General features: G+C 47.3%; 1 protein-coding gene and 1 long non-coding RNA gene across 2 annotated transcripts; both read left to right on the top strand.

Moving 5' to 3' along the window:
- The first annotated feature begins 1,181 nt into the window (after positions 1–1,181).
- On the top strand, positions 1,182–8,523 carry LOC121271480. The gene is made up of 2 exons (XR_005941730.1): positions 1,182–1,231; positions 5,960–8,523. It is a non-coding gene; the product is annotated as an uncharacterized LOC121271480 (long non-coding RNA).
- Positions 8,524–25,725: 17,202 nt separating this feature from the next.
- LOC121271523 (NACHT, LRR and PYD domains-containing protein 3-like) lies at positions 25,726–137,196 on the top strand. The gene is made up of 13 exons (XM_041177503.1): positions 25,726–25,978; positions 33,530–34,026; positions 39,412–39,567; positions 48,127–49,960; positions 54,004–54,090; positions 59,122–59,208; positions 112,924–113,094; positions 115,990–116,160; positions 119,282–119,452; positions 124,019–124,189; positions 126,965–127,135; positions 132,878–133,045; positions 135,972–137,196. Exons 2-13 carry the CDS (start codon positions 34,011–34,013, stop codon positions 136,135–136,137), a joined length of 3,369 nt encoding a protein of 1,122 aa, XP_041033437.1. The 5' UTR covers positions 25,726–25,978; positions 33,530–34,010; the 3' UTR covers positions 136,138–137,196.
- The last annotated feature ends 6,983 nt before the right edge of the window (positions 137,197–144,179 follow it).

The raw sequence follows: 144,179 nt of genomic DNA, 5'->3' as shown, positions 1-144,179 counted from the left end.
CCAGCACACCTTGTGTACTATATGCATGATGCACTGCAGCAACTCACCAAGGCTCCTTTGACAGCAGCTTCAAAACCTGGGACCACTACCACTTAGAAGGACAAGAGCAGCAGATGCATGGGAACACCACCATCTGCAAGTTCCCCTCCAAACCAGACACCACCCTGACTGGAAACTATATTGTTGTTCCTTCACTGTCACTGGAAGAAAATCCCTCCCTAACAGCATTGTAGGCGTACTAGCACCAGATGGACTGCAGTGGTTCAAGAAGGCAGCTCACCTTCCCAAGGGGAATTAGGTTTGGACAACAAATTCTGGCAAATTCTTGCCAATTATACCTACATCCCACAAAATAATTTTTAAAACATTGTATTGTGTAATATTGAGCTGTATTTTGGGGTCCAATGTTGAGTGGTCTTTTGTAGTTGCAATTTTGGGAGGTAATATTGAGCAATCTTTTGGGGTGTAACGTTGAGCTGTGCTCTGGGCCATGATGTTGATTCTCAGTGTTAGCGTGTAATGTTGAGATGTATTCTTTCATGGGATGTGGATGTCACTGGCAAGGCCAGCATTTGTTGCCAATCTCTAATTGCCCTTGAACTAAGTGGCTTGCTAGGCCATTTCTTTAGAGTCACATGTAGGGCAGATTTCCCTAAATAGGTTTTTATATTCCAGATTTATTAAATGAATTTAAATTCTGCTAGCTGCCACAGTGGGGATTTGAACCCATGCCCCAAGACCATTAGCCTGGGGCTCTGGATTACTCCTCCAGTGACATATCACTATACCACCATCTCCGCTTGCATAATTTTGAGGTGTTCTGTTGAGGTATAATGTTGGGGTCTAGTGTTAGGGTTAAGTCTGTGTGTGTAATGTGGGGTTAAGTGTGGGTTTGTAGTGTTGGAGTGTAGTATTATGTTGTAGTGTGGAGTTGTAATGATGGGGTGTGATGTTGCAGTGTAATGTTGGGGGTGTAAAATCGGGCTGTCGTGTGGGTGGTGTAATACTGAAGTGTAATGATGGAGGGTAATATTGGGCTGTAGTGTGGGGGTATAATATTGAGCTGTACTGTTGGGGTGCAAAATTGGGCTGCCCTGTGTGGGCTGGAGGGCGGTGGCTGGGATGTGTCAATGGCGGGCCGCATTCCCAGCATGCCGTGTGCTGCTGAAACCCCTCTATCAGGGTGGAGGGGCTGCGCATGCGCACAGAGGTGGAGGGACCGGCGGGGAAGGTGAGATGGAAGCGGAGACCGCGGCTTCTATTTAACAGCTCGGGGTTTGAAAGTCTCTGTTTGGGCCGCTGTCCAGCTCCCGGCTAAATGACGAAAGCTGGGCTTTGACTCTAGGGCTGATTTTTGAAATGCAGAAGCCGTTGTTGCAAAACTCGACCTCGAGGCTTCGGGCCGGGCCTTTGGGTAATTGACTCAGACCCGGAGGTTATTTACCCCGGAGAAGGGGCACCTGAGGGGCTCCTTGCCCTGGAGTGGGGCACCTGAGGGGCTCCTTGCCCTGGAGTGGGGCACCTGAGGGGCTCCTTGCCCTGGAGTGGGGCACCTGAGGGGCTCCTTGCCCTGGAGTGGGGCACCTGAGGGGCTCCTTGCCCTGGAGTGGGGCACCTGAGGGGCTCCTTGCCCTGGAGTGGGGCTCCTTGCCTGGGAATGGGGTACCTGAGGGGCTCCTTGCCTGGGAGTGGGGCTCCTTGCCTGAGGCTTCTATACTATCGTGTACAATAAATTGTGTTTTATTACCACACTGTGCTATGTCTGGGGCTCACATCATGATGTTATTAAGCCAGACTAACTGAGATTTCTTTTTTTGGCCAGAGACGACTGATCATTTATCCTCAATAGTTTAAGTGTATTGTTCTCAGCTTTCCTATTTCTCATCTACATGCTGTCCCTTGGTAACATCATCTGAAAACATGATGGAAGGTTCCACATGTACGCTGACAACACCTAACTCTACCTCATCACCATCTCTCTCGATTTCTCCACTACCTCATTCATCTGTTGAGTCGCGGGAGAACCCATCATCACTATCTTTAAATTGTCATACTGCTTGTCTGACATCGAGATCAGATGAGCAGAAACTTCTTCCAGTTATACATTGGAACACTAATCCACCGCAAACTCCATTGCCTAGCTACCGACTCACTCCCTCTCCCCGGAAGTTGTCTAAGGCTGAACCAGACTGTACACAGCCTTGGTGGTATAGTTGTTCCTGAAATGAGCTTCCGATCACATCATTAAGACTGCCTATTTCCACTCGATAATATTGTCCCCTCTCCATTCCTGCCGCTGTTATGTTGAAACTCTCATTGATGCTTTTTCTCACCTCTAGACCTAACTATTCGAATGTACACCTGGCTAGCTCCCATGTTCTACTCTCCATAAACATAGGAATATACATAGGACTTAGGAGTAGGCCATTCGGCCCTTTGAGCCTGCTCTGCTATTCCCTAAGATCATGGCTGATCTGGTTGTGGCCTCAACTCCACTCTTTTGTCTGGCCACATAACCCTTGACTCCCTTGCTATCAAAAATCTGTCTAACTCAGCCTTGAATATAAACAATGACCCAGCTTCCACTGCTTTCGGGAAAGAGAATTCCACAGACTAATGACCCCGCTAAGAGAAAAAAATTCTCATCTTTGTTTTAAAAAGGAGACCTCTTATTCTTAAACTGTGTCCCCTAGTTCTAGACTCCCTCGCGTCCTACCGGTACCCACCCTATTGAGTCCCCTTATGGTCTTATATGTTTAACGAGCTCACCACTCATTCCTCTAAACTAGGTTTGTCTGACCCGTGGTCCTTGTAGCCCCTCAACGTGGCCCCTGGATTGATTGGTGAAAATACCGGTAAGATGGGCCAGTGAGTTTGAAGATTTCTACAGGGGACTGCTTCCCCCAGTTACAGCCTGTTTCTTTCCCGCGTTTGCTGCTGATAGGCTCACTACTGAGCCTACAACAGCAAACAGGAGAGAGAAACAGGCTGTGATTGGAGAAGCAGCAAGCACTGGGAACTGCGAATATGTGAAGACAGAGAAATTCTGGACCATGCAGGCTCTGCTCACCACGCTTTCTGGTGCTCAGACCGCTTTCCCGCAGCTCCAGGTGCTCTAGCCCTGCTCCGGCCCCATTCCCCTGGCTGCGGCCCCTTTCCCGTGGCTCTGGCCGCAGCCCTCCTGGCTCCTGGCATTCCCCTCGGCGGGCACCCATGTAGCTAGGCTGCCCTCCATGCGTCTCCTCTGCTCTCATCGCACCTACCCTTGCCCCCTGCATTTCCCTAGCTGATTTGCTGATTGTGTGAGGGTGGGTGAGTGAGTGAGCGAGTGTGTGAAAGGGTGAGTGAGTGAGGCTGGGTGGCTGGGTGAGTGAGTTGGGGGTGAGGCTGGGTGAGTGTGCGCGAGGATGGATGAGCGAGTGAATGGGAGAATGGGTGTGAGGGAGGGGAGAGTGTCTGGCTCACTCCCAATCTGTGTTCTCATTCACCCTCATCTCCAGATACCAGCAGGCACTCTCATAGTGGATGAGGGGGGGCTGAGTGAGTGAGCGAGAACCCTAAGACTGGGGATGAGCTGGACACACACACTAATGGTCGTCTTAGTTATTACTCGTTATTTGACTTATTGTTTTGATTTTTTTGCTCAGCAAGTTGTTTCTTTTCATGTTTAATGTTGCGCCGAAACATCCCTCTCCGAAATTTGTTCATGGGCCCCCCGAGTGTGAGAAAAATTGAAATGTGGCCCCCCAGGAGAAAGGGTTGGACAAGCCTATTCTAAACTCTAATGGGTAGAGGCCTAACCTGTTCAACCTTACTCCACAAGGTAAGTTCTTCATCCCTGGAATCAGTCGAGTGAACGTTCTCTGAACTTCTAATGCAGTTATATCTTTTTCAAGTAAGGAGAGCAAAACTGTACTCGGTGTTCCAGATGTGGTCTCACCAAAGACCTGTACATCTGCAGTAAAACTTCCCTACTTTTATATTCCATTCCCCTTGCAATAAATGCCAACATTCCATTTGCCTTCCTAATCACTTGTTGTACCTGCATACAAGCTTTTTGTGATTCATGTACCAGGACACCTAGGCTCCTCTGTACCATTTAAATAGTATACGGCTTTTCTATTCTTCCTGTCAAAGTGGACAAGTTCACATTTTCCCACATTATACTACGTCTGCCAAATTTTTGCCCATTCACGTAACTTATCTATATCCATTTGTAGACTTCTTAACTTCCTCTTGACAACTTACTTTCATTCCAGTCTTGGTGTCATCAGCAAATTTAGCAACCATATATATTCAGTCCCTCCTTCCAAGTCATTGATATAGATTGTTAATAGTTGAGGCCCCAGCACTGATCCCTGTGGCACTTACACTAGTTACAGCTTGCCAAATTGAAAAAGACCGATTTATCCCTACTCTCTGCTTCCTGTTAGCTAACCAACCCTTTATCCAAGTTAATATGTTACCCTTACACCATGTTTCTTATCTTGTTTTGTAACGTTTGATATGGCACCTGATCAAATGTCTTTTGGAAATCCAAGTACACCACATCTACTGGTTCCCCTTTATCCACCTTACTTGTTACTTACTCAAAAAAGCTGTAATAAATAAGTCAAACACTGATTTCCCTTTCACAAAACCATGTTGACTCTGTCTGATCCCATGACGATTTTCCAAGTATCCTGCTACAACCTCCTTAACAATGGATTCTAGCAATTTCTCTATGATAAATGTTAGGCTAACTGACCTGTAGTTTCCTGCTTTCTGACTCCCTTCTTCCTTGAATAAAGTTGTTAGATTTGCTATTTTCCAATGCACTGGAATCCTTTCAGGAAGGAATCTAAGGAATTTTGGAAGATAATAACCAATACCACTACTATCTCTGCAGCTGCTTTTTTTTTAAGGCCTTCGGATGCAGGCCATCTGGTCCTGGGGGCTTGTCAGCCATTAGGTCTACTAGTTTTCCCAACACTTTTTCCCTATTGATGGTGATTGTTTAAGTTCCTCCATCCCTTTCACCTCTTTATTTTCAAGTATCTTTGGGAAGTTTTCTAAGACTTCTGCAGTGAAGACAGGCACAAAATACCTGATCAATACTTCCACCATTTCCTTGTTTTCCATTCTCAATTCCCCAGACTCTCTCTCTAGAGGACCAACAGTAGCTTTAGTTACTCCTTTCCTATTTAAATATTTGTAGAAACTCCTATTATCTATTTTTATATCTCTAGCTAGGTTTCTCTTATACTTCTTCCTTCTTTATTTTTTTAGCCCTTCTTTTCTGTCTTACAATCTGACCAATAACTTAGGGTCATCCAGTATGCTGCTGCTCTCCTAACTGGCACCTAGTCTCTTGTGCTCGCTGACCTACATTGACCCTCAATTAAGCCTTGATTTTAAACTTTTCATCTATGCTTTCAAATCCCCTAAGAACCTCCTCTCTCATTTCCCACTCTGTAATCTCCGGTCCCACAACCCTCCAAGATACCTGTGCTTCTCTGATTCTGGCCTGCTTAACGGTTCCAACATTGGTGACCATGCCTTCGGCAGCCAAGATCCGACACCCTGGAATTCCCTCCCTGAGCCTTTCTGCCTTTACCTTGCTTTATTTAAGATGCTCCTTAAAATCTAACTCATTGACAAACTTTTGATCATCTCCTAATACCTCCTTACGTGGCCCAGTGTCAAATTCTGTTTGATAATGCACATGTGAAATGCCTTGGGACATTTTCCTATGTAATGTTGTATTGTTTTTGACGGTGTTCTTCTTGAACTGGTTACTGATTCTTTTTGGTGGTAATGCTGCCTGTGACTGCAGCTAATTTTAAATGTAGTTTTCATCATAGTGTGAATCAGTTCATTCTTGCCTTTCAGTAATTGTGATGGGTGAAAATTTCACTATTAATCATGTTTTGTTGCCCTCTTTCCCCTCACTTTGTCTCGCTGTCACTGTATCGAATAGGATATTCACTTTTGAAAGTGTGCTGCTGAAGTGGAGATGGACATGGAGACATGTGAGGTTTGCCCGCCGGGAGAATGTGGATCGCCTGCACAAGGTCAGGGTCCTTCAGCTCCCCAGAAGCAGAGCCGGTACCAGTGTTCAGTGTGTGGAAAGGGCTTTAATTACCCATCGCACTTGGAGGTCCATTTCCGTGTTCACACTGGGGAGAGGCCATTTGAATGCTCCGTGTGTCAAAAAGGATTTTTCAAAATTGCTTACCTAACACGACACCAGCGCATTCATACGGGAGAGAAGCCGTTTCAGTGCAGTGTGTGTGAGAAGCGATTTTATAGATCCTTTGAACTAACAAGGCATCAGCAAACTCACGGTGGAGAGAAACCGTTTGAATGCCACGTGTGTCAAAAGCGATTTTACACATCTGGTAACATGATGCAGCATCTGAGAGTTCACACTGGAGAGAAACCCTTTGAATGTACCCTGTGTAAAATGCGATTTTCCAGATCCAGCAACTTGATTGAGCATCTGCGAACTCATACTACCGAGAAACCCTTTGAATGTGCCTTGTGCAAGAAATTGTTTAGAAATTCCGGTGGACTGGCAAAGCACCAGTATTTACATAGTGGCTTGAAACCATTTCAGTGTCAGGTGTGTGGAAAGGGTTTTGTGCAGCAGACTCATTTGATAAAGCATCAAAGTACTCACATTCAAGAAAAAATCTGAAACTTATAGTGCACAAGAAGGATCTTCAGTGTGTGAACCCAAACTATACATTAATGTACATGTTCTAACACACAGATGCAAACAGAAAAACAGACTGACTCACGTGCATGCAGACACAGGTGGACATGGACACATGCATTGAAACACACATCTGTACACAGATAAACACTCCTAGACACACACACACACAGCGACAAACACAAACGTATGCATACTTATACGTGCAAACGCATGCAGATACCATTGCGTGCACATACGCACGCACACACACAATATCTTAAACACCTGAAAACATGGGGGAGTTTCATTTGGGTGGGAAGTAGAATCATGGAAAGATAAAACACTGAAGACCATTCGGCCCTTCCTGTCTCTGCCAACTCTTTGGTAGAGCTATCCATTTGGTGTCATTCTACAATGCCATGCAGTCTTTTCCCCAGTGCTTTGTGCTTCTTTGCCTGAGACTGACATTAACAGTTAATATCTGCTTTCATTTTTGATCTGAATTTTAGGATTTTAAAGGTGCTCAATTCAACCTGCCCAGCAGAGTCTGGGATTATATGCTTGAGATATGGGCATCACTGCCAAGGCCATCATTTGTTGCCCATCCCTAGCTGCACTGGGAAGGAAGTGTCGGGTTGCCTTGTTGAACTGTTGTGTTTTGATGAGAGTCTTGTTAGACCACTTAAGAGGGGAGTTGAGGTTAAATCACATTGCTGGACAACTGAAGTCAAATATTGGGCCAGACCAAATAAAGATGACAGGTTTCCTTCCTGAAAGGATAGTAATGAACCAGTTAGGTTTTTGAAAGACAATCCAACAGCTATATGCTCTAATTTATTGACACCAGTTTTTTTTTTATATAAAGGTGCCACCCATGGCACAGTTAGTGTTATTCTTGCCTCTGAGTCAAAAAGTTCTTCATTCAAGTCCAGCTCCAGTCCAGAGTACAAAATCTCAGCTGATACTCCTTTTGCAGAACTGGGGGAGTAGTGTATTGTCAGAGGTGCCAGCTGAGATGTTAAACCAAGACAGTATCTCCCTGCTCAGTTGATGCAATAGATTCCGCAGCATTATTTGAAGAAGAGCAGGGCAGTTATCTCTGGTGTCCTGGCCAACATTTATCCCTCAGCCGACGTCACAAGACCAGAGTATCTGGTCATAATCACATTGCTGTTTGTGGGAGCTTTCTGTGTTCAAATTGGCTGTTGCTTTTCCTACATTGCAACACTTCCAGAAGCACTTCATTGGTTGTAAAGGCAAATTTTGGGACATCTACAAGTCATGAGAGGCAAATTCTTTCTTTACTTTGCAGATTCTGTTTGAACGGAATTGAAGTTCTCAGACTGCCATTGTGAGGTGGTTTGAACACAAGTTAGTCCAGTAACATTTCCCATAATGAACTGTGAAGAGGTATGTTGTGTAAGCAAAAAAAGGGAATATCCACAGTTTGTTTCTGTCTGTCATGTTTCAGGTGCACGGCAAGTTTCTAAAGTTCCTTATTTTTTAAAACAAACTTTGAAATCAGAAAGCAAACCTGTGCAACGATTGGAGAGTTCAGCAGTGGCTGGAAAATAGATATTGGCTGTAACTTCAGATTAACTTTAGCAACCAAAGCGTAATAAAGAGAAAGAAAATCTGAAAATTCACCTTTAGTTGTTATTTGTTTAAAAAAAAATGGTGAAACTTCAATTAATGACACCCCATATTTATTTAACCATAATTAAACTTTGTAAAGTGCATGCCCATCTGAACAACCAGTAACATAATCCAAATTATCTAGCCTAGCTTGCTTACTGTTGAAAGACTTTTTGAGCATGTTCTCTATAATAAAGTGGTTACCTAAATGAATCTCAGTGTTACTATTTTTAAAAATGCATTAAGGAAAAAAGTTGTCACGTGGAATGTGCCTTCCCCTCAACAACACCCCTCCCTCCCCATCCCATCCAGCCCTAGCAATTTTTGACCCAACTGTTCTATACTGGTGTTTAGCTCCACATGAGCCTCTTTCTACCCTACTTCATAAAATCCTGTCAGCATATCTTTCTATTCTTTTCCCCTTTTGTGTTCTAAGCTAGCTTTCCCATAAATGCATCTATGTTAATCAACTCAATTACATCTTATGGTAGCAAGTTCCACACACTAACCTGCTTTGGTTAAAGAAGCTTCTCTTGAATTTTCTGTTGGATTTCTTAGTGACTATCTTGTTTTTATAACCTCTATTTTTGGACTTACTTGCAAGAGGAAACATTTTCTCCGCCCCCCTACTCTGAGTCCTAACGATCTCTCAGCTCACCCCCTTCTCAAAAGTAAGAACCTTTCAGCCTGTTCAGTCTTTTCTGATTAGTACTGTATATCCTCCCAGTTTTGATATCACCCTGATGAAATTTTTTGGCACCTTCTCCAGTGCCTCAATATCATAGAATGATACAGCATAGAGAGAGCATTTGCTCCATCAAGCCTGCGTGAGCTCTTTGAACAAGATATCCACTTAGTTCCAGTCCCTTGCTCTTTTCCCGTTGACCAACACATTTTCCACCATTATTTATTGATTCCTTTTTGAAAGTTATTATTGAATCTGCTTCTGCAGGCAGTGCAGTCATAACAATGCCTCTGGTTCTTCTGCCAATGGCCTTAAGAGTTGGCATTCTTGGCAATTATGACCTCTTGTTACTACCTTCTGTGACTGGAAACAGTTTCTCCTTATTTACTCTATCAAAACCCTTCATGTGTGTGTGTTGGAGGGGAATTTGCAGGTGGTGGTGTTCCCATACATCTGCTGCCCTTGTCCTTCTAGGTGGTAGAAGTTGTGGATTTGGAAGGTGCTGTTGAAGGAGCCTTGAGTTGCTGTTGTGCATCTTGTAGATGGTACGCTGCTGCCGGTGTTCGCGGGTGGTGGAGGAGGGAGTGAATGTTTACTGTGGTGAATGGGGTGTCAGTCAAGTAGGTTTCTTTGTCCTAAATGGTGTCGAGCTTCTTGAGTGTTTTTGGAGCTGCATCATCCAGACAAGTGGAGTAGAATTAAATAGAAAAAAGATTATAAGAATGTAGTAAGAGTTGTACATAGACCTCTGGTAGAAATTCTGAAGTATTAGAATGTATAAATGCAGAGATTAAACAAGCATGTAACAAAAGCAGAGCAATTTTAAAACAGGATTTTATCTTTCACACAGATTGGGAAAAGCAGACTAGCACATGTCTAAAAGGCTGTGAATTTCGTAGCATTAGTGCTAGTTTTCTGGAACGGTATGTCCTAGAATGAACATGGGGTAATTAATATTGCGTATTGAGCCAGATTTATTAAGATGTTATTCTCTCAGTATGAAATGTATAAAATTAGACTGTCTGTAGTGAAGTTCTCTCACTAACAAGCTATATCCACAAACTGAACGGATTGATAGTTAGAAACCTGCAAAGCACCAGAAGTTGCTTCACTTAAACTTAACCGCCAGCTCTCTCATCCTGCAGATGCACAATTCACCACCTTGCTCACTGCCCCTCTGTGTAAAACCTGAAACTAGACTCTGTGACTCTTACCACACCCTCCAGTTTGATTGTTATACTTGAGGAAAATTAGAGAACAAACAAGCTCACAGCATAAAATGAATGGTCTGAGTCCAATTTAATTCTAGAAGTTTTTGTTTTACCCTTAAAAATTAACAAATTACTTTCACACATTTGGCCCCATGGATGTTCTGCAACTTAGTTTTTAGAACACATTCTCACCCTGTGATTTAAAACTGGCCCCCTGGAACTAAATGGAATGATAAATACTTGAATTAATCAAAACCAAGCCTTCCTGTGAAGACTTTGCCAGTCTGTTATTCCACTGATCTCTAACAACATGTGGTACCGTAAGGATGTTACTCGTAGGATCATAGAACCACACAGCACAGAAGGAGGCTAGTCAGTCCATCGTGTCTGTGCTGGCTTTCTGAGATAGATATCCAATTAGTCCTACTGCCCTGCAAAAGTTTCTTTTAGACAAGTTTATCCAATATCTATTTGAAAGTTACGATTGAATCTGCTTCCACCCCAATTTCAGGCAGTGCATTTCAGCTCATCATAACTCACTGAACCAAATAAGTTCTCCTCATCTGGCCTCTCCTGCTTTTGCCTAGCATCTTAAATTGATGTCCTTTGGTTATTAACTCTCCTGCTAGTGGAAACTATTAGGAGTTTGAAGGGTTTCACTGCATTAAAAAAATTCTCCTCTTCAAAGTCTCGGTCCTAAGTTTCAGGCTCCCAGCCATCCAGGCTGCAGAAGGTTATAAACGTATTTTACTCAGTGATAGACATGAATGTTGTCAGAGGGTCAGAGTCCTACAACCAGTGAGAGAGAGAGGGGGTCGGGATGTGGGGAAAGTGAGGCTGCTGAACACACTGGCTAACTTCCCTCTGACAATAACTCCAGCCAGGTCCAGTGTACAGGCAAACTGAACTTGGTTTGACTTGCAGTGACATCTGCCACTTTTATTGTGGAATTGATGACTTTCTCCATTTTCTCTTCGTTTCCTTTATAGAAATACAATGACAACGAAATGAAGAACCTACATAATCTCAATCATGGGCGTGTTTTATTCATATCTCCTTTATCTGATGTTATGACCTTTACTGATAATTAATGTTAAGGGTCAGGTCTCCATGAGAGGTCTTGTGGCACAGTGGGTAGCATCCCTATCTTTGGGCCAGAAGTTCCGGGTTTGAATTCCACTCCAGGACTTGAGGGCCATGGAAAGTGCATTCATAACGCAGCCGAACAGGAATATGCCCATGGCAGGTGGTAAGACCGGGAGTCTCCTGGTCAGCCAGACTTGCTTTGGAGTGGCACTCTTCAAACTATAGCCTCTTGCTTCAGCCAGCGACCTGTTCCAGGAAATGTGAGCTACGGAAACAGTTGGAAGTGTTTGCTTCACCTGCCTCTTGTGTCTCTAGATGCAGGAAGCTTGCTAAGTTGAGGTCAGGTTTCCCGTTCAGAAGCCAGTGGAGTGTATGTGTGGGAAGGGATCTGAATGGATCTCTGATTCTGAAACAGTTTCAGGTTTTATCCAACTGATTTAACAATTAGATTGAGTGGGCATTTCACTGCACTCTTCAACTCCTCTATGAACTTGGCCTGAGTCACTGCGTAAATACAGGTGTTGGTGCAGGAGCTGAAGCATTGCTCCTGACTATGCCATGATATCGGCTGAGTCATTTGCAGTGTAATGCTTAAAGTTGCTAATTTATTGATGCATATAAAACACTGCGTTAGTCATCAGCAACAGTAGAAAGCTCTGCCTGATATGGTGAAGAGCAAAATCATCAATCTCCTTCGACTCCCCATCTCTGTATCCTTGTGACCCTCTCCATTGCTCCCACCCTGGAGACCCTGTGGATTCTACTGGTAAAAGAATTGAGCAGCAAAATCAGAACAAAGGGAACACAAGGAACCAAAATGCGGTGAAAAAGCTCAAATATGGTCCACAAGGGGCAAATGTATAAGTTCAGTGCCATGCTGTATTGCCAAGGTATGTTATTAATGATAAAACAGGGTTCATACCTTAAGTACTGGGGCACACTCTCAACAGCCTAACACAGTCACTGTGCCAATATCCATTGGTTCTTCCGGTGCAGCATTTACTATTTACAATTTTACAGCCAAACAGTTGCTTGGCAGTACAGAGCTTGACTATTCCTGAAAAGAGAGACATGTTGCCGAAATTTTTCGTCTTGCAAGCTGAAAATGTAAGAATGCCAAATTTCAAACGATCACAATAATTTCTATTACAGGAGAAAAGGGTTGGCAAATTGACATTGATTGGCCAAAGCGTACCATGGAGAAAGCAATGGGGAAATAGTGTAGTTTTAAAAAAAAAGGTGCGAAGCTTGAACATATTCCTTTTTGCATAGAGTAGGCCGCTATGTATGAATCTACGTTGCTTCTAGCAAGTGTAAATGGGTCACGTTATAAGCTTGACTGAATATCTCAAAATGGTTGTTAGTGTAGCTTTTAGCACACTTGGGATTGTTCAGCAAGTGCCCAATCACACAATCACATTTAACAGTAGAGCTTTTGTTTTGGGCTTTGCAAGTGTGGACTGGTTGAGTATGGTACCATGTGTTTGTATTTAATGTCCCATTTATAAAGCCAATCTCTCATATGCTGTCTTATCTACCTTTTCAATTTGAAAATATGCACCTCCAGATATTTCTTGAACACCCCTCAAGATACCATTTTAAGTTGTACTGCCCTGTTGACCATCCCAAACCTCATACTTGTCAACATTAAATTGCATCTGCCATTTGTCTGCACATTTCACCAATACATCTATGCCCTCCTAATGTTTGCTACTGTCCTGCTCACTATTTACTGTGTTACTAAGTTTCCTATAATCTGCAAACTTCAGAATTGTACTTCCTATAACAAAATCCAACTCATTTACATCTAATAAGAAAAGTAGTAGTTCTACTGCCCCCTGAGGAACCTCCAGTCAGAAGAACCTCTGTTCTTCACTAAATGCTGCCTCCTATCCTTCTGTCAATTACACACCCAAGTTACCATTGTCCCTTTAATATGTTGCATTGTTTCCTGAATACGTTAGTTCTCTGGTAGCTTGTCAAGTGTCTTTTGAAAGTCCATATATACATTTATTGCAATGCATTCATCAACCCTCCCTGTTACCTCTTCAACAGAGATGAAAAGCAGAATATTTTTTAAATGGTGAGGGACTGGGGAATGTTGGTATTCAGAGGGACCTGTACGCAAATCAGAGAAAATTAAAATCACAGCAAGCAATTAAGAAGGTGTATGGTATTTTACAAAGGGATTGGACTATAGGAATAAAGAAATCTTGCGACAATTATCTGGTGAGACCACACGTGGAAGATTATGTTTTCACCTCCTTACCAAAGGAAAGATATACTTGCCTTAGAGGGAGTGCAACACAGATTCACTAGATTGATTCCTGGGAGGAGGGTATTCTTTATGAGGAGAGATGGAGTTGAAAAAAAGATGTGATCTCATTGAAACATGCAAAATGCTATTTAGATGCTGGGATGTTGTTTTCCTGACTGGGGAGTCTAGAACCTAGAAGTTGCAGTCTTAGAATAAAGGCCAGCCATTTAGAAATGCGAAGAATTTTCTTCACACACAGGATTGAGAGTTTTTGGAATCTCTACCTCAGAAAGTTGTGGATAGTCAGTTGGAGAGTATGTTCAAGGCTGAGATAAATAGATTTGTGGAATTGAGGGATATGGAGTATTCAGGAAAGATGGAGTTGAGGTAGAATGTCAGGCATGGTCTTACTGAATGGCGGAGCAGGCTCAACGGATCAACACCTGCTCCTATTTCTTATTTTCCTATAAGACAATCCGGTTAGTCAGACTCAATTTGCTTTAACAACTCTGTACATTTTAATCCATATTTCTCCAAGTGTGAATGAATTTTCTCCCATACAGTGGTCCCTAGGAGATTTACCACCACTGCTGTTAGACTGATTGGCCTGTGGTTGTTACCATGTTTATCCCTCTCCCTTATTTTGACCATTTTCAATCCTGCATTCATTGGCATCATTCACATATTCAAGGAGGAGTAACAGATTTTGCTCAGAGCTTCTGCTGTTTCCAACCCAGACTCTCTCAGTCATCTAGGGTGTGTCCCATCTGGATTGGATGACTTGGTGACTTCAAATGATGCCAACCTATTTAGCACCTATTCTACCTTGTTTGATCCTATCCAATATCACTACCACCTCTACCTTGGCTGCAACAGTAAGTTCATCCTCCAGCCAGGTTCAATAATCAGTCATGCTATAGAATCTCAGAGTCATTATAGAACAGAAGGAGGCCATTTGGCCCAATGAGTCCATGCTGGCTCACTGCGGGGCATCCAGTCAGTCGCATTCCCCCACTCTATCTCCTTAGTCATGCAAGTATATTTCCCTCAAATGCTCATCCAATTTCTTTTTGAAATCACCGATTGCCTCCCCATGTCATCACCCTCACAGGAACTAAGTTCCTTCACCCTTGCCCCCACATTAATCAATGTGTTCATTAATTTTGGGGTGGAGACATCTTATGAGGGATATACATGAACACACTTCTTTCTCTGATAGATTACTGACTAACATAAGGTCCTAATACTTAATTAGCACATATTTTAATCAATAGCTGTGCCTGTAAAATCACATGGTCCTGGATTTTGAAGTGGGGTGGGGGGCATGGATGGGGGGGCTGCAGGGAAGCCTTCGACAGTGAACTGTCAGCACTAGCAGTTATTACTCCTCGGAAACTGGCTATAATTTCAGGATTTAATGCATGGGCAGCTTAATGTGAAAATCCTGAAGCTGTAGCCTGCTACTGACTGCTCAGCTACAGGCTGCACTCTGCTTGCCATACCTCAAACCAGTTGCGATGGTAAGAACTTGCTCAGAGCTTCTGCTCTTTTCCATCCCACATTGCTGTTAGAAACCCCGTAAACAGTTACATCACAGTGGGAATTGGGTTTTTAGACGTACGGAATGGTTACAACTCCGAAGGAGGCCCATCGAGCCCATGTTGGTTCTCTGCAAGAGTAATCCAGCCAGTCTCAGTGCCCTGCTCTTTCCCCTGTAACCCTGCAAATTTTTCTTTTCAAGTACTTAACTTATTCACTTTTGAAAGCCAAAATCGATCTGCCTGAAGCACACTTTCAGGCTGTGCATTCCAGATCCTATTCAATCAATGTGTTAAAATGTTTAGTGTATCACCTTGAATTCTTTTGCCAATATTTTTACTTAACTTTTCCTGGTATATTGGTATTACTGGCAAGGCCAGCATTTACTGCCCATCCCTAATTGTCCTTGTGAAGGTGGTGGTGAGCCACCTTCTCGAACTGCTGCAGTCCAATCCATATATGTACACCCACAATGTTGTTAGGGAGGGAGTTCCAGGCTTTTGATCCAGTGACAGTGAAGGAATGGCAATATAGCTCCAAGTTAGGATGCTCTGTGGCTTGGAGGGGAACTTGCAGGTGGTGGTGTTCCCATGGCTCTGCTGCCCTTGTCCTTCCAGATGGTAGAGGTCATGGGTTTCGTAGGTGCTATCAAAGGAGCCTTGGTGAGTTGCTGCAGTGCACCTTGTAGATGGTACACATTGCTGCCACTGCAGCAGTGGTGGAAGTGGTAAATTTTAAGGTAGTGTATGGCGTGTCAAACAAATAGGTTGTTTTGTGCTGAATAGTGACAAACCTCTTGAAACTTGTTGGAGCTGCACTTATCCAGGCAAGTGGAGCATTCCATCACACTGACTTGAGCTTTGTAGATGGTGGACAGACTTTGGGATGTCAGGATGTAAGTTACTCATTATGGCATAGAAAGAGGTCATTTGGCCCACCGAGTCCATGATGGGTCTGTGTAGAGCAATCTAGTCAGTCCCATTCTCCTGCTCTCTCCCCTTGGCCTCAGCAACTTTATTTCGCTCAAGTGCCCATCCAATTTCCTTTTCTGATCACTGATCATCCCTGCTTCCACCGCCCTCATAGGCAGCCAGTTGCTGTGTATTACCACTTGATGTGTAAAAAAAAAAAGTTCTCCCTCACACAATGCCACCCTCCATCCTGTATCTCTTATCATAAATGTTAATCTGTATCCACCAGACCTTGTACCATCAGCTAAAAGGAACATATTTTCTTTGTCTACCCTATCTTGTGCACCTCTATCAGCCTCTCCTCGATCTCCTGTGCTCCAAGGAGAACAATCCCAGCTTCCCCAAGCTAATAACCTCTAGCTTGTAGCTATAACCTCTCAACCTTGGAACCATTGTGCAATATCTCCTCTGCATCTTCTCAAGGACCTTCACATCTTTTCTAAAGTTTGATGACCCGAATTGGATGCAGTACACTTGTTGCACCTAACCAAAGCTTTATAAAGTTTCAGCATAACCTCCTTGCTTTTGTACTCAATATCTCTATTTATGAAGCCCTAGATTCCATTTTCTTTTCCAACTACACTCTCAATATAAAAACAAAATTACCTGGAAAAACTCAGCAGGTCTGGCAGCATCGGCGGAGAAGAAAAGAGTTGACGTTTCGAGGACTTGAAACGTCAACTCTTTTCTTCTCCGCCGATGCTGCCAGACCTGCTGAGTTTTTCCAGGTAATTCTGTTTTTGTTTTGGATTTCCAGCATCCGCAGTTTTTTTGTTTTTACACTCTCAATATGTCCTGCCTCCTACAAAGATGAACGCTGATGTCCCCCAAGTCCCTTTGCTCCTGTACACTATTTAGAACTGTGCCATTAAGTCTTTATTACCGCTTGTTCTCCCTTCTTTCAAACTGCATCACCTCACACATCTCTGTACTGAATTCCATCTGCCACTTGTCTGCCCATTTTGCTAGCCTATCAATTTCCTGTGGCAGTTGATTGGCATTGTCCTCACTGTCACACCTCCAAGTTGGTACCAATGACAATTTTTGAAATTTTATACTGTATTTCAACACCCAAGTCATTTATATATATCAAAAAAAGCATTGACCCTTGGGGAACACTTCTCTCTACCAACCGCCAGTCTGAAAAACTGCCGTTTATCATGACTTGCTGGTTTCTGTCCTTAAGGCAATTCCTAATCCAAGCTGACAGTGGCCCTCAAATCCACGAGCCTCAATTTTGTTAACCAGCCTTTTACAAGGGTCTTTGTCATTTAACATTTTCTTAAAATCCATATCGACAATATCTGTTGAATGGTTGTCATCAGCCTTCTCTGTTACTTCAAAAAAATCAATTAGATTAGTCAAACATGGTCTGCCTTTTACAAATATGTGCTGGCTCTCCTTAATTAACTCAAACCTCTCCAAGTACCTATAAACATTTTCCTTGTCTATCGTCTGTAAAACCTGATTCAACACTGATGTTAAATCGACTGGCCTGTAATTACTATGAATGACTTTACAGCCTTTATTGAACAAAGGTGTTTAGGGGAATGATGGCATAGTAGCAGTGTCACTGGACTAGTAATCCAGAGACCCGGGCTAATACACTGGGGGTGCAGGTTAAAATCCCACTGCAGCAAATTTAAATTCAATTAACATATCTGGAATTAAAAGGTGGACCTAGTAATAGATGACAACTATCATTGATGTAAAAAACCCATTTGGTTCACTAATATTCTTTAGGGAGGGAAATCCACCATCCTTACCTGGTCTGGCCTACATGTGACTCCAGACCCCAGCAATGTAGTTGGCTTTTAACTGCCCTCTGAAATGGCTTAGCAAGACACTCCATTCAAGGCCAATTAGGAAGGGCAACAAATAAAAGCAAACGACTACAGATACTGGAAATCTGAAATAAAAACTGAAAATGCTAGAAAAACTCTCGGGTCTGGCAGCACCTGTGGAACGAGAAACAAGAGTTAACGTTTCAAGTCCCCATGACTTCTTCAGAGCTAGAGAGGGAGAAATGTGATGGATTTTATACTGTTCAAGAGGGGGTGGAGCAGGGGGGGGGCAGGGTTGTGGGAAAAAAATTGGATTAGAAAAGAGGTGAAGATAGAGGAGAGAGTTCATGGCCTGAAGTTGTTGAACCCAATGTTAAGTCCAGAAGGCTGTAAAGTGCCTAATTGGAAGATGAGGTGCTGTTCTTCCAGTTTGTGTTGGGCTTCACTGGGACATTGCAGCAGGCCAAGGACAGACAAGGGCATGAAAGCAAGATGGTGAGTTGAAATGGCAAGCGAAAGGGAGGTCTCAGTCATACTTGCAGACTGAGTGAAAATGTTCGCAATGTGGTCACCCAGTCTGTGTTTAGTCTGCGTTTAGTCTCCCCAGTGTAGAGGAGACAGCATTGGGAGCAGCGAATACAGTAGAGCAAATTGAAGGAGTTACTGCTTCACTAAAAAGGATTGTTTGGGCTCTTGGACTGTGAGGATGGAGGAGGCAAATGGGTAGGTGTTGCATCTTCTGTGATTGCGTGGGAAAGTGCCATGGGAAGGGGATGAGAAGTTGGATGAGTGGACCTGGGTGTCCTGGAGGGAACGGTCCCTGTGGAATGTGCCAGGGGGGTGAAGGGAAGATGTGTTTGGTGGTGGCATCATGCTGGAGTTGGCAGAAATGGTGGAGGGTGATCCTTTGAATGTAGTGCTGGTGGAGTGAAAAGTGAGGACAAGGGGGACCCCATCATGGTTCTGGGAGGGAGGGAAGGGGTGAGGGCAGAGGAATGGGAGGTGGTTGAGGGCCCTGTCAACCACAATGGGGCGGGGGAGCCCTCAGTTCAGGAAAAAGGAAGACATGTCAGAAGCGCCGTTTTGGAAGGTAGCAACATCAGTACAGATGTGACAGAGACAGAGGAACTGAGAGAATGGGATGAAGTCCTTACAGGAAGCAGGGTGCTTCCTTTCCAGTGACATCCACATCCATTAAAGAATAAAAAAAAATTTGCAACTCTCCAATCCTCTGGCACCCCTCCCATATCTAGGGAGGATTGGAACATTTATGGCAGGCCCTTATGCTATCTCCTCCCCTACTTCCTTTAGAAACTTGGGATGCAACTCATCTGGACCAGGCAACTTATCCAGTCTAAAGTTTAGCCAGCCTTTCCAGGAGTCATACAGATTCGGAACATTAACTCTGTTTCTCTCTCCACAGATGCTGCCAGATCTGCTGAGTTTTTCCAGCATTTTCTGTTTTTATTTCAGATTTCCAGCATCCGCAGTATTTTGCTTTTATTTTCTTTGCAGGACATCTTGTGTATCAATTTTCACCCTGTCTTTTGTCTCTACCATTGCTGCTTCCACAAATATTGTCAGTGTCCTCTTATTAAAAAGTGACACTTGCTACATAATACCAGCCTTTGGCCTGCTCTTATAGCCACAGTGTCTATGTAACTGTTTCAGTTAAGCTTCTGGCCCATGATAACCCCAAGGATGTTGATAGTGGGGGATTCGGCGATGGTAATGCCATTGAATGTCAAAGGGAGATGGGTATATTCTCTCCTGATGGAAATGGTCATTTCCTGGGTCTTGCATGGCATGAATGTTACTTGTCACTTATTAACCCAAGCTGTCCACAAAATGTAGGACAAATCCATCTAGGCAAATACTGCCCCATCAGTCTACACGTCATCATCGATAAAGTGATTGAAGTGGTCATTGACAGTGCTATCAAGTGGCACTTACTCAACAATAACCTACTCAGTGATGCTCAGTTTGGGTTCCACCAGGGCCACTCAACTCCTGTCCTTATTATAACCTTGATCCAAACATGGACAAAAGAGCTGAACTTAAGAGGTGAGAGTAACTGCCCTTGACATCAATGCAGGAGTTGACCGAGCATCGAATCGAGGAGACAAGAAGCAGGAAAGATAAGAGGTCACTTGTGGGAGTAGTTTATAGGCCCTCTAACAGTAGTCGTACTGTAGGAAAGAACTTAAGAAATAGGAGCAGGAGTAGGCCATTCGGCCCCTCAAGCCTGCTCTGCCGTTCAATAAGATCATGGCTGATCTGCTTGTGTTTTGAATTTCACATTCCCACCTACCCCTTCCCTGGCCTAACAAGAATCTATCTACCTCCACCTTAAAAATATTCAATGACCCCGCCTCCACTGCCTTCTGAGGTAGAGAGATCCAAAGTCGCACAACCCTCTCAAGAAAAAATTTTTCGACTCTTGTCCTGAAAGGACGACCCCTAATTCTGGACTTACCCACAAGAGGAAACATCCTTTCCACAACCACTTTGTTAAGACCATTCAAGATCTTATACTTCCCTCACTCTTCCAAACTCCAGTGGCAATGAGTCCAGTTTGTTTAACCTTTCCTCTTAAAACAACCCGCTCCTTCCAGGTATCAACCTAGTAAGCCTCCTTTGAACTTCCTTCAATGCATTTTCATCCTCCCTTAAATAAAGAGACCAAAACTGCACACAGTATTTGAGTTGTCTCACCAATGCTCTGTATAACTGAAGCATAACATCCTTTTATGTTCAATTCCTTTTGTAATAAAGGATAGCATTCCATTAGCCTTCTTAATTACTTGCTGTACCTGCATAGTAATTTTTTTGTGACTCATGTACGAGAATATCTAGATCCCTCTGCACCTCAGAATTCTGCAGTTGTTCTCCGTATAAGAAATACTCTGCTTTTTTATTCTTCCTGCCAAAGGGAACAACTTCACATTTTCCCACATTATACCCCATTTGCCAGATTTTTGCCCACCCACTCAACCTATCTGTGTTTGTCTGCAACCCCCTTATGTCCTCCTCACAACATAATTTGCTACCTATCTTTGTGTCATCTACAAATTTAGCCACCACGCCATTGCTCCCCTCATTTAAGTCATGATGTAAATTGAAAAATGTTAAGACCCCAGCACAGTACCCTGGAGGACTCCACTCATGACATCCTGCCAACCAGAAAAAGACCCACTTATGCATACTCTCTGTTTTCTGCCAGCTAGCCAATCTTCTATCCATGTTAATATGTTACCTCCTACACCATGAGTTTTTGTTTTCTGCAATAACCTTTGTTTTGCACCTTATCAAATGCGTTCTGGAAACCCAAGTACAGTATGCCTGCAGGCTCCCCTTTATCCACAGCACAAGTTACTCCTTTTAAAAAAAGCTCCAATAAAGTGGCCCAATTACCTCGAGTTTTTCTAAGGGCCCAGCTATAACCTCCATCATCATCGATTCTAATAACTTCCCCAAGACAGACACCAAGCTAACCGACCTATAGTTTACTGTTTTCTGCCTTCTTCCCCTCTTGACACTGTACAAAGGAAGAAATAAATGGGGCGTAGAAGAAAGGTATTTCAATAATCATGGGTGACTTTAACTTTCATATAGATTGAGCGAATCTGATTAGCAAAGATAGCCTGGAAAATGAGTTCATCGAGTGTATTCAGAGCAGTACGTGCTAGAGCCAACCAAGGATCACGCTATTCTAGACCTGGTAATGTGCAATGAGACAGAATTAATCAATAACCTCACAGTAGGGGAGTCCCTAGGAGAGTGTGATCATAACATGGTAGAATTTTACCTTCAGTTTGAAGGTGAGAAGTGTGCTTTAAAGACTAGTGTTTTAAACCTAAATAAAGGTAATTATAAAGATATGAAGGCAGAGTTGGCTAAAATGAACTGGAAAACCGGATTTAAAGATAAAACACTAGAGATGCAGAAGCAGACTTTTAACAAGATATTTAATAACTGTCAGCAAAGATTTATCCCAGTGAGAAAAAAAGGTTCTTTGAGAAGGATGCATCATCTGTGAGTTAAGGATAGTATCAAATTGAAAAAAATGCTGCACTTCTGCGAAGGGTAGTGGTAAATCAGAAGATTGGGCAGATTTGAAGAGCCAGCAAAGAAAGACTAAAAACAAAAGGGAGAAATTAGAGTATCAGAGAAAGGTAGCTAGAGATATAAAAACAAGTAGTAAGAGCCTATAAGTATTTAAAAAGGAAAATAGTAACTAAAATGAGTGTTTGTCCTCTAGAGAGCGAGTCTGGGGAATTAATAATTGAAACCAAGGAAATGACACAAGTGTTGAACAGGTATTTGTATCTGTTTTCACTTTAGAAAACTTCCCAAAGATACATGAAAATCAAGAGGTGAAAGGGAGGGAGGAAGCTAAAGCAATCACCATCACCAGGGAAGAATGGCTGGGAAACCATTAGACCTAAAAGCTGACAAGTACCCAGGACCAGATGGCTTGCATCCTGGGCCTTAAAAGAACTGTCGGCAGAGATAGTAAGAGGCATTGGTTATAATCTCCCAAAATTTAGAGGGTCCCAGCAGGTTGGAAAATAGCAAATGTAACATCTTTCTTCAAGAAAGGAGGGAAATAGGAAATGATAGGCTAGTTAGCCTAACATCTGTCACAGAGAAATTGCTAGAATCCATTACGAAGGAGGTTATAGTAGGATACTTGGAAAATCACAATGAGAGCAGGCAGAGTCAACATGGCTTTGTGAAAGGGAAATCGTATTTAACTAATTTTATTAGAATTTTTTGAGGAAGTAGCAAGAAGATGGATAAAGGGAAGCCTCTAAATGTGGTGTACTTGGTTTTTCAAAAGGCATTTGATAAGGTGCCACCTCAAAAGTTGCTACATAAAATAAGAGCTCATGGTATGGGGGTAACATATTAGCATAGACAGAGGATTGGTTAGCTATTAGGGAACAGAGAGTAGGGACAAATGGTTCATTTTTGGGTGTAGCAAGCTGTAACTAATGGATTGCCGCAGGGATCAATGTTGGGGCCTCAACCATTTATAATCTGTATCAGTGACTTGGATAAGGTGACCGAATGTATAGTTGCTAAATTTGCCGATGACACCATGATGGCGAGGGAAGTAATTTGTCAAGAGGAGGTAAGGAGTCCACAAAGTGAAATTGATAGGTGAATTAAAAAAAAATGGGCAGATAATGTGGGAAAATGTGAATTTGTCCACTTTGGCAGGAAGAATAGAAAAGCAGAATACTATTTAAATGGAGAAAGATTGCAGAACTTGGTGGTACAGAGGGATTTGAGTGTCCTGGTACGTGAATCTCAAAAAATTAGTATGAAGGTACAGCAAGTGATTAGGCAAATAGAATGTTGGCACTTAATGCAAGGAGAATGGAATATAAAACTGGGGAAATTTTGCTACAGTTGTCCAGAGCACATTTTTGGGAACAGAGAGTGGGGACAAATGGGTCACTTTTGGGTTTGGTAAGCTGTAACTAGTGGATTGCTACAGGGATCAATGTTGGGGCCTCAACCATTTATAATCTATATCAATGACTTGGATAAGGTGACCGAATGTATTTTTGCTAAATGAGTGAGACCACATATGGAGTACTGTGTACAGTTTTGGTCTCCATATTTGATAAAGAATTTAAATGTTTTTGAAGCAGTTAAGAGGAGGCTCACACAACTCATTCCTGGGATGAAGGGATTATCTTCTGAAGAAAGGTTGAACAGGTTAGGCCTATGCCCACTGGAGTTCAGAAGAATGAGAGGTGATTTTATTGAAACATATAAGATTCTGATGGGGCCTGATAGGGTGGATACCGGAGGATGTTCCCTCTTATGGGGGAGGCTAGAACGAGGGGATACAATTTGAAAATTAGAGGAGATGGTGAGAATTTTTTTCTCAGAGGGTTGTTAATTCTCTTCCCCAGAAAGTAGTGGAGATTGGGTCATTGAATTTATCCAAAGCTGAGTTGGATAGGGAGTTGAGGTGTATTGGGGGCAGACAGGAAAGTGGAATTGAGACCACAGTCAGATCAACCATGATCTTATTTAATGGCAGAGTAGGCTCGAAGGGCCAAATGGCCTACTCCTGCTCCTATGAACCCTTGTAAAACTGGAGTCAATGGGAATTGGCGGCGGGGGGGGGGGGCGGTGACTGCTGGTTGGAGTCATAACTGATGATGTCTCCCAAAACCACAACCATCTTCTTTTGTGCAAGTAATGACCCCAACCAGTGGACGTTTTTCCTCCTCCACCTTTCACTTGCTTAAGTTCTGATGAAAGGTCGCCGACCTGAAATTTCATTTTGTTTCTCGCTCCACAGATGCTGCCAGACCTGCTGAATATTGTAGCATTTCCTGTTTTTATTTCCGATTTCCTGCACCTGCTGTATTTTGCTTGTGTCTCATCATCGCTTCCTGGCTTTTGTACTCTGGATTTCGTGCTCCTCTGCCAGCGGGTTTGAAGTGTGCTTCTACAATGTAGCGCATGGCTGACTTGCCACATGTCCGGCTGCCGTCAACCTGTCTCAAATTTTATGGGGGTGGTGGAATCATCAGGCGGCCTTGCTTGTCCTTGAGCCAATTGAGTTCCTTTAGTGGACAATTAATGGCCACTTAAGGGCCTCATCCCACCCCAGCTGCCATTTTACCTGCAGTAGCAGGAGACCCATGCCAAATGGATAGCCCAGAAGCTTTAGCTGCTTCGTGTTGGGCAAGAGGTAGGGGGAATGCACTTTGCAGGTCCCCTGTGCCCATTGGAGACACCCCTCCCCCAGGTCATCCTTCTCCCTTTACCCTCCACCCTTGGCCTCTCCAACACTCCCTCCACCATCACCGCGGCCTGCCAGTCTGGCCCTGGTGGTACCCTGGATTTACCTTTTTTCAGGACTGCTTGTAGTCCCAGCAGTGGTCACTGCCTGGTGCTGCTGAGACTACAAATCTGCCAGCCGTCCAATTGGCCAGCAGCTCGCTAAGGCGGGACTTCCTCCTGGGATTGGGCAGAAGCCTTGCCTCAAAGCATTTAGCACTGCTCCCAGTTCTAAATTGCTAAGGGACAGCCATCAGAATGGTGGATTGACTTGCCACTGATTTTTTAGCTGGTCAGTCAGTAGCCATAGTGCCACGCAAAATCCAACCCATGCTTCTATTTATAAAGCCAGGTCCCATATGCTATTTTAACTGCCTAATGAACATACCCTACCACCTTTAACAATATGTGCACATACATTGGTGATACAAGTAATAACTATTGCTGCACAACAGATCTTGTCCTGAAAAAAATAATTTTATATCTGTGGGATGTTGTTAAATACCTCAATTATGATTAATTATTGGACTGTTAAGTTAATTTAAGAAGAAGAATAACTAAGAAGAAAGATGTTCATTATATTTCAGCTTCTAACCTCGCTCCCTGTGTATGTTCCGTTTTTCTCTATATAATTTTTTTTGAAAGGTAATATGATTTTAGTGGTTTTCATTCCTTGGCTATCTGTTCGAGATAGCTCTTTAATGTTATTGGCTGCTTTGCCAGCTTGATGGCATCACTGCAGCTGCACACGAGGAACCCACATTAAAGAACCCTGAATCCACTGCACAGTCAGAGGAGGCAACATTCTAATCACAGAGATGAATAGATCTCTAGTGAGGCTTTCTTTCTGGTCAGGGGTGAGTGCCCTGGCTTTATCGCTGACCACTGATTACACTGAGCAATGGTTACGTGCAACGATTAAACATAATGGAGGGTTAGAAGCAGCTCCAGCCACAATGCTGACGAGGAAAAGTTTCATCAACTTCATTTCCTCTATTTGGAATGTAGAAGGTGTGGCAGTATTCTTGAAATTAAGCAGAAGTGCAGAGAGGAAGTAGAAACACTTGTAAACCCTCAGCAAAGATGACTGGGAATTCAGAAGTAAGTTTGAAACTGCTCAGTCCTTTCCCAAATGAAGGTTGAAACGGCTCAGTCCTTGCCCGAATGAAGGTTTGAACAGGAAATGATCCATGTTTTATTGGTTTACACACACAACCTGAGAGCGGTCCCACACTGCTTCCGGAATGGCTGGTTATTAACTGCTCTTTCTTTCGTGCTCAAATGTTTGGATAGAGTCAGAGGAAGCAACTGAGTGAAGCCTGTAAGTATGTAAATGTTTACGATACGGCATTACTTCTGTATAACTTGGGCCATCATCTAAACAGGACTTGTTGGTCCTTTTTATAATATTAGAGTCACAGAGGCTGACAGCATAGAAAAAGGCTCTTCAGCTTATTGAGTCTGCGCCAGTCAAACAAGTACCTAACTATTCTAGTCCCATTTTCCAGTACTAGGCCCATTGCCTTGTATGCCATGACATCGCAAGCGCACATCCAAATACTTCTTAAATGTTATGAGTGTTTCTGCCTCTACCACCTTTTCAGGCAGTGAGTTCCAGATTTCCACCACCCTCTGGGTGAAAAAAAATCTTCCTCACATCCCCTTGAAACCTCCTTTCCCTTACTTTAAATCTATGCCCCCTGGTTATTGATCCCCTCCAAGGGGAAAAGTTCCTCCCTGTCTACCCTATCTATGCCTCTCATAACTTTATACACCTCACTCATGTCCCCTCTCAATCTCCTCTACTCCAGGGAAAATAACCCCAGTCTATCCAATCTCTCCTCATAACTAAAACTCTCCAGCCCAGGCAACATCCTGGTAAATCTCTTCTGCGCTCTCTCTAGTGCAATCACATCCTTCCTATAATGCGGATTACAGAACTGCACGCAATACTCTAGCTGTGGCCTAACCAGCATTTTATACAGTTCCAGCACAACCTCCCTGCTCTTATACTCTGTGCCTCGGCTAATAAAGGCAAGTATCCCATATGCCTTCTTGTCCACCAGTCCCTTAAGGTGGTTATGTACACCAAGGTCCCTCTGATCCTCAGTACTTCCCAGGGTCCTACCATTCATTGTGTATTCCCGTGCCTTGTTTGTCCTGCCCAAGTGCATCACTTCACACTTATCCGGATTAAATTCCGTTTGCCACTGATCAGCCCATCTGACCAGCCCGTCTATATCCTCCTGTAATCTCAGGCTATCCTCCTCATTAGTTACCACTCCACCAATTTTCGTGTCATCTGTGAACTTACTGATCAACCCTCCTACATTCAAGTCTAAATCGTTTATATAGACCACAAACAGCAAGGGACCCAACACTGATCCCTATGGAACCCTACTGGACACAGGCATCCAGTCACAAAAACACTCCTCGACCATCACCCTCTGCTTCCTGCCACTCAGCCAGTTATGGATCCAATTTGCCAAATTGCCTTGGATCCCATGGGCTCTTACCTTCGTTATCGGTCTCTCATGCGGGACCTTATCAAAAGCCTTGCTGAAGTCCAAGTAGACTACGTCAAATGCATTGCCCTCATCTACATACCTGGTCACCTCTTTGAAAAATTCAAATTGGTCAGACATGACCTCCCCTTAACAAAACCATGCTGACTGTCCTTGATTAATCCATGTCTCTGTCCCTCAAAATTGCTTCCAATAGTTTCCCCACCACTGAGGTTAGACTGACTGGCTTGTAGTTCCCTGGTTTATCCCTTCCTCCCTTCTTGAATAATGGTACCACATTGGCTGTCCTCCAGTCCTCTGGCACCTCTCCTGTGGCCAGAGAGGTATTGAAAATTATTGCCAGCGCCCCTGCTATCTCCTTCCTTGCTTCACTCAACAGCCTAGGATACAGTTCATCTGGGCCTGGAGATTTATCTACTTTTAAGCCTGCCAGACTACTTAGAACCTCCTCCCTTTCTATGCTAATTTTTAAAATTATATCACAGTCCTTCTGCCTGATTTCCATACCCATGTCGTCCCTCTCACTTGTGAACACTGATACACGGTATTCATTTAGAATCCTATCTACATCTTCTGGCTCCACACACAAATTACCATGGTCCTTAATGGGCCCTACTCTTTCCCTCATTATCTTCTTACTCTTAATGTACTTACTGGATTTTCCTTTATTTTACCTGCCAATGTTTCTTCATGCCCCCTTTTTGCTCTCCTAATTTCCTTTTTAAGTTTCCCCCCTACACATTCTGTATTCCTCTCGGGCTTCCGCTGTTTTGGGCCCTTGCTATCTGCTATAAGGCTCAATTTTTCTCTTTATCCAATCCTGTATATCCCTCGACATCCAGGGTTCCCTGGATTTGTTGGTCCCGCCCTTTATCATTATTGGAATATGTTGGCCCTGTACTCTCCCTATTTCCTTCTTGAATGACTCCCACTGCTCTGATGCAGATTTACCTAAAAGTAGCTGCTCCCAGTCCACTCTGGCCAAATCATATCTGATCTTATAAAAATTGGCCTTCCCCCAATTTAGAACTCTTTAGTTTTAGATTTCTGGCCCATCCTTGTTCTTTTCCATAACAACCTTGAATCTAATGGAGTTATGATCACTATCTGCAAAATGCTCCTCCACTGATAACTCTACCACTTGCCCAGCTTCATTCCCTAAAGTTAAGTCCAGGACAACCCCCTCTTGTAGGACCTTCTACGTACTGGCTTAAAAAGCTCTCCTGGATGCATTTTAAGAATTCCACTCCCTCTGAACCTATCACACTATGACCATCCCAGTTAATGTTGGGGAAGTTGAAATCCCCCACTATTACTACCCTATTATTTTTACACTTCTCTGAAATTTGCCTATATATCTGCTCTTCTATTTCTCTCTGTTTGGGGGCCTATAGTACGCTCCCAGCAATGTGATTGCTCTTTTTCGTTTTTCAGTTCTATCCAAATGGCTTCAATTGAGGGGCCTTCTAATATGTCATTCCTCATTATTGCTGTAATTGATTCCTTGATCAATATTGCAATACCCCCTCCTCTTTTACCTCCTTCCCTTTCTCACCTGAAGACCCTATATCCTGGAATATTGAGCTGTCAATCCTGCCCTTCTCTCAACCATGTCTCTGTGACAGCAATGACATCATACTTCCATGTGTTAATTTGTGCCCTCAACTCATCTGCTTTATTTGTCAGACTCCTTGCATTAAAATAAATACTATCCAACCTTGCCAAGCTCCCTTGTGCCTTAACTGGCCTATAATTTCTATACCTTCCTGACTCACTTGCTCTCTCTTCTAATTTTGGCTGCGCATCTCCCCCTGCTGAACCTCCTCTCAGGATCCCATCCCCTGCCAAGTTAGTTTAAACTCTCCCCCACAATACACCCATAGCTCATCCTTACGTATGTTGCAGTGAAGTTGGGAATGAAGTGGGCAGCCCGGCAGCTTTCACTGCGCAGGCTGCTGATGGGTTATGGGCAGGATATGGGGTTACTTCCTTTGAGGGTGGTTTCCCCTGTGCCCATTGGAGAACCCCCCAACCCCCAAGATCATACTCCCTGAGGCTGGCAGGCCCAGCCAAAATTTCTAGAGCTACCTGAAGTCCACTATCCACAACACTTCTTCTCCAGGGACTGCTTGTAGTCCCATTACTTGATCCTGGCACTGGTGGGACCAAAGAACTGCCAGCTGGCTGCTCTCCAAGTTGGGTCTTCCTCGCATATGGGGTGTTCATCCCACTGTAAATCAATTGAAGCTGCCCGCAGCGTATTATTGCAGCAGGGAAGTCAGGTTTCAGGTTGGTGCGGTGCCGATGCACCTTTTAGTCAGGAGGGCAGGTAATCCATGCCCCCCCTTCCCCCAACCCCCATAAAATCCAATCCATTAACTCAGTTTCTCTCTCCACCGATGCTGCTGAGTATTTCCTGCATTTTCTGCCTTTATTTCAGATTTACAGTATCAGCAGTATTTTGCTCTTATGAGTTAGAAGATGTTCTTTTCATGGTAATAGAGGCACTATCAACAGTATATGACAGAACCAGCATGAAACGATGGACCAAATGGCTTCTTTTTTTGTTGTAACCATTCTATGATTCTATCTGCAATAGTAGCACTATGACGATTTGTATGGTAGTACTCCAAGTTTCCTGTGGTATTGGAGCAAGGCAGTTCAGACCAGGTATAGTCTCCAGCTGCAGAAATCTATTGAAAATCCATTGCAGATTGATGTACAGGACAGAAGGAACCAAGTTGGCCATCGTGCCTATATCTGCCTTTTGAAAGAGCTCTCTAATTGGTCCCATTCCTCTCCTTTTTCTCCATAACCCTGCAATGTTTCCCATTTGAAGTATTTATCCATATCCCTTTTAAAAGTCATTTTTCAATCTGCTTCCACCACTCTTTCAGGCAGTGCGTTCTAGATCATAACAACTCACTGCATAATAAAACATTCTCCTCATCTCCCCTCTCGATTTTTTTGTCTTAAACCAGTGTCCGGTCGTTCCCAATCCTACCATTGGAAACCATTTCACCCTATCTACTCTCCCTATCTACTCTATCATACGATTCATAATTTTGTATGCCTCCATAACCTTACCTTTCCAGAAGAGAGCAATTCCAGCTTCCACATTCTTGGTACCAACCCAGCAAATCTCTGTTCCCTCTTCAAGGCATTGAAATCCTTCCTAAATTCCGGTGTCTAGAATTGAGCACAATATACCAGCTGACGCCTATCCAGTGATAAGGTGCAGCAGAACGTCCTTGCTTTTTGTACTCTATTCTTCTGTTTATAAAACCCATTTCAACATGTGACACCTCCCAAATCTGTGTCCATCTTTCCCTGTACTCTGTCTTTGAATCCCTCTCATCAGGTTTCTGCCTTTGTTGCAGTACTGAAATGGTTCTTATCAAAGTCATAAATGATATCCTTTGTGTCTGTGACAAAGGTAAACTGCCCCTCCTCAACCTTCTCAGCCTGTCTGCAGCCTTTGACATGGCTGATCGAATCATCCTCTTCCAACACCCCTCCACTGCTGCACAGCAGGGTGGGACTGGACTTGCATGGTACTATGCTTATCTATCTAATCACAGCCCAAAATTACCTGAAGTGGCTTCTCTTCCCATTTCTGCAATTACCCATGGAATTTCCCAAAGATTTATCCTTGGTCTTCTCTTGAGGCCCATGCTGCCACTCAGTGAAATCATCCAAAAACACCTCAGCTCTACCTCACCACCACCTCGCTTGACCCCTCCACTGTCTTAAAATTATCAGACAGCTTGTCAGACATCCTGTACTAGATGAGCAAAAACTTCCTCCAATTAAGTACTGGGAAGACCAAAGCCATTGTCTTTGGTCCCCAGTACAAATTTTGTTCCCTAACCACGGACTCCATTCCTCTCCCTGGCAACTGTTGGAGACTGAATCAGACTATGCACAACCTTGGTGTTATATTGAATTCCAAAATTGCCTATTTTCGCCTCTGTCACATCATTCAACTCCACCCCGCCTGAGCTCATCTGCTGCTGATACCTTCATCCATGCCTTTGTTAACTCTACACTTGACTATTCCAATACTGACCTGACTGGCCTCCCATATTCCACCCTGCATAAAATGGAGCTCATCCAAAACTCTGCTGCCTTTGCCTTAATTTGCACCATGTTCCGCTCACTCATCATCCATGTGCTCACTGGCCTACTACGGCAACATCTCAATTTAAAAATTCTCATCCATGTTTTTAAATCTCTCCATGGCTTTGCCCCTCTCTATCTCTGTAGTCTCCTCCAGTTGCACAACCCTCCAAGGTACCTATTCACCTAATTCTGGACATCACATCTCCTATTTTCATCGCACTACCATTGGTGAATGTGTTTTCAACTGCCTTGACCTGAGCTCTGGAATTCCCTCCCTAAACCTCTCATCCCTCTACCACTCTTTTCTCCTTTAAGACCCTGTTTAAAATCTACCTCTTTGATCAAGCTTTAGGTCATCTGTTCTTATGTGTCTCTATGTCACGTTTTGTTTAAAGAGGCTGCTGTGAAGTGCCTTGGGGGCCTTTTACAACTTTAAAGGTTCTATTTCAATGCTGATTGCTGTTGCTGTTATTAGTCCTGCCACTTAAACTATTACTGATTGAAGTTACAATTGTTTTGGCAAATAATACATCTGATCCTCCAGTACAGAACTGAGTGACTGCAGTGTTGGAAAAAAATCTAATCGTTACCATAGCTGAGATGAAGTTTAAAGATCAATTGAGCCTATTTTCAATTAAAAAAATGTTACCTGAGAGCAAATAATCTTCTCGGGGCTTATTTTAATGGATAATATTAATGTTTAATCTTTCCACTGCTGCTTTTTTGTTATTCTTTCTCAGGATCTTGACATTGTTGGCTAGGCCAGCATTTATAGCCCAACACTAATTGCCCTTTGCTCATCTTCACCTTGTACTGCTGCAGTTTATGTGGCGTAGGTAGAGAGTTCTGGGATTTTGATTCAGCAGCAGTGAAGGAACAGCGATATAACTAACAAGGCAGTGCCAAGCATAGTACCAGAGGCTACAGATCAGAAGAAGGATTAATTCAAAATTAAGCTGCCAACAGTTCAGTGAGCAAGTGGTCAGTGCAAAGACTCTATTGAAGCACTGGAGGCAACTAATATTGATTGGTTAAAAAAACATTAGATAGATTTCTTTCAGAATATAATAGTTTGGAATACAGTTTGAGGCAAGTGCTTGGTAGGAAGAGTTGGCTGTGGGTCTGTGTAGGCCTATGGTTCCCAAAGCTCTTCAGGGTCTTCTCTTATGATATGTCTGGTCTGGGTCTTTGATAGGCTAACTGATCGAGTTTGATTACTGTGGATTGTCAGCAACTGCATTATCCTTGTACCACGCAACTCCCAGGATGGTAGAAGCTGAGCAAGATAGGCCTTGATATTTTTTCCACCAGCATTTCCTGTGTTCCTGATTAACTGCAGCACCTGAGTGAGAGGATTCTGCACCAATCATTTGCAAGTAAACATAAAGCTATGGTTGGGCAATACAAAAATGAGGAAGTGACACGCATTGAGCAATATGAGAGAGATTGTTGGGCAACACACAAAATGGGTTTGATAATTAACACTTTATTCATCTTAGTTTCTCAAAGTGCATTTTCTTCCTTTTGGAATCTAACAAGTTATGAGGAGTGAAACGCTCTTTATATCCAGTTATTTTGTTTCCCTAATACTCAATGAAGTTTCAAATACTTGATCGCTTTGCTTGAACTGGGACCTGAGCAATGTACCAGACAATGCATTTCCCCAGTGAGAGGGAAGAGGGTCACTCACTGTAAACTTCACAGATGCTGCTGGCTGGACATTCCAAGCAGGTCTGTGGCCATTAAACCCCCAATCAGTGGTTTCCATCTCACCAAATCCACTGCCCATGTGGATACAGGTAAATGAGTGAAAGAACAACAGAAAGCTTTCCATAAGCAAAATACCATGGATGCTGGAAATCTGAAATAAAATCTGATATGCTGGAAATACTCAACAGATCAGGCAGTATTTAGTTAATGTTTCAGGTCTGTGACCTTTCATCAAAACTCCAAGCTTCCCATGTCTGCTCTCTAGGGCCATACTGGAAATTGCTCACCCAATTTTGAGCAGTAAAATTGAGCAGGAAAGTTATCATATGTGGAAATGAGATTGTCATGGGTCAGGCTGTCCATTATATACACCACCCAATGCAAATTTCGAGCACACACACACACACACACACGCACACAAAAAATGCAAGACTGTAAATGTGAAAGGGTTATTTAATTTAAGGGCGCGATGAGTAAATTGCTGTTTTTAAAAAAAAATCTTTTCATTTTTACAGAAGAGAACATCAGAAAAGAAACGTGCCTGGGTCATTTGCTGCTGTCCAGATTCATTATCAGTCCCAGCGATCCTCTTTGTTGGTGTCCATGAATCTCTGTCTCATCTCTTAAATCTTTCTCCAATACACAGAGAGAGAGGGACATTTACACACACTCAGACATTTACAGACAGACAGTAGGGAGAGAGAGAGAGAAACACAAAAAGACACACATTTACTGGCAGACACTGGGAGGCACACACACACACACACACACACACACACATTTAAATGACGGACAGGGAAAGAGTATTAGAGAGAGCAAGCAAAAGAGTGAGAGACACATAGATACTGACATTTACAGTGTGTGAGAGAGAGAGAGTGGGAGAGAGACACAGACACCTATAAGCACACTCATTTACACACACACTTTGCTCTCTTTTGTTGATTTATAGAGTGTCTGAGTTCCAGATTTCTTCCTTGCTTCTGCAACCTTGCATTGATGCAAATGGAACACGGTAAGTGTACTGTCCGAACAAGTTATTGTTCTCACTACAAATTATCTAGTTCCTTTACTTAAATCATCATTAAATTGTGCAAAACTATAATTTAAAGGTCCCATTATGGTCATTAAACAAACTGACAGATATCATGAGGAGATACACACTAATGTAAGAACAGGAGGAGGCCATTCAGCCTCTCACACCAGTTTCATAGGAACAGAAGGCCATTGAGCCCCTCCAGTCTGTTACATGGGAACAAGAGGCCATTCAGCCCCTTGAGCCAGTTACCCATGGGAACAAGAGGAGGCCATTCAGCCCCTTGAGCTGGTTACACAGGGACAAGAGGAGGTCATTCAGCCCCTTGAGCCGGTTACACAGGGACAAAAGGAGCCCATTAAAGTCAATCAAGCCATTCGTAAAGGAATTGGAAGGGACCATTCAGCCTTATTCAATCAAATCATGGCTGACCTTTCCCTCATCCCCATTCACCCAGCTTGGCTTCATATTCTTTTATATCCATCCCTATCAAAAATCCATCAATCTCAGCCTTGAGAGCTCCAATTATCTCACAGATTTTTATAGGAGAGAATTTCAAACTTACATTGTAAAAATACGTTTCTTCATTTCCCCACCTAAATTACCCAAACTCTAATTTTAAAATCATGACCTCTTGTTCTTGATTTCTTCATGAGACAAAACAGTTTTCTCCGTCCTCCCATATCAAAACCTTTTAACATTTTAAACACCTTGAATCAGATCACTCCTCACATGGTAAAATAGGGCTAGTCTACACACCCAGTCCTCATCATTCAACCCTTTGACCCTAGGTGTAATTCTGGTAAATCTGTGCTCAGTTCCCTCTGTGATCAGTATATCCTTCCTGAGGCGTCTGAAGACTGAACACAGCACTATAAATGGAGTCTAATCAGAGTGTTAGATAACGGGAACAAAACATTTTGTAACCTTGTGAATGTTTTTTATACCAGATAATTTTCCTTTTGTGGTTAAAGGCATTGGTCTCTCCAAAATGTAACTGTAAAAAAATAACCTAAAGCATCGGTTTTTAAAATTATTAACTGGAAATATTGTAGCCAAATATATGAAGCTACATCAAGATTCGCACCTCCCCCACCCAAAACAAACATTGTCAAAACTAATTATAGTAGGATCCTGATAAATGGTTACATTAAGATTTCCATAGGAAACTAAGCAAGACAAAATTATACTTGAGGCATCATTAGTTAATCTGCATCTGAATCAAATTCAAACTGACACAACTTTTAATGGTTACTAAAAAAGTTGATTTTGGGGCTTTACGTGATTCTATGCTGGGGCCCCCAAATTTCCTTTCCCCTCCACAGTTCCTAGATTTTTACTATTTAGAAAATATTGATTTTCTTAATTTCAAAAATAGATAACCTCACACTTCCTCACATTAAACTTCAGAATTTTGCTCATTCAACCCTGTGTTCCTTTGCAATGATTGACTCCCATTTCCATAACTTACTGTGCCTCCTAATTTGGTGTCATCAGCAAAATTAGATTCACCACTTTCAATCAGGCCATTATTATTAAAATGATGAATAGTTGAGGCACTGGAGTACAGCTCCTGGGGAACATCAAACGTCACATTTCGCCAATTGGAGTACATATGCTTATTACTCTGTGTCTCCTACCTCCCAACAAATCTCCAATCCAAGTCAATAGGCTTCCTCCAACTTCATTGTTTTAATTTTGCCAATCCTCTTGAAATGCCTCCTGCAAGTTTATTTAAACAGATATACCTTTGTTTACCTCATTAATAACTTCCTTAAAAAATTCAGACATGATATCCTTTTAACAAAACCATGTTGACTGTCTCTGATCAGTTAATTTTTGCTCAGTCACTCCATCTTTAATAACAAATTGTATAGTAGCCTTACCTGACGTTAAACTGACAAGTCTGTAGTTTTCTGGATTCTCTCTCACAGTAATCTTAAACAATGGAGTATCATCAGCAAATTTCTAAACTAATGGCACTATTTCAGAATTTAGGAAGCTTTCTGCAATGCAAAAAGTATTCCGTCAAACCGTGTAACCCTTAACTTTAATGTATGCCTATCATCAATCTATACTGAAGGTATCTGTTGACTGACATGTACCATGTCCAATAATGTCATAGAGTCAATTACGACACAGAAGGAGGCCAATCAGCCCAATAAGTTCATGCTGGTTCTTCGCAGATCAACCCACTCAGTCCCACTCCCTCACTTGATCCCTGTAGCTCTGCAAGTTTATTTCCTTCAAGCACCCATCCGATTTCCTTTTGAAGTCATTGATTGTTTCTGCTTTCACCACTTTCGTGGGCTGTGGGTTCAAGCTCGCTGTATAAAAATGTTCTTCCTCACACTACCACCACCACCCCCCAATCCCCCCACCCCCGCACCCCTGCATTTCCTGCCTAAAATCATGAATCTGTATCACCTAGTCCTTGTATCATCAGCTAATGGAAAGAGTTTTTTGTTGTCCACCTCATCTAAGTCTCTCATAATCTTGTACACCTTTATCAAAGCTCTCCTTAATCTCCTTTGCTCCAAGGAGAACAACCCCAGACTTTGCAATCTAGGCAAATCCCCACAAACTGGAACGATTCTAGTAAATCCCTTCCATGCTCTATCCTTTACTGAAGTGTGGTGACTAGAACTGGATGCAATATTCTAATTGGGACCTAACTAGAGCTTTGTGGAACTTCAGCCTAACTTTCAGGCTTTCGTGCTCGATGCTTCTATTTATGAAGCCCAAGATCTCGTACGCTTTGCTAACCATTCTCTCAATATATCTTGCCACCTTCAAAGATTGATGCACGTGCACTTCTAGGTCTCCTATGTTCCTGCACACTATTTAGAATTGTGTCATTAAGTTTATATCACCACTCCCTATCCTTTCTGTGAAAATACATCACGTCACACTTCTCTGTATTGAATTCCATCTACTGATTGTCTGCCCATTCTGCAAGCTTATCTATGTTCTGTTTCAAGCAATTCATACCATCCTCACTGTTTGTCACTCCTCCAAGTTTGGTATAATTGGCAAATCTTAATATTTTACTCTGTATTCTAGGATCCAACTAATTTATACATATCAAAAAACGCAGTAATTCAAGCACTGGCCCTTGGGGGAGCACCACCATTTCCAATCCTCCAATCCAAGAAATAACCATCTACCACAACTTGCTGCTTTCTGTCCTTAAGCCAACTCTTTAACCAATTGGATTCTGACCTTCCTATTCCATGAACCTCACTTTTGTTAATCAGCTTTTTATGTGGTACCTTGTCAAACGCTTTCTTAAAATCCACATAGACAACATCCACCACATTCTCTTCTTCAACCTTCTCTATTACTTCATCAAAAAATCACAAAATTAGTCAAACACGCTCTCCTTGCTGATTCTCCTTAATTAACTCAAACCTCTCCAAGTTCCTGTTGATTTTGTTTTCCCTGATTACAGATTCCGTAACCTTATCTGCCACCGATGTAAGACTAACTGGTCTCTAATTGCTAGGATTGCCTATGGAGGTTGTTGCATACTGACTGATGCCATCTTGGAAGATACCTGCACTCTGGTATCACTGGCAGCTCCTTAAGGAAAGCTCACTTTAATAGCGCGTCTCATTTTTTTTTCCTTTAGTGGGACATTTGTGTGCTATTTCCCTAAGACAGAGATTTTTACATTGTCTCTGGCTAGCTGATTTCTGCACAGTTCCCTTTGTCTCATTTCTACGTCCCTCCATCTCCTCCCTTCCTTTCATGTTCCTTCATAATACTGGTAAGAGTCCACCTGACCTTACACTCTCCAGGGTGTACAGCTGCCTGTTACGTACACACTACTGGATATACAGTTCTTTTCAATGAAACTGAATATAACATGTGGCTGGTCCTATCCCACTTGTTTTACCTGATGGTCTAAGACGAATTTCTATTATGATGATATCTGATTATCAAGCATTTCCAACAATTTCAAGATTTGGCCCCAGCTCCCCTAATCAAACCGGTGAAGGGGCTGCTGCTGTTCATAAATCACCTTCTTCACCAATTCTTACTAACACATGATGCTATCTTCAAGAACAGACCAAATACAGGAATCATAGAATGAAACAGCACAGAAGGTAGCTAGAAATAAAAACAGAAAATGCTTGAAATATTCAGCAAGTCCGATAGCATCTATGGAGAGAGAAATAGGGTTAACGTTTCAGGTCTGTGACCTTTAGTCAGAACTGAAGGCTATTTGGCCCGTTGTGCCTGGGCTGGCTCTTTGAAAGATCCACTTAAGTAGATCCACAAACTTTCTCTTCCCCCATAGCCCTGCAAATTTTCTCACCTTCAAGTATTTATCCAATTCCCTTTGAAAGTTACAACTGAATCTGCTTCTGCCACTGCTTCAGTCAGTGCGTTCGTGATCTTAACTGGCTATGTAAAATAAAAATTCCTCACCTTCCCTCTAGCTCTTATGCCAATTATCTTCAATCTGTGTTCTTTCAATACTGACCCTTCTTCCACTGGAAACGGTATTTCCTTATTTATTCCATCAAAGCCCTTTAAGAACATTTTTTTTAAATAGGAAGTGGGTGGGTGATCCATCATATCTCCCAACCCAAACTCTCCATAGGAACCTCAATTTTCTATTAAAATCATTCATTTTATCCCTTTCCCAGACTCCCTTAAAAGTTATTAGACAAATCTATCATCTGGGTAAAAAAGGGGCGGGCATCATTTTCCAGATTACTATATCTTCCTAGCTTCCCTTCGGATTCCTGCTGAGTCATGTTTAGCTTGCCCATCTGGGCAGGAGTCTATCGAAACCAATCACCCACCCCTCAGAACCCACTCAGTCTTCTCCCCATTCACATAAATGGCAGGGAGTTTAACTTTGGGTGGGGCCATATCCATTGAAGGAGGTGAGCCGGCCTGTTTGCTCTCACCTACTTTATGCTATCGCACATTGTCAAGTTACACCCTAGCGTAGGGGCACAAAATTGTCTTGGTGGTAGCGTACAATGTGTGATGTCACAATGACCATGCAGTTACAGACTCCAGCCTATTCTCAGTTCAATTGAACTCGATGGAACAGAGTATCAGGCGGGGCAACTTGTGCGTGATCAATGTGGCACAGCCCATTGTGCACCACCACCCAAGGTAACATTTCATGGGATAGAGTTTTGTCTTTGGACGGTTGTGTAAATCGGGTGGTACCCCATCAGCCACCCGCCTGGAATTTGGTCCCATTGATTTCAGTGGAGATGAATGTTGGCTGGTGAATGGTGTGTATAGCAGCCTAATGGAGTACCACCCAAGACAGATTACTGATGTACCGGTTATAATTTCTACATCTACTTGAATATTCTTCTTGATTTCTGACGGAAGACCACAATCCCAGCTCTGAGGCAGATCCCGGAATACAGGCGCTCATCCGATCTCAGCAAACAGTGCAAACCGGCAGCACTGCTGTGTGTCCAACCTTTCAGAACATCACGGGTCCAGTGAATGTTACCCTGCAGACAAACACCAGCAGCTCCAGCGGTGAGTAGCCTTGTCCAGCATATTAAGCATCTTGTTTACAACGTAGAAAGACTAATACACCTCTTCTCTGCACTACTTAAAAACCGTTTTGAAAGCAGGTGTATATTAAATGTTTAAGATCACCATTAAAACAGCAGACAAATGTTGCAGAAATGTAAACAGGAAAGGCTGGAAATACTCAGTAGCTCTGGCAGCATCTGTGGAGGGAGAAACAGAGGTAACATTTCAGATCTGTGACCTTTCATCTGAAACAAATTACTTTATCTCAGATTTCCAGTATCTGCGGTATTTTGCTAATGTACAAAAGTTGCAGGGTGTTCAATTCCCAGCCTCATAACTTCTGCATTTTTAAGTTGGATCCGCCTGGAGTTTAAACTTGAGCAACATCCCTCTTTCGAAATTAGAATGTTTCTTAAATATTTTTCAAAGCTTACTTGAAAACAAAAATTCTGAAGATGACAGGACAAGTTGATAAAGCTGTTAAAAAGGCAAAGGGGATCCTTGACTTTACAAATAGGGGCATGGAATACAAATGCAAGGAAGTTGTGCTAAACCCTTATAAATTACTGGTTAGGCCTCAGCTAGAGTATGACATCCAATTCTGGGCACCACCTTTTAGGCAGGATATGGAGGCCTTGGAGAGGCTGCAGAATAGATTTTGGATATGTTGAATATTTTACTGTCATTAATCACATCAAAAATTGCAGGTGGAGGGTCTACCAAAATCCAAACTATTTGGCTTCCAGCATTTTCCTTAGTGCCCTAAAGTTTTCTCCCAGGGCCTTTTCTCCCCAAACTTAGAGCAGGAGTAGGTGATTCGGCCTCGCAAGCCTGCACCACCATTACCTGGTCAATCAAGAACCAATCTAACTCAGCCTTAAAAATATTCAACCACCCAGCCTCCACTGTTCTCTGGGGTAGAAAATTCCACAAACTAACAACCCCCTGAGAGAAAAAAAGATTCTCCTCATCCCCATCTTAAGTGGGAAACCCCCTTCTTTTTAAAATGTGTCTCCTAGTTCTAGTCTCACCTGTAAGGGGAAACATCTTCTCAGCTCCCACCCTGTCAAGCCCCCTTAGGGTCTTATATGATTCAATTTGCTAAACTCCAATGGGTATATGCCCAACCTGTCCAACCTTTCCTCATAAGCCAACCCCTTCTTTCCAGGATTTAGTGCAGTGAACCTTCTTTGAACTGCTTCTAATGCAATTATATCCTTTCTTAAGTAAGGAGACCAAAACAGTACACAGTACTCCACGTGCGATCTCACCAATGCCTTGTACAACTGTAGCAAAACATCCCTACCTTTATACTTGATTTTCTTTGCAATAAACGCCAACATTCCAGTTGCCTTCCTAATCACTTGCTGCACCTGTACACTAACTTTCTGTGATTCATGTACCAGGACAACCAGATCCCTCTGCCCCTCTGTATTGCAAAATTCTGCAATCTCTCACCATTTAAATAATATACTGCTTTTTATTCTTCCTGCCAAAGTGGATAAGTTCTCACTTTCCCACACTGCTCCATCTGTCAAATTTTTCCCAATTACTTAAGCTCTCAATATCCCTTTGCAGGCTCCTTATGCTCTCTTCACAACTTACTCTCCTACCTATCTTGGCATCACCAGCAAATTTAGCAACTATGCATTTGGTCCCTTCATCCAAATCATTAGTGCAGATTGTAAATAGTTGAGGCCATTGGAATTCTGTTTTTGTTTTGGATTTCCAGCATCCGCAGTTTTTTTGTTTTTATCTCACTATTGAAATGTAGTCTGTTGTAATATAGGAAGTGTGGGCAGCCCATTTACACACAACAAACTCCCATAAACAGCAATGTGATAATGGCCAGATAATCTGTTTCTGTGACATATTTGGGGGATAAGAATTGGAAAGGGCACCCTGCTCTCCTTGGAAATACTGCCTTGGGGTGTTTTATATCCATTCAAATAAGCAAATGGGGCCTCGGATTAACACCTCCTCTGAAAGGCACCACCTATAACAGTGCAGCAAACTCTCAGTACTGCACTGGAGTGCTGGCCTTCATTTTGCGCTCATGTCTTGGAGTGGGACTTAAATTCTGTGACTCAGAGGCAACAGTGCTACTGACTGAGCCACAGCTCAAAAAATGACTTGAACAAAGCTTGGCAATGCAATATTGGGGATTTTGTCTGGTCGTTACGTGAGCCTGGATGGAATTGAAAATTTTTAGGAGTACAAAGCAAATGGTATCATGTTGTGGGTCATTATACAGCATACTTGAGCCTGAATTTTTGCAGAGACCAGAAACTGGATGTCCTGTCCCCAAACTGGCCTCTGCCATTTCATGAGGTGGGAATGGGACCGGTTTTACATTTCAATAGTACTTCATTGGCTGCAAAGCACCTTGGGATACCTGATGGTCATGAGAGGTGCTGTATAAATACAAGTTTTTTTTCTTTTCAATTGCTGCAAAGTATAAATGAGTGACAAAAACGTGACACAAACATTAGTGAGAGAATAGGTCCACCTGTATTAGATCAAATCAGGCCTGAATCTGGAATATATTGATTGGGACCAGTGATAATTCAGATTATGGGTTTATTACTATCAACAGAAAGCAGACGCAAGATAGTTTCGGTGCTTACAAGGAGGGTAAACCTTCGGGGTCTGTGAAATACTAAGCAATCCGGGTGAGCTGTCATTACAGAAAAGGACTTACTCAAAGTGAACCTCCTCATACACCAAAGTGGACAATGTCAGACTCATGATGAAAGCAAAAAACTGCGGATGCTGGAAATCCAAAACAAAAACAAAAATACCTGGAAAAGCTCAGCAGGTCTGGCAGCATCTGCGGAGAGGAACACAGTTAATGTTTCGAGTCACCTTTCACCTCTCGTCTATTTTTACTTAGTTCTGTTGAAGGGTCACTCGGACTCGAAACGTTAACTGTGTTCCTCTCCTCAGATGCTGCCAGACCTGCTGAGTTTTTCCAAGGTATTTTTGTTTTTGTAATGTCAGACACATGTTGCTCTAAATCTATCAATTCTAAGATTGTTATCATGTGCGTTTTGTGTGTCCCATTGAGGCAAAATCTAGAGATTAAACTTCTCATTCCTTACTTTAAATCCTTCCATACCCTTGCCCAATTATATCTTTGTTAGCTCCTCCTGCTTGACAGCCCTCCAGCATCTCCACGATTCTCCAATGTTGGCTTCTTGCACACACCAGCTTTCATCGCTCCACTTTCAGTGGCCATGACTTCTACTGCCTAGATCCTAAATTCTGGACTTTCCTCCCTAAGCTTTCTCTACATCTCTCTCTTCATTTAAGGTGCTCCTTAAAAACTACTCCTTCGACCAAACTGTCCCATTATTTTCCTACGTGGCCCAGTGTCAAATTGTGTAAATGGTTTTGCGAAGTGCCTTGGAATCATTTACTATGTTAAAAGTGCTATATAAAAATGTAAGACATGGGCTTGGCTTTTAGGGTGAAGAGAAATATCTTCACTCAGAGGGTTATAGAAATGTTTGGATTTCTCTATCCCAGAGGGCTGTGTATGCTCAGTCGCTAAATATCTTCAAAACTGCAATAGATAGATTTTCTGACTGTATGGAAGTCGAGGGATATGGGGATAGATCAGGAAGTGGAGTTGAATTAAAAGATCAGCCATGTTCTTATTGAATTGAACATGCTCGAAGAAGGGCTGTATGTCCTATTCCTGCTCCTAGTTCTCACATTCTCACGTTCTGATGGTCTCAAGTTGTTATGTCATATGTTGCACCAGTAGATTACAGTGTCGTCCCAGCCACCCTCCATTCTCAATGGAATGTACGTTTTGTTTACTTGGACGATTAGACAGATTTACATGGACATAAATATTCCTTTCCAGAAACTTGCAATGTGGGAATGTTGGGCTGGAAATTTGGATCAGCAGCCTCTGTTGGAGATGGCGTTAGGGAAGCTGGTTATCCCCCTGGTGCAGTGCACTACCTTGCCAACTACTTCTGCTGCAGTCAGCTTGGCACACTGTTGAGAGAAAGGCACTTGTGCAGGCATCCCCTATATACATCAGAAGCTTCTGACCTCATCTTATGTCATCAAACGGCCCAACAGCCCGAATACTAAATTTGGATCGGGCAGGTTGATTGGTTAAATTTATTTGGCACTCACCAAAGATCAAATGTACAACTGCAAGAGGGGCCTGGCACTGGCATTATTTAAAGGGCCAGGCATGCAGTTTGCAGGTAATGTGATTTTGAATAGGCTCTGTTATTGGAAGGTCTGTTGAGTGTTTTTTTGGAGTTGTTGTGGTGAGTCCCTGAATTTGGTGAGGAGTATTGCTGCAGCTTCACAGAGAAGGCAGAGGATGAGGTGACCTGTCTGCACAAAGGCTGCAACAGTTATGGAGGCAGTCGTGGCTGTGCCTCTGGGTCTGCAGCACAACAGGACGATGGAGCAGAGGCTTCAGAGAGGGCAAGCTCTGCACCATCCCCTCTGTCAACTTGGAGCTGTGCACCTCCATGCTCTTTAACAGTGGCAGGCCAGTCAATGCAACCAGCATCTCGGTATTCATGCCCATAGGCTGCCTCTTTGAAGCTCTTAATCTGAGTCCTCTGCAGCAGAACCTGTCTGTGACCTGGCCCTCCGGGGGAGCTGGCACATGAACCATCCTTTCACCTGGCCTTGTCTCAGCTCACTTGTGCCCTGCGACTCGCCATGGGCTGATCCCAACTCTAGACTAGCTTTTAAGGCAGTGCCGGTGTCTGAGCTGGTGGCTGAGTGTCACATTAGTGAAGGGCCTTCTTCATCAATGCTGTTTCTCTCTTTGTTCCTCCTTAGGCTGCAGTGGCTGGGCAGGTGGCCCTTTGTGGGTGGCTTAAATCAGAAAATAGAGGGGGAAGGTTGGGGAGAGGGGTGGAAAGCAAGAGCTCCATGGTGATGCCATCAGCAGGACGGCGGTAAACTGGGAGCTGAGAAGGGGCACAAGACAGGAACATGCCATTATCCTCAATATTCTTAGTAACAACATCAATAGCAGTGAAAACTTTTATTTATATAGCACCTTTTAATGTAATGAAACAAGCCAAGGCTGCACAGGAGCATTATAAAACAAAGTATGATAACCAAACCACAAAAGAAGACATTGGGTCAGATGACCACAAGCTTGGTCAAAGAGCTAAGTCTTAAGAAGTGACTTAAAGGAGGAAAGTGAAGTAGAGAGGCACAGAAGCGTAGCGAGGGAATTCCAGAGCTTGGGGCTGAGGCAACTGAAGGTACGGCCACCAATGGTGGAGCGATTGTGATTGGGAATGCACAAGAGGCCAGAATTGGAGGAGCGCAGATATCTCAGGATGTTGTGGGGTTGGAGGAGGTTACAGAGAAAGGGAGGGGCAAAGTCATATGGAGGGATTTGAAAACAAGGATGAAAATTTTACAATTGAGACATTGCTTGACCAGGGATCAATGTAAGTCAGTGAGCACCAGAGTAGCCGGGGAACAGGATTTGCTGTGATTTAAGAGATGGGCAGCAGAGTTTTGGATGACCTCAAGTTTGCGGAGGGTAGATTGTGAGACACCAAGTGGTTCATTGGAATAGTCAAGTCTGGAGGTAATAAAGACAACTCCTGACTTCTCAGGCTGGGCTGGTGCAGAGAACCATCTCCTCCATAGGGTTCAGGAGATGCAGGTGTCCTCTTTTGCCCTTTTTGGCTCTGCTCTTCTCCATTCTATTGTGTTTTTAAAAATTCTTTCACAGGATGTAAGCATCTCTGGCTAGTTCAGCATTTTTATTGCCCATCCCTAGTTGCCCTTGAGAAGATGGCGGTGAGCCATCTTCTTGAACCACTGCAGGCCATGTGGTGTATGTACACCCACAGTGTTGTTAGGGAGGGAGTTCCAGGATTTTGTCCGAGGGATAGTTCCAAGTCAGGATGGTGTGTGGCTTGAATGGAAACTTGCAAGTGGTGGTGTTCCCATACATCTGCTACCCTTTTCGTCTAGGTGATAGAGATTGCAGGTTTGGAAGGTGTTGTCAAAAGAATCTTGGTGAGTTGTTGCAGTGCATCTTGTAGATGGCGCACATTGCTGCTACTGTGCTTCGATGGTGAAGGGAGTGGATGCTGGAGGAGGATGGAGTGCCAATCAAACAAGTTGCTTTGTCCTAGATGGTGTTGAGCTTCTTGAGTGTGTTGGAACCATGATCATCCAGACAAGTGGAGAGTATTCCATCACACTCCTGACTTGTGCCTTGTCGATGATGGACAGGCTTTGGGGAGTCAGGAGGTATGCACCTTATGCTACAAGGGAGAGAACAGAATGTTAGTGATTGTATAGTACTGTGTTTGAGTGGTGTACCTGCCATAGATGAATAGCTGGATGTATGTGGAGGCAGCGTGAGGCAGGTGTGAGGCTGGCGGCATTGATAGATATTTGAGGGTGAAGTAGAGTATCTGAAAGTTAGACATGACTCCTGAAGGCCAAGGAGTGTTGATGGGTAAGCAGGTTGATGTTGCTTTGAGTAGATGTCATGTGAAGATGGATTCACTGACCTTCACCACCAGTGTGAGACCATTAGACTTCTGCCAGGTCCTTGGGTCCAGACATCAGGAATTAACATCCTTGGTCACCTGCCTCCCAGTCCCTTCTAAGCGTGGTCCTTGATGGCATCCTGTCTTCCCATGGAACCATGGCATCTCTCCACCTGTCCACCTCTACCACTAAGGCCTCCAGTACCGCATCTGTGATGCTGGAGCCCTCTCCCTGCTGTGGTGTTCCATTTTCTCTCTTTAGGATTGCAGCAATAGTATTCAGCAGCAACCTTCTGTAACTCAGAGATAAAAGCAAAGAACTGCGGATGCTGGAAATCCAAAACAAAAACGAAAACAAAAATACCTAGAAAAACTCAGCAGGTCTGGCAGCATGGAAGGGAGCACAGTTAATGTTTCAAGTCCTCATGACTCTTCAACAGAACTAATTAAAAATAGAGAAGGGGTGAAATATAAGCTGGTTTAAGTGGCGGGGGGGTGTTCAGGGGGTGGTTGGGACAGGAAGAGCTGGGTAGAGGGCCAGTGATAGGTGGAGATAACCAAAAGATGTCACAGACAAAAGGACAAAGAGGTGTTGAAGGTGGTGATATTATCTAAAGGAATGCGCTAATTAAGGGTAGAAAGCAGGACGAGCAAGATAGGCCTAGTGGGGGTGGGGTGGGGTGAAGGAATCAAAAAAGGTTAAAAGGTAGAGATAAAACAATGGATGGAAATAGATTTAAAAATAATGGAAATAGGTGGGAAAAGAAAAATCTATATAAATTATTGGAAAAAAGAAAAAGTAGTGGGAAAATCGGAAAGGGGGTGGGGATGGAGGAGAGAGTTCATGATCTAAAGTTGTTGAACTCAATATTCAGTCCGGAAGGCTGTAAAGTGCCTAGTCGGAAGATGAGGTGCTGTTCCTCCAGTTTGCGTTGAGCTTCACTGGAACAATGCAGCAGGCCAAGGATGGACATGTGGGCATGAGAGCAGGATGGTGTGTCGAAATGGCAAGTGACAGGGAGGTCTGGGTAATGCTTGCAGACAGACCGAAGGTGTTCTGCAAAGCGGTCACCCAGTCTGCGTTTGGTCTCTCCAATGTAGAGGAAACTGCATTGGGAGCAATGAGTGCAGTAGACTAAATTGAGGGAAGTGCAAGTGAAATGCTGCTTCACTTGAAATGAGTGTTTGGGCCCTTGGATGGTGGGGAGAGGGGAAATGAAGGGGCAGGTGTTGCATCTTTTGTGTGGGCATGGGAAAGTGCCATGGTTGAGGTGTAGGGGGTGATGGAGGAGTGAACCAGGGTGTCACAGAGGGAACGATCCCTACAGAATGCTGCTGGGGGGTGGGGGGGGGGAGGTGTGGTGAAGGGAAGATGTGTTTGGTGGTGGCATCATGCTGGAGTTGGCGGGAATGGCTGAGGATGATCCTTTGAATGCGGAGGCTGGTGGAGTGATAAGTGAGGACAAGGGGGACCCTATCATGTTTCTGGGAGGTAGGAGAAGGTGTGAGGGTGGATGCGAAGACACATGTAACTCAGCACAGCTTCTCTTTAAGAGGGACAGACTGCCTTTGAGAACAGAAGGCTGGCTGCATCATGTTCTATCCCAGCAGTGTAGTAGGTGCTCAGCCTTGTGCTTCAGTCAGGTAGATGAGGTGGCAACAACAAATCTGCGTGTTGCCTTCTTCCCCCAGAACAAGAGTGTGCAAGTAACGAATCGTGACCCCCGCACTCCTGATTAGTGACATACAGCAAATTTTTTGCCCATTATCTCCATATTAACTAACATTCTTAGAAAAATCCTTTGCAGCTTTATGAATTGCATTAACCTGACAGCTACTGTTCATTTAACATTTGTCTGCAGAATCTTATGATGGCTTTGAACACCAGAATAAAAGATGAACATTAGCTTCTGTATTGTTGTTATTTTTCCTATTGCCCAGTACCCTATCTGACAATTGACATAAAGTTATGCAGGCACCATGATAGAACATTACTTTTCTTTATTCATCTCCAAAAATGAAATGTTTTTCCTGTGATATTCCCAAACAGAAGAGCCACAACAGCCGAGGGACATTGTGGACATTGCAAGACTTCGCGATAATCACAGGAAGGTGCTGAGAGTAAAAGTCAAGTACATCACTGAATACACAAGCAAGCCTGGTGAAAAGGTCCTTCTAACTGAGCAATTCACCAAGCTCTGGATGACTGATGGCGAATACAGTGTAATTCCCCAAAGGCATGAGGTGATGGATATTGAAGCCTTGTCCAGACAGGCCACATGTGATGTGCCTTCCATTGACTACACTGAAATATTCGGCTGCTCCCGTCAGCTGTGCAGGCCGCCTAGGATTACCTTAACCAAGGGATTGGCGGGAATTGGGAAAACCATTTGTGTGCATAAGTTCGTTCATGACTGGACTACTGGCTCAGCGGCCTTGGACTTTGACTTCCTATTCATGTTTCCGTTCCGGGAGCTGAACCTGCTGGCTGAGAGCAAACTCAGCATCAGCCAGCTGGTCCAGAGGTATTACCCACACATTGAGGAGGCGGTGTCCCTTTTAAAGAACCCCCGCATCAAATGTCTCTTCATCTTCGACGGTTTGGATGAAAGTCGCCTCCGCTTGGATTTCAGTAAAAGCCCGGAATGTGGTGACATGGAGCGCAGAATGCGACTTTGTGTTCTCCTGGTCAACTTAATCAAAGGAAACCTGCTTTCCCATGCCTCAGTTTGGATCACTTCACGTCCCGGAGCTGCCCGCCAAATCCCAGCTCCTTACATTGACAGGATGACAGAAATCCAAGGATTCAGAGATCAGGAAAAAGAGGAATACTTCCATAAGAAATGCAAAGGAAGGGCAGAGAAGATTCTGGTTAATGTGAAGAGGCAACCCAGTCTTTTCACCATGTGTTATGTCCCAGCTTTCTGTTGGATTCTGGCTACTGTCCTGGAACATGCCATGAAACGCAGTGAGATGGATATCTGCCAGCAAGCCCCTAAGACCATCACTGAGGTCTACAACAACTTTCTGATTATGATGATCATGTATCACCAAGACAAACAGGACCATGGGCTAAACGAGAGGGAGAAGATCAGCGACTTTCTGCAAGCCAAGCGCCCAGCGATCCTCAGTCTGGGCAGACTGGCTTTCCACTGCCTGAAGGCCCAGAAGCTTGCCTTTTATCAAAAGGACCTGGAGTCTTTTGGTGTGGACTTGTCTCTTCTCTGTGATGGCTTTTGCAAGGAGATCCTCCTAGAAGAGGAACCCATCTTTCAGCACAAGGCTTATGTTTTCATACACCTGACCATGCAGGAGTATTTCGCTGCCTTGTACGTTTTCCTCCTGCATCACATGGGCCAGTGCCCAAATCTGCTAGCCAAAGGGCTGATGAAAAAGATGCGAGGGCTGTTCTCCCGTCCCACCTTTTCTGACGTGTGTAGAAGCGCATGTAAGAAAGTGGCATGGAGCCAAAGTGGGCACTTGGATCTGTTCCTTCGCTTCCTGTGTGGCCTCTCGACAGAAAAGAATCTGCAGCTTTTGCAGGGTCTGTCGACCCAGAAGGCCAGTGCCAGAGAGGATGCTGCACGGACTGCAGCCTACATTAAGAAAACTTTACAGAGGGACATAGCTCCAGAACGATGCCTCAGCCTCCTTTATTGCTTAAATGAATTGAACGATGGCTGTATAGCTGACAAACTAAAGGAATCTTTAAGGGAAGGAGCTCTGGCCACTCGAGACCTACAGATGGCTGAATATTCAGCCATCGCATTTGTGCTCCAAACATCCAGCTGTGACATGCAGGAGTTCGACATAACAGATTACTCCTTTTCTGACGACATGCTTTGGAGGTTGCTCCCTGTTGCTAAACTATTCAGGACAATAAAGTACGTTATTTTCCAAACCATTCGAATGAAGGGACCTTGGGACCCCTCAGTATGTGCACACACAGTTGTAGATGCTCGATGTTTAGCTGTACTTTCCCATATTAACCTGACTTTCATGTAGTAACATGGGACATTCCCCTTAGATGTGTTTTGACCAGAAAAGAGAAGATCTAAAGGTAGCATTAGTGCTGTTTTTTTTTTAGGAATCAGATCATGTAGACCGTGGCAAGCAGTTTCACATTGCTCGGAACAGTAGAACCAGAGGAAGACAGCCTGCTCTTGGAGAGAGTAGGGGAATAGGGTTAATCTGTGGGGCAGATTCCGTAGGGCCACAGTGGAAGCTGGTGGCACTAATTCATTCAAATGCTAATGAGGCAGATTTCTTTTGAACATTTTGGGATACGGTAGATAAGTAATTAGATATGACAAGGTAAAAGTAACGCGCTTGAGAGGAACAAGTAATTTTGGAACCTATGAGTTCCAGAGCTCTCCAGCACTGGGGCTCTACTTGCCTCATGAATTACATCAAGTCTGCAGTGCAGAAACAGGTCGATCAGCCCAACTGAACTACTTATGCTGCACACGAGCCTCCTCTGATCCCTCTTCATCTCACCTTATCAGCATATCCTTCTATTCCTTTCTGCCTTATCTAGCTTCCTCCTAGATGGACCTATTCACCTCAACTACTCCTAACACTAACGTGTTCCACATTCTGTCCACTATCTGGGTAAAGGCATTTCTCCAAAAAATCCCCTTAGATTTGTTTGTGACTATCTTGTGCTTATGACTTCAATTTCTGCTCTCCCCAATAAGTGGAAGTATTTCCTCCATGTCTACCCTTTCATAACTGTGAAGACCTCTGTAAGGTCACCCTTCAGCCTACTTTTTTCTAGAAGAAGAAGCCCCAACTTGCTGATAAATATATATATATATGTATACACACACACATCCTCTCCATTGCTTTTTTTAACCAATTTACAGGATGTGGGTGTTGCTGACAAGGCTTGCATTATTGCCAATCCCGAATTCTCCTTAACTGAGTGGCTTGCTAGACCAGTTCAGAGGGCAGTTAAGAGGTAACCACAATGCTCTGGGTCTGGAACTACATAGTGGTCAGACCGAGTAAGGACAGCAGATTCCATTCCCGAAGGGACTTTTGTGAATCAGATGGTTCAATCCAGTAACTTCATAGTCACCATTAGTGATGCAGTCTTTTTTATTCCAAATTCATTGAGTAACGGAATTTAAATTCCCCAAATGGGATTCGAACTCTCATCACTGGATCATTTGGGCAGGTTTCTCAGTTACTAGTCCAGCAACCTAACCACTATATTGCCATCCCTTATATTGCTGAAAAAAGGGACATGCTGTCAAAGCCTTTGGTCTTGCACTCATCAGGACAGACGCAAGAATGCCAAATCTCAAAAGCAACAACAATTTATACTGCATGAGAAAAGGGGTGCTGATTGGTTGGCAAGTGGACTCTGGTTGGTTGAGACATTGCCAAGTGGGCTCTGATTGGTGGAGATGTTGCCATAGGGAATGCACAGGGCGCTTTGTCCCCTGTGCTTTGTTTTTTCAAAAAAGATGCATGTCTGGACATATTCCTTTTGCCCGCAGAGGACAGGTCCCTGCATATGAATATATGTAGCTTCTAGTAAGTGTAAATGAGATACATTGTGTTTCATTGCTGGCTTGTTTGTTCTTATTTTCCAGTGGATATATATTTTTCAAATTCTAAAATACTTCCAGTTGCTGTTCTATCTCTTTGCCTGTTAACAATTTTTCTCAAAAATGTGTTTTGCTAGTTTCATTTTTAGCTCCTCAGAACTATTTTTTTTCTAATCTCTTAGTATGGTCTTTGTCTCACTTGTATCTTTTTCTTAATCCCCATATTAAATTTTATTATATTACGATTGCTATTGCTTAGATGTCCCCGTTGCTTACTCTTCTTATCTGTTCTGGCTCATTTCACACTACAACATCTATCAGTATGTTGGACTTCTCACATACTGTGTAAGAAATTAGCCCTGAACACAGTGGAAAAGCTCCATTCCCTTTATCCTACCTCTTCTTACCAGTTTGTTTGGGGTAGTTGAAATCTCCCAGAATTATTATTCTATGTCATTTAGTCCTTCCATAGATTTGATTACATATTTCTTCCTCCACGTCTCTTTCAGTGTTAGGTTGTTTGTATTATTACCTTTATTAATGTGATTTATCCCTCCTTATCCATATGACTTGAGATAAAAAATTTGATTTCTATATTAATGTTAGTTACGTCCCTTTTCTCTCCTGCTGTTATGTTATTTCTCATTTGTAGAGTATCCCATCCCCCTTTATCTTTTATAAATAGGTTATATCCTGAAATATTTAACTGCTGGCCTTGTTTCATATTAAGCCATGTTTCAGTTGCCTCTACAACATGCCTCACTAAGAATTATTGCCTTTAGTTTCCACATTTTGTTTTGGACGGGGTGCATGTTGCTGTGCAGGTAATTTAATATGTTTTTTTTAAATTAAATGCTTCCATCATTTTATTTTTAACTGTTATTTTTACTTATGTTCTATAACCACATCTATTATGTCTGTTTATACTACTCCTGTTCCTTACCTTGGTCTAACCTTTACTCTCATCTCCTATTTCTTTAATCTTTGGGTATATATTATTTTCTCCAGACCCCTTCCCTGCCCACTATACTAGTTTAAAGTCATATCCATGTCTGGGTCCATTTTAGACTACTCAATAGACTCTAGTATATCATGTGACTACCAGGAAGCCAGATAGTTCACCAGACCCTTAGCTTTTTATTGCCGAACAATTCTTCTGTTCCTCAGAGGTTGGAGCAGCATTTTCTTTCAGCAAATACAAAGGTAAAAAGCCAATTACAACCAAGTTGTCTCAACAGGGTTCCCAGGGGTTGTGGATCCTGCCAACATGTATAAAACATGCACATGAGAGCCTCTGCTGTATCTACACCTGGGCTTGGAACTGCGTAGGCTGGGAGTGAGTTTAGGTGAAATGAAACATTTATGCAGCCAGAATTACATGAATTTTATAACATTAAAGGGAATTCCCTGGAGTCCTTGGTGATAATTTTAGCTTTGGGTAATATCGGATTGGCCACCAATGTGCACAGCGCTCGAATTCCCCCATTGATTTCAAAAGGAACAGCAAATCAAGTGTGGTGCATAATTGGAGACTAATTCATTTTGCCTGTTTTAGACCAATGGTGTAATATGTTAGCAAAGTTATAAATATAACTTTGTTTCTGAAATCACATTATTCTAAGATGACAATTTGAGGATTACACTGGGAATTACAATCTGGTGAAGCCTTCTGATATCTTTATTATGTTGGGACACGTCATGGGATGAAATTCTTCTTGGGTTGGAGAGAAAAGCAGGCAATGGTGCATGGCTCACCTGATTTCCACTGTCACAGGAATAGCCTGCTTGGATTTAAATATCTCAGCTCGCTTGCCAATTTGCTATGTTGGTTATTTTTGGTTAACTGAAGTGCGCTACAAGGGAATCTTGCTGAAATTACCAACGTGCAAAGTGTCTTTCAGTTTTCAGATCCCTGCCATATTGAAAAACTGGCATCAAGTAGACAAATAATGAGAAAGGATTGCCTGTCCTTGTTTGATGTAGTGCATTGTGTTTACCAGGTCTGCCCTGATCCCTTATCTTAAGGTGTTAACATTTTGTTAAAAATGTGTACCCAGATATGGCTCCAACAGCCTCCTTCTCCACTGTCCCAGACCTAAATCTAATTATACGAAGTTAATCCAAGTAAACACAATATTGCAGATAAGACAAATGAAGGCCTTTGATTGTTGGATTCAAATTTAAACATTTCTATTTATTTTAAGGCAGGAGTTATCCAGTTTAAACTAAAGATCAAGGTATTTATTAATGAAATGGGATACAGAAGCCCAGGGCAAAACTACTAGATTTGATGCGGTAATTCAATGGCTAAAGTAGTTATTTTATGACTGTGCATTTTTACTTTGATAAAATGTTCTTTGTCTGTAAATTAGGTTAGTGCGAAAAGAGGTAACGAACCATCTGGTGAACTTTCTTGCAGCCCTCCTGATTTTATCCAGAAGTCAAGTGCAGGAAGTTCGGTAAGATGATGAAAACCTGTTTAAGCTTGTGAGATGATCCAGCGTCTTTCGAAGTAGGCGAACAGTAGTTCTACTTTCATAATTGTTACGGCGCAGTGAGCCTCCTTTCAAACCAAAGGCAGTTCTTTACCTTGAAGAGATTGGGATTAAGGTCACTGTAATTTTGTAAATTAAGGTCAATGGGGAGAGAGCTTCATCTGTTGGAATTTATATCACAGAGCTGGAGGGCAGGACAGTAGAGTACATAGTGATCTGAATTAAAATAATTTACGGAACAAAATGCAGAGTGAGTTTGTCTAACTGGGGCATAGCAAGAAACTCCACTTGCCTGTGTTTAAAAAGATAAGGAACAGTTTGGCAAAGTTTAAGGCTCATGTTCGTGCAAGTGCATTGATGTATTTTAAACCAGATAAACCTGAGAAGATTACCAAGTTAAAGCGTCAGTAAGCTTCCCAATGCTTGTACAAACAATACCACCTGACTTAATTGTGAATTGGCTGTGCAGATGTATCTGGAACTGAATGAGTGGAATCCCAGACCAGTAAGAGGTGTATCCCTCCAGCTCTCATTGAACAGCGTGACTATATAGTCAGTCATTAACCGCTGTGGCTGCAGGGAACACTTCAGCACTGAATGCTTGAGCTGTCTGACTGAGCCTGCCTTGGCTCACACTCAATCTTGAATGACCAGGAATTCAGCTTGGAATTGGTTCAAATGCCACATGTTCCAATCTTATCTTTACATTATATGGGCTTTCATTGGTTAATTGATAAGTGGGTATTTGAGTTCTCATTGGTCAGGTAGTAGTTACCAGGAATTCCACATCAGTTACATGGTGAATACAATAACAATCGCTGAGCCCGTCAAACAACCAGGAGCCCATCAAATAATAGCCGCTTGGCCTAAATAGCCAAGTGGTTATGGTACTGGGTTTGTAACCCCAAGATCAAGAGTTCAAATCTCACAATGGCAAACTATGAAACAATGTAACTTCATCTGAAACAGATGGAAACAGGTTTACTCAAAAGAGTATCAAATAATAGCCCTGTCTCACAGAGATACAAAACCTACTGGAACAGGTTGGCTCAGGATATTGGAATCATTAGTATATAATCTCTGATTATACAGGACCATAGATATGCAAGTCCTGGATTTGGAGCCATAGATGTGAGTGCTAGATATAAGGGACTTGGATATAAGATTGAAAAATGCTGGGTGAAGGAGTCAAACTTAGAGAGAGTCATAGAGTCATTACAGCACAGAAAGAGGCCATTTGAGTCACTGAGTCCATGCCAGCTCTCTGTAGAGTGATCCAGTCAGTGGAGCCTCGGTTTACATCAGCTAATGAGCTGCTGCAACTATTGTCCTGTTTTCAAGGTACTTGATGTCAGGCATCAGTGTTGATGTGTGGGGTGGGAGGCTTTCTGTGGAGGCTTGATCAGTGCAGGCCATATTAATTTATTAGATAACTTCTCTGCATCCAATTTTATCTGCTATGTGGCTTGTTTACCTGTTTGTCTGTGTCCTCCTACAGTCTACTACTATTCTCCCCAATGTTAAAGGTTTTACGTTTCTTTTTACTCAGTTACAGATGTGAGAATAGCTGGCATTTATTTTCCATCCCTAATTGTCCCTGAGGAGGTGTGGTGAGCTGCCTTCTTGAACTGCTGCAGCCTGTGTGGTGAAGGTTGCAGTGGTATTGTTATAACTGAGCTGTTATAACTTGCTAGACCTTTTCAGAGGGCAGTTAAGAGTCAGCCACTTTGCTAATGTGGATCTGGAGTCTCACTTAGGCCAGACTGGGATAAAAAGACATTTGTGAAGCAAATGACTATCCTGTAGTTTCATGTCCAGCATTACTGATTATAGATAATTTATTCCAGATTTATCTAATTAACTGGATTTAAATTCGCCAGTGGTATTTTACTTCATTTCACTGGATCATTAGTCTAAACCTCAGGATTAATAATCCAGTGACATAACCACTATGTTACCACACTCTGTGTGATCTGCAAGCTTTGAAATTATTCCCAAATCCATGTCATTAGTATATATCAAAAAGTGCAGTGAATCTAACAATGACCCATGGGAGACATCGCTGTATAATTCCCTTCAACCTGAAAAACAGTTCACAAAATCACAAGAGATTGGAGCAGGTGTAGACCCGGTAAGCCTACTCTGTCATTTAATATGACCATGGCTGATCTTCGGTTTCATCTCCACGTAAGGGATATGGCCCGCTTGCCATATTCCTTACTTCCCTGAGATACCAAAATCCTGCCTATCCCAGCCTTTAATTTTATCCAGTATTGGAGCATCCACAACCCTCTGGGGTTGAGAATTCCAAAGATTCACAACGCTTTGAGTGAAGTAATTTCTCCTTATCTCAGCCCTAAATGCTTGGCCCCATTATCCAGAGCCTTTGACCCCATGATAGACTCCCTAACCAACGGAAACAACCTCTCAGAATCTCCTCTCTCAAGCCTCTTCAGAATTTTGTAGGTTTCAATGAGATTGCTTCTCATTCTTATACGCTCTTGTTACAAGATCCATTCTTTCGGTGTCTCCGTGTGCTATGTAAGCTTGCAGCCTATGGAGATTGTAACATTTAAGGTACAGGATATTCCACTGCTTGTTACGTTTGCTCCTAGCTAGTAACAAGGGCAGGACCCTCTTGGAGTGTTTTGGTAGGTCACTAGATCAGTTCAAGGGTCAGTGAACAGCAGTTCTGAGTCAGCGGTGTTTTAATCAGAAGAGAAGTTCCAGAGAGAGGGACAAGGGAAGGGGGACAGGGAGAGGTCCAAAGGAGTGTTCTAGAGAGATGGACAAGGGAGGGGACAGGGAGAGATCCCAAAAGGAAGTTCCAGATAAGGGACAAAGACGGGGGACAGAAACAGGTCCCAGTTAAGTTTGAAAAGAAAGGAGCAGAGAAACAGGCTCCAGTTAGAAAAAAAAAAATGGCTGTGGGCAGCAGACTCTGAGTGAAGTGCCCTGATAATTGAAGAAGCTCAGAAGAAACTCTGAAGATCCAAGAAGGGAGTGGAAGGTTGATGACACTGCTGCAGGCCACTGGGGCAAAGGTACCCCTTTGGAGCAGTAGTGTTCTGCTTGGCACCGCCAAAGAGCTGAGGTTGTGATTGTAAGTTGATGTTTGAGTGTTCTCGGGACCCCAGGGGAACATTATCTCAGAGGGTGAGATTGATATCTTGTGAGGTGGGCTGTCGTTGAAGCTGTCTGAGTTAAAGCAACTTTTGGAGAGTATTCCAAGGCGAGATCTTCGAGAGTGAAGATTGGAAAACCGTGTGAGAGGGACAGAGTTTCAGTGAGATTGGTTGACTCACAGTGTTGCTAATGCCTGGGTGTGTTGTTGAGAAATTCATGGAATCTGTTTTGGTCACACCAGTCACTTATTGTGCAGTGTGGTATGGCTTGTTAATTCACATGTACCTCATACTTACCCTGAATGCTAGAGTATAAGATAGATATTGTAAATTGTTTGATCTTTCTGACCTTGTATAGTAAAGTTTATTTTTGTTTGGTCAAAACTCAAGGAATCTTGTGGCTTTATTCTATTAGCAAGCATCATGAATCTCAAACTTAGTCTAATTTAAAGAAAATGTTATTGATCCCTAACCGGATTCTACCAACAACTCGGGAGTCTGGTGATGCATCATAGCACTCTAGAGAATATAAGCCTAATTTACTCAGCCTCTCATCATAGCACAACCCCCTCATCCTAGGGACCAATATGGAGAACCTTTGCCTCCAATGCAAGTATATCCTTTCGTAAATGTGGAGACCAAAACTGTGCACACTATTCCGGATGTTGTTTTACCAAAACCTGTACAATTGCAGCAAGACTTCTTTATTCCTGTACTTCAATCCCCTTGTAATAAAGGCCAATGTGCTATTTGCTTTTCTATTTGCTTGCTGCACCTGCAGGCTAACTTTCTGCAGGTTAGACTCTTTGATCATCAACATTTACAAGTTTCACACCTTTTAAAATTATTCCGTTTTTATTCTTACAACCAATGTGAATAACTTCACACTTCCATACATTAGACTCCGTCTGCCATCTTGTTGCCCGCTCACTCGCCTATGTCTCTCTGCAGTCTCTGTGTCCTCCTCACAGCTTACCTTTCACCCAGCTTGGTATCATCAGCAAATTTTATTACATTACTCTCTGTCTCTTTATGTAAGTCATTAATATAGATTGTAAATAGCTGACGCCCCAGCACTGATCCTTGCAGCACTCCACTAGTCACTGCCTGCCTACTTGGAAAAAGCCACGTTTATGCCCAATCTTTGCTTTCTATCTGTTAACCAATCGTCTATCCATGCTAAAATATCACCCCTAAATCCATGAGCCCTTATCTCGCCTATTAACCTGTTGTATGGCAACATATTGTGTGCTTTTTGGAAATCCAGCTATACTACACATACTGGTTCCCCTTTATCTACCCTACTAGTTACATAGTCAAAAGCTCTAATAAATTTATAAAACAGGATTTACCTTTTGTAAAACCATGTTGATCTGTTCTAATCATACTACGCTTTTCTAAGTGCATTGTTATGGACTTCCTTAAAAATAGATTCCAGCATTTTCCCAATGACTGATGTTAGGCTAACTGGTCTGTAGTTCACTGCTTTCCCTCTCCCTCATTCAAAAGTGGCGTAACATTTGCCAACTTCCAATCTGATGGGACCATCCCCGAATCTAAGGAATTTTTGGGAAATCATAGCTAGCGCATCCACTATCTCTTGCAGCTATCTCTTTTAGAGCCCTAGGGTGTAGGCCAGCAGGTCCTGGGGATTTGTCAGATTTTAGTCCCTGAACTTCTGCCAATATTTTTTTGTCCCTTAGCCAATTCCTTAATCTTGCTGATTCCTGCCCCGTAATTTTTTTTAAAAATATTGTTAACAGGTATATTATGTGGCACTTGATCAAATAGCTTTGAGTTAGATTTAATTCTATATCAAGGATCTATTCGGGAATTCTTTTTGTTCAGAATGAATCTACTTCTTTTTCAGGCTGGAAGATACAGAAGTCAGTGGTATGGCAATGAAACAACTGTGTATAGCCTTGAAGAATCCTTGTTGCAAATTGCAGAAAATAAGGTAGGTGAAATCAGAAAATAAATGAATTCATGCATATCAGTCTGGAGAGAAAAGACAGTTTTAAGAGTTTGGGCCAGGAGTGGGTGATGCAGGACAGGAAAAGGAAAGATAAGCACGCATTGGAGTGCGGACAGAAAAAAGGAGATAGGAGAAACACAATGATCCAAGAACAAATAGCAGTTAATGCTAATCCAATCGGAGAAGGAGTTCATGATCCAATCAGAGAAGGAGCTCATGATTGAATTAGATTGGCATAGAGCTTAATGATCAATCACAGTGGGAGTTAATAGTCTTACCCACAAAGACGTTAATTAGAGAGGGAGCTAATGATCCTATCATAGTGGGAGTTAATGATTAAATCATCGTTTATTCAATTATTCTTTTTTTATTCTCATGGGATGTGAGCATCAGCCAGCATTTGTTGCCCATCCATAATTGCCCTTGAGAAGGTGGAAGTGGGACACCTTGAACCGCTGCAGTCTGTGTGGTGTAGGTACACCGCAGTGCTGTTGGGAAGGGAGTTCCAGGATTTTGACCTAGCAGCAGTGAGGAGGCTATTGCTGATTAAGCGCCGCTTGATAGCACTGTTGACAATACCGTCTATCCCTTTGCTGCTGATCGAGAAACTAATGGCGTGGAATTGGCCAGGTTGGGTTTGTCCTGCTTTTTGTGGACAGGACATGCCAGGGCAATTTTCCACATTGTTGCTTAAGTGCCAATCAGAGATCCGGCATGGGCTTGATAGGCCGAATGGCCTCCTGTGCTGTAACTGTTCGTTAATTCTATGATTCTAAGTACACTCATTTACCGGATCCCCCTTACCCATCCTGCAAGGTACAACTCATAACCCATGAGAAGGTGCACAATTCAGTCAGTTATAACGGAGCAACATCAGACACTTTCAAGATCAGCAGCGGGGTGAAGCAGGGCTGCATCCTGGCACCAACTCACTTTGGCACATTCTTCTCCATGCTGCTATTGTACGCTTTTAGTGATTCAAATGAGGGTGTCTATCTGCATGCCAGAACTGATGCTGTTTAACTTGGCAAGCCAAGACCAAAGTGCGTAATATCCTAATCCATGAGTTGCTGTTTGTTGATGACTCTGCACTCGCATCCCTTACTGGAGCTCACAGCTTGTAGATCAGTTCTCCCAGGCCTGCAAGGAGTTTGGACTGACAATCAGCAACAGGAAGACCAAAGTTATAGGCCAGGATTTGGAGAATTCGCCTTCCATCAACATCGACAACCTCACTCTGGAGGTCATCGACAACTGCACATACGTTGGATCAATAATTACCAGCAACCTGTCCCTTGATGCCGAAATCAGCACCAGGATTGCCAAGGCCACAAAGTTGAGAAGTTGCGTGTGGACCAACAGCAAACTAAGCAGAAATGCAAACCTGTTTGGGTACCAGGTTTGAGTTCTCTGCACCCTCCTTTACAGTAGTAAGGCATGGACAACTTATGCAAGCTGAGAAAAGCAGCTGAACAGCTTCCACCTCCGTTGCCTCAGACAATATTGGGAGTCTCCTGATGGAACAGAGTGCCGAATACAATCCCGTGCAGGGACCCCCAGCATGTTTGTCCTCTCGAGTCAGTGGCGACTCTATTGGATGGGTCATGTGTTCCGACTGGGTGATGACCGTATCTCCATGGCAAGTTTGCTGTCAGCACGAGACCAACTGGTCAACCGTGTCTGCAATACAAGGATGTCAGCAAGCGAGACTTCAGGTTGACTGGGATTGAAGTTGATTGCATGGGAAGTCCTTGCTGCCGACTGGGGTGCCTGGAGACAAGCAGTAAGGAAGGGTGTGGAAAAAGTAAAGCATGAGAGGAAAAACTGGGAAAGAGATCCCAGTGGAAAGAAAAAACATCAGTTGACCATTGGCCAATATTATTCATCTCTGCCAGCTACGGAAGGAATTGTCACTAATGAGTCAACCTCTACTGCCACAAAAAATGATGCTCGGTGCAGAAGTGACACACACCCCAGAGGCTGTCCATCGTCGGTCATCTCCCAAGATGGATGGATGCCTTGTATATTCTGTATTACGTCGGGTCAGCAAAACTCGCCAATGACCTGCTCGCCGATGTTCAGTGTGGGCTCCTCCAGGACCACTTGGCTCCAGAATTCATTATAGTTTTGGTCCAAATCTGTACAAAAGAGTTGAATGCCAGAGGTGAGGTGAGAGTGCCTGTTCTTGATATCAAGGCCACATTTGACTGAGTGTGGCATCAGGGAGATTTAGTAAAATTGAAGTTAATGAAAATTAGGGAAAGCTCTTAAATGGCTGGAGTCAGACTGAGTGGAAGGGAAAATTGTTATTATAATCCTAATATTACCACTCTCTAGTTCTTATACATCTCCCTGATTTCCCTGCAGATTTGTTCCTCTATCTGTGTCTCACTATTTTGAGACCTATAGAACACCCCCATCAGAATGATTATACCTTTCTTGCTTCCCAACTCTAACCAAATGGATTCTGTCATTGTCCCCTCGAGGAAATCCTCTCTTTCCAAGACCACTATGTCTTCCCTAATCAGTGTTGCTACCGCACCTCACTTTTCTCTGTCCCTTGTTTTGATGAAAGTTTGGTATTCCTGACTATTAAGCACCCAGTCCTCACCATTTTTAAGCTGCATATCCTTGACAGTATTGCCGCATCATATTCCCACACAGATATTTGTGCCTTATTCACCACACTGTGTGTGTTTACATACGTGCATTGTTAACCTATTTTGGTATTCCCTGTTGACTGTTCCTGTCTAATATGGTCACAGTTCCACTCTGGTACTATCTAACACTCTCGCTCTCACTTGAGAGGGTAAGTGAAAAGTAAATTAAGAGTGGCAAAAAGAGAATATTAAAATAGAAGTTAACAAAAACGGAAACTCAAAAATCTTCTACTGGCACATAAATAATTGTTATAAGAGGCGGGGGGTGGGCATTATTAGGGACAAAGAGATTGATGTATGCTTAGAAGCCCAGGGTGAGACTAGAACACTTAATGGGTGCTTTGTATCAATGTTTGGTAAGAAAGAGAATACTGACAAATCATTGGTAGAAGCAGAGATAGTAGAGGTAATGGATGGGGTGAAAATTGACAGGCAGGATGTACAGGAAAGGTTGGCTATGCTTAGAGTGAGTAAATCACCTGGTCCGGGCAGCTTGCATCCTGGGGAGGTCGGCGTGGAGATTTCGGAAGGGCTTCCCATAATCTTCCAATCTCCCCTAGATAGCGGGGAGGTGTCGGGGATTGGAGAGTGAAAACGTGACACGCTTGTTCAAGGAAAGATGTAAAGACATGCCAAGTAACCACAGGCTGGTTAGTTTAAAGCCTTACCCGCCACTGATATTAGAAACAATCAGGGGGAAAAACAAATCCACAGGTAATTGGAGAGGTTTTAGTTAATTAAGGAGAGCCAGCATGGATTTGTAAAAGGCAGATCGTTTTTGACTAATCTATTGACATTTTGATGAAGTAACAGAGAAAGCTGATGAGGGGAATGCGGTGGATGTTGACTATATGGATTTCATGAAGTACCGCATAAAAGGCTAGTTAACAAAGGCTCATGAAATAAGAGGGTCAGTGTCAACTTGGATAAAAAAATTGGCTTAAAGGCAGAAAACAGGGAGTCATCATAAACAGTTAATTTACAGCATGGAGATAGTGGTGTTTTCCAAGGGTCAGTACTAGGACCACTGCCTTTTTAGTAACATATAAATTACTTGGATATTGGAATACAAAGCAAAATTTGACAATGATACCAAACTTGCAGGTGTGGCAAGTAGTGAGATGACACCAATCACCTGCAACAGGACATAGAATGGGCAGACAAGTGGCAAATGGAATTTCATACAGAAGATTGTGAGGTGATGCGTTTTGGCAGAAGAGATATAGGGAGAGGAAATATAGACTTAATGGTACAGTCCCAAAAAATGCAGAGACAGAAGGGCCTGGGGTTTATATTGCAATTACATGTTTGAAAGTGGCAGGGCATAGCGAGCAAAGTATATGGAAATTTGAGCTTCATAATCACAGGTATTGAGTATAAAAGCAAGGAAGTTACGCTGAACTTTTATAAAACTCTAAAACAAAAACAGAATTACCTGGAAAAACTCAGCAGGTCTGGCAGCATCGGCGGAGAAGAAAAGAGTTGACGTTTCGAGTCCTCATGACCCTTCGACAGAACTTTTATAAAACTCTGGTTAGGCCACAGTTAGAGTACTGTGCCTGGTTCTGGTGGGATGTGAGCGCCCTCGAGAGGGTACAGAGGAAATTTACCAGACCTGTTCTAGGGTTGAGAGACGTTAGCTATATGGTTAAGTCAGGGAAGCTGGGGTTCTTCTTCTTGGAGAAGTGAAGTTTGAGAGGGGATTTGATAAAGGCATTCAAAATCATGAGAAGTCTGGTCACAGTAGATGGGGAGAAACTGTTGCCATTGGGGAAAACCAGGCAGCATCAATTTAAAGTGATTAGCAAAAGGACCAGAGACAACATGAGGAAAAACGAGAGGTTAGAACTTGGCGTACACAGCCTGGGAGTGTGATGGAGGCCACACTCATGATTCAATCATGAATCCAAAAGAAAATTGAATACTTATCTGAAGAGAAATGATTTGCAGGACTACAGGGAAAAGACAGAGGAGTGGGACCAACTGAGCTGCTCTCACTGTTCTCATAGAGAGCCAGCATGGCCACAGTGGGCTGAATGGTCTCCTTCTGTGTTGTAACTCTTCTGTGATTCACTGAATTCAAGAAAGTAAGTAACAATAACTGTATGGAAGAGGAAGTGATTGGAGTCAGGGCAAATGATGTACAAGCTGCAGTTGTAGGTTTTGATGACAGGGCTGAGGGACAAGCAGCTGGAAGTTGGGTGCCGCAAGAATGAACAGAGGAAAGAATCCCTCAGGATGGCAGAAAGGGGAGGGGAGTATTTGCTTGGAGGGGGAATCATGCTGTATGTAACACAAATGACAGAGGGAAATGCAAAGTGGGGACAAGGGGTCCCTGTGTTTGCTAACAGAGGAGGTGCTGAGCCCCTAGATAAGGGGCCAACTAGTCAAGGCACCAGTTGAGGGTGACCTGCAATAAAAAAGAAACAAACTTTGCTGTGGGCAATGAAGTCATTAGAGTAGGTGCTGACACATGGGTCTTTTAATCTAATACCATCCTTAACTTCCTGAGTGAGCCACACAGGGGTCTTTCTTGCTGACTCACCCACCACCTTCACCAGGACAATTAGGAATGGGCAATAAATGTTGGTCTGACACTGATGTGCATATTCCTGGAACAAATAAAGACATATAATGAGTAACGCTCCTGAATCTTGCTCTAATCTAGGGCTGGGAACCAAACACTCAGCAGCCCTCTCATCATTTTCATTAGGCTTTGTCCATCCCTCCCACTCACAGGCTAAATACTACCAGGGACTTTTCCTGCCTCCCTCCCTCTCCCACAACCCCAGATTTATGACTACAGAGCACTTTCACCTTCCTGGAGGCTTCACCTTCACTTTCAGTCTCCCTGGAGGCTCTGAGGTCTTGTCCAACTCCTCGCCTCCCATCCTTCCTACTGGGCGTTGATCACTTCCGGACATACCTCCTCCTCACACCTCTGTTGGTGCTCACTGCTCCTCTAATGTATACTAACTCCATCTCTCCCATGCTCACTGCTCCAATCACAGAATTCCTCTCTCCCCTACTTGCTGCTCCTCCAATCACAGATTTTCTCGCTCCCGCACTCATTGCTGCTCCAGTCATGGATTCCCACTGTCCCACACTCACTGCTCCAATCACAGAATCCCTCTCTCCCACACTTGCTGCTCCTCCAATCACAGAATCCCTCTCTCCCACACTCGCTGCTCCAATCACAGAATCCCTCTCTCCCACACTCGCTGCTCCAATCACAGAATCCCTCTCTCCCACACTCGCTGCTCCAATCACAGAATCCCTCTCTCCCACACTCGCTGCTCCTCCAATCACAGAATCCCTCTCTCCCACACTCGCTGCTCCAATCACAGAATCCCTCTCTCCCACACTCGCTGCTCCAATCACAGAATCCCTCTCTCCCACACTCGCTGCTCCAATCACAGAATCCCTCTCTCCCACACTCGCTGCTCCTCCAATCACAGAATCCCTCTCTCCCACACTCGCTGCTCCTCCAATCACAGAATCCCTCTCTCCCACACCCGCTGCTCCAATCACAGAATCCCTCTCTCCCACACTCGCTGCTCCTCCAATCACAGAATCCCTCTCTCCCACACTCGCTGCTCCTCCAATCACAGAATCCCTCTCTCCCACACCCGCTGCTCCAATCACAGAATCCCTCTCTCCCACACTCGCTGCTCCAATCACAGAATCCCTCTCTCCCACACTCGCTGCTCCTCCAATCACAGAATCCCTCTCTCCCACACCCGCTGCTCCAATCACAGAATCCCTCTCTCCCACACTCGCTGCTCCAATCACAGAATCCCTCTCTCCCACACCCACTGCTCCAATCACAGAATCCCTCTCTCCCACACTCACTGCTCCTCCAATCACAGAATCCCTCTCTCCCACACTCGCTGCTCCTCCAATCACAGAATCCCTCTCTCCCACACTCGCTGCTCCTCCAATCACAGAATCCCTCTCTCCCACACTCGCTGCTCCAATCACAGAATCCCTCTCTCCCACACTCGCTGCTCCTCCAATCACAGAATCCCTCTCTCCCACACTCGCTGCTCCTCCAATCACAGAATCCCTCTCTCCCACACTCGCTGCTCCAATCACAGAATCCCTCTCTCCCACACTCGCTGCTCCTCCAATCACAGAATCCCTCTCTCCCACACTCGCTGCTCCAATCACAGAATCCCTCTCTCCCACACTCGCTGCTCCTCGAATCACAGAATCCCTCTCTCCCACACCCGCTGCTCCTCGAATTACAGAATCCCTCTCTCCCACACCCGCTGCTCCTCGAATTACAGAATCCCTCTCTCCCACACTCGCTGCTCCAATCACAGAATCCCTCTCTCCCACACTCGCTGCTCCAATCACAGAATCCCTCTCTCCCACACTCGCTGCTCCAATCACAGAATCCCTCTCTCCCACACTCGCTGCTCCAATCACAGAATCCCTCTCTCCCACACTCGCTGCTCCAATCACAGAATCCCTCTCTCCCACACTCGCTGCTCCAATCACAGAATCCCTCTCTCCCACACTCGCTGCTCCAATCACAGAATCCCTCTCTCCCACACTCGCTGCTCCAATCACAGAATCCCTCTCTCCCACACTCGCTGCTCTCCAATCACAGAATCCCTCTCTCCCACACTCGCTGCTCCAATCACAGAATCCCTCTCTCCCACACTCGCTGCTCTCAATCACAGAATCCCTCTCTCCCACACTCGCTGCTCCTCAATCACAGAATCCCTCTCTCCCACACTCGCTGCTCCAATCACAGAATCCCTCTCTCCCACACTCGCTGCTCCAATCACAGAATCCCTCTCTCCCACACTCGCTGCTCCAATCACAGAATCCCTCTCTCCCACACTCGCTGCTCCAATCACAGAATCCCTCTCTCCCACACTCGCTGCTCCAATCACAGAATCCCTCTCTCCCACACTCGCTGCTCCAATCACAGAATCCCTCTCTCCCACACTCGCTGCTCCAATCACAGAATCCCTCTCTCCCACACTCGCTGCTCCAATCACAGAATCCCTCTCTCCCACACTCGCTGCTCTCCAGTCACAGAATCCCTCTCTCCCACACTCGCTGCTCCTCCAATCACAGAATCCCTCTCTCCCACACTCGCTGCTCTCCAGTCACAGAATCCCTCTCTCCCACACTCGCTGCTCTCCAGTCACAGAATCCCTCTCTCCCACACTCGCTGCTCCAATCACAGAATCCCTCTCTCCCACACTCGCTGCTCTCCAATCACAGAATCCCTCTCTCCCACACTCGCTGCTCCAGTCACAGAATCCCTCTCTCCCACACTCGCTGCTCTCCAATCACAGAATCCCTCTCTCCCACACTCGCTGCTCCTCCAATCACAGAATCCCTCTCTCCCACACTCGCTGCTCCAATCACAGAATCCCTCTCTCCCACACTCGCTGCTCCTCCAATCACAGAATCCCTCTCTCCCACACTCGCTGCTCCAATCACAGAATCCCTCTCTCCCACACTCGCTGCTCCAATCACAGAATCCCTCTCTCCCACACTCGCTGCTCCAATCACAGAATCCCTCTCTCCCACACTCGCTGCTCTCCAGTCACAGAATCCCTCTCTCCCACACTCGCTGCTCTCCAATCACAGAATCCCTCTCTCCCACACCTTCTGCTCCAATCACAGAATCCCTCTCTCCCACACTCGCTGCTCCAATCACAGAATCCCTCTCTCCCACACTCGCTGCTCCTCCAATCACAGAATCCCTCTCTCCCACACTCGCTGCTCCTCCAATCACAGAATCCCTCTCTCCCACACTCGCTGCTCCAATCACAGAATCCCTCTCTCCCACGCTCGCTGCTCCAATCACAGAATCCCTCTCTCCCACACTCGCTGCTCCAATCACAGAATCCCTCTCTCCCACACTCGCTGCTCCAATCACAGAATCCCTCTCTCCCACACTCGCTGCTCTCCAATCACAGAATCCCTCTCTCCCACACTCGCTGCTCCAATCACAGAATCCCTCTCTCCCACACTCGCTGCTCCAATCACAGAATCCCTCTCTCCCACACTCGCTGCTCCAATCACAGAATCCCTCTCTCCCACACTCGCTGCTCCTCCAATCACAGAATCCCTCTCTCCCACACTCGCTGCTCTCCAATCACAGAATCCCTCTCTCCCACACTCGCTGCTCTCCAATCACAGAATCCCTCTCTCCCACACTCGCTGCTCTCCAATCACAGAATCCCTCTCTCCCACACTCGCTGCTCCAATCACAGAATCCCTCTCTCCCACACTCGCTGCTCCTCCAATCACAGAATCCCTCTCTCCCACACTCGCTGCTCCAATCACAGAATCCCTCTCTCCCACACTCGCTGCTCCAATCACAGAATCCCTCTCTCCCACACTCGCTGCTCTCCAATCACAGAATCCCTCTCTCCCACACTCGCTGCTCTCCAATCACAGAATCCCTCTCTCCCACACTCGCTGCTCCAATCACAGAATCCCTCTCTCCCACACTCGCTGCTCCAATCACAGAATCCCTCTCTCCCACACTCGCTGCTCTCCAATCACAGAATCCCTCTCTCCCACACTCGCTGCTCCAATCACAGAATCCCTCTCTCCCACACTCGCTGCTCCTCCAATCACAGAATCCCTCTCTCCCACACTCGCTGCTCCAATCACAGAATCCCTCTCTCCCACACTCGCTGCTCTCCAATCACAGAATCCCTCTCTCCCACACTCGCTGCTCTCCAATCACAGAATCCCTCTCTCCCACACTCGCTGCTCCAATCACAGAATCCCTCTCTCCCACACTCGCTGCTCCAATCACAGAATCCCTCTCTCCCACACTCGCTGCTCCAATCACAGAATCCCTCTCTCCCACACTCGCTGCTCCAATCACAGAATCCCTCTCTCCCACACTCGCTGCTCCTCCAATCACAGAATCCCTCTCTCCCACACTCGCTGCTCCAATCACAGAATCCCTCTCTCCCACACTCGCTGCTCCAATCACAGAATCCCTCTCTCCCACACTCGCTGCTCCAATCACAGAATCCCTCTCTCCCACACTCGCTGCTCCAATCACAGAATCCCTCTCTCCCACACTCGCTGCTCCAATCACAGAATCCCTCTCTCCCACACTCGCTGCTCCAATCACAGAATCCCTCTCTCCCACACTCGCTGCTCCAATCACAGAATCCCTCTCTCCCACACTCGCTGCTCCAATCACAGAATCCCTCTCTCCCACACTCGCTGCTCCAATCACAGAATCCCTCTCTCCCACACTCGCTGCTCCAATCACAGAATCCCTCTCTCCCACACTCGCTGCTCCAATCACAGAATCCCTCTCTCCCACACTCGCTGCTCCAATCACAGAATCCCTCTCTCCCACACTCGCTGCTCCAATCACAGAATCCCTCTCTCCCACACTCGCTGCTCCAATCACAGAATCCCTCTCTCCCACACTCGCTGCTCCTCCAATCACAGAATCCCTCTCTCCCACACTCGCTGCTCCAATCACAGAATCCCTCTCTCCCACACTCGCTGCTCCAATCACAGAATCCCTCTCTCCCACACTCGCTGCTCTCAATCACAGAATCCCTCTCTCCCACACTCGCTGCTCCAATCACAGAATCCCTCTCTCCCACACTCGCTGCTCCAATCACAGAATCCCTCTCTCCCACACTCGCTGCTCTCCAATCACAGAATCCCTCTCTCCCACACTCGCTGCTCTCCAATCACAGAATCCCTCTCTCCCACACTCGCTGCTCCAATCACAGAATCCCTCTCTCCCACACTCGCTGCTCTCCAATCACAGAATCCCTCTCTCCCACACTCGCTGCTCCAATCACAGAATCCCTCTCTCCCACACTCGCTGCTCCAATCACAGAATCCCTCTCTCCCACACTCGCTGCTCCAATCACAGAATCCCTCTCTCCCACACTCGCTGCTCTCCAATCACAGAATCCCTCTCTCCCACACTCGCTGCTCCTCCAATCACAGAATCCCTCTCTCCCACACTCGCTGCTCCAATCACAGAATCCCTCTCTCCCACACTCGCTGCTCCAATCACAGAATCCCTCTCTCCCACACTCGCTGCTCCTCCAATCACAGAATCCCTCTCTCCCACACTCGCTGCTCCAATCACAGAATCCCTCTCTCCCACACTCGCTGCTCCAATCACAGAATCCCTCTCTCCCACACTCGCTGCTCCAATCACAGAATCCCTCTCTCCCACACTCGCTGCTCCAATCACAGAATCCCTCTCTCCCACACCTGCTGCTCCTTCAATCACAGAATCCCTCTCTCCCACACTCGCTGCTCCAATCACAGAATCCCTCTCTCCCACACTCGCTGCTCCAATCACAGAATCCCTCTCTCCCACACTCGCTGCTCCAATCACAGAATCCCTCTCTCCCACACTCGCTGCTCCAATCACAGAATCCCTCTCTCCCACACTCGCTGCTCCAATCACAGAATCCCTCTCTCCCACACTCGCTGCTCTCCAATCACAGAATCCCTCTCTCCCACACTCGCTGCTCCAATCACAGAATCCCTCTCTCCCACACTCGCTGCTCCAATCACAGAATCCCTCTCTCCCACACTCGCTGCTCCAATCACAGAATCCCTCTCTCCCACACTCGCTGCTCCAATCACAGAATCCCTCTCTCCCACACTCGCTGCTCCTCCAATCACAGAATCCCTCTCTCCCACACTCGCTGCTCCTCCAATCACAGAATCCCTCTCTCCCACACTCGCTGCTCCAATCACAGAATCCCTCTCTCCCACACTCGCTGCTCCAATCACAGAATCCCTCTCTCCCACACTCGCTGCTCCAATCACAGAATCCCTCTCTCCCACACTCGCTGCTCCTCCAATCACAGAATCCCTCTCTCCCACACTCGCTGCTCCAATCACAGAATCCCTCTCTCCCACACTCGCTGCTCTCCAATCACAGAATCCCTCTCTCCCACACTCGCTGCTCTCCAATCACAGAATCCCTCTCTCCCACACTCGCTGCTCCAATCACAGAATCCCTCTCTCCCACACTCGCTGCTCCAATCACAGAATCCCTCTCTCCCACACTCGCTGCTCCAATCACAGAATCCCTCTCTCCCACACTCGCTGCTCTCCAATCACAGAATCCCTCTCTCCCACACTCGCTGCTCCTCCAATCACAGAATCCCTCTCTCCCACACTCGCTGCTCTCCAATCACAGAATCCCTCTCTCCCACACTCGCTGCTCCAATCACAGAATCCCTCTCTCCCACACTCGCTGCTCCAATCACAGAATCCCTCTCTCCCACACTCGCTGCTCCTCCAATCACAGAATCCCTCTCTCCCACACTCGCTGCTCCAATCACAGAATCCCTCTCTCCCACACTCGCTGCTCCAATCACAGAATCCCTCTCTCCCACACTCGCTGCTCCAATCACAGAATCCCTCTCTCCCACACTCGCTGCTCCAATCACAGAATCCCTCTCTCCCACACTCGCTGCTCCAATCACAGAATCCCTCTCTCCCACACTCGCTGCTCCCAATCACAGAATCCCTCTCTCCCACACTCGCTGCTCCAATCACAGAATCCCTCTCTCCCACACTCGCTGCTCCAATCACAGAATCCCTCTCTCCCACACTCGCTGCTCTCCAATCACAGAATCCCTCTCTCCCACACTCGCTGCTCCAATCACAGAATCCCTCTCTCCCACACTCGCTGCTCCAATCACAGAATCCCTCTCTCCCACACTCGCTGCTCCAATCACAGAATCCCTCTCTCCCACACTCGCTGCTCTCCAATCACAGAATCCCTCTCTCCCACACTCGCTGCTCTCAATCACAGAATCCCTCTCTCCCACACTCGCTGCTCCAATCACAGAATCCCTCTCTCCCACACTCGCTGCTCCAATCACAGAATCCCTCTCTCCCACACTCGCTGCTCCTCCAATCACAGAATCCCTCTCTCCCACACTCGCTGCTCCTCCAATCACAGAATCCCTCTCTCCCACACTCGCTGCTCCAATCACAGAATCCCTCTCTCCCACACTCGCTGCTCCAATCACAGAATCCCTCTCTCCCACACTCGCTGCTCCTCAATCACAGAATCCCTCTCTCCCACACTCGCTGCTCTCCAATCACAGAATCCCTCTCTCCCACACTCGCTGCTCTCAATCACAGAATCCCTCTCTCCCACACTCGCTGCTCCAATCACAGAATCCCTCTCTCCCACACTCGCTGCTCCAATCACAGAATCCCTCTCTCCCACACTCGCTGCTCTCCAATCACAGAATCCCTCTCTCCCACACTCGCTGCTCCTCCAATCACAGAATCCCTCTCTCCCACACTCGCTGCTCCAATCACAGAATCCCTCTCTCCCACACTCGCTGCTCCAATCACAGAATCCCTCTCTCCCACACTCGCTGCTCCAATCACAGAATCCCTCTCTCCCACACTCGCTGCTCCAATCACAGAATCCCTCTCTCCCACACTCGCTGCTCCAATCACAGAATCCCTCTCTCCCACACTCGCTGCTCCTCCAATCACAGAATCCCTCTCTCCCACACTCGCTGCTCTCCAATCACAGAATCCCTCTCTCCCACACTCGCTGCTCCTCCAATCACAGAATCCCGCTCTCCCACACTCGCTGCTCCTCAATCACAGAATCCCTCTCTCCCACACTCGCTGCTCTCAATCACAGAATCCCTCTCTCCCACACTCGCTGCTCCAATCACAGAATCCCTCTCTCCCACACTCGCTGCTCCTCCAATCACAGAATCCCTCTCTCCCACACTCGCTGCTCTCCAATCACAGAATCCCTCTCTCCCACACTCGCTGCTCCAATCACAGAATCCCTCTCTCCCACACTCGCTGCTTCAATCACAGAATCCCTCTCTCCCACACTCGCTGCTCTCCAGTCACAGAATCCCTCTCTCCCACACCCGCTGCTTCAATCACAGAATCCCTCTCTCCCACACTCGCTGCTCCAATCACAGAATCCCTCTCTCCCACACTCGCTGCTCCAATCACAGAATCCCTCTCTCCCACACTCGCTGCTCTCCAATCACAGAATCCCTCTCTCCCACACTCGCTGCTCCAATCACAGAATCCCTCTCTCCCACACTCGCTGCTCCAATCACAGAATCCCTCTCTCCCACACTCGCTGCTCCTCCAATCACAGAATCCCTCTCTCCCACACTCGCTGCTCCAATCACAGAATCCCTCTCTCCCACACTCGCTGCTCTCCAATCACAGAATCCCTCTCTCCCACACTCGCTGCTCCTCCAATCACAGAATCCCTCTCTCCCACACTCGCTGCTCCAATCACAGAATCCCTCTCTCCCACACTCGCTGCTCCAATCACAGAATCCCTCTCTCCCACACTCGCTGCTCCTCCAATCACAGAATCCCTCTCTCCCACACTCGCTGCTCCAATCACAGAATCCCTCTCTCCCACACTCGCTGCTCCAATCACAGAATCCCTCTCTCCCACACTCGCTGCTCTCCAATCACAGAATCCCTCTCTCCCACACTCGCTGCTCCTCCAATCACAGAATCCCTCTCTCCCACACTCGCTGCTCCAATCACAGAATCCCTCTCTCCCACACTCGCTGCTCCTCCAATCACAGAATCCCTCTCTCCCACACTCGCTGCTCCAATCACAGAATCCCTCTCTCCCACACTCGCTGCTCCAATCACAGAATCCCTCTCTCCCACACTCGCTGCTCCTCCAATCACAGAATCCCTCTCTCCCACACTCGCTGCTCTCCAATCACAGAATCCCTCTCTCCCACACTCGCTGCTCCAATCACAGAATCCCTCTCTCCCACACTCGCTGCTCCAATCACAGAATCCCTCTCTCCCACACTCGCTGCTCCTCCAATCACAGAATCCCTCTCTCCCACACTCGCTGCTCCAATCACAGAATCCCTCTCTCCCACACTCGCTGCTCCTCCAATCACAGAATCCCTCTCTCCCACACTCGCTGCTCCAATCACAGAATCCCTCTCTCCCACACCCGCTGCTCCTCCAATCACAGAATCCCTCTCTCCCACACTTGCTGCTTTCAGTCCCAGAATCCCTCTCTCCCACACTCGCTGCTCTCCAGTCACAGAATCCCTCTCTCCCACACTCGCTGCTCCTCCAATCACAGAATCCCTCTCTCCCACACTCGCTGCTCCAATCACAGAATCCCTCTCTCCCACACTCGCTGCTCCTCCAATCACAGAATCCCTCTCTCCCACACTCGCTGCTCCAATCACAGAATCCCTCTCTCCCACACTCGCTGCTCCAATCACAGAATCCCTCTCTCCCACACTCGCTGCTCCAATCACAGAATCCCTCTCTCCCACACTCGCTGCTCCTCCAATCACAGAATCCCTCTCTCCCACACTCGCTGCTCCAATCACAGAATCCCTCTCTCCCACACTCGCTGCTCCAATCACAGAATCCCTCTCTCCCACACTCGCTGCTCCAATCACAGAATCCCTCTCTCCCACACTCGCTGCTCTCCAATCACAGAATCCCTCTCTCCCACACTCGCTGCTCCAATCACAGAATCCCTCTCTCCCACACTCGCTGCTCCTCCAATCACAGAATCCCTCTCTCCCACACTCGCTGCTCCTCCAATCACAGAATCCCTCTCTCCCACACTCGCTGCTCCAATCACAGAATCCCTCTCTCCCACACTCGCTGCTCCAATCACAGAATCCCTCTCTCCCACACTCGCTGCTCCAATCACAGAATCCCTCTCTCCCACACTCGCTGCTCCTCCAATCACAGAATCCCTCTCTCCCACACTCGCTGCTCCAATCACAGAATCCCTCTCTCCCACACTCGCTGCTCCAATCACAGAATCCCTCTCTCCCACACTCGCTGCTCCAATCACAGAATCCCTCTCTCCCACACTCGCTGCTCCAATCACAGAATCCCTCTCTCCCACACTCGCTGCTCCAATCACAGAATCCCTCTCTCCCACACTCGCTGCTCTCCAATCACAGAATCCCTCTCTCCCACACTCGCTGCTCCAATCACAGAATCCCTCTCTCCCACACTCGCTGCTCTCCAATCACAGAATCCCTCTCTCCCACACTCGCTGCTCTCAATCACAGAATCCCTCTCTCCCACACTCGCTGCTCTCCAATCACAGAATCCCTCTCTCCCACACTCGCTGCTCCAATCACAGAATCCCTCTCTCCCACACTCGCTGCTCCAATCACAGAATCCCTCTCTCCCACACTCGCTGCTCCTCCAATCACAGAATCCCTCTCTCCCACACTCGCTGCTCCAATCACAGAATCCCTCTCTCCCACACTCGCTGCTCCAATCACAGAATCCCTCTCTCCCACACTCGCTGCTCTCCAATCACAGAATCCCTCTCTCCCACACTCGCTGCTCCAATCACAGAATCCCTCTCTCCCACACTCGCTGCTCCAATCACAGAATCCCTCTCTCCCACACTCGCTGCTCCTCCAATCACAGAATCCCTCTCTCCCACACTCGCTGCTCCAATCACAGAATCCCTCTCTCCCACACTCGCTGCTCCAATCACAGAATCCCTCTCTCCCACACTCGCTGCTCCAATCACAGAATCCCTCTCTCCCACACTCGCTGCTCCAATCACAGAATCCCTCTCTCCCACACTCGCTGCTCCAATCACAGAATCCCTCTCTCCCACACTCGCTGCTCCAATCACAGAATCCCTCTCTCCCACACTCGCTGCTCCAATCACAGAATCCCTCTCTCCCACACTCGCTGCTCCTCCAATCACAGAATCCCTCTCTCCCACACTCGCTGCTCCCAATCACAGAATCCCTCTCTCCCACACTCGCTGCTCCAATCACAGAATCCCTCTCTCCCACACTCGCTGCTCCAATCACAGAATCCCTCTCTCCCACACTCGCTGCTCCTCCAATCACAGAATCCCTCTCTCCCACACTCGCTGCTCCAATCACAGAATCCCTCTCTCCCACACTCGCTGCTCCAATCACAGAATCCCTCTCTCCCACACTCGCTGCTCCAATCACAGAATCCCTCTCTCCCACACTCGCTGCTCCTCCAATCACAGAATCCCTCTCTCCCACACTCGCTGCTCTCCAATCACAGAATCCCTCTCTCCCACACTCGCTGCTCCAATCACAGAATCCCTCTCTCCCACACTCGCTGCTCTCCAATCACAGAATCCCTCTCTCCCACACTCGCTGCTCCAATCACAGAATCCCTCTCTCCCACACTCGCTGCTCCTCCAATCACAGAATCCCTCTCTCCCACACTCGCTGCTCCAATCACAGAATCCCTCTCTCCCACACTCGCTGCTCCAATCACAGAATCCCTCTCTCCCACACTCGCTGCTCTCCAATCACAGAATCCCTCTCTCCCACACTCGCTGCTCTCAATCACAGAATCCCTCTCTCCCACACTCGCTGCTCCAATCACAGAATCCCTCTCTCCCACACTCGCTGCTCCAATCACAGAATCCCTCTCTCCCACACTCGCTGCTCCAATCACAGAATCCCTCTCTCCCACACTCGCTGCTCCCAATCACAGAATCCCTCTCTCCCACACTCGCTGCTCCTCCAATCACAGAATCCCTCTCTCCCACACTCGCTGCTCCAATCACAGAATCCCTCTCTCCCACACTCGCTGCTCCAATCACAGAATCCCTCTCTCCCACACTCGCTGCTCCTCCAATCACAGAATCCCTCTCTCCCACACTCGCTGCTCTCCAATCACAGAATCCCTCTCTCCCACACTCGCTGCTCTCCAATCACAGAATCCCTCTCTCCCACACTCGCTGCTCCAATCACAGAATCCCTCTCTCCCACACTCGCTGCTCCAATCACAGAATCCCTCTCTCCCACACTCGCTGCTCTCCAATCACAGAATCCCTCTCTCCCACACTCGCTGCTCCAATCACAGAATCCCTCTCTCCCACACTCGCTGCTCCTCCAATCACAGAATCCCTCTCTCCCACACTCGCTGCTCCAATCACAGAATCCCTCTCTCCCACACTCGCTGCTCCAATCACAGAATCCCTCTCTCCCACACTCGCTGCTCTCCAATCACAGAATCCCTCTCTCCCACACTCGCTGCTCCTCCAATCACAGAATCCCTCTCTCCCACACTCGCTGCTCCAATCACAGAATCCCTCTCTCCCACACTCGCTGCTCCAATCACAGAATCCCTCTCTCCCACACTCGCTGCTCCAATCACAGAATCCCTCTCTCCCACACTCGCTGCTCTCCAATCACAGAATCCCTCTCTCCCACACTCGCTGCTCCAATCACAGAATCCCTCTCTCCCACACTCGCTGCTCTCCAATCACAGAATCCCTCTCTCCCACACTCGCTGCTCCAATCACAGAATCCCTCTCTCCCACACTCGCTGCTCCAATCACAGAATCCCTCTCTCCCACACTCGCTGCTCCAATCACAGAATCCCTCTCTCCCACACTCGCTGCTCCAATCACAGAATCCCTCTCTCCCACACTCGCTGCTCCAATCACAGAATCCCTCTCTCCCACACTCGCTGCTCCAATCACAGAATCCCTCTCTCCCACACTCGCTGCTCCAATCACAGAATCCCTCTCTCCCACACTCGCTGCTCCTCCAATCACAGAATCCCTCTCTCCCACACTCGCTGCTCCAATCACAGAATCCCTCTCTCCCACACTCGCTGCTCCTCCAATCACAGAATCCCTCTCTCCCACACTCGCTGCTCCTCCAATCACAGAATCCCTCTCTCCCACACTCGCTGCTCCAATCACAGAATCCCTCTCTCCCACACTCGCTGCTCCAATCACAGAATCCCTCTCTCCCACACTCGCTGCTCCAATCACAGAATCCCTCTCTCCCACACTCGCTGCTCCTCCAATCACAGAATCCCTCTCTCCCACACTCGCTGCTCCAATCACAGAATCCCTCTCTCCCACACTCGCTGCTCCTCCAATCACAGAATCCCTCTCTCCCACACTCGCTGCTCCAATCACAGAATCCCTCTCTCCCACACTCGCTGCTCCTCCAATCACAGAATCCCTCTCTCCCACACTCGCTGCTCCAATCACAGAATCCCTCTCTCCCACACTCGCTGCTCCAATCACAGAATCCCTCTCTCCCACACTCGCTGCTCCAATCACAGAATCCCTCTCTCCCACACTCGCTGCTCCAATCACAGAATCCCTCTCTCCCACACTCGCTGCTCCAATCACAGAATCCCTCTCTCCCACACTCGCTGCTCCAATCACAGAATCCCTCTCTCCCACACTCGCTGCTCTCCAATCACAGAATCCCTCTCTCCCACACTCGCTGCTCCTCCAATCACAGAATCCCTCTCTCCCACACTCGCTGCTCCAATCACAGAATCCCTCTCTCCCACACTCGCTGCTCCAATCACAGAATCCCTCTCTCCCACACTCGCTGCTCCTCCAATCACAGAATCCCTCTCTCCCACACTCGCTGCTCCAATCACAGAATCCCTCTCTCCCACACTCGCTGCTCCAATCACAGAATCCCTCTCTCCCACACTCGCTGCTCCAATCACAGAATCCCTCTCTCCCACACTCGCTGCTCCAATCACAGAATCCCTCTCTCCCACACTCGCTGCTCCAATCACAGAATCCCTCTCTCCCACACTCGCTGCTCCAATCACAGAATCCCTCTCTCCCACACTCGCTGCTCCTCCAATCACAGAATCCCTCTCTCCCACACTCGCTGCTCCAATCACAGAATCCCTCTCTCCCACACTCGCTGCTCCAATCACAGAATCCCTCTCTCCCACACTCGCTGCTCCAATCACAGAATCCCTCTCTCCCACACTCGCTGCTCCTCCAATCACAGAATCCCTCTCTCCCACACTCGCTGCTCCCAATCACAGAATCCCTCTCTCCCACACTCGCTGCTCCAATCACAGAATCCCTCTCTCCCACACTCGCTGCTCTCCAATCACAGAATCCCTCTCTCCCACACTCGCTGCTCCAATCACAGAATCCCTCTCTCCCACACTCGCTGCTCCAATCACAGAATCCCTCTCTCCCACACTCGCTGCTCCAATCACAGAATCCCTCTCTCCCACACTCGCTGCTCCAATCACAGAATCCCTCTCTCCCACACTCGCTGCTCTCAATCACAGAATCCCTCTCTCCCACACTCGCTGCTCCAATCACAGAATCCCTCTCTCCCACACTCGCTGCTCCAATCACAGAATCCCTCTCTCCCACACTCGCTGCTCCTCCAATCACAGAATCCCTCTCTCCCACACTCGCTGCTCCAATCACAGAATCCCTCTCTCCCACACTCGCTGCTCTCCAATCACAGAATCCCTCTCTCCCACACTCGCTGCTCCAATCACAGAATCCCTCTCTCCCACACTCGCTGCTCCAATCACAGAATCCCTCTCTCCCACACTCGCTGCTCTCCAATCACAGAATCCCTCTCTCCCACACTCGCTGCTCCAATCACAGAATCCCTCTCTCCCACACTCGCTGCTCCAATCACAGAATCCCTCTCTCCCACACTCGCTGCTCCAATCACAGAATCCCTCTCTCCCACACTCGCTGCTCCTCCAATCACAGAATCCCTCTCTCCCACACTCGCTGCTCCTCCAATCACAGAATCCCTCTCTCCCACACTCGCTGCTCCAATCACAGAATCCCTCTCTCCCACACTCGCTGCTCCAATCACAGAATCCCTCTCTCCCACACTCGCTGCTCCAATCACAGAATCCCTCTCTCCCACACTCGCTGCTCCAATCACAGAATCCCTCTCTCCCACACCCGCTGCTCCTCCAATCACAGAATCCCTCTCTCACACACTCGCTGCTCTCCAATCACAGAATCCCTCTCTCCCACACTCGCTGCTCCAATCACAGAATCCCTCTCTCCCACACTCGCTGCTCCAATCACAGAATCCCTCTCTCCCACACTCGCTCCTCCAATCACAGAATCCCTCTCTCCCACACTCGCTGCTCCAATCACAGAATCCCTCTCTCCCACACTCGCTGCTCCTCCAATCACAGAATCCCTCTCTCCCACACTCGCTGCTCCAATCACAGAATCCCTCTCTCCCACACTCGCTGCTCCAATCACAGAATCCCTCTACCCACACTCGCTGCTCCAATCACAGAATCCCTCTCTCCCACACTTGCTGCTCCTCCAATCACAGAATCCCTCTCTCCCACACTCGCTGCTCCAATCACAGAATCCCTCTCTCCCACACTTGCTGCTCCTCCAATCACAGAATCCCTCTCTCCCACACTCGCTGCTCCAATCACAGAATCCCTCTCTCCCACACTCGCTGCTCCAATCACAGAATCCCTCTCTCCCACACTCGCTGCTCCAATCACAGAATCCCTCTCTCCCACACTCGCTGCTCCAATCACAGAATCCCTCTCTCCCACACTCGCTGCTCCTCCAATCACAGAATCCCTCTCTCCCACACTCGCTGCTCCAGTCACAGAATCCCTCTCTCCCACACTCGCTGCTCTCCAATCACAGAATCCCTCTCTCCCACACTCGCTGCTCCTCCAATCACAGAATCCCTCTCTCCCACACTCGCTGCTCCTCCAATCACAGAATCCCTCTCTCCCACACTCGCTGCTCCTCCAATCACAGAATCCCTCTCTCCCACACTCGCTGCTCCAATCACAGAATCCCTCTCTCCCACACTCGCTGCTCCAATCACAGAATCCCTCTCTCCCACACTCGCTGCTCCTCCAATCACAGAATCCCTCTCTCCCACACTCGCTGCTCCAATCACAGAATCCCTCTCTCCCACACTCGCTGCTCCAATCACAGAATCCCTCTCTCCCACACTCGCTGCTCCAATCACAGAATCCCTCTCTCCCACACTCGCTGCTCCTCCAATCACAGAATCCCTCTCTCCCACACTCGCTGCTCTCCAATCACAGAATCCCTCTCTCCCACACTCGCTGCTCTCCAATCACAGAATCCCTCTCTCCCACACTCGCTGCTCCAATCACAGAATCCCTCTCTCCCACACTCGCTGCTCTCCAATCACAGAATCCCTCTCTCCCACACTCGCTGCTCCTCCAATCACAGAATCCCTCTCTCCCACACTCGCTGCTCTCCAATCACAGAATCCCTCTCTCCCACACTCGCTGCTCCAATCACAGAATCCCTCTCTCCCACACTCGCTGCTCCAATCACAGAATCCCTCTCTCCCACACTCGCTGCTCCTCCAATCACAGAATCCCTCTCTCCCACACTCGCTGCTCCAATCACAGAATCCCTCTCTCCCACACTCGCTGCTCTCCAATCACAGAATCCCTCTCTCCCACACTCGCTGCTCCTCCAATCACAGAATCCCTCTCTCCCACACTCGCTGCTCCAATCACAGAATCCCTCTCTCCCACACTCGCTGCTCCAATCACAGAATCCCTCTCTCCCACACTCGCTGCTCCTCCAATCACAGAATCCCTCTCTCCCACACTCGCTGCTCCAATCACAGAATCCCTCTCTCCCACACTCACTGCTCCAATCACAGAATCCCTCTCTCCCACACTCGCTGCTCCAATCACAGAATCCCTCTCTCCCACACTCGCTGCTCCAATCACAGAATCCCTCTCTCCCACACTCGCTGCTCTCCAATCACAGAATCCCTCTCTCCCACACTTGCTACTCCTCCAATCACAGAATCCCTCTCTCCCACACTCGCTGCTCCTCCAGTCACAGAATCCCTCTCTCCCACACTCGCTGCTCCAATCACAGAATCCCTCTCTCCCACACTCGCTGCTCCTCCAATCACAGAATCCCTCTCTCCCACACTCGCTGCTCCAATCACAGAATCCCTCTCTCCCACACTCGCTGCTCCAATCACAGAATCCCTCTCTCCCACACTCGCTGCTCCAATCACAGAATCCCTCTCTCCCACACTCGCTGCTCCAATCACAGAATCCCTCTCTCCCACACTCGCTGCTCCAATCACAGAATCCCTCTCTCCCACACTCGCTGCTCCAATCACAGAATCCCTCTCTCCCACACTCGCTGCTCCAATCACAGAATCCCTCTCTCCCACACTCGCTGCTCCAATCACAGAATCCCTCTCTCCCACACTCGCTGCTCTCCAATCACAGAATCCCTCTCTCCCACACTCGCTGCTCTCCAATCACAGAATCCCTCTCTCCCACACTCGCTGCTCCAATCACAGAATCCCTCTCTCCCACACTCGCTGCTCCAATCACAGAATCCCTCTCTCCCACACTCGCTGCTCCAATCACAGAATCCCTCTCTCCCACACTCGCTGCTCCCAATCACAGAATCCCTCTCTCCCACACTCGCTGCTCCAATCACAGAATCCCTCTCTCCCACACTCGCTGCTCCAATCACAGAATCCCTCTCTCCCACACTCGCTGCTCCAATCACAGAATCCCTCTCTCCCACACTCGCTGCTCCAATCACAGAATCCCTCTCTCCCACACTCGCTGCTCCAATCACAGAATCCCTCTCTCCCACACTCGCTGCTCCTCCAATCACAGAATCCCTCTCTCCCACACTCGCTGCTCCTCCAATCACAGAATCCCTCTCTCCCACACTCGCTGCTCCAATCACAGAATCCCTCTCTCCCACACTCGCTGCTCCAATCACAGAATCCCTCTCTCCCACACTCGCTGCTCCAATCACAGAATCCCTCTCTCCCACACTCGCTGCTCCCAATCACAGAATCCCTCTCTCCCACACTCGCTGCTCTCCAATCACAGAATCCCTCTCTCCCACACTCGCTGCTCTCCAATCACAGAATCCCTCTCTCCCACACTCGCTGCTCCAATCACAGAATCCCTCTCTCCCACACTCGCTGCTCCAATCACAGAATCCCTCTCTCCCACACTCGCTGCTCCTCCAATCACAGAATCCCTCTCTCCCACACTCGCTGCTCCTCCAATCACAGAATCCCTCTCTCCCACACTCGCTGCTCCAATCACAGAATCCCTCTCTCCCACACTCGCTGCTCCAATCACAGAATCCCTCTCTCCCACACTCGCTGCTCTCCAATCACAGAATCCCTCTCTCCCACACTCGCTGCTCCAATCACAGAATCCCTCTCTCCCACACTCGCTGCTCTCCAATCACAGAATCCCTCTCTCCCACACTCGCTGCTCCAATCACAGAATCCCTCTCTCCCACACTCGCTGCTCCTCCAATCACAGAATCCCTCTCTCCCACACTCGCTGCTCCTCCAATCACAGAATCCCTCTCTCCCACACTCGCTGCTCCAATCACAGAATCCCTCTCTCCCACACTCGCTGCTCCAATCACAGAATCCCTCTCTCCCACACTCGCTGCTCCTCCAATCACAGAATCCCTCTCTCCCACACTCGCTGCTCCAATCACAGAATCCCTCTCTCCCACACTCGCTGCTCCAATCACAGAATCCCTCTCTCCCACACTCGCTGCTCCAATCACAGAATCCCTCTCTCCCACACTCGCTGCTCCAATCACAGAATCCCTCTCTCCCACACTCGCTCCTCCAATCACAGAATCCCTCTCTCCCACACTCGCTGCTCCAATCACAGAATCCCTCTCTCCCACACTCGCTGCTCTCCAATCACAGAATCCCTCTCTCCCACACTCGCTGCTCCAATCACAGAATCCCTCTCTCCCACACTCGCTGCTCTCCAATCACAGAATCCCTCTCTCCCACACTCGCTGCTCCAATCACAGAATCCCTCTCTCCCACACTCGCTGCTCCAATCACAGAATCCCTCTCTCCCACACTCGCTGCTCCAATCACAGAATCCCTCTCTCCCACACTCGCTGCTCCTCCAATCACAGAATCCCTCTCTCCCACACTCGCTGCTCCAATCACAGAATCCCTCTCTCCCACACTCGCTGCTCTCCAGTCGCAGAATCCCTCTCTCCCACACTCGCTGCTCCAATCACAGAATCCCTCTCTCCCACACTCGCTGCTCTCCAATCACAGAATCCCTCTCTCCCACACTCGCTGCTCCAATCACAGAATCCCTCTCTCCCACACTCGCTGCTCCAATCACAGAATCCCTCTCTCCCACACTCGCTGCTCTCCAATCACAGAATCCCTCTCTCCCACACTCGCTGCTCTCCAATCACAGAATCCCTCTCTCCCACACTCGCTGCTCCAATCACAGAATCCCTCTCTCCCACACTCGCTGCTCCAATCACAGAATCCCTCTCTCCCACACTCGCTGCTCCAATCACAGAATCCCTCTCTCCCACACTCGCTGCTCCTCCAATCACAGAATCCCTCTCTCCCACACTCGCTGCTCCAATCACAGAATCCCTCTCTCCCACACTCGCTGCTCCAATCACAGAATCCCTCTCTCCCACACTCGCTGCTCCTCCAATCACAGAATCCCTCTCTCCCACACTCGCTGCTCTCCAATCACAGAATCCCTCTCTCCCACACTCGCTGCTCCAATCACAGAATCCCTCTCTCCCACACTCGCTGCTCCAATCACAGAATCCCTCTCTCCCACACTCGCTGCTCCAATCACAGAATCCCTCTCTCCCACACTCGCTGCTCCAATCACAGAATCCCTCTCTCCCACACTCGCTGCTCTCCAATCACAGAATCCCTCTCTCCCACACTCGCTGCTCCTCCAATCACAGAATCCCTCTCTCCCACACTCGCTGCTCCAATCACAGAATCCCTCTCTCCCACACTCGCTGCTCTCCAATCACAGAATCCCTCTCTCCCACACTCGCTGCTCCTCCAATCACAGAATCCCTCTCTCCCACACTCGCTGCTCCAATCACAGAATCCCTCTCTCCCACACTCGCTGCTCCAATCACAGAATCCCTCTCTCCCACACTCGCTGCTCCAATCACAGAATCCCTCTCTCCCACACTCGCTGCTCTCCAATCACAGAATCCCTCTCTCCCACACTCGCTGCTCCAATCACAGAATCCCTCTCTCCCACACTCGCTGCTCCAATCACAGAATCCCTCTCTCCCACACTCGCTGCTCTCCAATCACAGAATCCCTCTCTCCCACACTCGCTGCTCCAATCACAGAATCCCTCTCTCCCACACTCGCTGCTCCAATCACAGAATCCCTCTCTCCCACACTCGCTGCTCCAATCACAGAATCCCTCTCTCCCACACTCGCTGCTCTCCAATCACAGAATCCCTCTCTCCCACACTCGCTGCTCCAATCACAGAATCCCTCTCTCCCACACTCGCTGCTCCAATCACAGAATCCCTCTCTCCCACACTCGCTGCTCTCCAATCACAGAATCCCTCTCTCCCACACTCGCTGCTCCAATCACAGAATCCCTCTCTCCCACACTCGCTGCTCCTCCAATCACAGAATCCCTCTCTCCCACACTCGCTGCTCCAATCACAGAATCCCTCTCTCCCACACTCGCTGCTCCAATCACAGAATCCCTCTCTCCCACACTCGCTGCTCTCCAATCACAGAATCCCTCTCTCCCACACTCGCTGCTCCAATCACAGAATCCCTCTCTCCCACACTCGCTGCTCCAATCACAGAATCCCTCTCTCCCACACTCGCTGCTCTCCAATCACAGAATCCCTCTCTCCCACACTCGCTGCTCCAATCACAGAATCCCTCTCTCCCACACTCGCTGCTCCTCCAATCACAGAATCCCTCTCTCCCACACTCGCTGCTCCAATCACAGAATCCCTCTCTCCCACACTCGCTGCTCCAATCACAGAATCCCTCTCTCCCACACTCGCTGCTCCAATCACAGAATCCCTCTCTCCCACACTCGCTGCTCTCCAATCACAGAATCCCTCTCTCCCACACTCGCTGCTCCTCCAATCACAGAATCCCTCTCTCCCACACTCGCTGCTCCAATCACAGAATCCCTCTCTCCCACACTCGCTGCTGCAATCACAGAATCCCTCTCTCCCACACTCGCTGCTCTCCAATCACAGAATCCCTCTCTCCCACACTCGCTGCTCTCCAGTCACAGAATCCCTCTCTCCCACACCCGCTGCTCCAATCACAGAATCCCTCTCTCCCACACCCGCTGCTCCAATCACAGAATCCCTCTCTCCCACACTCGCTGCTCCAATCACAGAATCCCTCTCTCCCACACTCGCTGCTCCTCCAATCACAGAATCCCTCTCTCCCACACTCGCTGCTCCAATCACAGAATCCCTCTCTCCCACACTCGCTGCTCCTCCAATCACAGAATCCCTCTCTCCCACACTCGCTGCTCCAATCACAGAATCCCTCTCTCCCACACTCGCTGCTCCAATCACAGAATCCCTCTCTCCCACACTCGCTGCTCCAATCACAGAATCCCTCTCTCCCACACTTGCTGCTCCTCCAATCACAGAATCCCTCTCTCCCACACTCGCTGCTCTCCAATCACAGAATCCCTCTCTCCCACACTCGCTGCTCTCCAATCACAGAATCCCTCTCTCCCACACTCGCTGCTCTCCAATCACAGAATCCCTCTCTCCCACACTCGCTGCTCTCCAATCACAGAATCCCTCTCTCCCACACTCGCTCCTCCAATCACAGAATCCCTCTCTCCCACACTCGCTGCTCCTCCAATCACAGAATCCCTCTCTCCCACACTCGCTCCTCCAATCACAGAATCCCTCTCTCCCACACTCGCTGCTCCAATCACAGAATCCCTCTCTCCCACACTCGCTGCTCCAATCACAGAATCCCTCTCTCCCACACTCGCTGCTCCTCCAATCACAGAATCCCTCTCTCCCACACTCGCTGCTCCAATCACAGAATCCCTCTCTCCCACACTCGCTGCTCCTCCAATCACAGAATCCCTCTCTCCCACACTCGCTGCTCCAATCACAGAATCCCTCTCTCCCACACTCGCTGCTCCAATCACAGAATCCCTCTCTCCCACACTCGCTGCTCCAATCACAGAATCCCTCTCTCCCACACTCGCTGCTCTCCAATCACAGAATCCCTCTCTCCCACACTCGCTGCTCCAATCACAGAATCCCTCTCTCCCACACTCGCTGCTCCAATCACAGAATCCCTCTCTCCCACACTCGCTGCTCCAATCACAGAATCCCTCTCTCCCACACTCGCTGCTCCAATCACAGAATCCCTCTCTCCCACACTCGCTGCTCCAATCACAGAATCCCTCTCTCCCACACTCGCTGCTCCAATCACAGAATCCCTCTCTCCCACACTCGCTGCTCCAATCACAGAATCCCTCTCTCCCACACTCGCTGCTCCAATCACAGAATCCCTCTCTCCCACACTCGCTGCTCCAATCACAGAATCCCTCTCTCCCACACTCGCTGCTCCAATCACAGAATCCCTCTCTCCCACACTCGCTGCTCCAATCACAGAATCCCTCTCTCCCACACTCGCTGCTCCTCCAATCACAGAATCCCTCTCTCCCACACTCGCTGCTCCAATCACAGAATCCCTCTCTCCCACACTCGCTGCTCCAATCACAGAATCCCTCTCTCCCACACTCGCTGCTCCTCCAATCACAGAATCCCTCTCTCCCACACTCGCTGCTCCAATCACAGAATCCCTCTCTCCCACACTCGCTGCTCCAATCACAGAATCCCTCTCTCCCACACTCGCTGCTCCAATCACAGAATCCCTCTCTCCCACACTCGCTGCTCCTCCAATCACAGAATCCCTCTCTCCCACACTCGCTGCTCTCCAATCACAGAATCCCTCTCTCCCACACTCGCTGCTCCAATCACAGAATCCCTCTCTCCCACACTCGCTGCTCCAATCACAGAATCCCTCTCTCCCACACTCGCTGCTCCAATCACAGAATCCCTCTCTCCCACACTCGCTGCTCCAATCACAGAATCCCTCTCTCCCACACTCGCTGCTCCAATCACAGAATCCCTCTCTCCCACACTCGCTGCTCCAATCACAGAATCCCTCTCTCCCACACTCGCTGCTCCAATCACAGAATCCCTCTCTCCCACACTCGCTGCTCCAATCACAGAATCCCTCTCTCCCACACTCGCTGCTCCAATCACAGAATCCCTCTCTCCCACACTCGCTGCTCCAATCACAGAATCCCTCTCTCCCACACTCGCTGCTCCAATCACAGAATCCCTCTCTCCCACACTCGCTGCTCTCCAATCACAGAATCCCTCTCTCCCACACTCGCTGCTCCAATCACAGAATCCCTCTCTCCCACACTCGCTGCTCCTCCAATCACAGAATCCCTCTCTCCCACACTCGCTGCTCCAATCACAGAATCCCTCTCTCCCACACTCGCTGCTCCAATCACAGAATCCCTCTCTCCCACACTCGCTGCTCCAATCACAGAATCCCTCTCTCCCACACTCGCTGCTCTCCAATCACAGAATCCCTCTCTCCCACACTCGCTGCTCCAATCACAGAATCCCTCTCTCCCACACTCGCTGCTCTCCAATCACAGAATCCCTCTCTCCCACACTCGCTGCTCCAATCACAGAATCCCTCTCTCCCACACTCGCTGCTCCAATCACAGAATCCCTCTCTCCCACACTCGCTGCTCCAATCACAGAATCCCTCTCTCCCACACTCGCTGCTCTCCAATCACAGAATCCCTCTCTCCCACACTCGCTGCTCCAATCACAGAATCCCTCTCTCCCACACTCGCTGCTCCAATCACAGAATCCCTCTCTCCCACACTCGCTGCTCTCCAATCACAGAATCCCTCTCTCCCACACTCGCTGCTCCAATCACAGAATCCCTCTCTCCCACACCCGCTGCTCCTCCAATCACAGAATCCCTCTCTCCCACACTCGCTGCTCTCCAGTCACAGAATCCCTCTCTCCCACACTCGCTGCTCCTCCAATCACAGAATCCCTCTCTCCCACACTCGCTGCTCCAATCACAGAATCCCTCTCTCCCACACTCGCTGCTCCAATCACAGAATCCCTCTCTCCCACACTCGCTGCTCCAATCACAGAATCCCTCTCTCCCACACTCGCTGCTCCAATCACAGAATCCCTCTCTCCCACACTCGCTGCTCCTCCAATCACAGAATCCCTCTCTCCCACACTCGCTGCTCCAATCACAGAATCCCTCTCTCCCACACTCGCTGCTCCAATCACAGAATCCCTCTCTCCCACACTCGCTGCTCCAATCACAGAATCCCTCTCTCCCACACTCGCTGCTCTCCAATCACAGAATCCCTCTCTCCCACACTCGCTGCTCCAATCACAGAATCCCTCTCTCCCACACTCGCTGCTCCAATCACAGAATCCCTCTCTCCCACACTCGCTGCTCCAATCACAGAATCCCTCTCTCCCACACTCGCTGCTCCAATCACAGAATCCCTCTCTCCCACACTCGCTGCTCTCCAATCACAGAATCCCTCTCTCCCACACTCGCTGCTCTCCAATCACAGAATCCCTCTCTCCCACACTCGCTGCTCCAATCACAGAATCCCTCTCTCCCACACTCGCTGCTCTCCAATCACAGAATCCCTCTCTCCCACACTCGCTGCTCCAATCACAGAATCCCTCTCTCCCACACTCGCTGCTCCAATCACAGAATCCCTCTCTCCCACACTCGCTGCTCCTCCAATCACAGAATCCCTCTCTCCCACACTCGCTGCTCTCCAATCACAGAATCCCTCTCTCCCACACTCGCTGCTCCAATCACAGAATCCCTCTCTCCCACACTCGCTGCTCTCCAATCACAGAATCCCTCTCTCCCACACTCGCTGCTCCAATCACAGAATCCCTCTCTCCCACACTCGCTGCTCCTCCAATCACAGAATCCCTCTCTCCCACACTCGCTGCTCCTCCAATCACAGAATCCCTCTCTCCCACACTCGCTGCTCCAATCACAGAATCCCTCTCTCCCACACTCGCTGCTCCTCCAATCACAGAATCCCTCTCTCCCACACTCGCTGCTCCTCCAATCACAGAATCCCTCTCTCCCACACTCGCTGCTCCAATCACAGAATCCCTCTCTCCCACACTCGCTGCTCCAATCACAGAATCCCTCTCTCCCACACTCGCTGCTCCAATCACAGAATCCCTCTCTCCCACACTCGCTGCTCCTCCAATCACAGAATCCCTCTCTCCCACACTCGCTGCTCCAATCACAGAATCCCTCTCTCCCACACTCGCTGCTCCTCCAATCACAGAATCCCTCTCTCCCACACTCACTGCTCCTCCAATCACAGAATCCCTCTCTCCCACACTCGCTGCTCCAATCACAGAATCCCTCTCTCCCACACTCGCTGCTCTCCAATCACAGAATCCCTCTCTCCCACACTCGCTGCTCCAATCACAGAATCCCTCTCTCCCACACTCGCTGCTCCAATCACAGAATCCCTCTCTCCCACACTCGCTGCTCCTCCAATCACAGAATCCCTCTCTCCCACACTCGCTGCTCCAATCACAGAATCCCTCTCTCCCACACTCGCTGCTCCAATCACAGAATCCCTCTCTCCCACACTCGCTGCTCCTCCAATCACAGAATCCCTCTCTCCCACACTCGCTGCTCCAATCACAGAATCCCTCTCTCCCACACTCGCTGCTCCAATCACAGAATCCCTCTCTCCCACACTCGCTGCTCCAATCACAGAATCCCTCTCTCCCACACTCGCTGCTTCAATCACAGAATCCCTCTCTCCCACACTCGCTGCTCCAATCACAGAATCCCTCTCTCCCACACTCGCTGCTCCTCCAATCACAGAATCCCTCTCTCCCACACTCGCTGCTCCTCCAATCACAGAATCCCTCTCTCCCACACTCGCTGCTTCAATCACAGAATCCCTCTCTCCCACACTCGCTGCTCCAATCACAGAATCCCTCTCTCCCACACTCGCTGCTCCTCCAATCACAGAATCCCTCTCTCCCACACTCGCTGCTCCAATCACAGAATCCCTCTCTCCCACACTCGCTGCTCCTCCAATCACAGAATCCCTCTCTCCCACACTCGCTGCTCCAATCACAGAATCCCTCTCTCCCACACTCGCTGCTCTCCAATCACAGAATCCCTCTCTCCCACACTCGCTGCTCCAATCACAGAATCCCTCTCTCCCACACTCGCTGCTCTCCAATCACAGAATCCCTCTCTCCCACACCCGCTGCTCCTCCAATCACAGAATCCCTCTCTCCCACACTCGCTGCTCCAATCACAGAATCCCTCTCTCCCACACTCGCTGCTCCAATCACAGAATCCCTCTCTCCCACACTCGCTGCTCCTCCAATCACAGAATCCCTCTCTCCCACACTCGCTGCTCCAATCACAGAATCCCTCTCTCCCACACTCGCTGCTCCTCCAATCACAGAATCCCTCTCTCCCACACTCGCTGCTCCAATCACAGAATCCCTCTCTCCCACACTCGCTGCTCCAATCACAGAATCCCTCTCTCCCACACTCGCTGCTCCAATCACAGAATCCCTCTCTCCCACACTCGCTGCTCCTCCAATCACAGAATCCCTCTCTCCCACACTCGCTGCTCCAATCACAGAATCCCTCTCTCCCACACTCGCTGCTCCAATCACAGAATCCCTCTCTCCCACACTCGCTGCTCCAATCACAGAATCCCTCTCTCCCACACTCGCTGCTCCAATCACAGAATCCCTCTCTCCCACACTCGCTGCTCCCAATCACAGAATCCCTCTCTCCCACACTCGCTGCTCCAATCACAGAATCCCTCTCTCCCACACTCGCTGCTCCTCCAATCACAGAATCCCTCTCTCCCACACTCGCTGCTCCAATCACAGAATCCCTCTCTCCCACACTCGCTGCTCCAATCACAGAATCCCTCTCTCCCACACTCGCTGCTCCTCCAATCACAGAATCCCTCTCTCCCACACTCGCTGCTCCAATCACAGAATCCCTCTCTCCCACACTCGCTGCTCCAATCACAGAATCCCTCTCTCCCACACTCGCTGCTCCTCCAATCACAGAATCCCTCTCTCCCACACTCGCTGCTCCAATCACAGAATCCCTCTCTCCCACACTCGCTGCTCCAATCACAGAATCCCTCTCTCCCACACTCGCTGCTCCAATCACAGAATCCCTCTCTCCCACACTCGCTGCTCCTCCAATCACAGAATCCCTCTCTCCCACACTCGCTGCTCCAATCACAGAATCCCTCTCTCCCACACTCGCTGCTCCAATCACAGAATCCCTCTCTCCCACACTTGCTGCTCCAATCACAGAATCCCTCTCTCCCACACTCGCTGCTCCTCCAATCACAGAATCCCTCTCTCCCACACTCGCTGCTCCAATCACAGAATCCCTCTCTCCCACACTCGCTGCTCCTCCAATCACAGAATCCCTCTCTCCCACACTCGCTGCTCCAATCACAGAATCCCTCTCTCCCACACTCGCTGCTCCAATCACAGAATCCCTCTCTCCCACACTCGCTGCTCCAATCACAGAATCCCTCTCTCCCACACTCGCTGCTCCTCCAATCACAGAATCCCTCTCTCCCACACTCGCTGCTCCTCCAATCACAGAATCCCTCTCTCCCACACTCGCTGCTCCAATCACAGAATCCCTCTCTCCCACACTCGCTGCTCCTCCAATCACAGAATCCCTCTCTCCCACACTCGCTGCTCCAATCACAGAATCCCTCTCTCCCACACTCGCTGCTCCAATCACAGAATCCCTCTCTCCCACACTCGCTGCTCCAATCACAGAATCCCTCTCTCCCACACTCGCTGCTCCTCCAATCACAGAATCCCTCTCTCCCACACTCGCTGCTCCTCCAATCACAGAATCCCTCTCTCCCACACTCGCTGCTCCAATCACAGAATCCCTCTCCCCCACACTCGCTGCTCCAATCACAGAATCCCTCTCTCCCACACCCGCTGCTCCTCGAATTACAGAATCCCTCTCTCCCACACTCGCTGCTCCAATCACAGAATCCCTCTCTCCCACACCCACTGCTTCAATCACAGAATCCCTCTCTCCCACGCTTGCTACTCCTCCAATCACAGAATCCCTCTCTCCCACACTCGCTGCTCCAATCACAGAATCCCTCTCTCCCACACTCGCTGCTCCTCCAATCACAGAATCCCTCTCTCCCACACTCGCTGCTCCTCCAATCACAGAATCCCTCTCTCCCACACTCGCTGCTCCTCCAATCACAGAATCCCTCTCTCCCACACTCGCTGCTCCTCCAATCACAGAATCCCTCTCTCCCACACTCGCTGCTCTCCAGTCACAGAATCCCTCTCTCCCACACTCGCTGCTCTCCAGTCACAGAATCCCTCTCTCCCACACTCGCTGCTCCTCCAATCACAGAATCCCTCTCTCCCACACTCGCTGCTCCAATCACAGAATCCCTCTCTCCCACACTCGCTGCTCCTCCAATCACAGAATCCCTCTCTCCCACACTCGCTGCTCCAATCACAGAATCCCTCTCTCCCACACTCGCTGCTCTCCAATCACAGAATCCCTCTCTCCCACACTTGCTGCTCCAATCACAGAATCCCTCTCTCCCACACTCGCTGCTCCTCCAATCACAGAATCCCTCTCTCCCACACTCGCTGCTCCAATCACAGAATCCCTCTCTCCCACACTCGCTGCTCCTCCAATCACAGAATCCCTCTCTCCCACACTCGCTGCTCCAATCACAGAATCCCTCTCTCCCACACTCGCTGCTCCAATCACAGAATCCCTCTCTCCCACACTCGCTGCTCCAATCACAGAATCCCTCTCTCCCACACTCGCTGCTCCAATCACAGAATCCCTCTCTCCCACACTCGCTGCTCCAATCACAGAATCCCTCTCTCCCACACTCGCTGCTCCTCCAATCACAGAATCCCTCTCTCCCACACTCGCTGCTCCAATCACAGAATCCCTCTCTCCCACACTCGCTGCTCCTCCAATCACAGAATCCCTCTCTCCCACACTCGCTGCTCCAATCACAGAATCCCTCTCTCCCACACTCGCTGCTCCAATCACAGAATCCCTCTCTCCCACACTCGCTGCTCCAATCACAGAATCCCTCTCTCCCACACTCGCTGCTCCAATCACAGAATCCCTCTCTCCCACACTCGCTGCTCCTCCAATCACAGAATCCCTCTCTCCCACACTCGCTGCTCCTCCAATCACAGAATCCCTCTCTCCCACACTCGCTGCTCCAATCACAGAATCCCTCTCTCCCACACTCGCTGCTCCAATCACAGAATCCCTCTCTCCCACACTCGCTGCTCCAATCACAGAATCCCTCTCTCCCACACTCGCTGCTCCAATCACAGAATCCCTCTCTCCCACACTCGCTGCTCCAATCACAGAATCCCTCTCTCCCACACTCGCTGCTCTCAATCACAGAATCCCTCTCTCCCACACTCGCTGCTCCAATCACAGAATCCCTCTCTCCCACACTCGCTGCTCCAATCACAGAATCCCTCTCTCCCACACTCGCTGCTCCTCCAATCACAGAATCCCTCTCTCCCACACTCGCTGCTCTCCAATCACAGAATCCCTCTCTCCCACACTCGCTGCTCCAATCACAGAATCCCTCTCTCCCACACTCGCTGCTCCTCCAATCACAGAATCCCTCTCTCCCACACTTGCTGCTCCTCCAATCACAGAATCCCTCTCTCCCACACTCGCTGCTCCAATCACAGAATCCCTCTCTCCCACACTCGCTGCTCCTCCAATCACAGAATCCCTCTCTCCCACACTCGCTGCTCCTCCAATCACAGAATCCCTCTCTCCCACACTCGCTGCTCCAATCACAGAATCCCTCTCTCCCACACTCGCTGCTCCAATCACAGAATCCCTCTCTCCCACACTCGCTGCTCCAATCACAGAATCCCTCTCTCCCACACTCGCTGCTCCAATCACAGAATCCCTCTCTCCCACACTCGCTGCTCCTCCAATCACAGAATCCCTCTCTCCCACACTCGCTGCTCCAATCACAGAATCCCTCTCTCCCACACTCGCTGCTCCAATCACAGAATCCCTCTCTCCCACACTCGCTGCTCCAATCACAGAATCCCTCTCTCCCACACTCGCTGCTCCTCCAATCACAGAATCCCTCTCTCCCACACTCGCTGCTCCTCCAATCACAGAATCCCTCTCTCCCACACTCGCTGCTCCAATCACAGAATCCCTCTCTCCCACACTCGCTGCTCTCCAATCACAGAATCCCTCTCTCCCACACTCGCTGCTCTCCAATCACAGAATCCCTCTCTCCCACACTCGCTGCTCCAATCACAGAATCCCTCTCTCCCACACTCGCTGCTCCTCCAATCACAGAATCCCTCTCTCCCACACTCGCTGCTCCAATCACAGAATCCCTCTCTCCCACACTCGCTGCTCCAATCACAGAATCCCTCTCTCCCACACTCGCTGCTCCTCCAATCACAGAATCCCTCTCTCCCACACTCGCTGCTCCTCCAATCACAGAATCCCTCTCTCCCACACTCGCTGCTCCAATCACAGAATCCCTCTCTCCCACACTCGCTGCTCCAATCACAGAATCCCTCTCTCCCACACTCGCTGCTCTCCAATCACAGAATCCCTCTCTCCCACACTCGCTGCTCCAATCACAGAATCCCTCTCTCCCACACTCGCTGCTCCTCCAATCACAGAATCCCTCTCTCCCACACTCGCTGCTCCAATCACAGAATCCCTCTCTCCCACACTCGCTGCTCCAATCACAGAATCCCTCTCTCCCACACTCGCTGCTCCAATCACAGAATCCCTCTCTCCCACACTCGCTGCTCCTCCAATCACAGAATCCCTCTCTCCCACACTCGCTGCTCCTCCAATCACAGAATCCCTCTCTCCCACACTCGCTGCTCTCCAGTCACAGAATCCCTCTCTCCCACACCCGCTGCTCCAATCACAGAATCCCTCTCTCCCACACTTGCTGCTCCTCCAATCACAGAATCCCTCTCTCCCACACTCGCTGCTCTCCAATCACAGAATCCCTCTCTCCCACACTCGCTGCTCCAATCACAGAATCCCTCTCTCCCACACTCGCTGCTCCAATCACAGAATCCCTCTCTCCCACACTCGCTGCTCCAATCACAGAATCCCTCTCTCCCACACTCGCTGCTCCAATCACAGAATCCCTCTCTCCCACACTCGCTGCTCCAATCACAGAATCCCTCTCTCCCACACTCGCTGCTCCAATCACAGAATCCCTCTCTCCCACACTCGCTGCTCCAATCACAGAATCCCTCTCTCCCACACTCGCTGCTCCAATCACAGAATCCCTCTCTCCCACACTCGCTGCTCCTCCAATCACAGAATCCCTCTCTCCCACACTCGCTGCTCCAATCACAGAATCCCTCTCTCCCACACTCGCTGCTCCAATCACAGAATCCCTCTCTCCCACACTCGCTGCTCCTCCAATCACAGAATCCCTCTCTCCCACACTCGCTGCTCCTCCAATCACAGAATCCCTCTCTCCCACACTCGCTGCTCCAATCACAGAATCCCTCTCTCCCACACTCGCTGCTCCAATCACAGAATCCCTCTCTCCCACACTCGCTGCTCCTCCAATCACAGAATCCCTCTCTCCCACACTCGCTGCTCCAATCACAGAATCCCTCTCTCCCACACTCGCTGCTCCAATCACAGAATCCCTCTCTCCCACACTCGCTGCTCCAATCACAGAATCCCTCTCTCCCACACTCGCTGCTCCAATCACAGAATCCCTCTCTCCCACACTCGCTGCTCCAATCACAGAATCCCTCTCTCCCACACTCGCTGCTCCAATCACAGAATCCCTCTCTCCCACACTCGCTGCTCCAATCACAGAATCCCTCTCTCCCACACTCGCTGCTCCAATCACAGAATCCCTCTCTCCCACACTCGCTGCTCCAATCACAGAATCCCTCTCTCCCACACTCGCTGCTCCTCCAATCACAGAATCCCTCTCTCCCACACTCGCTGCTCCAATCACAGAATCCCTCTCTCCCACACTCGCTGCTCCAATCACAGAATCCCTCTCTCCCACACTCGCTGCTCCTCCAATCACAGAATCCCTCTCTCCCACACTCGCTGCTCTCCAATCACAGAATCCCTCTCTCCCACACTCGCTGCTCCAATCACAGAATCCCTCTCTCCCACACTCGCTGCTCCAATCACAGAATCCCTCTCTCCCACACTCGCTGCTCCTCCAATCACAGAATCCCTCTCTCCCACACTCGCTGCTCCAATCACAGAATCCCTCTCTCCCACACTCGCTGCTCCAATCACAGAATCCCTCTCTCCCACACTCGCTGCTCCAATCACAGAATCCCTCTCTCCCACACTCGCTGCTCTCCAATCACAGAATCCCTCTCTCCCACACTCGCTGCTCCAATCACAGAATCCCTCTCTCCCACACTCGCTGCCTCCAATCACAGAATCCCTCTCTCCCACACTCGCTGCTCTCCAATCACAGAATCCCTCTCTCCCACACTCGCTGCTCCTCCAATCACAGAATCCCTCTCTCCCACACTCGCTGCTCCAATCACAGAATCCCTCTCTCCCACACTCGCTGCTCCTCAATCACAGAATCCCTCTCTCCCACACTCGCTGCTCCAATCACAGAATCCCTCTCTCCCACACTCGCTGCTCCTCCAATCACAGAATCCCTCTCTCCCACACTCGCTGCTCCTCCAATCACAGAATCCCTCTCTCCCACACTCGCTGCTCCAATCACAGAATCCCTCTCTCCCACACTCGCTGCTCCAATCACAGAATCCCTCTCTCCCACACTCGCTGCTCCTCCAATCACAGAATCCCTCTCTCCCACACTCGCTGCTCCAATCACAGAATCCCTCTCTCCCACACTCGCTGCTCCCAATCACAGAATCCCTCTCTCCCACACTCGCTGCTCCAATCACAGAATCCCTCTCTCCCACACTCGCTGCTCCAATCACAGAATCCCTCTCTCCCACACTCGCTGCTCCAATCACAGAATCCCTCTCTCCCACACTCGCTGCTCCAATCACAGAATCCCTCTCTCCCACACTCGCTGCTCCTCCAATCACAGAATCCCTCTCTCCCACACTCGCTGCTCCAATCACAGAATCCCTCTCTCCCACACTCGCTGCTCCAATCACAGAATCCCTCTCTCCCACACTCGCTGCTCCTCAATCACAGAATCCCTCTCTCCCACACTCGCTGCTCTCCAATCACAGAATCCCTCTCTCCCACACTCGCTGCTCCAATCACAGAATCCCTCTCTCCCACACTCGCTGCTCCTCCAATCACAGAATCCCTCTCTCCCACACTCGCTGCTCCAATCACAGAATCCCTCTCTCCCACACTCGCTGCTCTCAATCACAGAATCCCTCTCTCCCACACTCGCTGCTCCAATCACAGAATCCCTCTCTCCCACACTCGCTGCTCCAATCACAGAATCCCTCTCTCCCACACTCGCTGCTCCAATCACAGAATCCCTCTCTCCCACACTCGCTGCTCCAATCACAGAATCCCTCTCTCCCACACTCGCTGCTCCTCCAATCACAGAATCCCTCTCTCCCACACTCGCTGCTCCAATCACAGAATCCCTCTCTCCCACACTCGCTGCTCCTCCAATCACAGAATCCCTCTCTCCCACACTCGCTGCTCCAATCACAGAATCCCTCTCTCCCACACTCGCTGCTCCAATCACAGAATCCCTCTCTCCCACACTCGCTGCTCCTCCAATCACAGAATCCCTCTCTCCCACACTCGCTGCTCCAATCACAGAATCCCTCTCTCCCACACTCGCTGCTCCAATCACAGAATCCCTCTCTCCCACACTCGCTGCTCCAATCACAGAATCCCTCTCTCCCACACTCGCTGCTCCTCCAATCACAGAATCCCTCTCTCCCACACTCGCTGCTCCAATCACAGAATCCCTCTCTCCCACACTCGCTGCTCCTCCAATCACAGAATCCCTCTCTCCCACACTCGCTGCTCCAATCACAGAATCCCTCTCTCCCACACTCGCTGCTCCAATCACAGAATCCCTCTCTCCCACACTCGCTGCTCCAATCACAGAATCCCTCTCTCCCACACTCGCTGCTCCAATCACAGAATCCCTCTCTCCCACACTCGCTGCTCCAATCACAGAATCCCTCTCTCCCACACTCGCTGCTCCAATCACAGAATCCCTCTCTCCCACACTCGCTGCTCCTCCAATCACAGAATCCCTCTCTCCCACACTCGCTGCTCCAATCACAGAATCCCTCTCTCCCACACTCGCTGCTCCAATCACAGAATCCCTCTCTCCCACACTCGCTGCTCTCCAATCACAGAATCCCTCTCTCCCACACTCGCTGCTCCTCCAATCACAGAATCCCTCTCTCCCACACTTGCTGCTCCTCCAATCACAGAATCCCTCTCTCCCACACTCGCTGCTCCTCCAATCACAGAATCCCTCTCTCCCACACTCGCTGCTCCAATCACAGAATCCCTCTCTCCCACACTCGCTGCTCCTCCAATCACAGAATCCCTCTCTCCCACACTCGCTGCTCCTCCAATCACAGAATCCCTCTCTCCCACACTCGCTGCTCCAATCACAGAATCCCTCTCTCCCACACTCGCTGCTCCAATCACAGAATCCCTCTCTCCCACACTCGCTGCTCCAATCACAGAATCCCTCTCTCCCACACTCGCTGCTCCTCCAATCACAGAATCCCTCTCTCCCACACTCGCTGCTCCAATCACAGAATCCCTCTCTCCCACACTCGCTGCTCCAATCACAGAATCCCTCTCTCCCACACTCGCTGCTCCAATCACAGAATCCCTCTCTCCCACACTCGCTGCTCCAATCACAGAATCCCTCTCTCCCACACTCGCTGCTCCTCCAGTCACAGAATCCCTCTCTCCCACACTCGCTGCTCCAATCACAGAATCCCTCTCTCCCACACTCGCTGCTCCAATCACAGAATCCCTCTCTCCCACACTCGCTGCTCTCCAATCACAGAATCCCTCTCTCCCACACTCGCTGCTTCAATCACAGAATCCCTCTCTCCCACACTTGCTGCTCCTCCAATCACAGAATCCCTCTCTCCCACACTTGCTGCTCCTCCAATCACAGAATCCCTCTCTCCCACACTCGCTGCTCCAATCACAGAATCCCTCTCTCCCACACTCGCTGCTCCTCCAATCACAGAATCCCTCTCTCCCACACTCGCTGCTCCAATCACAGAATCCCTCTCTCCCACACTCGCTGCTCCAATCACAGAATCCCTCTCTCCCACACTCGCTGCTCCTCCAATCACAGAATCCCTCTCTCCCACACTCGCTGCTCCAATCACAGAATCCCTCTCTCCCACACTCGCTGCTCCAATCACAGAATCCCTCTCTCCCACACTCGCTGCTCCTCCAATCACAGAATCCCTCTCTCCCACACTCGCTGCTCCAATCACAGAATCCCTCTCTCCCACACTCGCTGCTCCAATCACAGAATCCCTCTCTCCCACACTCGCTGCTCCAATCACAGAATCCCTCTCTCCCACACTCGCTGCTCTCCAATCACAGAATCCCTCTCTCCCACACTCGCTGCTCCTCCAATCACAGAATCCCTCTCTCCCACACTCGCTGCTCCAATCACAGAATCCCTCTCTCCCACACTCGCTGCTCCAATCACAGAATCCCTCTCTCCCACACTCGCTGCTCCTCCAATCACAGAATCCCTCTCTCCCACACTAGCTGCTCCTCCAATCACAGAATCCCTCTCTCCCACACTCGCTGCTCCAATCACAGAATCCCTCTCTCCCACACTCGCTGCTCCAATCACAGAATCCCTCTCTCCCACACTCGCTGCTCCAATCACAGAATCCCTCTCTCCCACACTCGCTGCTCCTCCAATCACAGAATCCCTCTCTCCCACACTCGCTGCTCCTCCAATCACAGAATCCCTCTCTCCCACACTCGCTGCTCCTCCAATCACAGAATCCCTCTCTCCCACACTTGCTGCTCCTCCAATCACAGAATCCCTCTCTCCCACACTCGCTGCTCCTCCAATCACAGAATCCCTCTCTCCCACACTCGCTGTTCCAATCACAGAATCCCTCTCTCCCACACTCGCTGCTCCAATCACAGAATCCCTCTCTCCCACACTCGCTGCTCCAATCACAGAATCCCTCTCTCCCACACTCGCTGCTCCTCCAATCACAGAATCCCTCTCTCCCACACTCGCTGCTCCTCCAATCACAGAATCCCTCTCTCCCACACTCGCTGCTCCAATCACAGAATCCCTCTCTCCCACACTCGCTGCTCCTCCAATCACAGAATCCCTCTCTCCCACACTCGCTGCTCCTCCAATCACAGAATCCCTCTCTCCCACACTCGCTGCTCCTCCAATCACAGAATCCCTCTCTCCCACACTCGCTGCTCCAATCACAGAATCCCTCTCTCCCACACTCGCTGCTCCAATCACAGAATCCCTCTCTCCCACACTCGCTGCTCCAATCACAGAATCCCTCTCTCCCACACTCGCTGCTCCTCCAATCACAGAATCCCTCTCTCCCACACTCGCTGCTCCTCCAATCACAGAATCCCTCTCTCCCACACTCGCTGCTCCAATCACAGAATCCCTCTCTCCCACACTCGCTGCTCCAATCACAGAATCCCTCTCTCCCACACTCGCTGCTCCTCCAATCACAGAATCCCTCTCTCCCACACTCGCTGCTCCAATCACAGAATCCCTCTCTCCCACACTCGCTGCTCCAATCACAGAATCCCTCTCTCCCACACTTGCTCCTCCAATCACAGAATCCCTCTCTCCCACACTCGCTGCTCCAATCACAGAATCCCTCTCTCCCACACTCGCTGCTCCAATCACAGAATCCCTCTCTCCCACACTCGCTGCTCCAATCACAGAATCCCTCTCTCCCACACTCGCTGCTCCAATCACAGAATCCCTCTCTCCCACACTCGCTGCTCCAATCACAGAATCCCTCTCTCCCACACTCGCTGCTCTCCAATCACAGAATCCCTCTCTCCCACACTCGCTGCTCCAATCACAGAATCCCTCTCTCCCACACTCGCTGCTCCAATCACAGAATCCCTCTCTCCCACACTCGCTGCTCCAATCACAGAATCCCTCTCTCCCACACTCACTGCTCCTCCAATCACAGAATCCCTCTCTCCCACACTCGCTGCTCCTCCAATCACAGAATCCCTCTCTCCCACACTCGCTGCTCCTCCAATCACAGAATCCCTCTCTCCCACACTCGCTGCTCCTCCAATCACAGAATCCCTCTCTCCCACACTCGCTGCTCCAATCACAGAATCCCTCTCTCCCACACTCGCTGCTCCAATCACAGAATCCCTCTCTCCCACACTCGCTGCTCCAATCACAGAATCCCTCTCTCCCACACTCGCTGCTCCTCCAATCACAGAATCCCTCTCTCCCACACTTGCTGCTCCTCCAATCACAGAATCCCTCTCTCCCACACTCGCTGCTCCAATCACAGAATCCCTCTCTCCCACACTCGCTGCTCCAATCACAGAATCCCTCTCTCCCACACTCGCTGCTCCAATCACAGAATCCCTCTCTCCCACACTCGCTGCTCTCCAATCACAGAATCCCTCTCTCCCACACTCGCTGCTCCTCCAATCACAGAATCCCTCTCTCCCACACTCGCTGCTCCTCCAATCACAGAATCCCTCTCTCCCACACTCGCTGCTCCTCCAATCACAGAATCCCTCTCTCCCACACTCGCTGCTCCTCCAATCACAGAATCCCTCTCTCCCACACTCGCTGCTCCTCCAATCACAGAATCCCTCTCTCCCACACTCGCTGCTCCAATCACAGAATCCCTCTCTCCCACACTCGCTGCTCTCCAATCACAGAATCCCTCTCTCCCACACTCGCTGCTCCAATCACAGAATCCCTCTCTCCCACACCCGCTGCTCCTCCAATCACAGAATCCCTCTCTCCCACACTCGCTGCTCCAATCACAGAATCCCTCTCTCCCACACTCACTGCTCCAATCACAGAATCCCTCTCTCCCACACTCGCTGCTCTCAATCACAGAATCCCTCTCTCCCACACTCGCTGCTCCAATCACAGAATCCCTCTCTCCCACACTCGCTGCTCCAATCACAGAATCCCTCTCTCCCACACTCGCTGCTCCAATCACAGAATCCCTCTCTCCCACACTCGCTGCTCCTCCAATCACAGAATCCCTCTCTCCCACACTTGCTGCTCCTCCAATCACAGAATCCCTCTCTCCCACACTCGCTGCTCCAATCACAGAATCCCTCTCTCCCACACTCGCTGCTCCAATCACAGAATCCCTCTCTCCCACACCTGCTGCTCCTCCAATCACAGAATCCCTCTCTCCCACACTCGCTGCTCCTCCAATCACAGAATCCCTCTCTCCCACACTCGCTGCTCCTCCAATCACAGAATCCCTCTCTCCCACACTCGCTGCTCCTCCAATCACAGAATCCCTCTCTCCCACACTCGCTGCTCCAATCACAGAATCCCTCTCTCCCACACTCGCTGCTCCTCCAATCACAGAATCCCTCTCTCCCACACTCGCTGCTCCTCCAATCACAGAATCCCTCTCTCCCACACTCGCTGCTCTCCAATCACAGAATCCCTCTCTCCCACACTCGCTGTTCCAATCACAGAATCCCTCTCTCCCACACTCGCTGCTCCTCCAATCACAGAATCCCTCTCTCCCACACTCGCTGCTCCAATCACAGAATCCCTCTCTCCCACACTCGCTGCTCCAATCACAGAATCCCTCTCTCCCACACTCGCTGCTCCAATCACAGAATCCCTCTCTCCCACACTCGCTGCTCCTCCAATCACAGAATCCCTCTCTCCCACACTCGCTGCTCCTCCAATCACAGAATCCCTCTCTCCCACACTCGCTGCTCTCCAATCACAGAATCCCTCTCTCCCACACTCGCTGCTCCAATCACAGAATCCCTCTCTCCCACACTCGCTGCTCTCCAGTCACAGAATCCCTCTCTCCCACACTCGCTGCTCCTCCAATCACAGAATCCCTCTCTCCCACACTCGCTGCTCTCCAGTCACAGAATCCCTCTCTCCCACACTCGCTGCTCCTCCAATCACAGAATCCCTCTCTCCCACACTCGCTGCTCCTCCAATCACAGAATCCCTCTCTCCCACACTCGCTGCTCCTCCAATCACAGAATCCCTCTCTCCCACACTCGCTGCTCTCCAGTCACAGAATCCCTCTCTCCCACACTTGCTGCTCCTCCAATCACAGAATCCCTCTCTCCCACACTCGCTGTTCCAATCACAGAATCCCTCTCTCCCACACTCGCTGCTCCAATCACAGAATCCCTCTCTCCCACACTCGCTGCTCCTCCAATCACAGAATCCCTCTCTCCCACACTCGCTGCTCCAATCACAGAATCCCTCTCTCCCACACTCGCTGCTCCTCCAATCACAGAATCCCTCTCTCCCACACTCGCTGCTCTCCAATCACAGAATCCCTCTCTCCCACACTCGCTGCTCCAATCACAGAATCCCTCTCTCCCACAGTCGCTGCTCTCCAGTCACAGAATCCCTCTCTCCCACACTCGCTGCTCCTCCAATCACAGAATCCCTCTCTCCCACACTCGCTGCTCCAATCACAGAATCCCTCTCTCCCACACTCGCTGCTCCAATCACAGAATCCCTCTCTCCCACACTCGCTGCTCCAATCACAGAATCCCTCTCTCCCACACTCGCTGCTCCAATCACAGAATCCCTCTCTCCCACACTCGCTGCTCCAATCACAGAATCCCTCTCTCCCACACTCGCTGCTCCTCCAATCACAGAATCCCTCTCTCCCACACTCGCTGCTCCAATCACAGAATCCCTCTCTCCCACACTCGCAGCTCCTCCAATCACAGAATCCCTCTCTCCCACACTCGCTGCTCCAATCACAGAATCCCTCTCTCCCACACTCGCTGCTCCAATCACAGAATCCCTCTCTCCCACACTCGCTGCTCCTCCAATCACAGAATCCCTCTCTCCCACACTCGCTGCTCCTCCAATCACAGAATCCCTCTCTCCCACACTCGCTGCTCCAATCACAGAATCCCTCTCTCCCACACTCGCTGCTCCAATCACAGAATCCCTCTCTCCCACACTCGCTGCTCCAATCACAGAATCCCTCTCTCCCACACTCGCTGCTCCAATCACAGAATCCCTCTCTCCCACACTCGCTGCTGCTCCAATCACAGAATCCCTCTCTCCCACACTCGCTGCTCCAATCACAGAATCCCTCTCTCCCACACTCGCTGCTCCAATCACAGAATCCCTCTCTCCCACACCCGCTGCTTCAATCACAGAATCCCTCTCTCCCACACTCGCTGCTCCAATCACAGAATCCCTCTCTCCCACACTCGCTGCTTCAATCACAGAATCCCTCTCTCCCACACTCGCTGCTCCAATCACAGAATCCCTCTCTCCCACACTCGCTGCTCCAATCACAGAATCCCTCTCTCCCACACTCGCTGCTCCTCCAATCACAGAATCCCTCTCTCCCACACTCGCTGCTCCAATCACAGAATCCCTCTCTCCCACACTCGCTGCTCCTCCAATCACAGAATCCCTCTCTCCCACACTCGCTGCTCCAATCACAGAATCCCTCTCTCCCACACTTGCTGCTCTCCAATCACAGAATCCCTCTCTCCCACACTCGCTGCTCCTCCAATCACAGAATCCCTCTCTCCCACACTCGCTGCTCCAATCACAGAATCCCTCTCTCCCACACTCGCTGCTGCTCCAATCACAGAATCCCTCTCTCCCACACTCGCTGCTCCAATCACAGAATCCCTCTCTCCCACACTCGCTGCTCCAATCACAGAATCCCTCTCTCCCACACTCGCTGCTCCAATCACAGAATCCCTCTCTCCCACACTCGCTGCTCCAATCACAGAATCCCTCTCTCCCACACTCGCTGCTCCTCCAATCACAGAATCCCTCTCTCCCACACTCGCTGTTCCAATCACAGAATCCCTCTCTCCCACACTCGCTGCTCCAATCACAGAATCCCTCTCTCCCACACTCGCTGCTCCAATCACAGAATCCCTCTCTCCCACACTCGCTGCTCCAATCACAGAATCCCTCTCTCCCACACTCGCTGCTCCCAATCACAGAATCCCTCTCTCCCACACTCGCTGCTCCAATCACAGAATCCCTCTCTCCCACACTCGCTGCTCCAATCACAGAATCCCTCTCTCCCACACTCGCTGCTCCTCCAATCACAGAATCCCTCTCTCCCACACTCGCTGCTCCAATCACAGAATCCCTCTCTCCCACACTCGCTGCTCCTCCAATCACAGAATCCCTCTCTCCCACACTCGCTGCTCCAATCACAGAATCCCTCTCTCCCACACTCGCTGCTCCTCCAATCACAGAATCCCTCTCTCCCACACTCGCTGCTCCTCCAATCACAGAATCCCTCTCTCCCACACTCGCTGCTCCAATCACAGAATCCCTCTCTCCCACACTCGCTGTTCCAATCACAGAATCCCTCTCTCCCACACTCGCTGCTCCTCCAATCACAGAATCCCTCTCTCCCACACTCGCTGCTCCTCCAATCACAGAATCCCTCTCTCCCACACTTGCTGCTTTCAGTCACAGAATCCCTCTCTCCCACACTTGCTGCTCCAATCACAGAATCCCTCTCTCCCACACTCGCTGCTCCTCCAATCACAGAATCCCTCTCTCCCACACTCGCTGCTCTCCAATCACAGAATCCCTCTCTCCCACACTCGCTGCTCCTCCAATCACAGAATCCCTCTCTCCCACACTCGCTGCTCCAATCACAGAATCCCTCTCTCCCACACTCGCTGCTCCAATCACAGAATCCCTCTCTCCCACACTCGCTGCTCTCCAATCACAGAATCCCTCTCTCCCACACTCGCTGCTCTCCAGTCACAGAATCCCTCTCTCCCACACTCGCTGCTCCAATCACAGAATCCCTCTCTCCCACACTCGCTGTTCCAATCACAGAATCCCTCTCTCCCACACTCGCTGCTCCAATCACAGAATCCCTCTCTCCCACACTCGCTGCTCCAATCACAGAATCCCTCTCTCCCACACTCGCTGCTCCAATCACAGAATCCCTCTCTCCCACACTCGCTGTTCCAATCACAGAATCCCTCTCTCCCACACTCGCTGCTCCAATCACAGAATCCCTCTCTCCCACACTCGCTGCTCCTCCAATCACAGAATCCCTCTCTCCCACACTCGCTGCTCCAATCACAGAATCCCTCTCTCCCACACTCGCTGCTCCAATCACAGAATCCCTCTCTCCCACACTCGCTGCTCCAATCACAGAATCCCTCTCTCCCACACTCGCTGCTCCAATCACAGAATCCCTCTCTCCCACACTCGCTGCTCCAATCACAGAATCCCTCTCTCCCACACTCGCTGCTCCAATCACAGAATCCCTCTCTCCCACACTCGCTGCTCCAATCACAGAATCCCTCTCTCCCACACTCGCTGCTCCAATCACAGAATCCCTCTCTCCCACACTCGCTGCTCCAATCACAGAATCCCTCTCTCCCACACTCGCTGCTTCAATCACAGAATCCCTCTCTCCCACACTCGCTGCTCCAATCACAGAATCCCTCTCTCCCACACTCGCTGCTCCTCCAATCACAGAATCCCTCTCTCCCACACTCGCTGCTGCTCCAATCACAGAATCCCTCTCTCCCACACTCGCTGTTCCAATCACAGAATCCCTCTCTCCCACACTCGCTGCTCCAATCACAGAATCCCTCTCTCCCACACTTGCTACTCCTCCAATCACAGAATCCCTCTCTCCCACACTCGCTGTTCCAATCACAGAATCCCTCTCTCCCACACTCGCTGCTCCTCCAATCACAGAATCCCTCTCTCCCACACTCGCTGCTTCAATCACAGAATCCCTCTCTCCCACACTCGCTGCTCCAATCACAGAATCCCTCTCTCCCACACTCGCTGCTCCAATCACAGAATCCCTCTCTCCCACACTCGCTGCTCTCCAATCACAGAATCCCTCTCTCCCACACTCGCTGCTCCAATCACAGAATCCCTCTCTCCCACACTCGCTGCTCTCCAATCACAGAATCCCTCTCTCCCACACTCGCTGCTTCCAATCACAGAATCCCTCTCTCCCACACTCGCTGCTCCAATCACAGAATCCCTCTCTCCCACACTCGCTGCTTCCAATCACAGAATCCCTCTCTCCCACACTCGCTGCTCCTCCAATCACAGAATCCCTCTCTCCCACACTCGCTGCTCCAATCACAGAATCCCTCTCTCCCACACTCGCTCTTCCAATCACAGAATCCCTCTCTCCCACACCCGCTGCTCCAATCACAGAATCCCTCTCTCCCACACTTGCTGCTCCAATCACAGAATCCCTCTCTCCCACACTCGCTGCTCCAATCACAGAATCCCTCTCTCCCACACTCGCTGCTCCAATCACAGAATCCCTCTCTCCCACACTCGCTGCTCCAATCACAGAATCCCTCTCTCCCACACTCGCTGCTCCAATCACAGAATCCCTCTCTCCCACACTCGCTGCTCCAATCACAGAATCCCTCTCTCCCACACTCGCTGCTCTCCAATCACAGAATCCCTCTCTCCCACACTCGCTGCTCCAATCACAGAATCCCTCTCTCCCACACTCGCTGTCTCCAATCACAGAATCCCTCTCTCCCACACTCGCTGCTCCAATCACAGAATCCCTCTCTCCCACACTCGCTGCTCCCAATCACAGAATCCCTCTCTCCCACACTCGCTGCTCCAATCACAGAATCCCTCTCTCCCACACTCGCTGCTCCTCCAATCACAGAATCCCTCTCTCCCACACTCGCTGCTCCTCCAATCACAGAATCCCTCTCTCCCACACTCGCTGCTCCAATCACAGAATCCCTCTCTCCCACACTCGCTGCTCCTCCAATCACAGAATCCCTCTCTCCCACACTCACTGCTCCTCCAATCACAGAATCCCTCTCTCCCACACTCGCTGCTCCAATCACAGAATCCCTCTCTCCCACACTCGCTGCTCCTCCAATCACAGAATCCCTCTCTCCCACACTCGCTGCTCTCCAATCACAGAATCCCTCTCTCCCACACTCGCTGCTCTCCAATCACAGAATCCCTCTCTCCCACACTCGCTGCTCCTCCAATCACAGAATCCCTCTCTCCCACACTCGCTGCTCCTCCAATCACAGAATCCCTCTCTCCCACACTCGCTGCTCCTCCAATCACAGAATCCCTCTCTCCCACACTCGCTGCTCCAATCACAGAATCCCTCTCTCCCACACTCGCTGCTCCTCCAATCACAGAATCCCTCTCTCCCACACTCGCTGCTCCAATCACAGAATCCCTCTCTCCCACACTCGCTGTTCCAATCACAGAATCCCTCTCTCCCACACTCGCTGCTCCTCCAATCACAGAATCCCTCTCTCCCACACTCGCTGCTCCAATCACAGAATCCCTCTCTCCCACACTCGCTGCTCCAATCACAGAATCCCTCTCTCCCACACTCGCTGCTCCTCCAATCACAGAATCCCTCTCTCCCACACTCGCTGCTCCTCCAATCACAGAATCCCTCTCTCCCACACTCACTGCTCCAATCACAGAATCCCTCTCTCCCACACTTGCTACTCCTCCAATCACAGAATCCCTCTCTCCCACACTCACTGCTCCAATCACAGAATCCCTCTCTCCCACACTTGCTGCTCCAATCACAGAATCCCTCTCTCCCACACTCACTGCTCCAATCACAGAATCCCTCTCTCCCACACTCGCTGCTCCAATCACAGAATCCCTCTCTCCCACACTCGCTGCTCCTCCAATCACAGAATCCCTCTCTCCCACACTCGCTGCTCCAATCACAGAATCCCTCTCTCCCACACTCGCTGCTCCAATCACAGAATCCCTCTCTCCCACACTCGCTGCTCCTCCAATCACAGAATCCCTCTCTCCCACACTCACTGCTCCAATCACAGAATCCCTCTCTCCCACACTCGCTGCTCCAATCACAGAATCCCTCTCTCCCACACTCGCTGCTCCTCCAATCACAGAATCCCTCTCTCCCACACTCGCTGCTCCAATCACAGAATCCCTCTCTCCTACACTCGCTGCTCCAATCACAGAATCCCTCTCTCCCACACTCACTGCTCCAATCACAGAACCCTCTCTCCCACACTCACTGCTCCTCCAATCACAGAATCCCTCTCTCCCACACTCGCTGCTCCTCGAATTACAGAATCCCTCTCTCCCACACTCGCTGCTCCAATCACAGAATCCCTCTCTCCCACACTCGCTGCTCCTCCAATCACAGAATCCCTCTCTCCCACACTCGCTGCTCCTCCAATCACAGAATCCCTCTCTCCCACACCCGCTGCTCCTCCAATCACAGAATCCCTCTCTCCCACACCCGCTGCTCCTCCAATCACAGAATCCCTCTCTCCCACACTCGCTGCTCCTCGAATTACAGAATCCCTCTCTCCCACACCCGCTGCTCCTCCAATCACAGAATCCCTCTCTCCCACACCCGCTGCTCCTCCAATCACAGAACCCTCTCTCCCACACTCGCTGCTCTAATCACAAAATCCCTCTCTCCCACACTCGCTGCTCTAATCACAAAATCCCTCTCTCTCACATTTGCTGGTCCTCCAATCACAGAATCCCTCTCTCCCGCACTCGCTGCTTCAATTACAGAATCCCTCTCTCCCACACTTGCTGCTCCTCCAATCACAGAATCCCTCTCTCCCACACTTGCTGCTCCTCCAATCACAGAATCCCTCTCTCCCACACTCGCTGCTCCTCCAATCACAGAATCCCTCTCTCCCGCACGTGCTGCTCTCCAGTCACAGAATCCCTCTCTCCCGCAATCACTGCTGCTCCAATCATTCATTTTCTCTCTCCCACATTTGCTGCTGCTCCAATTATAGATTTCCTCTCCTCCAATCAGAGCTGCAACTTTTCCTGCTCCTTCTCCAGTTGCTTGCACATTTGAAGTTTGTTGCTCAGCCCTGCCCCCAATCCGTGCTGTCTGTTGTAAGCAGCCTGTTTATCTCAACATGCAATACATTGCAGATTGTTGCATGACTGTGGAACTTGGAGGGAACATTGGCTGTAGGGCTGGAAGAGTTTACAGGGATAAAGTGGGACAAGGCCATGGAGGAATTGGGACAACGAAAGGAGGAGAATTTTAAAATTGAGGCATTTCTGGATCTGAAGCCAGTATGGGTCAGCGCTCTCACTTTAATCACTCATGGATATCGTCATTACCGTCATGTATTTTCTTGCTCGGAAACATTTTAAATGTCAGAAGACAAATTATGCTTTCCTGTCATGACATTCCAATGCCAACCTGTTTACATTGAAATGTGTATGGCCCCATGATACAAAGAAGTATGAGTGTTAAAATCCTTTCACTCTTCACTATACCCAGCAATTGTAAGCCTTCCAAAGTGAGATTGCTCCAAAGTAAGCAGCAAATGGGTCACTGAGTGCTTGTGTAGGTGTCATGCCCCCGGTTAGATCAGCGACTTAGGGATGTCTAACCTGCACTCACACTGGAGAAACCATTTTGTTTTTTAATTCTTTCATGGGGTGTGGGTATCGCTGACTAGGCCAGCATTTATTCTCCATCCCTAATTGCCCTTGAGAAGGTGGTGGTGAGCTGCCTTCTTGAACCTCTGCACTCCATGTGGTGTAGGTACACCCACAGTGCTGTTAGGGAGGGAGTTCCAGGATTTTGACCCAGCAACAGTGAAGGAATGGTGATATAGTTCCAAGTTAGGATGGTGTGTGTCTTAGAGGGGAGTTTCCAGGTGGTAGTGTACCCATGCATCCGCTTCTCTTGTCCCTCTAGGTGGTAGAGATTGTGTGTTTGGAAGGTGCTGTCAAAGGAGCCTTGGTGAGTTGCTGAAGGTGGTATGTACTGCTACCACTGTGCATTACTGGTGAAGGGAGTGAATGTTGAATGTGTTGGATGGGGTGCCAAACAAGTGGGCTGCTTTGTGCTTGATGGTGTTGAGAATCTTGTGTGTTGTTGGAACTGCACTCATCCAGGCAAGCGGAGAGTATTCCTTCACACCACTGACTTGTGCCTTGGTGGACAAGCTTTGGGGAGTCAGGAGGTGAGTTATGTGTTGCAGGATTCCCAGCCTCTGACCTGCTCTTGTAGCCACAGTATTCACATGGCTGGTCCAGTTCAGGTTCTAGTCAATGGTAACCCCAGGATGTTGATAGTGGGGAATTCAGCAATGGTAATGCCATTGAATGTCAAGCAGACATGGTTGGATTTTCTCTTGTTGGAGATGGTCATTGCCTAGCACTCAGGTGGATGTTATTTGCCAATTATCAGCCCAAGCCTGAATGTTGTCGAGGTCTTGTTGCATATGGACATGGACTGCTTCGGTATCTGAGGAGTTGTGAATGGTGCTGAACATTGTGCAATCATCAGTGAACATCCCCACTTCTGACCTTATGATGGAGGGAAGGTCATTGATGTAGCAGCTGAAGATGTTTGGGCCTAGAACAGTACCCTGAGGAACTCCTGCAGTGACGTCCTGGGACTGGGATGTTGGCTGTAAGGTATAATTTGTTAAGTATAACTACGTCAGGCTGTTGCTTGTCTAGTTTGTGGGACAGCTCTCCCGATTTTGACACAAGTCCTCAGATGCTCATGAGGACTTTGCAGGACCTGGGTATGCTGTTGTCGTTTCCAGTGCTGAAGTCGATGCCATGTGGCCTGTCCTGTTTTATTCCTTTTCGTAGCACTTTGATACAACTGAGTGGCTTGCTAGGCCATTTCATAGGGCATTTAAGAGTCAACCACATTGCTGTGGGTCTGAAGTCACAGGTAAAAATGGCAGATTTCCTTCTCTAAAGGAAGGAAGTGAACTAGAAGAGTTTTTTTGACAAGCGACAGTGGTTTCATAGCCACTATTGCTGAGACCAGCTTTTAATTCCAGGTTTTCTCTTTTTTATTAATTGAGTTTAAATTCCACCAGTAGCCGTGATGGGATTTGAACCCATGACACCAGGGCATTAACCTGGGCCTCTGGATTGCTCATCCAGTGACATTACTGCTATGCCACCGCCTCCCCTACTGAGCTCCTCATTGTCCTTTACTGTAAACTGTAAGTCATTCCTGTGTTAGAAATGTCAGTATTCAACACCAGCTCGTATGAATCCTTATGAATGCTATTCTGGGCGATGGAACTGGTTTCAGTTGATTCCCTGTTTGACTGTTTGCCTTGTTTATCCACAGCTTTTCTGGTACGCACTTGACTCAAAGATCCTGGGAAGACCTGACTGCTGTTGTCAAGAAAAAACACACAATATCAACTTTGGATTTAAGCTACACTTTCCCAGACCATTCTGCAATCGCTTTATTGGCTGCTGCACTGAAGGATCCTGAGTGCAGACTGCAGACATTAATGTAAGGGTTTCAAAAGCAGTACTGTAATCATCATAGCCACTGGACCGCTAGAGCGATATAATTTCTGATCCACTGCAACTTTTTACTATCTGACTGACTTCTCAACAAACACCCTTCAAACTTACCTTTGAATCCTGCTCATATCCACCTCCAGGAACTTGGTCTTGCCAACTTTGACATTTTAATCATTGATAATGTTGGCTTGATCACATTCAGATTTCTTTGCTCACTTCCATTCCCATTGCTCTGAGCTGCTATGGTTGGGCGTAAGTGTTCCATTACCACTGAAGCTTCAAACTGTATGTCCCCCTTATAGCACCCGCTTCCCATTAGGACATTGCAGCCACCTACGGACAGTTCAGCAACTCCCTCAGTTCCACCTCTATCGTCTTTGTCCCCACTAAGACTTCTCTCTCTGAAGCTTTACACACTTGTGTGAGGATGGTAGACTAGAGTCCACCTCATACATCCATTTACATTTACATCATGACCAGATCAAGAAGGAAATGTCTCCCATCGACCTTCCAGGAAGACCTTGAAAAAGGAACAAAGGCTTGTGTTTCTACATCACATTTCATGACCTCATGACACCCCAAACATGCAATGAGGAACTTATCTTTGGAATTCCCAATCCCAGAGGGCTGTGGAAGCCCAGTCATTGAGTATGTTTAAAGCAGAAATTGACAGATTTCTAAATACCAATGACATAAATAGATATGGGGATAGTTTGAGAAAAAGACATTGAAGCAGATGACCAGCCATGATCGTATTGAATGGCCCGATGGGCAGAATGGTCCACTCCTTCTCCTATGTTTCAATGAGGTACAGCCACTGTTGTACCATAGGAAATGTGTTAGCCATTTTGCGCACTGCAAGATCACACAAACAACAATGTGATAATGCTCAGATAATCTGTTTTTAGTAATGTTGATTTAAGGAATAAATATTGGCCAAGACAACGGGGATAATCCCACTGCTCTTCTTTGAAATAGTGCCTTGGAATTTTCATGGCCACTTGACAGAGCAGACTTTGGTTTAACATCTTAGCCTAAAGATGGCACGTCCAACAGTGCAGTGCCCATTCAGTGCAAGGATAAAAATTACTCCAGACCATCCTTACCAATGACGACAAATCTCAGCTCCTCTGCACCAAATGACCAAAGCTTTTGAAGTTAGTACTTAAAGATTTTCATGAGACTGTAAGACCTCGAGCTACTGCCCTGGACAATTGTGCCTGGATTAGAACCGCTCCCCCCTGACTTCCAGGACTGCATCATTGGAATATGTGAAGGATAGTGGGGAATCCAGTCATTCAATGTCTGTGGCAGAAACGTCTTCCTCATTTGAATGTTAAACCTGAGTGATTTTTAAAAAAAAATCATTTCTGGGATGCGAGTGCCTCTGGTGAGGGCAGAGTTTTGCCGATTGCTAATTTTCCTTGAGAAGATGCTGGGAGGGGATCAGCTTCTGAAGATACCTCCTGTTTCATTGCTCCAAACTGTCCTGGACTGTCTAGATAAACCTGTGCTGTCAGCCCATCTGTGCTACAGCAAACTGTGTATCTGACTTTCATCCGGCTTTGACACTGATAAGATTTAAAGTGATCGTTTTTACCACCTTACCAAAATCCCCATACTTTTACCACTGGCAAATTTTGTTTTATCAATGCTTGTCCAGACAGCACCAAAAGATGTATGTCCTCAATCTAGAGCTGAGTTTTAAATCTCATATCCTGAGAATAAAAAGACTTTGCATAACCCACCACTGGTCCTACTCACCGCGATAAAAAGCCAAAATCTCTTGGTTGCACTTTGGCCACCTCCAGACTCGATTAACCACACGTTGTCCCAGTTGGTCTCCCAAGCTCCAGGGGCAGAATTTTCAGGTCGTCGGGCAGGTCTGGGAGTGGCCGGGAAATGGCCGGCAGCCCGCGCTCAGCCTCAGACCGCGGTTTCACGCTGGCTGGCAGGCCAATTAACGAGGTGGGGGCAGGAGGAGTGCGAACGTGAAAGTCTCTGTCAGTGCGGGGGAAGCGCACACTGAAACCTCCCTGAAGGCAGGGAGCTGAAGAATTTTAAAATCAAAAAGAAAGATTTTTAAAATCTGAAAAAAAAAATGTCCTGGGCATGGGACTCATAATAACATCAACAAAATGAAAACTCTGCCCAATAATTTATATTTATTTTTAAAATTTAATTGTGGAAACCTTATCCCGTTTGCTAAAAAATCGAAAAGCTGCCTGGCCATTTTGCCCACCCGCCAACCGTGAGGGCCTCTTGATTGTCGGCGGGTGCGCTGCTGACTCTCGCAAGTGCCTGCCGAGCGAAATATCACGTGATTACGCGATGACCCCGGGACGCTTGCCTGACCTCACCGCGCACTATTTTGCGCCCGCCTGCAGGACATAAAATCCTGCCCCAAGACTTGATTCATTGAATGTCAAAGATGCAACGTAAATGCAATAATCATGTTATCCTAAATAGTGTTTGCACCACATCCCTGTACTTTTCATAACTGATATGTGAAATTGAACTCAATGCTTTGCTAACCTACATTATTGATTGAACTTACACACTGGTCACCCTCTTTTCATCCGATGATTGTAGATGTGATATTGAGAAAATGTAATGACTGAGAGGTGGGACAAACTCACCATTCATTCACTTGGTCTGTTCAAATTCTGTCCGATTGCCTTTCATGTTTAAAGGGAAGAGAAAAGGCCCCAGTATAGGCACCCAGATTCTAAGAAAGGTTATAGAGGAGAATGAGATTCTGTTGAACTTCTCAATCCTTGCAAAGCTCCTTTGCGATGCACCTGTCACTGTTAAGAAAGCTCAAAAATCCCATTCTATAGTTTAGTTAAAATGCCAACTCATTGTTTCCTTTCATTCCTAGACTTGTTAACAATGATCTCAATGTTTGCTGTTGTGAGGAGCTGGCATCTGGGTTGTCCAAAAATCAGAGGCTGGTAGAACTGAACTTGAGTCACAACCAGCTGAAAGACTTGGAGGTCATGGCACTGTACAATGGATTGAAGGAGCCAAAATGCAGACTACAAATACTGCAGTGAGTGACCAACACCCTGTGTTCGCCCTAACACTTCATAGTATCTTTACAACACAAATTATAGCCAGTCCAAACACTGGGATTCATTTCAAGAAGGATATCATTTAAAAGCAAGGAAGAAACATTAAACTTGTACAGAACCATGGTTAGACCACACATGGAACATCATTTAGATCTCTATGTTATATGAAGCAATAAAGTGGCACTGGAGAGAGTGCAAGCAAAATTACAAGGATTATACTAGAACTGAGAGGTTATAGCACTCACGAAACACTGACCAGCTTGTGTTTCCTTACCCTAGAGAACAGTTTCTACTGGCAGGTAGGTCACTAACCAGAGGAAAGAGACTTAAGGTCAGTGGCAGAGAAGAAGTGGGGAAGCTGGAGTGTACAATATGTCTGAATAATGTAGAAAAGGCTGGGCGGTGACCTGATAGAAGTCTTTAAGGACAAGAACTAGTTTGATAGGTTTAACATAGCGAGTATGGCCCAGATTTCCTCTCCTGAGTTGGGAGTGTAGCGACGGAAGAATTCCCAGCTCTATGAATGCAGCCTTTAAAAATGGTTGCCTGCAGGTTGGATTTTTGTTTTGGGTGTGGAGGTGGGGTGGGAGGGCAGTGGCGGTGATATTGGGTGCAGAATGGTTTGGAAGTCGGGCCTATTGCCCCCAGAATGACTGTGGAGGTTGCCGGGTGCGGAGGCAGTCAAGGCAGAAGGCCCTATAAAAATAGAATAAAATAAAAAAACATGCCAGTCTATGCCATATCATGTCTCCCAACCCACCCCCATGGCCTCTCATACAAATTATGCCAACCCATGCCCCTCTACCTACACCCCATGCCCCCTCATACCCACTATGCCACCTCATTACCCCACCCACCCCCATGGCCCCTCTTACTCCCATGACAGCCCATGTCCCTCTATCTACATCCCATGGCCCCTCATACCCCTGCGCCAACTCATGGCCCCCCACCCACATCCCTTTGCCCTTAACCCCTCCATTCCAGCTCACCTAGTATCCTTTGACAGTTCCTTGACAGCTTTGACAATTCCTCAACAGCTTGAAGGTTCTTTGACAGCTTGACAGTTCCAATGAGTTTATGCACTTTTTCCACACAATCATATTTACTTTTAACAATCCCAAAAGCTGTTGTTATCTTTCCCAAAAGGTGCTTTACCTCTCCCAAAGATGACCCGGCACCATATCCAAAGGGAGGGGGTACCTTACCTCCCCAAAGGGATACCCTAACTATCCGAATGAATCCACCAAGTTCCTCTTGTTTGGTCTAGTCTGTGGACTCTGTGTTTCACATTCCTGATCTACCAAAATCCCACTTCAGTGGAGACAGTGGGTGATTTAATTGGTCAACTGTCTCCATGAACCATGCATGTGCAAACCCTGGCCTGACTGTAGTCCTGATCCTGTGAAAATGGAACATGCCATGTTTGGGGGCGGTACTTGGGACTTTTGGCTAGTTCTGGGATTTTTACCATGACAGAGAACCTCTCCGTTGTGGTAAAAATCTGGGTCTATGTCTCCAGTCATGGAGAAACCAAAGCGAGAGGTCATCAATATAAGATAGCAATGAATAAATCCATTAAGGAATTTAGGAAAAACTTCTTTATCCAGAGAGTAGTTTAGAATGCGGAACTTGCTATGACAAGAGAGTGGTTGAGGCTAATAACAACAATAACTTTTATATTTATATAGCACCTCTAGGGTTATAAAATGTTCCAAAGTATTTCACAAGAGCAATGTAAAGCAAAATTAGACACATAAGGCGATAATAAGGTAGATGGCCTAAAGCTTGGTCAAAAAGATAGGTTTGAATGAGTATCTTAAAGGAGGAAAGAGAGGTAGAGGTAGAGACATTTAAGGAGGCAATTCCAGAGCTTAGGGTGGAAAATTTGACGGACTAGCCAAAGGTCCGTTGACTTCGGGGTGGGAATTTCTGATCCCATGGCAGGCGGGACTGGAAAATTCTGGCCAATGGCTTTATCTTCCTGATATTTAGTTAGAGGAAATTTTTGCTCAGCAAGTACTGGATAAGCAGCCTGATAATGTAGTAACAGCAGAGGAGTCGAGAGGTGGTGGTGAGGTAGAGTTGGGTGTCATCAGTGTACATGTGGAAAACGTTGTTGTACTTCCATATGATGTGGCCAAGGGATGGCTGTAGATGAGAAGTAGGAAGGGGCCAAGGATGGATTCTTGCATTACAACAGAAGTAACAGGGTGGGAGCGGGAATCCATTGTAAGTGATACTCTGGTCTCAATTAGATATGAATGGAAGCAGGTGAGACCAGTCATATACATCTGGATGACAGCGCAGAAATGTTGAACAAGGATTGGACCAAAGTCTCCAGACAGGTCAAGAAGGACGAGGAGGCGAAGTTCTCTTTGTCACAGTCACAGGATGTCTTTTGTGACTTGATAAGAACTGTTTGGCAGAGCAGAAGCCAGATTGGAAGGATTCATTCATGGAGTTCTGGGAAAGATGGACAAGGATTTTGGAAGCAACAACATGCTCCAGGACTTTGGAGAGAAAAGGGAGATTGGAGATAGGACTAAAGTTTGCAAGGACAATGGGGCCAAGGGTTGGTTTCTTGAGGAGAGGGGTGAGAAGGGCAGATTTAAAGAAGAGGGCAACATTGGAAAAAGAGAGAACTGTTGCCCATATCAGCAAACATGGGACAAAGAGGGGTTAGTAGATTTGAGGGAGCAGGGGATGGGTCTCATGGATAAGATAAGCTCAGAGGACATGAGGGGAGATCAGAGAGAAACTAAAGAAAGATACGAGTTCAAGGCTAGAATAGAGGAGGTTTGGCCAGGTGTGCTAGTGGAAGGAAGGGTAGTGGCAGAGGCAACTGATTGGATGGTCTTAATCTTCGTGACTAAGAGGTCCATGAGCTTCTCGGACTTGCAGTAATAGCATTGATAAGAGTAAGCTATATAAGCACGTTAGGGAGAAAGGAATAATAGGGTATGCTGATGGGTTTTGATGAAATAAGATGGGAGGATTATCATGTGGACCAAAAACATGAGCATGGATCGATCTGTTCTTTGGTGTAAATTCTGTGTAAAGTTGGTATTTTAGACATTAACATCATTATCATCTCTCTAGTCTTAACCATAACCAGATCAGCAGCAACAGTTGCCAAGCCCTCGCTTCTGTTCTCACCCAAAACCAAGCACTGTCATGGCTAAGCCTGACCAACAATAGGCTCGGTAACGCTGGAGGTAAAATTCTGTGTGGCGCATTGAGAAACCAAGACTGCAAACTGGAAAAACTGAGGTAGGTTGCTTACTGCTTGCTTGATGTGGAATTTGGATTGAACCATTGTTGCCTCTAACTTCTGTTGGTTATGCCTGGCTGAATTGTTGCACTACATGGTCCCTTTAAGATGAATGCATGGCTGCACATGTGGGCATCTTAAAGGGGATATTGTTTGTGTGCATCCTGGTTGTTCCCCATGCGGCAAATTCCCAATTGCCGGGTGGCCATGCACCAGCACAGGGAAACCTGTGGACTTGCTGAGAAGGAAACATTGGATCGGACTGGGTAGAGTGTGGAGCTAAGCCCGGATCACGCTCTGAAATTTGTAAGAGTTCAACAGGAATGTTGCAAACTTATTTCTGTTTCCCGGTGTCGTCAGAGGAGCTCCCGGTGACATCAGAGGAGCTCCCGGTGACATCAGAGGAGTTCCCGATGTCAGTTGGTGGGAATTATAAATTCAAGGGTGTGATTCTCTCTCATGATATTCTGCAGATTGATCTGGAGTGGCAGCTGAGATTATCCATCTTAGAGGCAGAGAAGGTTAAGGGGAGATATAATAGATTTGTTCAAAAGGGTTTTGCTAGAGTAGTTGGGGAGAACCGGTTTCCAGTAGCAGGAGAGATGGAGGCTGTAGGAAACATATTTAAGATAATTGTCAGAGGGGGGATGAGCAGATATTCTTTTAAGAAGGGAGAGAGGAGGGGAGCGAGGAAACTATAGTCCCATTTTTTTAACATCAGTCACGAACAAGTTTCTTGTGACTAATCCCTGTCGAATGTCGACAGGCTTTGAACTACCATGGTGAGAGTGGTCCTTGCGAATCAGGTTTAGGACAGGCCCTGTGCAGCCAGTCTCCACCGCAGGGGCCTCAGTACAAACACCTTGTGCACTTGTGGCAAGACACAAACAATGCTGCACATGACTGAGGAGGGTGCCCTCTTCAGACTAAATGGCAGACTGATCACCTTAAACTCAGTAAATGAGGAGGCCGTTGCATGGCTTTGGGGATTTGCATTCCCTAAGTAAATAAAACACATCAGTGTGTGGAAGCTGCTGGAATATTTTATCAGGGGAGAGTAACTGAGCCCTTAAACAATCGTGGAGCAAGTAGAGTCAGTGAGGATTTGTGAATGGCAGGTCATGGCTGACTAACCATTTGAACTAGTCAAATATTCCTAACTAGTTGAATTCTAAGATGTTGTCACTAGCATGGCAAACAGGGAAGTATCTATGATAATTATATTGACTTCAGACGGTACTTGATAGTGTTTCACAAAAGCAGATTATTATAACAGCATACCCAGTTGGAGGTTACTGCCTGGAATGGTTTGCCTATATTTTAAAAATTCAGTTACGGGTGTTGCTGGCTAGGCCAGCATTTATTGCCCATCCCTAATTGCCCTTGAGAATGTTGTGGTGAGCTGCTGCCTTGAACTGCTGCAGTCCCTGTGGTGTAGGTCCACCCACAGTGCTGTTAGGGAGGGAGTTCCAGGATTTTGACCCAGCGACAGTGAAGAGATGGTGATATATTTCCAAATCAAGATGGTGAGTGCCTTGAGAGGAACTTCCAGGTAGTGGTGTTCCCATGAATCTGCTCCCCTTTTCCTCCTAGATGGTCGTGGTTGTGGGTTTGGAAGGTGCTGTCTAAGGAGCCTTGGTGAGTTTTGCAGTGCATCTTGTAGATGGTACACATGCTGCCATTGTTTGTTGGTGGTAGAGAAAGTGAATGTGGAAGAGGTGCCAATCAAGTGGGCTGCTTTGGAGTACTGTGTACAGTTTTGGCCTCCTTGACTAAGGAAGGATATATTTGCTTCAGTGGGGGTACAATGGATGTTCATTAGATTAATTCTTCAGGTGAGAGGGCTGTCATAGGAGAAGAGATTGACTAGGATGGGCCTATTTCCTCTGAAGTTTAGAAGAATGACAGGTGATCTCATTGAAAGGGAGCAAAATGATTAGAGGGCTTGAAAGGGTACATACTGAGTGGCTGTGTCCCCCAGCTGGACTGTCTAGAACTAGGGGTCATAGACTTAGGGGTTAATATTTAGGACTGAGAAGAGTAGAAATTTCTTCCTTCAGGAGTTGTAACTCATTGAAATTCTCCTCCACAGAGGGCTTTGGGAAGTCAATCATTGAGTAGATTAAGACTGGGATCGAAAGGTTTTTGGACACTAAGGGAATCAAAGAATATGGGAATAGAGCGGAAAAATGGAGTTGAGGTCAAATGTCAACCATGATCTTATTAAATGATGGTGTAGGCTTAAGGGGCTTTATGGCCTACTGCTGCTTCTATTTCTTATAACGTGTTAGTAAATGATGCATGTTGGTAATAAAGGCAGCAGTAATTACTCTCTGAATGAACACAGGCTTATGATCAGTGGAGAGATTTGGTGGGATATGTTCTGAGGCCACAGAAAGCATCTTAGGCAGTACCTTCCAAACCCATGATCACTACCGTCTAGAAGGACAAGGGCAGCAGATAGATGGGAATCTCACCACCTGGAAGTTCCCCTCCAAGTCACTCACCATCCTGGCTTGGAACTGTATCGCCATTCCTTCACAGTCACTGGGTCAATGAAACTCCCTCCCTAACAGCACTGTGGATGTACCTACACCACATGGACTGCAACGGTTCAAGAAGGCAGCTCACCACCACCTTCTCAAGGGCAACTAGGGATGGGCAATAAATGCTGGCCTAGCCAGAGACATCCACATTCCCATGAACGAATAAAAAAAAAATAGCTGAAATAAAGCAATGGTGTTTGGTCTAGTCTTTGTTTCCCTTTAGGAAGGACTTCAAGGCCATGGAGATACTGCATTTGCTTCTGGGGGAGGGGGCAAACATTAATTGTGAGAAGAAACAAGAAAAAATGGGACTCTTTGGGCGGGATTTTCTGGTCCCACCCACCGGCAGGGTCTTCCAGCCCCACCGAAGTTGAAGGGCTTCTGGCTGGCTCGCTGCAACAGGGCCAGAAAATCCAAGCTTTTATGTCATGAAGATTTGAGGAGATCATAACCATGAGAGGCTTTCATAAGATAAAACGATGGGATAGTTCCTTCGTTCAAAGTGCAGCGTAGGCATGGTGGGCCGAATGGCCTCCATTTGTGCTGTAAAAATCTATAATTCCATGGCACCGGAAGCTAAATTCGTTATAAAATTTAAAAGAAAAGTACATCATTGTTTCAGAAAGAAAATAAAACTAAAAACTGAATGGGGCACAAAATAGCTCAGGTGTTAGAAAATTGAAATAAAGAAGAAAATGCTGGAAATACTCAGTAGGTCAGGCAGCCTCTGTGGAGAGAAACAGGACTGGATATAATGCAGCCCATCGTGTTGGGAAACATGGTCACCAGGCCCACTAAATCACCGGGAGAGGCTGCACATCAGTCTGTCAGTGTCAGGCAAATCTCCTACGATTAAATTGGAGATGGGAATGAGCTCACGGGTGAAATTCATCTGCTCACAGTGGGTTGTCCAATAGGCTTATTATTGAGCCAAATAACCCAGGTACTCCTGGACCCACAGGAATTCAGTGGTGGCTCAGGGATTGCATGTAAGTGACACAACTTTCCCATAACTCCAGAAGACCGCCAGATAAATCCTGCTAGGTTATTGCCTGATTGAAGATGCTGAGCAGCTTGCCCCTTTCTCCCACGACCCCCTCCCTTCGATTCCCCATCCTGCCCACACTCACCTGTGGCCTGGGTCCTTCAGTGACCCTAGGCCTGTCCCTTGGTGCATTACTGGCAGCAGCCACTGCTCCCGGTGCTGCTGCTTGTAATAGAGAGCTCCAGCCTCTGATGGCCGGCTGCTCTTGGGAGGAGGAGGGGGTGTGGGGTTTCAACTGCCGGGGTCCTGAATCCTGGGAAAGACCCTCAGCCTGACAGGCCCTTAATTTGCTTGGGCCTCCCCTCAGGTGTGATGTGGATTTCAAATCACTTCTTCAACTTGGGGGCTGAACCCATATCAATTACATTAAAATGCACCCATGGAGTTAACGATTCAGGTTGTTGACCTATCATCAGAACTGGAAAAAGTTACAGCAGGCACAGAAACAAGGAGAGGGGGAGGAAAGACCATTACCATTGATATTCCATTATCATTCCCTTTTGCCTTGCACCATCATCTCTTTTTTGTCATTTAATCTCTCCTGAGTTCCACCCTACACAGATCCTCCCTCTTGTTCTTTTCATCACTCCTCCCTTTCTCTGCATCCATACTGGCGTTAAACCTATGTTGTACTTGTGTAATAGCTGTACCCTTCTCCAGTTCTGGTAATCGGTCATCGACCTGAAATGCTAACTCTGTTTCTCTCTCCACAGGTCTGCTGGGTGAATGGACAGTGATTTCAAACAGGCTAGGTATCAGGTTGGGGCTGAATGGTTTCAACCTCTCCTGCAAAATTCAGATTTATTTCCATGATGTCTCATGAAAAATAACTTGAAAGGCGTCATAGCATATGAGACAAAATTAGTAAAGTGCTAATTCAGCTCATGCACCAGCATTGTTCAATAGCTTTATACAGAATATTAGTCCATTAGAATAACCCTGTCTCTCTAAATGATTAATATGCATTCTCCCAGTTTGCGACATAACAGCCTGACATATGATTGTTGTGAAGAATTGGCCTTTGTTATCAAGGAGAATTCGAGATTATTGGACCTGGACATCAGTGGAAATAAAATAACTGATTCAGGTGTAGGATGCCTGTGTCAAGTGTCGAAGAACAACAACTCCAAAATACAGTGTCTCAGGTGAGCATCAGTCAGCATTATTTTGCAAATTCCAATGGGTGACTTTCAAGTGAGCACAACGGGATAATTCTCTTCTCCCCTGGAAGTGCTGTTCTTTGCAGTCTCCAGTTGATGGCCTCAAGACCCAGTGTTGTGATGGAACCTTTACTATAATGGTGATCTTTACTATAAACAAGAGTGTTCGCACATGTAGTTTCTACATTCATCATAGCATAATAGCTTCATTGAATGGTAAAGCACAGAAGAAGGCCATTCTGTTAATTGTATATTAATTATATGCAGGTGATGGGCATTTACTGGTCATTCACTTGAGCCCCTATCAATAGATACAGACTGAAACAGTGTTTTTGGGTTAGGAGGTATATGCTTGTAATGTGTAACTATAAACAAATATGAAAGTGTGTAAAGATTGGTTCCAGTTCCATCCTTCGCCAACTGGAATAGAATAATTCAGCTCATTTTGCCTTGCTGGCTATTTGGTAGAACTATCCAATTAGCTCCTTCATCCTTTCCCCATAGTCCTGAAATGAATCCCTTTTCAAGTATTTATCCAACTCATTTTTGAAATTTACTTTTGAATCTGCTTCCATCTCCTTTTCAGATAGTACATTCAGGCCAATACAGCTCACTATGTAAAAAAACATATTCTCATGTTGCCTTTGCTACTTTTGCCAAGCATCTTAAATCTGCATTCTTTGATTAGTGACCCGCCTTCCAGTGGAAACATCTCTTTACTTACTTTATCAAACTCTTTCATAATTTTGAACATCTCTATTAAATCGCTTTCTTTGCTCTAAGCAGAGCAACCCCAACTTCTCTAGTCTTCACACAACTGAAGTCCTTCACCCTGGGTAAGATTCCGATAGATCTCCTCTGACCCGTCTCCCAAGGCCTTGATATTCTTCCTAAAGTGTGGTGTCGAGAATTGTACTTAATACTCAAGATGAAGCCTAACCAGTAACTTATAAAGCTTTACCTAACTTCCCTGATTTGGATTCTATGGCCAGAAATTTTCCCCGTCGGGGGGGTTGTGCGGGGGCGGGCGCGAACCAGATTGGCGCCCCCGATTGGGGACCCGCCACCATTTTATGTGGGTGGGCCAATTAATGTGCGCGGAAGAGCGCAGAGATCTCCCTGAGGCACGGAGACACCCGCCTGATGTCACCCCGCTTCATTTTACATGTCGGTGAGTGGGCCCCCCCCCCCACCCCATGCCTTTGTTCATCAAGACAAGAATTCCATTTGCTTTAAAACCACTTTCTCAACTTGTCGTGCCACTTCCAAATATTTCCATATGTGAACCCCCAGGTGTCTCTGTTAAAATCATAGAAAGTTTACAGCACAGAAAGAGGCCACTTGGCCCATTGTGTCCGTGTTTGGCCAATTCACGAGCCACCCAGCCTAATCTCACTTCCCAGCATTTGGGTCCATTTGGTTACAGCATTGAGGTGCGTGTCCAGACACCTTTTAAACGAGTTGGGGATTTCTGCCTCAATTATCCTCTCAGGCAGTGAGTTCCAGACGCCCTCTGGGTGAAAAAACTTTTCCTAATCTCCGCTCTAATCTTCCTACCAATCATTTTAAATCTATGCCCCCTAGTTACTGACCTCTCTGCTAAAGTAAACAGGCCCTCCCCATCCATTCTATCCAGGCACCTCACAATTTTGTACATCTCAATCAAATCTTCTCTCAACCTCCTGTTCCGAGGAGAATAATAGCCCCAGCCTATCCAATCTTTCCTCATAGCTGCAATTTTCCAGTCCTGGCAACAGCCTTGTAAATCTCCTCTGTACCCTGTCTAATCCAATGACATCCTTACTGTAATGAGGTGACCAGAACTGCACACAGCACTCAAGCTGTGGCCTGACAAATGTTTTATATAAAATGAAAGCAGAAAATGCTGGAAAGACTCAGCTGGCCTGACAGCTTCTGTGGCGAGAGAAAGAAAGAGTTAACATTTCTTTTCCCTGTGAGTTTTTCTGCTGAGTTTTTCCAGCATTTTCTGTTTTGATTTCAGATTTCTAGCAGTATTTGCTTTTACCTTAATGTTTTATACAGTTCCAGCATAACCTCCCTGCTCTTATATTCTATGTCTCGGCCAATAAAAGAAAGGATTCCATGTCCCTGCAGGCCTTTAAGATTTATACCATATTGCCTCTGCTCACACTTCATTCCAAATAGCATCATTTCACATTTTGCTGTTTTACTAGCCGTGTACCATGTATCTCTCCATTCTTGCCATACGAAATCAGCCATGACCCTCCTCACCGGTCACACATTTTAAAGTTTTGGGTCGTTTGCAAGCTTTGAAATGACGCATATGTTGGCCATATGCCCTTTGGAAGTTTGATTGCAGTCGAAGCACTTTAACTGTGTGAAAGAAAAGGCTCAATTTGACGGACTATTAAACTCAGCAAAAGTAACCTGACAAGCGTGAAGTTGTGAAAAATGGAACTAGCATTTCGCTGGAAACGATGTCCAGCTGACTGCATTGATGTTTGAAGAATTATAATGATGAGTGAAAATGCTCATGCAGGAAAACTGGGGACAATGATGAGGGATTTGGGGCACAGGGCACAATTTTGAAATTTGAAGACAACAGGAAATTTGGAATTTGAACCCTTGACTTTCTGACTCAGACAAGAGATTGACACTAATACCACTAATCTGTTTTAAGTTTGTATCATGTACTAACCACTGTTAGTCCAGTCACTTTACATTCAGATCCTTTATAAAATAAAGCAATTGACCATTGTCTGATTTCCATTATCATAGGATTTCCTTGAATGACCTCTCCGCAAATTGTTGCCAGGATCTCGCGTCCCTTCTGGTTGAACTGAGAACAATAAACGAGCTTCATCTTAACTACAATGTTCTTGGAGACTCGGGTGTAAAGCACCTTTGTTGGGTCTTCAAAGTTCGAGGTACTGGAATGGAAACACTAAGGTAAAATGTGTTTTTCGTCAAGAATTAACATGTGAATATAAATAAAGCTATCATTTATCGGTATTGGGTCAGTATTAGGAGCTCCTGTTCTTTTTGATATATATTAATGACCTGAATTTGGGTACGCAGGGCATAATTTCACAGTTTGCAGATGACACAAAGATCGGAACTGTATTAAGCAGTGAGGATGGTAGTAGCAGATGCCAGGTGGACGTATACTTGTGAAATGCACAGACATGTGACAGATGGAATTTAACGCAGAGCAGTATAAAGTGTTACATTGTGGTGAAGAATGGGGGTGAGGCAATATAAAATAAAGTCATGGAGTTATTTGCAGCTCAGAAAGAGGCCATTTGGCCCACTGAGTCCATGCCAGCTCCCTGCAGAGCAGCCCAGTCAGTCCCATTCCCCTGCTTAATCCCTGTAACCCTGCAAGTTTGTTTCCTTCAAGTGCCCACCCATTTTCCTTCTGAAATCATTGACTGTTTACACCTCCACTACCGTCGTGGGCAGTCAGTTATCATGGAACAGTTACAACACATAAAAAGACCAGTCCAGTCTTTGCTGGCTCTGTGAAGCTTAAATACTGGGTGTAACAATTCTCACTTATGCTTAAATAAAGTAACTGTTACAATGGGCAAACTATTCTCAGAATTCCCCTTGTATAAAACTTCCCTTAAAATATTTGACAAGTAAAACCACATATCTATTGCTTCTCCTCGAGCCAGCTAAGGTATTTTTAACCATTCCTTTTATTTTCTTTGCTTCCCAGACAAGGGCCAACATTTTACATTTTCACCCACCAAGAATATTATAAGCTGAGCTGTACTCAAAAATCCATCTGAAGGATTGGCATGGGAAGTGTCACTAAAAAGGACTAATTTCACGCATTCAAGTGTACAATTTTAAAAGGGGTGCAGAAACAGAGAGACATGGGGGTATGTGTAAACAAATCAAAAAATCATAGAAAGGTTACAGCACAGAAGGTCATTTGGCCCATCATGTCTGTGCCGGTTGTCTCCAAGAACAACTCACCTAGTCTTTGTCCCCTGCTTTTTCCCCATAGCCCTGCAAACTTTTTCTCCTCAGTTAATTATCCATAGTGAGGAACCCCATTATAAACCTTCCTCCCATCTGAAAAACAGCCATTCACCACTCTTCTCTGCTTCCTTTCACTCAACCCATTTTGTATCCATGTTGCCCCTGTCCCTTTTATTCCATGAGCTCTAACCTTGCTCAGAAGCCTCTAACCAAATGCATTTTGGAAGCCCATGGACACCACATTAACCACATTACCCTTATCCACCCTCATCAAAGAACTTAAGCAAGTTAGTTAAAAATGATTTGTCCTCAGGAAATCCAAGATGGCTTTCATAAATTAATCCACATGTAGCCAAGTGACTATTGATTTTATCCCAAATTATCGTTTCTTCCAACAAGGTTAAACTGACTGGCCTGCAATTGCTTGGTTTGTCCTTGCATCCTTTTATGAACAAGGGTGTAACATTTGTAATTCTTCAGTCCTCTGACACCATCCCTGCATCTAAGGAAGATTGGAAAATTATGGCCAGTGCCTCTACAACTTCCACCCTTACTTCCCTCAGTGTCCGTGGAGACATCTGATCCCAGTCCTGGTGAATTATCAACTTTAAGTAAAGCCTGCCTATCTAATACATCCTCTTTATCAATGTTTAGCCCATCAGACATCTCAAATACCTCTTTCTTCACTGCGATTTTGTCAGCATCTTCTTCCTTGGTAATGACAGATGCAAAGTAGTCATTTAATACTTAGCCATGCCCTCTTTGCATAAATCCCCTTTTAGATCCATACCTAGTCATCCTTTTACCAACCTTTTCCTACTTATATGCCTACAGAAGACTTTTGGATTCTCTTAGCTGCCAACTTCTTCTCATACTCTCTCTTTGCTTCTCTTATTTGAATTTTTCACTCTTCCCACCCCGCCCCCCCCACCACCCCCCCCCCACCGAACCTTCTATATTAAGCCTGGTACTCAATTCAAAATTATGAGGGATCTGGTCAGAGTTGATAGGGGAAAAATGTGCCCATTGGTGGAACGATTGAGAACAAGAGGGGATATTTAAAATACTTGGCAGAAGAAGCAATGATGACATGAGGAGAAACATTTTCAAGCAGCAAATAGAAAGGACTTGGAATGCAATGACCCAGAGTGTGGTGGAGGCAAGTTCAATCAAAGCAGTCAAGAGGAAATTGGATTGTTATCTCAAAATGAAGAATGTGCAGGACTGGAGGGAGAAGGTGGGAGAGTGCAACTAGATGAAATGCTCCTTCAGAGAGCCAGCATATACACGATGGGCCAAATGACCACCTTCTCCATTGTAAGCATTGGAAACATTCTGTATTTTATGATTTCTTCCTTTCTTTATGCCACTATTTAGAAAGCCAAAATGTATTCAAAACATATTTAAAGTGCAGGGAGTTGCCACATGGGGTTGAAAGCCTGGGCGTCATATTTAAAGGACAACCAGACAGCCTGCACTGTCCGTTCCACCTTTGGCTGGCCATTGCTCCACTCTTCCTTGCTAACCCTTCCTCCCTCCCTTGGTTACCCTCCACACAACTTGCACTGCCACCACCCAGTCTCAAGCAGAAGCTGGCACTTACAGACACTCCCTAAAGGGAATGATGCAGTGGCAACTCACCATTAATCGTGGCAGAAGTCTACCTTGCCAGGTGCACGACACTTACGTGCAGTCATGAATGGGAACGTTCTAATTTCTCACTGGCAGGGAACATAATTTGGAGGGGTGACTTGATCCTGGCGAGCTAGCATTCATGATAAGCTAAAGGGCACCCCAACATTGTTCGCCGGGAAGTTCGCTCGACCCGCCTTTTAGTCCTGAGAACAGAATTGCAAAAGTCCATCCCAGTGTCGGGAAAATTATTTTTGGACTTAAGCCAAACTAAGTTCCCCCGCCCACAAAGCTTTCCCACTGCCAGCGGGCCCGGAAGATTCTTCCCCCTATCTTAGCACCTGTTCTGGCTCTCAGGACCCTGTGTCTGACCTGTTGTAACAGGGTCTAAGGGCCCATTGCCTTACATGACTCCGTGTCTCAGGTGCTCTCTGTTTTTCCCAATCCAGTGCCTCACCAATTCTAACAATCTCTCAAGCTGCAACGTCTCCAACGTTCTCATAGTTTTTAGAATCCCAATTTGTCAGAGGTTCTCACAGTGTTTCACAACCCAATGTCTGACTTGTTCTCATACAAAAGTAAAACACCGTGGATGCTGGAAATCCGAAATAAAAACAGAAAATGCTGGAAGATCTGGCAGTATCTGTGGAGGGAAAAATGGAGTTAACGTTTCAGGCTGATGACCTTTCATCTCTGTGGTGACTGGGAAAATGGTGACTGGGGGGTAAAACCACGTTGGTACGGTTCCCCGACATGTTGCCAACACCAGGGAAGTTTCCTAGGGGCAGGAATGTGGATTGCTGCCTGCACCAGAGAGGTGAGCAGCAAACTTACATAATAAGGACCCCAGTTAGGGGTGATTTTCCATCCCTGTCAGCATTTTGCTGCCAGTAGAGTGGTCCCACCACCTCAGCTTGATGAAGGCTGCCTCCCTGCAACAGGCCGAAGCTCATCAAAGCTGGAGACTCCACCACCCCCCCCACCAACCAAAGTGGGGGGGTGGAGTTCCGCGAGCATGAAAGTTACACCCGTGGTCCCAGTGATCGAAGAGGGAGAGATAGCCCCTCACACCTTCCCCCCTTTTGAAATAATGATTGATTTTTACACCTCTGAGGGCACCTCCATTTTGAGTCACCCTCGAGTTCTCCGACCTGCTTCAGCAGCACCCACTTCTCTGACTGGCTCTAGAGATACTTGCCCTCTGATTGGACCAGCAGTATTGTGAGCCTTAATAACACGGCAAGCGCAGAGGTGAACAATTGGGCCTCCTCTGGGAATAATGCTGAGTTGGCCTTGTTCCCAAGGCTTTATTCCCAACATTGGGGTCCTGGAGCCCACAGGAAAATTTTGTCCAATCTCTCAAATGCTCTAACAGTTTCCCAGGATTGAATGAGTGGTTTTAATAGCCATTCAAGACCCAATGCCTCATCTGTTCACACTAGTCAATGTTTCATTGCTTCTGACTGCCTCGCAGAAGCCAACGTCTCACCTTTTCTAACAATGCCTCACTATTCAATATTCCATCTGATTAGATTGGACAGTCTCTCAGGGTTCAATGTGATTGAACAGTGTCTCAATCAGTACCTGATGTCTCACCTGTTCTCTCAACCTCTCAGTAACCAGTATCTTACCTGTTCTAACACGTTCTTAGGATTCAATTACTCACCCATTTGAAAAGTTTACACACAGAAGAAGCTGCTGATTCTAATTGTCTCAGTACCATGCAAGTCTGATTATCATCCGTTTTAGCAGTGCCTCAACCTCCAACACAAATGTCTTCTTGCTGTCTTCCAGAGTCTGTTGTATCACATGTTTCTACAGTTACCCAGAGCCCACATGTTCTCTATTAAACAAAATAGTTTATTTTACAGATTAACTTTTGATAAGAGTTATTGTTAGCATTGTTTTTAGGTGTATTTAAGAAGGTGAAATATTACATTCCAACTGTAATATATTTTATAATTCAATGGATAGCAGAAGGATGAAAGAATGAGTGGCTGCAAAACTTAAAGCTAGATGATACTATTATTTAGGATGGAGAATGTTATTCTTGCATTGTTTGTGAATAATTTTACCATTTGTTGCTTTGTGCACCATCTCTCAATCTCCCTCATATTTCAATGTTTCTCCATCTTTTTTTTTGTCTTAGAATATTTATAGATAACATTGTTCTCAAATTTGTGTATCTAACTGTGTCTGCCACACATTTTTTCTCTTTTGGTCTTCATACCTCCTTGTGTTTCTCCTTATGTGCTTGTCCCTCTTGATCTACCTTTCTATTTATCTACCTATCTTTATTTATTTCCCTCTATCTATCTTTGTCTCTATCCATCTCTATTTCTCTAACTCTACCCCTGACACATTATCTCTTTCTTTTTCTATCTCTATTTTTCTTTCTATCTATCTATCTCCTTCTTTCTGTCTTACTCTATATATTCCTTTCTGTCTGTCTGTTCCTATCTCTCTTGCCCTCGCTCTCTTTTCTCCCACCCCATCCCCCCAACTCTGTTTCTTTCCCCTTTCCTTCTGCCTGTCTGTCTGGCTCGCTTCATCTCTCTCTGCTTCTTTCCCATTTTTCCCTCTCTCTCCTCTCACTGGCTCTCACTCTCCACCTCTCTTTCTCTGCTTCTCTTTCTCCCCATCTCTGTCTCCTTGTGTGCCTCTCTCTCTCTCTCCCTCTCTCTGAAACTTCCCCTTCCTGTCTCTTTCTCTGTCTCTCCTCATTGCTGTGCTTGCTCTATCTCTCTCTACCACTCTTTCTATCTGCCCCCCCACACTCACTGTGTGTCTGAGTCTTTCTCCTTTCCTCCCCTCTCCTCGTTGTTTCTTTCCCTCCACCTCTGTCTCTGTCTGCCCTCCCTCCTCACTCTCCCTGTGTGTGTCTCTCTGAATCTTTCCTTTTTCTGTCTCTTCCTCTCTCCCCCCTCACTCTGTCATCCCCTCCCTCTGCCTTTTCTCTCTCATTCCCACCCTCTCTCCCCATCCTTCTCTGAATCTCTTTGCCCCTGTCTTTCTGTCACAGTCGCTCTGTATCTGTCTCACTGCTTCACCTCTCCTGTTGTTGAATAGCCTGAAGAGAAATTATCTGACGGATGAGTGTTGTGGAGAGCTCGTTTCTGCTCTTTGTGCGAAGAATACCCTGAAGTTCCTGGACCTCTCCTTTAATGGATTTACAGACAACTGTCTGGAGGACTTCCGCCATCTTGTACTGAACTGTGCCAATCTGGAAGAGCTTGTGTAAGAGTTTTAATTGCTTTCTGCTTTGAATTTTATTTGTCAAATAAAGTCTGTGATAAATGTTGTCTTTATTAACATGCCAAGGACACAATGTTGTTGACTTCTTGCTAACAAACTTGAGTACATACTCTTATTCACTTACTCTAACCTGGGATCTGAGGGATATTTATTTACCTGTGGCTTTACTGGTCTTGTCTTCACCTCATTCACATATGTTGAGATGCAAACCACTGTCATTGGTTTTCCTTATTTTATTGATTCTACCATTGCCTCAACCTTCGCTTCCCAGATAAAAGCCTGGATTTTCACCAAGTCAGGTTGACTTGGGAGCTCTTTAAATGGATGATGTTCCCAATTCCAGGATTCTTGACCCCATATCCCGGGCTGTCTGATCTTTTTTCACACACTGTCTCTCTCTCTCCCTCTCTCCCCTTGTGTGTGTGTCTTTCCCTGAATCTTTCTACTTTCCATCTCCCTCTCTCCTCGTCTCTCTCTCTCTCTCTCCACCTCCTCTCTGCCTGCCTCTCTCTCTCCTTACTCTCCCTGTCTCTCTCTTTCTCTGAATTTTTCCCCTTTCTGTCTCCCCCGCTTTTTTTCTCACTCTCTTTTAGCTCTCTGTCTCTCACCCCCCTCTCTCTGCTTTTTCCCCTTTTCTCTCTCATTCCTTCCCACTCCCCCCATCTGGAAGCTGGAACATCTTCTGAAAAAGAGTCATATTGGACTTGAAGCATTAACTCTATTTCTCTTTTTACAGATGCTGCTAGACCTGCTGAGTTTTTCCACTGCTTTCTGTTTTTATTTTATGATACGTAAATAGTTTTGATTACACTCACATGGATAATTCAGAATATATAATCATAGAATGGTTAGAGCATAGAAAGGGGCCATTTGGCCCATAATGTCTGTTCTGACCCTCTGAAGGAACAATTCACCTACTGCCACTCCTGTATCTTTCCCCATAACCCTGCAAGTTTTTCCATTTTAGATAATGATCCAATTCCCTTTTGAAAACCACAATTGACACTGCCTTCCCCACACTCTCAGGCAGTGCATTCCAGATCCTAACCACTCATTTTTCCTCACATCGCCGTTGGTTCTTTTGCCAATCGCTTTAAATCTCTGGTTCTCGACCCTTCCACCAATGGGAACGGTTTCCCTCTTTCTCTGTCCAGACCCTTCATGATTTTGAATACCTCTCTATCAAATCTCATCTCAACCTTTTCTTCAAGGAGAACAGTCCTAACTTCTCCAATCTATCTTCATAACTGAAGCTCCTCATCCCTGGAACTATTTTCATGAATCTTTTCTGCACCCTCGCCAATGCCTTCGAATCCTTCCTAAAGTGTGGTGCCCAAACTGGACACAATACTCTAGTTGAGGCTGAACCAATGTTTTATACAGGTTTAGCTTCCTTGTTTTTGTACTCAATTCCCCTATTGATAAAACCTAAGATGCTGTATTCTTTATTAATTGCTCTCGGAATACTGTCCGCTTGCCTGGGTGAGTGCAACTCCAACAACACTCAAGAAGCTTGACACCATGAAGGACAAAGCAGATCACTTGATGCTGCCCCTTCCACAAATATTCACTCCCTCCACCACCGACGAACGGTGGCAGCAGTGTGTATCATCTACAAGATGCACTGCAGGAACTTACCTAGACTCTTTAGAAAGCACCTTCCAAACCCACGACCATTACAATCTAGAAGGACAAGGGCAGCAGGTAGATGGGACCACCACCACCTGGAAGTTCCCCTCCAAGCCACACACCACCCTGACTTGGAAATATATCGCCGTTCCTTCACTGTCATTGGGTCAAAATCCTGGAGCTCCGTACCGAACAGCACAGTGGACTGCAGCAGTTCAAGAAGGTCGCTCATACCATCTTCTCAAGGGCAATTAGGGATGGACAATAAATGCTGGCCTAGCCAGTGATGCCCACATCATGTAAATGAATTAAAAAAAAACCTGTGCTGCCACCCTTAATGATTAATGCACGTATACACCCAGGTCCCTTTGCTCCTGCAGCCCCTTTAGAATTCTACCCTTTATTTTATATTGTCTCTTCCGCCTACCAAATTGAACCACTTCACACTTCCCTGCATTAAATTGCATTTGCCACTTGTTTGCCCATGCCACAAACTAGTCTATGTCCTTTTGAAGGCCTACACTATCCTCCTCATGGTTCACAATACTTCCAAGCTTCGTATCACCCATAGGTTTTGAAATTGTGTCTTGTACACCAAGGTTTAGCTCATTCATATGAATCAGGAAGAGCAGGGGTCCCAACACCAATCCCAGGGGAACTCCATTAAGAACCTCCCTCCAGTCGAAGAAACAACCGCTCACCACTGCTCTGTTTCCTATCACTTAGCCAATTTCCTATCCATGTTGCTACTGTCCCTTTTACTCCACAAACTCTAACTTTGTGTCTGTTGTGCAAAACTTTATCAAATGCCTTTTGGAAGCCCATGTACATTACATCAACAGCAATATCCTCACCAACACTCTGTTACCTCATCAAAAAACTCAAATACGTTAGTTAAGTATGATTTGTCTTTAACAGATGCATGCTGGCTTTCCTTAATCAACCTACATTTTCTCAAACGACTATTAATTTTGTCCTGAATTATCGTTTCTAAAAGCTTCCCCACCACCGATGTTAAACTGACTGGCCTGCAGTAGCTGAGCTTATCCTTAAGCCCTTTTCAGAACAAGGATGTAACATTTGCAATTCTCCAGTCCTCTTGAACCGTCCCTGTGCCTAAGGAAGATGGGAGAATTATGGCCAGTGCCTCTGCAATTTCCACTGTCGCTTCCTTCAGTATCCTTGGAGCTGGTCCCGGCGCCTTATCAACTTTCCATCTGGAAGAATTCTACACAGCCCCTGTTAAACAATTGTGTTTTTTTTGTTTAATCTTTTACAGATTACAAGCAAATTGTTTCAGTTCCCAAGGTTGCAAAGAGTTGGAGAAGCTGATGGAGTCCAGGCTTAATTTACAAGTTATAACAGAGTGCAACCTGTCTGAATCTAAGAAGTTTGCTGTTGAAAAAGACTGGCTTTGGTGGCCCATGGATGCAGTGTTGATTTAGCCAGTGTTGGTGAAATCGCCCTTGAAAGAAGAATCAAAAAGGAAAAACCATATTTGCAACCAACCCCCCCCCCCAACCCCCGCCACTGGCACTCAAAGACTTTGGCCCTTAGAAACGACTTGGTGAGTCATGTGAGGGCATCATGGACCTGTTATTGGTCAATCTTGTGTTACTATATGCCATTTGTCCCTCTGATACAGTCAGACACAGACTAGTTGGGTTGGGGGAGTGGGTCACTGAACTTTTAGCATGGAGGAGTCTCATTCATTATCAGAATTAACCAGACAAATTGACTAAGAACAGCCATATACCATCACCCATAGAATTCAGAATGAGCTACCAATTAAGGGTACTGTATAGTGGTTATGTTCTTTGACTTCTTCTTACACCTAGTGGCACATGCGGTGCTTGTGCTAACATATGTTTCCATAGCTAGTTTTTCCTGGAACAGGTCACTAGACTGTCCCTGGAGGCTATAGCTTGAGGGGGACCACTCTACATCAAGCATGGCTGACCAGGAGACTCTCCTGCTTTTACCATCTGCCAACGGCATATTGGAAGGATTTAAAAGTTGATAATCAACCAGTTTGACCAAGGTATGAATGCATCTCCCTTGGCCATCGAGTCCTGGAGTGGGACTCATACCCAGGGCTTCTGGCTCAGAGGCAGGGATGCTACCCACTGTGCCACAAGATCTCTCCAGTGGTTATGTAACTGAAGGAGGGATCTAAGAGACCCAGGCCAATAAGATGGAGCTGAGAGTTCAAGGTCCACCATGATAATTGAGTAATTTAAATTGAGTTAATTAAATAAGTCTGCAATTCACAACCCTGGCGCAACATGAATTCTCTCCCTAAACCTCTCTGCCTTGCTTTCCTCCTTTAAGATACTCCTTAAAATCTACCTCTTAGACCAAGTTTTTGGGCATCTTTCTTAATAACTCCATATGTGACTCAGTGTGGTATTTTGTTTTATAATGCCTCTGTGAAATACTTGAGAAAGCTTTATTTTGTCAAAGGTACTATGTTAATACAGACTGTTGTTGAATAAAAAACTTGTATCAGTAATGATGACTATGAAACTACTGAATTGTCGTAAAAGCCACTTGGTTAACGCTTTAGGGAAGTAAGCCTCCTACTCTTATCCAGTCTGGCCCATAACTGACTCCAGACCCACAGCAATATTGTTGACTCTCAACTGTCCTTTGAAATGGCCTAGCAATCCACTCAGTTCCATCTGCAAAAAGCAGGACAAATCCAACCAGACCATGTATTACTCCTTCACTCTACCCTCAATCATCAGCAAAGTGATGGAAGGTAGTGTTGGCAGTGCTTTCAAGCAGCGTTTACTCAGCAATAACCTGCTCACTGTTCAGTCTAGGTTCCGCCAGTACCTGTTGGCTCTGGACCTCATTACAGCCTTGGTTCAAACGTGGAGAAAAGAGCTGAATTCCAGAAGTGAGGTGAGACTGACTGTCCCCGATATCTAGGCAGCATTTGACCAAGTGTGGCTTCAAGGACCCCCAGTAAAATTGAATTCAATGGGAACCAGGGGGAAAACTCGCCACTGGTTAGTGTCACATCTAGCACAAAGAAAGATGGTTGTGGTTGTTGGAATGCAATCATTTCAGTCCCAGGACATCACTGCAGGAGTTCCTCAGGGTAGTGTCCTAGGCCCAACCATCTTCAGCTGCTTCATCAATGACCTTCCCTCTCTCATAAGGTCAGAAGTGAGGATGTTTGATGATGATTCCACAGTGTTCAGCACCATTTGCGACTCCTCAGATACTGAAGCAGTCTGAATCCATATGCAGCAGGACCTGGATAATATTCAGGCTTGGTCCGATAAGTGTCTAGTAACATAAGCACCAGGCAATGACTATCTCCAACAATAGAGAATCTAACTATGTCTGCATGACATTCAATAATATTACCATCACTGAATCCCCCACTATCAACATCCTGGGGGTTACCATTGACCAGAAACTGAACTGGACTAGCCATATAAATACTATGGCTACAAGAACCTGTCAGAGGCTAGGAATCCTGCAGTGAGTAACTCACCTCCTGACTCCCCAAAGTGTGTCCACCATCCACAAGGCACAAGTCAGGACTGCGAAGGAATACTCTCCATTTGACTGAGTGAGTGAAGCTCAAATTAACACTCAAGATGTTTGATACCATCCAGGACAAAGTAGTCCTCTTGACTGACACCCCATCCACCACCTTAAACATTCACTCCCTCATCCACTGGCGTAACAATGTATGCTGCAGCAACTCATCAAGTGTCCTTTGACAGCGCCTTCCAAATCTGCAACCTCTACCACCTAGAAGGACAAGGGCAGCAGATGCATGGGAACGCCACTGCCTGCAAGTTCCCCTCCAAGCCACACACCATCCTGACTTGGAAATATATTGCTGTTCCTTCACTGTCGCTGGGTCAAAACCCTCCTGTTGGTGTAACTACACCGGATGGACTGCAGTAGTTCACAAAGGCAGCTCACCATCACCTTCTCAAAGGTAATTAGTGGTGGGCAACAAATGAGTAAATTAAATTGAGTTAATTACCTGTCAGCAATACTCATATTCCATGAAATAATAAAACTCATCCACATGCCCCATTTACCTTTTCTATTTCCTTTCTTCCTAAAGTACTTTGATTATTGATTTGTCACAGAAAAAGACAAAGTGCTATTGGCAGGATCTCCTGATAGGCTCTCCCATCTGCTGCTCTCATGCTGGCACAGATTATTGGTGGGTTGGGTGTGCAGATGACAGTCACCAGGGGCCCCTCATGGGTGTCTATCAAAGTCGTCGGGCAGAAAATACAGCGCAGTGGCGGCCTTCCAGTGAGAACTTGGAGACAGAGCATCAGATTTCCTTGCATTGCAGAGGCCAACAGCTGGCTCCAGTGGCCCTGCCTTTGCATGGCAGATCGACAGCAGCAAATCCAAAGACTGTTTTCCCACAGATGAAGGAACCAAGTGTATAGTCACCAAATTTGCTTAAGGAAGGATATGCCTCCATTGGAGGCAGTTCGGAGAAAGTTTACTACGTTGATTTCTGAGATGAAGGACTTGTCTTATGAGGAAAGGTTGAGTGGGTTTGATCTGTGCTCACTGGAGTTTAGAATGAGAAATGATCTTATTGAAACATATGAGATCCTGAGGGACTTGACAGGGTGGATGCTGAGAGAATATTTCACTTCATGGAGGAACCTCGAACTGGGGCCACAGTTTCAAAATAAGATGATAGCCATTACAGAGACATGGCTCCAGGATTGGGACCTGAATATTGAAGTGTATGTGGCAAGGGGGTGAAATGTTATTGGCAGGAACGTGGAGTTGAGGTTACAATCAGATCAGCTATGATCTTATTGAATGGCAGAGCAGGTTCGAGGGGTTGAATGGCCTACTCTTGCTCTTAATTCGTATGTTCATAATGTTCATATGCTTTCCATTTAGGACAGAGATGAGGAAACAGGAAGCTCTGCTTGGAGGGTTGTTAACCTTTTGAATTCTCTACCCCAGAGAGCTGTGAGTCAATGGATATTTTAAAGGTTGAGTTAGACAGATTTTTCATCTGCAACAGAGTCAGGGTTTATGGGGCAGGATAGTGAAGTAAATACCACAATCAGATCGAGCATGATATCTTTAGATAGTGGAGCAGGCTCGAGGGGTCATCTTATGTCTTATAACGAATTCAGAGGAATAAGATTGCAGTTAATTTTAAGTCCAGCTAGATAACCAATACAGACAGTTTAAGGTTAGGGTTAATTGTCAAATTAGACATGACATCTAATCTATAGGAGTTAGGGTGAGGATTAGGGCTAGAGTTAAATTAAAGGTTTAAAGTTCAGCATTTAGGGGCAGGGTTAGGAATTAAAATTAAAATTAGGGTTAGGGTCAGGGTCAGGTTTTGGGTTAGGTATAGCTTTAGGATCAGGGTTGAGGTCTGTGGTTAGGGTCAAGATCCTGGAACTGCCTCCCTAACAGCACTGTGGGTGTACCTACACCACATGGACTGCAGTGGCTCAAGAAGGCAGCTCACCACCACCTTCTCAAGAGCAACTAGGGATGGGCAATACATGCTGGCCCAGCCAGCGATGCCCACATCCCATGAATGAATAAGGAAAAGGGATTTAGGATTATTATGTGGTTAGGGCTAGACTTTAGAGATAAGGATAGAGATTAGGATTAGGGCTGAGGGTAAGGGGTAGGGTTAGGATCAGTGTTAAGGTTAGGCTTAGGAGTTAAATTCTGGTAAAAGCAAAATACTGCGGATGCTGGAAATCTGAAACAAAAACAGAAAATGCTGGAAAAACTCATCAGACCTAACAGCATCTGTGGAGAGAAAGACAGAGTTAACATTTCGAGTCTGTATGACTTCTTCAGAGCTGAAATTCTGGGTTTGGCCTTAGGGTAATGAATTAGGGCAGAGTTAGAGTAAGGGTAAGAGTTATGGTTATGGGTAAGGTTAGGGTTAGGATAAGTGTTAGAGAGTTGGGTTAGGTTTATGGTTTAGGGTAAGATTAGGGCCTGGTTTAGAGTTATGGTAAGGGTATGGTTAGGAGTTAGGGTTAGATTGATTTAGAGTCAGGGTTAGGGTTTGGATGAGGTTTAGAGTTAAGGTCAGGGTTCAGGATTAGGGTTATGGATTTAGTGTTAGGATTAGGATTAGGTTTTGGGGATAGGGGTAGAGTTTAGGGATGGGGCTGAGGGTTAGGGTGAGGGGTCAGGTGGTAGGGTCAGGGTTAGGTTTAGGGCTTAGGGTTAAGTTTAGGAGTTAGGTTTAAGTTTAGGAGTTAGGTTCAGGGTTTGGGGTTAGGGTTACAGTTAAGAGCAGGGTTAGAGTAAAGGTAAGAGTTGGGGTTAGGACTGGGGTTGAAGATGGGGCACAGGTTAAAGTTTGGGGTTGGGCTTAGGGGTTAGGTTTGGAGGCAGGGTTAGGTTTTAGGGTAGGTTTCTCCCACTTTTTGAAAGCCCAGGCGTCCACTATTCTGTTGAAACAGCTGCACCCTAGGGAAAATATTGCTTGATTGATGGCTGTTTTTCTCTGATTTATCGCATAACGTTTATTTGGACAAGCTAAAGAGGTTCTAAGTCCTTGCGGTTTCTGCTACGGTTTTTTTTAAGAGGCCTGGGTGATTGACACTTTTAGAGGGTGGTGGTCCTTATCAGTTCACTGATTTCTATGAATGAATGATGGTTTTTTTCAAAGCTGCTTCACACATGTTATTGTTACCACAGGGGTCAGTGGTCCTGTACTTAATGTATACTTGATGAATGGACATGGAAGTGCTATATGTTGGAGGGTATGAGGGGCTTTGGGGGGTTGGTGGAGGGGCATGGATTGGCTTGGAAGGTATGAGGGGCCATGGGGGGGGGGTGGATGGGGGCATGGGTTGGCATGAAGAGCCATGGAGGGTTGTTTTGGAGGCATGAGTTGGCCTGTGTTGGCATGGATGGGGTGTGGGGTGTGAGGAGGAGTGAAGGGTGAGGGCTAGAGGGCTGTTTTTTGTGTTTTTAAAATTTTTTATTGTAACTAGGACGAAGCCCCAGAGCCCCGAGCCTGCCTCAGCCCTTGGGGCTGCCTCTGAACTCTTTCTGGGGGTGGTGGGCTCGACTTCAGTTACCTCCCACAGCCCCAGAATGAAAATCCCGCCTTCGCAGGCACTTTCTCCCAAGGGAATTCCCCGACTCCTGCTGTCTGCCACAAAGATGAAAATCCAGCCCAATATGTTTCATTTCCACGGAATTTTTATACATTTCTTTGTGTTTTTTATAAGTTATCCACAAATCAAACTTAACCACTGGTTTCCTATTCCTAAGAGGGCACCTCCTCTCTTCACAGAATCTTAGCAGCACAGAAGGAGGCCATTCGGCCCATCATGTCTGCACTGGCTCTCCAAATGAGCATTATGACCTATTGCCGTTGCCCTTGCCTTTTCTCGTGCCCTTGCACATTGTTTCTACTTAAATGATCATCCAATGCCCTTTTGAATGCCTTGATTGAACCTGCCTCCACCACATTTCCAGGCAGTGCATTCTAGACCGGAACCACTCGCTGTGTGAGAAAGTTTTTTCTCACGTCACACTAGCTTCTTTTGCAAGTCACATTAAATCTGTGCCTCCTCGTTCTTGATCCTTTTACGAGCGGGAACAGCTAGTGCTTAGGCCAACACTGGGCACAGAATTGTCCATTTCTGAAGGCAAAGTGCTATAGCTGCAAGAAGAAGGATCATCTTGCCAACACAAGTTACTCACAGAGAGAAACTCTCAAGTTCCTCTGGTTACTGGGAGCTTCTCCAATCGAAAGATTTTCAGCTCGTGAATTTGTGATGCAATCTTATCATCAAATTTGTCATGTCTTTACAGACAAAAACACTCGTATGGGCAACATGGCCATTGCCAACAGGTAACTAGTTTAATCTGATTTTTCCTTATATACATAAACACATGAATGACCACAAGATTGCATTATTACATCTTTGTTTAATGCCAATAGCAGAAAATATTCTTCAGTCAGTTTATTTTTATGTCATCGACTAAATATCAAAGTTCACTGTCCATGGGCTGGGAGTCCCGCCCAGTTATCTGTAAGGTACAGCAATGTTTTACTGCAGGAGCTAACACACTAGCTGTTAAAACTCTACTGGCGTAAAACCAACAAACCTCTTCTCCATTTCACTCCCTTTAGAGAAACAATGTGGAGATCTTTCCTTTCTGTTTCACTTGGGCAGAAGCGATTTAAAAGCTAGCCAAAGATTGTGTCCACTATGTTAGCTGTGTCAGAGTGGTTACAGTTAGTCGTTGCTTCAACTGCTGCTTTTACTGAATTCTCTGGCAAGTGCAGGACTATTCTAGTGCTCAATATGGAAAAATGTTAAAATGTCACAATGACTTTTATTGTTCAGCATTTGTGTAAGTTTTTTTAACATAAGTTTAAAAAACTGCTTCTGGCCCTATCATTCCATCTTTCATTTCCTGTAGGAAACATTTGCTGTTGCACAACCACCTTCCTGTAGCTTCATGCATTCAATGATTGGGTTCTGCAAGGCTCTATGATACCCTTTTGATAATGTCCCGTGACTAGCTAATGAATTGCATCTTTGCAACAAGGCAAGCTACTTATTGCCTGCATCTTTATTTTCATCCCCCTTTCCTCCCTGAAGTCCCCCTTGCAGCCAACTGTCCAACTCCTCCCTCAAAAAGGAGACGCTCAGCATGATGAAACACTCCACCTAGGGGGTTTGGGATCAAACTGAATAAAGCATAACCTTGGAACACAAATACACAACCTCGTAGCAATGTTTTTGCTTAATTATTCACCAAAGATCTTGGTGACCTGGGCTCCATGCCAATGTCAAGTGTAAATCGCACCAAGTTTGAAAAGCACACTGAATGGTTTAGATCGAATGATGACCATGCACCTGTATTAGAGTTTAACAGAGTGAATGTGGTTGAAGCTACCTGCAACAAATGAAACCCCGGATGATTAAATGTCCGAGGGGACAGGGTACCTTCAATGAAAGAGCGTTTTAAATTGGGTTTGTAAACTGAACGCAAAGGACGAAGAATTTCCTGGCAAAATCCGTTGACCAGATGTTGGTTGAGTAAATGCCTGAGATAGGCAGGATACCACAAACAACCCTGCTGCAATGGGAATTAAAATACATTTTAAACACCATCAGCGTTAAGGCGTTTCTTGCCCCCTTGTCCTTTTCCATCGCTTTTCCATTCTTTACATCTCTGCACTCTGCATGTTGCTGGGATTTGTTTCTTAGTTTGTGAGCTTCACCAGTGGTTAATTGGGGGTCACTGTTCACAACTCAGCCCGTCAAGAATTTTCACCATTGCTGACCTGAGAACCTTCAATTGATGTGTTCAGGCTTTAGCAGAGCGAGTTGCATTCAGGGAAGAAGAGTTTACCCAACTTGTTATGATTGTCAAATTTAAGATAATTGGCCAAAGACCCAGAGGAAATAACTTTTCCTTTGAGCAGCAAGCTGGTGATCTGGAATGCACCACCGAAAAGGGTGGT

This window comes from Carcharodon carcharias, chromosome 31 (assembly GCF_017639515.1).
Source record: "Carcharodon carcharias isolate sCarCar2 chromosome 31, sCarCar2.pri, whole genome shotgun sequence".
Classification (NCBI taxonomy): Eukaryota; Metazoa; Chordata; class Chondrichthyes; order Lamniformes; family Lamnidae; genus Carcharodon; species Carcharodon carcharias.
This window is presented reverse-complemented; position numbering and strand designations above follow the sequence as displayed.

Bases quoted from the DNA above. Each gene is read 5' to 3' on its own strand.
- LOC121271523 (XM_041177503.1), top strand. The intron at 49,961-54,003 runs GTACGTTATTTT...TCTGTAAATTAG, and splicing joins AAACTATTCAGGACAATAAA to GTTAGTGCGAAAAGAGGTAA. The intron at 54,091-59,121 runs GTAAGATGATGA...CTTCTTTTTCAG, and splicing joins AGTCAAGTGCAGGAAGTTCG to GCTGGAAGATACAGAAGTCA.